The 142,730-nt window shown below is 45.7% G+C and overlaps 4 protein-coding genes, 1 non-coding gene and 2 pseudogenes across 14 annotated transcripts; 5 read left to right on the forward strand and 2 right to left on the reverse strand.

Moving 5' to 3' along the window:
- The window catches only part of LOC122703394, an 11,919-nt pseudogene extending 10,997 nt beyond the window's left edge, over nt 1–922 (reverse strand).
- A 4,371-nt stretch (nt 923–5,293) lies between these two features.
- LPXN (leupaxin) lies at nt 5,294–43,701 on the reverse strand. Of its 6 annotated transcripts, none has more exons than XM_043914077.1 (9): nt 43,584–43,701; nt 37,572–37,729; nt 30,436–30,482; nt 24,432–24,531; nt 20,569–20,736; nt 19,221–19,394; nt 19,041–19,122; nt 7,460–7,608; nt 5,294–6,616 (listed from the first exon to the last, which is right to left on the reverse strand). In XM_043914077.1, the coding sequence occupies exons 1-9, from the start codon at nt 43,594–43,596 to the stop codon at nt 6,347–6,349; spliced, it is 1,161 nt and encodes a 386-aa protein (XP_043770012.1). In that variant the 5' UTR covers nt 43,597–43,701; the 3' UTR covers nt 5,294–6,346. The 6 variants fall into 6 exon arrangements, with proteins under 6 accessions (XP_043770012.1, XP_043770010.1, XP_043770011.1 ...); XM_043914075.1 differs by having other exon boundaries at nt 7,394–7,608; XM_043914076.1 differs by lacking the exon at nt 30,436–30,482.
- Nucleotides 43,702–46,776: 3,075 nt separating this feature from the next.
- ZFP91 (ZFP91 zinc finger protein, atypical E3 ubiquitin ligase) lies at nt 46,777–82,454 on the forward strand. Of its 2 annotated transcripts, none has more exons than XM_043914080.1 (11): nt 46,777–47,237; nt 52,581–52,609; nt 72,219–72,428; nt 72,682–72,718; nt 73,103–73,207; nt 73,736–73,870; nt 74,519–74,569; nt 75,002–75,080; nt 75,971–76,085; nt 78,400–78,499; nt 78,730–82,454. In XM_043914080.1, the coding sequence occupies exons 1-11, from the start codon at nt 46,909–46,911 to the stop codon at nt 79,238–79,240; spliced, it is 1,701 nt and encodes a 566-aa protein (XP_043770015.1). In that variant the 5' UTR covers nt 46,777–46,908; the 3' UTR covers nt 79,241–82,454. The 2 variants fall into 2 exon arrangements, with proteins under 2 accessions (XP_043770015.1, XP_043770016.1); XM_043914081.1 differs by having other exon boundaries at nt 73,106–73,207.
- Nucleotides 82,455–82,823: 369 nt separating this feature from the next.
- CNTF (ciliary neurotrophic factor) lies at nt 82,824–87,327 on the forward strand. Of its 4 annotated transcripts, XM_043914086.1 has the most exons (4): nt 82,824–84,280; nt 85,499–86,688; nt 86,751–86,954; nt 87,007–87,327. In XM_043914086.1, the coding sequence occupies exons 1-2, from the start codon at nt 84,167–84,169 to the stop codon at nt 85,982–85,984; spliced, it is 600 nt and encodes a 199-aa protein (XP_043770021.1). In that variant the 5' UTR covers nt 82,824–84,166; the 3' UTR covers nt 85,985–86,688; nt 86,751–86,954; nt 87,007–87,327. The 4 variants fall into 4 exon arrangements, with proteins under 4 accessions (XP_043770021.1, XP_043770017.1, XP_043770018.1 ...); XM_043914082.1 differs by having other exon boundaries at nt 86,751–87,327; XM_043914083.1 differs by having other exon boundaries at nt 85,499–86,638; nt 86,765–87,327.
- An 18,368-nt stretch (nt 87,328–105,695) lies between these two features.
- TRNAF-GAA lies at nt 105,696–105,768 on the forward strand. The gene has a single exon. It is a non-coding gene; the product is annotated as a tRNA-Phe (tRNA).
- A 6,781-nt stretch (nt 105,769–112,549) lies between these two features.
- Nucleotides 112,550–115,615, forward strand: LOC122703400 (annotated as a pseudogene).
- Nucleotides 115,616–118,097: 2,482 nt separating this feature from the next.
- Nucleotides 118,098–120,359, forward strand: LOC122703409 (macrophage-expressed gene 1 protein-like). The gene has a single exon (XM_043917673.1). The coding sequence runs from the start codon at nt 118,098–118,100 to the stop codon at nt 120,357–120,359; it is 2,262 nt and encodes a 753-aa protein (XP_043773608.1).
- The last annotated feature ends 22,371 nt before the right edge of the window (nt 120,360–142,730 follow it).

A 142,730-nucleotide genomic window follows, 5' to 3' on the forward strand; every position in this document is an offset into this window, starting at 1 on the left:
CACACGTCTGTTCTCTACATCTGTGTCTACATTCCTGCCCTGTAAATAGGCTCATCTGTGTCACTTTTCAGGATTTCAAAGGTATGCATTAACGTACGATATTTGTTTTTCTCTTTCTGAGTTACTTCACTCTGTATGACAGACTCTAGCTAGGTCCATCCACCTCACCATAAATGACTCAGTTGTGTCCGTTTTTATGGCTGAGTAATATCCTACTGCATTGCTGCTGATAAGTCACTTCAGTCGTGTCCGACTCTGTGCGACCCCATAGACGGCAGCCCACCAGGCTCCTCCATCCCTGGGATTTTCCAGGCAAGAGTACTGGAGTGGGTTGCCATTTCCTTCTCCAATGCATGAAAGTGAAAAATGAAAGTGAAGTCGCTCAGTCGTGTCCGACTCTTAGCGACCCCATGAACTGCAGCCTACCAGGCTCCTCCATCCATGGGATTTTCCAGGCAAGAGTCCTGGAGTGGGGTGCCATTGATTCTACTGCATACATGTACCCTATTAAAGTTCTGAAAACAAACGGCTTGCTATACATCCCAACTGGAGGAGGGCATGGCAACCCACTCCAGTATTCTTGCCAGGAAAATCCCACGGATGGAGGAGCCTGGCGGGCTACAGTCCATGGGGTCACAGAGAGTCGGACACGACCGAGCGGCTGAGTAGGAGCACACATTCCAAACGTGATTTGCAGACGTTTCCAATGAATCTCTTCGAACCGGCTTACCGCCTCGTAACTTTCCCCCACCGATGCTCTAAGCTCCGGCGTCTGCTGGTTCTCACTGCCTAGGGCAAGCTGGTGCTTCCTACTGAAAGCGCCTGTCGCTCCGATCAAGGGCTTTCTTTGGTCAGAAGCGTATCCAGCTTGTGAGGAGGGTGGGCCAGAGGCAGCAGGGGTCGGGTGGGGGATGGTTGTCATCGCGTGTGGTCTAATAAACCCCAGAAGTCAAGAGTTTTGAGCTCCGACCTTCCACCCCAGTAAGCAGTTTATTAGTGCATGTTAGTCCCTGTCTCACTTCCCCACTCTCCTACCCGTGCACCCACAACGCTTCTAAATAAACTGTTGCTCACACATCCTAGTCACGGGTCCACTTCCAGGAGAACCCAAACTAGGAGGCGCTCCAGGCTGAGTCTGTGCAAGGGGATGAGCTGAGTGACGGGGCCCACCCCACCACTGTCTCTTTCCCCCACAGACAGCGTGTTGTATGCCATCCTTCTTGCTTCCCCATGTCTCCTGGAAGCACCAGAATTTTCAACTTGTCCAACTCACACATGCACTTATAGAGCCCATAACTCCCTTCCCTTCTTTTTTCCCCATCTATTTCAAAACTTTCAGATTATCTGAGGAAAATCTCTCTCCCCCTAAGCACCCCTTACAGGCACACCTTAAGCACACCTCATTTCTGAGCCTCCAATATCCCTGAACTCGTGTCTGAAGACGGAAGAGCCAGCCAGGGACAGTCATCTTTTCCAAGTGTCATTGGACATAATGGAACCTTCACCCTCAGCCTCCAACACATTAAAGAGTGTCCCTACAAGTTCCTCTCAGAATTACTATAACTATCTTCTTTCTCTTCCTCAACTCTTTTTAACCCAATTTTCTTCAAGTACCAATTTTCAGGATAAAGGTAAATATAATTCTCTTATCATTTTCCAAATTGTCTTTCTTTTTTGTTTGCAAGTAAGACATCAAGTTTTTTAAAACATTTTCTTACTACAACTACACAGTATTACAGTGACATTACAGATTTAGCCATCTTCTCCGGAGGGGCCTAGACAAAGCAGCCTACGTAGCATGAATTTCAGCTCATGTTTCATTGAGTGTAATTGCTTTAGTACGTGGTGCTACTTTCTGTTGTACAATGACACAGTTGTGTGCATACACATATGGCCTCCCTCTGAGACCTCCCTCCCGCCCCCCGAGGCCATCACAGAGCACCGAGCTGACCCCCCGTGCCACAGAGGTTCTCTCTATTTTAGACGTGGTGGTGTGTGTAGGTCAGCCCCAGTCTCCCAGCCCGTCCCTCCCAGCCCTTCGCCCCCCGGTCCACACGTCCATTCTCCATGTCTGCATCTCTATTCCTGCCCTGTAGATACGCTCATCAGTGCCGTTTTTCTAGAGTCCACCTTTATGTGTTAAAAAGCGATATTTGTTTTTCTCCTCTGACTTACCTCGCTCTGTATAGATTTGAGAATAGATGTGAGACACTGCTGCCTTCTGGCTAAGTTGTACATCGTAACAAGCACAGCTCAAGCTCCAGCACTGGTCTGAGGATTCTTCCCTGGTGATCCAGCGTCTCCCAGTAGATTTCCACTTCCCCTTTGACCTCTGGGTTCTCAGCACGCACATGCCGCTCTGATGGAGAGTTTTATCTAAGAACACTAACCTCACAGCATTTTGAGGGCAAGTAGTCACTTTTTCTGTCTCTTATTTTAATGACTGCCACCTCTGTTCTTGTTAAGGACCTGCTGACACCTGACGGGCTTCCCTTGTAGCTCAGAGGGTAAAGAATCTGCCTGCCATGTAGGAGACCCGGGTTCTATCCCTGGGTTGGGAAGATCCAATTGAGAAGGGCATGGCAACCCTCTCCAAGTGTTCTTGCCTGGAGAATCCCAAGGACAGAAGAGTCTGGCAGGCTACAGTCCATGGGGTTGCAAAGAGTCAGACGCAGTGTTAGTCTGAGTGACTAACAGACCCAGTATTCTTGCCTAGAAAGCTCCCTGGACAGAGGAGCCGGTGAGTTACAGTCCACAGGGTCGCAGAGAGTTGGACTCGACTGAGCGACTGAACACACACACACACACCTGTGACGTTTGCTCCTAAACACAGTTGTCACTCTTTCTCACTATTATTTCAGCTGGAAGATCTCCTTTCTCAGATTCTCAAACTGAAGCTGCTTGGGATGTTTCTTAATGCTGTGCCCGCCCCTGCCTCCCACCCGGGCCCCAAGGAAGGTCAGTCTCCGCCGCGTGTTTCCCTCACATCCTCACTCTGGGCTCCCCTCTGCTTTTACGTTCTGTGAAGTTCTTGGGCATGTCCCCTCAGGGCACCGGAAAGATCTGCTTGGTTACCTTCTGTATTACCTTGAAACTCTTTTGCTCTTGAACATATATACTCATACAGAGTCAAGATTCATTGACCTCTTTTGGCCAGTCCCCAGATTTTTTAAGTATCCACATCTCCTGCACAGGGCCCTTGTGTTTTTACAAACTTAGTTCTGACCGTAACCCTGGAAATGATCTAGCTTGGTTTAAGGCGGGCTGCATAGTACAATTCCCCCAGCAAACGTCACTGGTGGGTATGCGGGCTTTCCTGGTGGCTCAGACAATAAAGAATCTGAGAGTAATGTAGGAGACACGGGTTCGATCCCTGGGTTGGAAAGACACCCCCCCAAACCACCCCCAGGCCCCGGAAAAGGGAAAGACTACCCACTCGATTATTCTTGCCTGAGAAATCCCATGGACAGAGGAGCCTGGCGGGCTACAGTCCTTGAGGTTGCAGAGTCAGACACAACTGAGTGATTTTTTTTTTCTTTTTTAATGTGATCTAAGCTAGTGCAGTTACGGTGAATCTCAGGACTTTTGCTTGCAAAGCGCTCTGTCTCCCTCCACTGGTCACAAACAGGGAGCTTATGCCCAGTAGCCATCCTACAAGGTTACATCTAGAACTCTTAGGAAAAATGATTGTTGTCTTTGTCTAAGGAGCACCTTGGAGGACTCTATTCCAAAGGACCATTGGCCAAACTGAGTGATTCCTCCTTGAGAATAGAGTTCTTAATCAATGGCACATTCTTCTATAAAAATATATATCCTCATGGGTAGGAAAAACCCTGTCTTTTGAGAGTAGGTTTTATTTTTTAGAAGCTATAAGGGGACTTCCCTGGCAGTTCAGTGGCTAAGACTCCACGCTTCCACTGTAGGAGGCACAGGTTCAATCCCTGGCCAGAAAACGAAGACTCTGCATGCTACATGCCACGGCTGAAAAATAAAAACAAAATTTTGGAGACTTCCCTGGCAGTCTGGTAGTTAAGACTCTGCACTTTCACTGCAGGAGGCTTGGGCTCAATCCCTGGCTGGGGAACGAAGGTCCTGCAAGCCATGTGGCAAAGCCAAAAAAAAAAAATTTAATTAATAAAATAAAACCTACAAGTTACTCAGAACTGAGTAAACAGGTACACATCAGTGTGAGAGAAGTATTAACTTTTTTAAAAAGGAGAACTTTTAACTTTTGAGTGGTTTCCTTGTTGCTAAAACATTAGTCCAGAAGACAGAATCCCCTTTTGGACAAATATAAAACCACTTTCATTATGAAAATAAAAATTTTCACTTCTTAATTTCACCTTAGTAAACTGCGGTTTTTCTTTGACATGTTTAAATACATAGGTTCTACAGAAATCTCAAAATAGCCAATCCTTAAAAAAAAAAAAAAAAAAGTTACCACCTGAACGTTCTTTCTGGTTAAAACCCCAAGTTGATTTTGTCCAACCCCAAACCAACCATGAACACCACCATATTAACACCTGCAAACACCATACAGAGTCACATGCAGTCAAGAGGATGTCTAGAAACGGAACATGCATTTTGCTTAGGCTGGTGCTCGGCCAGGACGAACGGCCAGCTGGCCGCCTGCCTCATCAGCCCCCTCACAGCTGGGGCGCATGTGGACTTCCTGTTTTGTTCAATGTCACTATCGCCACTTCCTTCTAACCCTCAGATCCCCCTTACCATTCACTCCAGTAAAGAAGGGCAATAGGATAAAGCTGGCAAGAATCATTGCATCCACTTCTGCCCTCCTAGAAGGTCTGTCCCCATATTAATACTCTAAAGACTTCCGTCTGTTTTAAAAATTCAGTCCTATTTTAAAAAAATACTTCCAGGGAAGGGGATTTCCTCAGTGATTTAAAATTTTTTCATAACAAATAATCATACTGTTATTTTTAATAATATCATGGTAAGAGAGATACGTTACAGAGTGTATCAAGATCTCTTTTGAGGAAGCATGACTCCTTTTAAAATTGACTTGAGGAAGAACTTGAGAAAGTCAGACTCTTGAATAGTCTGACAAGCTTTTCTACAAGTTTACTCATAATATTTTTCAGAGAAACAAATAACTAAGTGGAGTTTTTTTTTTTTGGGGGGGGGGGGGGGGGGGGGGGGGGAGGTTGGATTTCCTAATCCAAACTGAAAAATGGTGAAATGAGGTTTAAAGCATCCTTCTTCAGAGATGCCCTAAGAACAGCCATCCTGCTTGTTTTCATGTGACAACTGTGAAGTCGAAGGAAGATGCACATTTCACTTTTTAAAATAGCTTTATTGAGATATAGTTGATATACAAGAAAATTGAACGAATACATACAGCTTTATGAGTTTGGAGATATGCATGCACATGCAAATATGAATTCACAACCGCCCAGTGGAAACTGTTTTCCTCCAAAGGTAAACAAAGCAATAAAAAAATTTAAGAAGCTTTGCCATCTTTTAATCAATCACTTAAGTGCAAAAAAATAAAGTGAAAGCTACAGGCTTAAATTAAAAGTCAATGACTAGGAGTCCCTCCTTTTCATTTCTTCTGATTTAAAGGAAAGGGGCCATTGTATGGAAGTAAACAAGGGGTATGATACAAACTTAATTGCACATTGTGTCTAGTATATAACATGGGAAGCAGAAAATTTATCAAACTAATATGACACTGAGTCATTAAAACCACAGGTTCCTTTATTTATCAGTGATGTCAGGATTCAAAGTTTTCCAGTTAAAATCTACTTTCTCTTGAAAAGGAGAAATACACTGAGGGGAAAGACAAGGAACAAGAGTGACACCGTGATGCCCAACAGCAAGAATAAAGCCCTACAGCTGTGACCACCACAACGGTGTAAAGCAATCATCCTTCTATTAAAAAAAAGCAGGGACAAAGCCCGCAGCAGTGACCGTGGGAAAGTCGGCCACAGGGAAATGGGGGCAGCTCAAAAGACCCAGTTCCTAAGGCCAAGCAGAGAAGATCGATCTGCGGGACCATCAATAGAGGTGAAAGTGGAGAAAGCTGAGGAGGGCAGGAGTGGAACAAATGCGTGCATGTGAAAATACACCCGCACAGGCACTGGACAGCAGGCCCCAGATCAAAATTCAACCGCATTGTTAAAACAAAAAGAAGGCTTGAGATCAAAACTTTAAGCCGGAAGCCTAGTCACGTCACCTCTAGACGCTCCCTTCCTTGTCCATCACCTTGGCTTTCTCTCTAAGCCTACTGAGCAGAAGAAGGTCAGGAACTAGAAATGTACGCTTGCCTCTCTTGGCTTAAATTTCCGCGCAGATCGGAAGAGGGCGCGTGTGGGCTCAGCTGAGATCACACCGGGAAGAGCTTGTTGAAGCAGGGGTGACAGTAGGTCTTGTCGTTCTGCTCCTTGAAGACCCCCTTGGACAGCTGCGTCAGGCAGAAGGCGCACGTGAAGTGCTCGGGGTGGAACCTGTAGCCCATGGCGCTGATGCAGCGGCCCGTGATGGGCTGTCCGCACCCGTGGCAGAGGGTTCCCCGGCGCCGATGGTAGTGCAGCTCACAGAAGGGGCGCCCGTCCAGTTCGAAGAAGGAGCCCGTAGAGAAACCGCTAAAGCAGTCCTGGGAGGTGGGGGGAAGAGAAAGACAAGGGGTGCGGATGTCAAGAAGGAAAGTATCAGCAAGATTTCAGCCTGGAAATCCCTGCCGGTTTCCCACCAGTGGACACTCAGAGGTTAGAATATCGCCCTTCTGCAAGCCAGACGAGCAAATGCCCACATGGATGTGGTGTTTCGTGTTTCTTTTTTCAAAGAAACTTTTGACTTTGTATTGGAGCACAGCCGATGAACAAGATGGTGATGGTGTCAGGTAGACGGCAAAGCAACCCAACCATACATAAACATGTATCCATTTTCTCCCAAACTCCCCTCCCATCCAGGCTGCCACATAACCCTGAGCAGAGTTCCCCGTGAGATACAGTAGGTCCTTGTCGGTTATCCATTTTCAGCATAGCAGGGTGTACATATTCATCCCAGACTCCCTAACTTTCCCTCCTGCTCACCCTCCCCGCCTCCTCGGCAAGCTAAATTCACTCTCTGTGAGTTTGTTTCTGCTTTGTAAATAAATTCATTTCCTCTGCTGTTGTTGTTCAGTTGCTAAGTTGTGTCCGACTCTTTGCGACCCCATGGACGGCAGCCTGTTTCTCTTTAGACTCCGCACAGAAGGATGTCATACTGTACTTCTCCTTCTCTGCCTGACTTCACTCAGTAAGACAATCTCTAGGCCCACCCATGTGGCTGCAAATGGCATTATTTCATTCCTTCTCACGGCCGAGAAACACTTGTATTTCTTTTAAGAAGCCCCTGTCAAACTCTCGCCCTGTGCTGTGAACCCTCTTACCAGCTGCACCCCAGAAAGGAGAGCCCTGCCTCTCCCGAAGCGCAGAAGATAAGGGAGTGTGCCCACCCTGCACACGAAGCACTCTGGATGCCAGACGGTGCCCATGGCCGAAAGGTAGTTTTCCAGCACTGGCCGGTTGCAGCCGCCACACCGGGGTGCGAACATGCCCAGGAAGTCCTTCCGGCAGTACGGCTTCTTGTCCTTCTCGTGAAAGCCTGGAGAGAGGGAAAGCAAGGGTTTGCTCTTGCGGTTTGAGACCTTAAACCAAGTTAGAGACGGAGGAGCGGGCAATGACCTAAACCCTCCCACGTTCAGAATGTGCTAACAGACACCTACGTCAAAGGGCTGTTAGCAGAAACCCACGGCACAGTGCAGCGATTTCTGAACCGGGCCTGGTTCATGTTTGCTGTTTGTTCTGTTGCCAGATGGTGTCCGAGACTTTGCAATTCCATGAGCTGTAGCCCACCAGGCTCCTCTGTCCATGGGATTTTCCAGGCGAGAATACTGGAATGGGCTGCCATTTCCTTCTCCAGGGGATCTTCCTGACCCGGGGATCAAACCCACGTCTCCTCTTTACCACTAAGCCACCAGGGAAGCCTGCCTGATTCGGGCAAGCATTTAATAAGCGTTAAGGTCTATACCTCCTCAACGCCTCTGCACTAAGTATTCCATCGGCCTCTGCATTCCCAGACCTTGATATGGCGAGCCCCGCCTCGTGTTTCAGAAATCAACTCAAAGGTCCTCGAATCAGAGAGAACCTCTGCAGCCTGTATCTATCTCTTCATCTTTTTTTCATCGCCTTTTCTCTCTCACTGGAATGATTGCTCTGAAAGAAACTAGGTATTTTTGGTCTGGTCACTTTATAATCCCCAGTATCTAGAACAGTATCTGGGGGGGAGAAAAGTGCCTAACATTTAAAAAGAAAGCAATATTAAATAATAATTTCCAAATTGATGCAAAATCCAAATGTAATAATTCAAACCATACAAACATGTGAATTAGAAACGGATGGGGGCTTCCTTGGTGGCTCAGTGTAAAGACTGCACCTGCCAAGGCAGGAGACACGGTTAGAGCCCTGGTCTGGGAAGATCCCACGTGTCACGGAGCAAATAAGCCGTACGCCACAGCTGTTGAGCCTGTGCCCCAGAGCCCGGGGCTGCGGCTACTGGAGCCTCAGCGCCCTCGAGCCCGTCTCCCCGACAGGAGAAGCCGCTGCAGGGAGGAGCCCACGCCCCGCGGTTAGGGAGGCGCCCGCCTGCCAAAGCCGGAGAGACGCCCTCACAGTGAGAAGGCCCAGCACAGCCCTAAGGAAACAAAGAATGCGGTTTTTTAATGGATGGGTTCCTCTTTAACTGGGGAATAGAAAACTGTGATAAAATTGGCTCACATTTCAAAAGGAAGCTAACGATTAATAAATTTAGCTACATTAAAAATATATAGGAATGACTTACCAAAAAAGATCATTAGCAAAGACAAAGAGAAACTGAGGAAAATATTTGCTAATCATGTATCAGAAAAATATAACTAAATCAAGGAGTTCCAAACTGGATATATGATTTCAATTATTGTTTTATAAAATGTAAAAAAAAAATAGAAAAATCAATCTCTAAACTTTTAAGCAAGTTTTAGCAAATTAACCATACATCAAATTGATAACACGACTAAAGAAGGCAATAATTCATTCAATGGCTTTAAAACACAGTTTTTTGACTGTATAATTTATTTATACATAGGCTGTATTCTAAAAAGAGCTACAAAAATCTTTTAAACTTTTTCCAATAAGGTTATAAAAGCATTTATTCATGGTAAAACCATTTATTCATAGTAAAACATTTTTTCAGTTTTCCTGTATGAGATGTATTTCAAGCTAACTAAATAGTTAATGATGAAGTGGTACTGTTTATGTAATCCCATCTAATAAACACTGATAGAGTGATGGAAAAGTCACCATTTTACAACTGAGATCACTGGTGATAGGCAATGATCATCAACAGGGAGCTTGAAAACGGAGGGGTGAGCCTGACACTGCTTGCAACCAGTGGTCAATCAGCATCAGTAAAAGGAGGTCAGGCTTCCCTGGCGGCTCAGACGGTAAAGAATCCGCCTGCAATAAAGGAAACCTGGGTTCGATCCCTGGGTCGGGAAGACCCCCTGGAGAAGGGAATAACAACCCACTCCAGTATTCTTGCCTGGAGACTTCCATGGTCAGAGGAGCTTAGCGGGCTACAGTCCATGGGGTCATAAAGAGTCAGACAGGACTGAGCAAGCCACACTTTCATTTTTCAAAAGTAGGTCAACCAGTCATTACATACCTCTAGACATGACTCAACAACAAGTACATAGCAGCCAGTATCTATGACCTATTCTCCCCTAAATACTAAACCTAAACTGAATCAGGTCTCTAGGTCTACATTAACAACTTACAGAAAATACAGGAGAAGGCGGGGTAAGATGAAGATAGAGCAAATAATGTAAACTTCATCATGAGGCAGCAGCCAGTCAAATCAAGAATATGGGACATTTTACAGAACATAGGTGCCAGTTTCTTAATGAATCAATGCTACAAAAAAGTGAGGAAGAGAGGATTGTCACAGAGTTCAAAAATTTTGAGGGATAAAGCAGTCAAAGGCAGTACCTAAAGGATCTTGCTTGAATCCTGATTCAAACAAAGCAACTGAAGAACACCATCTAGAAACTTTAGAAATTGGGATGTGGGTTTTAAATGAAAATAAGGAACTGTTAACTTTGTGAAGTACGAAGGGTGTTTATCAGTTGGAGATGACGTGTGCTGAAGTATTTAATGGTGAGATGATATGATTTTTTAGGATTTGCTTTTAAATTGTTCCCTCAAAAGAAAAGGCTAGGTGGTTTAGTAGTGGTTAGAGGAAATTTCTTTGGCAAAATGTTGGTATTTATTGAAATTTCCATAATAAAAAGCTTAAAAATAGATATATTAAGGTGTAAGTGCTTTCGTTTTAATACTTGAAATGTTCACTGTGAGGTGCAGATTAGAAAACCCCTGGCTCGTAAAGATCCTGTGTCCAGATGATGCGAGATAAGAAACCCACGGTGACCGCTTTTAAAAATCTTTGAAATAAGTCTGCTTCACAAATAGACAACTAGCCCAAGAAGAAATACTTTTAGGGGTACTGTGTTCAACATGATGATTAAGGGTGAAACATAGAAGAAACTATTGAAGTTCCAAGTTTTGCTAATTAGTAGTTTAATTTCTAATTAGCTAAGTAGTAAAAACAGTGTTAAATAAATATATACTCAATGCTACAAAGCATATGGAGATATTCACATATTTTTATATTCCTAGTGACAAAGATAAATGTTACTATTCCGTTATTCTTTTAGAAAGTCATTTGATAATGTGTATCAATACTCTTAAAATATATAAATATCTCAATCCTAGAAATTAATCTACATAAATAATTAAATAGAAGAAAATTCTATGTTTACAGATAGTCATTACAGCTCTACTCAGACAACAGAAGAAATCTAAATATACTGTTACAAATACATTTAGTTGTTTTCAGTATTTGGAACTATCAATAATGCTTTAGTAAACATCTTCAGGCATATAATCTTTTAAAATTTGTCTACATGAAGCCCTGATGGAATAACTGATATTATTAAAATTATTATAAAACTATTAAACAACATGGGAAAATGCTTAAGCGGAAAAAAAGGAATTTCAGGTATACTGTAACTTTTATATATACATAAATATTAATAAATGTAGAAAAATATTGGTAGGACAAATTTTTTGTTGCACTAGGTCAAGAAGTTAATAGATTACAAATAAAATTTTACACAAGGTCTTATTGTCTTCACATTTAAAAAAAAAGAAAAATATAATAAACTGATTTATCCTCAAGCACTTACTCGTGTGATACATTCCCTCTGTTTCAAAAATCATTTCCTAAGACACCCAGATGGTTTGGTTCTTATCTTAACTCAGTGGTCTGCTTAAGGGAACAACAGCTGGACCACTTTATTTCAAGTAGAACCCTATTCCTCTCCCTCACCCCCTCTCCTAAGGCACAGAGAAGTTAGTTATCAGTCAGTTGGCTAGTTTGATTATTATCTGTCTTTCTCACTAGAACATACACACCACGCACGCAGGGACTTTGTCTTCTGTTACTGTCTCCCTAGTTCCTAGAATAGCACCTGATACATTCACAGAAGCTGCTCAAAAAAGACGCATCGAATCAGCAGACCTGTGAACAATACTACAACGACAAGGTTGAGACCATCGGCTTCAGAAAACGGTCGCCCCGCATCAAGATTAACTAGAACATGTATAAACAGGTAAACTTTTCTAGAAGAAACTCTCCTTAGCATTTACAAGGAGATTCCACCTAAAACAAAGAGGACCAGTAGCAATCCCATTTTTGCAGCACCTACTGTTTTACTGGTTCCAACTGAGGGTTCTCCCTGCAGGACTAAATCGAAATTAGATTATTCATAGCAACCCTCCCATTTTACAAGGGAGAAAAGGGAAGCTCAGCGAAATTACAAATAACCAACTAGGCGGTGGAGGAACTGATTCAAATCTAGGCCTAACTTCAGAGTCTAACTTGGATGTCACATCCCGGACCTTAAACGCATTGTCACCTTGATCTCTCCGTGGGAGCTGCAAGTATCAGTTGAGCTCAAATATCATAACCCAATAATTCAGTAAATAGGAGAGCTCTCTAACTGCGCCCCACTCAAACAGCATGGAAGCAAAACACAAGAAACATTATTTCTAGAAACACACTTTGACAGTAGCAACCAGATCCAAAAAAGGCAATAGGAGGAGCCGGGGGCTCAAACCCAAATCGTGCAGTTGCAGTGGCCCATAACCTCGGGTCATCTTGTGAGATGCCTTGCCTTCTTCAACTACGCTTTCTTCTAAAAGCAGACGATTTGATAGATTTCTGAGGCCTCTAGATGTAAGAATGTAAACCAGTAATTTTTTAAGCTGTCCTGTGTCCTTCTTTTCTGCCTCTGAGACAAAGAAGAGCTCAGCTGTTCTCTTTGTCAAAGAACGTCTAGAGTCTGCTCAAGGACAACTGAAAGTGGGCATGCTAAGTCACTTTGGTCTTGCCCGACTCTCTGCGGCCCTTTGGACTGTAGTCCACCAGGCTCCTCTGTCCGTGGGATTTTCCAGGCAAGAATACTGGAGTGGGGTGCCATTTCCTCCTCCAGGAGATCCTCCCGACCCAGGGATCAAACCCACGTTTCCTATGTCACCTGCATTGCAGACCGATTCTTCCCCTGCTGAGCCATCAGAGGAAGCCAAGCAAACCAACACCCACAACCATCTTTCTTGCTTCCGCGGCACACGCCTTTAGCACACATCCATCACCTGGGGACTGGGTCAACACTCTCACTGACTGCGTGGCCCCACCCCACCCACTGCTTCTGATTCAGGAGGTCGGGGCTGGGGCTCGAAACTCTGCATTCTTGACAAGGCCCCAAGCTGATGCTGGTGTCTCATAAAACAAATGGGGTAGAACTGAGCTTGCCTAGAAGTAGGTGTTACTTGAGAAAATTGCGAGACAGGCCGACTGCCCTAGGAAAGACCCTCGTCTAGGCATTTACAGGGTAACTGGTCTCAAGCATGACACAGCGGGGAAGTAACAGCCTCTGTTTCAGCTCAGGTGAGCCCCGGGAGAGGACTCGAAAGCAATCAGCCCAACTTGCTGTGATACCCCTGCAGTGAGTAATCCAACAAATTGAGAAAGTTTCCGCATTTAACTTTCCTGGCGGCTCTCTCCGGGGCCAATTACTCTGGAGGACGGATAAGAAACACTAACAATTTGCAAAAGTACCTTCGAGAGAAGAAGGGTGTTTGTACTCCGGTGAGGCTCGCAGCCCCCCGGGAAATTAGGGGGCACCTGCGTGGCCTGGATAATGAACAATTAAAGAGAAAGACACGGGCACTGGGGACCCGGACCCTGTGGGAGGATGCTAAGGGCTGGTGTACTTAGCAATGTAAGCCTTAGAGAGGAACCCTCTGAACTGAAACAAAGATGCAGATGAATTTAATTTCCCAGGAGGCTCAGCAGTCGCGCAGTCATTACAGAAACTTCATGTGTGACTATGTGACTTGGGGCCAGGCAGGATGCCACCTAATTAATGGACTAACCATATGGCAAGAGGTGCATTTACAGAAAACAACGATGAAAGCAAACATACAACCCAAGCTCCAAGCTCCAAGAGGAGCTTCTGCTTAGCAAAGGGCCTTTTCTATCACTTATCTCAGTAAATACACTTTAAGCGTGGCTTCATATTGATTATATAAAGTCATAAATGACCAAATTAGCCTTGTCTAGTTAGAAGGGGCCCAAGCCATAGACAATATGAACTAGCTACCTTCATGGCACTTCCTGGTTATCCTATGGATAGGGTATTTTTCTTTTGTATCTAACTTATGTCTCTTCTTGAAATATGTATGCATTGTTGTCTGCTCTCAGGCACCTTCCACGTCGTAATTATCCATGGGCAGTATTCGCTTGCTGACTCTTTTACCCAACAAACCCTCAGACTTCTATGGCAACCAGTGCAATATAAATTGACCATGACTTAGATTAAATCTCAATGAAAAATGCTGTTTAACTAAAGTGCAATCTAAAAATGAAAGACCTAATGATTTGTGAAAAGCACTGAACAAGCTTCAGTGAGCAAGCAAATGACTACAAAGCACTTTGCTAGCCGACTTTATCAGTGCTACTCTACCCAGGTCTGTCTTAAAATAAACTGCACCATGTTTGTGCCAAGAAAGTAAAGAGACGCAACAGCAGAAGAGGGATTCAGTCTCCATCAAGGGGCAGTTACAATGGCGCAGAAAAACACATGGAACTTGCAGACATGAGACCTGAGTCTTAATTCCAGTTCTTTGATTTTCTAGCTGCACGACTTAAAAAAGAAAATGACTTTACCTCCCTGATGCTCAGTGCTTCCATCTAATACTTGGTAAAATTATTCTCCCAAAGTTGTGGTGGGGATTATATGAATAATAGTTAGCAATATACATAGGGTTTCGCAGGTGGCACTAGTGGTAAAGAAGCTGCCTGCGAATGCAAGAGGCGTAAGAGATGTGGGTTTGATCCCTGGGTCGGGTTCCATCCCTAGAGGGCAGGGCAACCCACTTCAGTATTCTTGCCTGGAGAATTCCATGAACAGAGGAGCCTGGAAGGCTGGAGTCCATGGCATCATAGAGAGTTGGACCCAACTGAAGCAACTTAGCACACATACATGTTAACCTGCCTGATATTTAAGACCTGACCTCCAGGAGAAGTAGCATAACATGGGGCTTATCTTCATACCCTCTTGAAACATCACTATCACAATAGGTAAAGAATTATTTAAAACAGAAAGATTCATGGGAAACAAGAGAAAAGGGAAGACCATGCCACAGGTGAAATATCAAAATCGTCTAAAATTTAAATTAGCTGTTAGAGTGGCATCTAGCTTGGCAGAAACAAAACAAAATAAACAAACAACAACAGCAAAAACCTGAAACCTAGATAATGAAAGAGGGAGACGCTGGTAAAACTGAAGCCATCCTGGGGCTTCCTGTGGTCCAGTGGGGAGCATTCTGTGCTCCCACTGCAGGGGGGATGGGTCTGATCCTTGGTCAGGGAACGAAGATCCCACATTCCACATGCCGAGTAGCATGGCCAAAAAAACCTTCAACCATCCTGAGCTCCAAAACATCAAAGGGGCTCAAGCTCAGCTTATTTTAAATTCATAAAATAGTCTTTAAGGCTGGAAGCAGGATTGGTTCAAAGTCTGAAGAACTGTCAGAAAATCAGATTCCCCATCCGAAACATAATGCAATGATTATTTCTGTAAATTTCAAGTGAGAGGGTCTCAGTGTTCAAGGATACTGGACATTTATTATGAGAAAAGAAGTCAAGCTTTCTACTAAAAGTATTAGTCACTGAGCCCTGTCCAACTCTTTGCAACTCTACGGACTATAGCCCAACAGGCTTCTCTGTCCATGGATTCTCTTGGCAAGAACATTGGAGTGGGTTGCCGTTCCCTTCTGCAGGGGATCTTCCGGACCCAGGGACCAAACCCGGGTCTCCTCATTGCAGGCGGAGCCACAAGGCAGCTCAGAGACATTACTGTCTGAGCCACCGAGGAAGCCTGATGGAATGGAAGTTCTACGTTTTTTAGTAGAAAATGGGAATCAAATAAAAGTTGGCATACTGAATGGTAAAAAACCCATCCCCTAATCCCTTTAACTAATTTTTGTAAAGCTGACAGATAGTGCAACTCTTTGGTAAAATTTATTCAAGGCAGAAGACCTAAAATATTAATATTCGAGGGTCCTGCAGCACCCTCCCTGAGTACCAGCCCACCAGTCAGCACGTTCTGCCTCACCCACAGAGCTTCCGGTTAGCATTAAAGTGTCTCATTCATTCTTAAATAAAGAATGGGCAAGCAAAGGCCAGCAGCACTTGGCAAAGACCAATGCAACAGGATAGAGGGAATCAAGACGTGATAGATGTCAAAGTTCAAAGTGGGCGGCAAGACGTCCCTCAAAGTAGACAGTTACCTAGCTGCACAAATCTGCACAAAGCTTGGAGTCTTCACTTAACACTGAGGATATAAAACAGGTAAAGGGAAAGGATCTTTTCCCTGATGATGGGAAAGATTGAAGGCAAGAGGAGAAGGGGAGATGGAGGATGAGATGGCTGGAGAGCATCACCAACTCAATGGACATGAGTTTGAGCAAATTCCGGGAGATGGTGAAGGACAGCGAGGCCTGGCGTGCTGCAGTCCATGGGGCCCCAGAGAGTGGACAGGACTGAGCGACTGAACAGCAGCAAAGAGAAAGGGAAGCTGAGACAGGGGTTTCTCAGAAAGCTGTGTTGTGTGTGCCCCACCATCGCCGAGAGGCGTGAGGTGTGGTCCCAGGGAACCTCAAGTCAAGAGAGGGGCTGCAATGGAACCACTCCGAGAGCTGGGTATGGGTGCTTGGCAGGCGTGGGGTACAGTTGGTGCTATCTGACTCATCCCCGGAAAACACCCACAGCCGAGAGTCTGGTTAAAGGGCCTACAGCCGCTGAATGGAGCGAGGCACCTGAAATTAAGTGCAGTCATTCGAGCCAGCTTCCCTGGTGGCTCAGACAGTAAAGCATCTCCCTGCAACGCAGGAGACCTGGGTTCAATCCCTGGGTCGGGAAGATCCCCTGGAGAAGGAGATGGCAACCCACTCCAGTATTCTTGCCTGGAAAATCTCAAGGACAGAGAAGCCTGGTGGGCTACAGCCCATAGGGTCGCAAAAGAGTCGGACACGACTTAAAGACTAAACAACAACAACAAGAAAGTCGGAGTTAAATATATGCCAGGCCCAGAGAGGCCAAAGCAAATGAGACAACTTAGAACTTTTCTGCCCTCCAGGCTAAACCCATCCACCCCTGATTCAACCCTGGAGGGGTCAGCTGTGGAGATTAGCAATGGGTGTGAGAATAAAAGCAGGAAAGGACCAATGACCGGCCATAGCCCGCTTCCCCGGCCTCCTGCAGCTTAAAGGACCCACCAGGGGAGAGGGTAGCTGTCACTTTAAATACGTTGGAGGCTTTAGTTATCACACAGAATGAATTACCTAAGGACTTGGATTTGTGTTCTGTGTCTTAAGTTGATTTTCTATTTAGAGTAGTTCATTAAGAATAATCAAAAAAGACATAAGACTGCCTCAAAATTTTATTTAGAAGAAAACTTGCCCCGTGAATTAATTCTAAAAGGACAGGAAAAGAAAAAGAAGTGTTCTGCTTTCATAAATGAGTCATATTGGTTCAAAACAAACATAAAAAGAAGAAGTCAGGAAAAAAAAAAAATCAAGACAACGCAGAAAACAGAAGGGAGCAAAAAGCTTGCAACAAGGGCGAAACAGGTCACGTAGAAAGTGTCAGGAAGAAGAACAAAATCTGAATAAAAGAAACTTTCAGCCATGGAGGCTGGAAGACAGTGGCGCAATGTCTTCAGAGTGATAAGGGAAGTAACTTCTACCTAGAATTCCACGTCCAGGACACTTCAGGGAGACAAGATATTTTCAGATGCTCAAGGTTTCAAAGCTTTTACCAGGAGCTACTGGAGGCTGTGCTCCACCAAAATAAAAGCAGTAATACATATTCAAAGATGGAGGGAAGGATTTAGTACAGGGGATTCCCGAGATAAAGTATTGTTTCTTAGCAGGCAGGCTGGAGCAGAAGGATGAAAGTCTCCTGGACAGATGTCTCCAAGAAAAAAAAAAAAAAAAAACGAATGGAACTGATATATTACCAGAAGTGGATGACCATTTTGAGAAGGATTATTAGTGATATTATTATCACTATAATTAGTGATTATTATCAGATAAATTAGTGATAATTACAATAAGAATTAAGCGAATGAAAAAGGGATCCAGATGTTAATTTCAGTAAATAACACATGTGTATGAAAAGGACACCAAGGCAATGATCGTCATCTTCATTACCAGTCTTCACGTGCCAGGCACCATTGCAAACACTACATTGATATTGTCTCTTAAAATCCTCATAATGACCCTATACAGTAAACATCATTTTTTCTCACTTAAAAAAAAAAACTTTTTGGTCGTGCCACATGGTATGTGAGAGCTTAGATTCCCAACTGGGATCGAACCCACACCCCCTGCACTGGAAGCATAGAATCTTAACCACTGGACCAGGAGGGAAGTCCTAAAGTAAGCGTTATTACTAGATCCATTTTACTCATGAGGAAAGTGAGCTCCAAAGAAGGTTAAATAACTTAAACATCACATGGCTAATAAATACCACAGCCCAGATTTGAACCAGGCAGACGAACCCCCAAATCCACACTGTACTATATCACAGTTTGTTACCTGACTCAACTGTGAGCAATATTTATGTGACTGCCAACATGTACACATCGAATACTCATCTGACTTATAATTACGACCTAATTATAACTGAGAGAATAGGGGTGGGGAATTATGTCGGGGGTAGGTGGAGGCGTAATAACATTTCTAAATCCTTATCTCTCTTGGTAGAACGTTAACATGTAATGGCTAAAATTGGACAAAAAATCAATATAGCGGAATATACTATTTAAAATATACAAGTAAATAATGTGATGTGCTGCGCTTCGTGGCTCAGTCGTGTCCGACTCTCTGCGACCCCGTGGACTGTAGCCTCGCCGGGCTCCTCTGTCCATGGGATTCTCCAGGCAAGAATACTGGAGTGGGGTGCCATGCCCTCCTCCAGGGGATCTTCCCGATCCAGGGATGGAACCTGCGTCTCCTGCATTGGCAGGCAGGTTCTTTACCACTAGCGCCACCTGGGAAGCCCCACAAGTAAATAATAGAAGCAGCTAGAATATTTAGAGAGGAGAACTGGACTTGGGGGTGGAAAAAGGGAAAGCAAGGGAGTGTTCTTTTTTAATATTGCTCTTGGCATAGTATTTGCATTTTAAACTATGCATTTGTATGACTTTGATTTAAAATTTTCATTTAAGCAAGAGGTATCAATGTCAGATCAGGTAGGAAGGGATGGCGCTTGGCACCGAAACGGGCACCTGGGTGGTCGAGGCAGGAACCAGGACCAGCAGAGAAGATCAGCGAAAAGCCCTCCCGGTCCTCTTGTGACCACCCGGGCCGTACCTTCTTCACCGAACACCTCTCCACAGTGAGCGCAGAAGAAGTGCTCCGGGTGCCAGGTTTGGTTCATGGCCGTCAGCACTTTCTGGAAAAGCAACAGGGAGGGTTTAGGAGGCTGCAGGGCTGTAAACGCGAGCCGGCTCTCACAGAAGCTGCGCGAAGGCGGGGGCGGGGGCCACTCACGTCCAGGATGGGGGCGGCGCAGTAGGCGCAGCGCGGAGAGAAGAGGCGGTGGTAGTCCTCGGCGCAGTAGGCCAGGCCGCTCCGCTCGAAGAAGGGGCTGGAGCCGATCTCCCCCTTGCAGTGGGCGCAGACGAAGTGCTCGGGATGCCAGGCCTGCCCCAGCGCGTGGATCACCTGCAGGGTGAAGCCAACCTGGCGTGGGGGCCCGGCACGCGGGGGCCCGCAGCCTGCGCGACTCTGGGGCGTGCCCTTTCAACAGCATCCATGGAAACGACACCCCCGCAGTTACGCCGCACTGAGGCCGAGACCTCGGGTGCACTCACGCGGCCTGTGGCCCCTGGGTATGTGTGTATGTGTGAGTCGCCCGGTCATGCCCGACTCTTTGTGACCCCATGGACTGCAGCCCAGCAGGCCCCTCTGTCCCTGGGATTCTCCTGGCAAGCGTACTGGAGTGGGCTGCCATTCCCTTCTCCACCTGTGGTCCATACTTAACGGACAATGGCATGGTGTCCGCTGTCCCGACTTAATAAATGCTCATTCCGCTATACTGCCCCAGAAAATCACAGACACGAAACAGAGCATAGTGGTGACGGACGACACGCTTGGCCTGGAAGGGATCCCGGGAACAGGAGAAGGACAATGACAGTTTTTATTCCTCTGATCTGACACCTCATCTCACACCCTGTGGAAAGTCGGGTCTCACTGCCCTTTATAATGCCTTGGATGAAGGATGGTGCCCAAGCAGGATTTGTGGTCATGCTATGATGCTGGGAGTGGCTGAAAGTCATAATCAGTCACTTTGCACTGGGAAGATTTGAACCGAGGGAGCAGAGGGAAAGTTATTCTCCATAAGGCAGTAGAGGAAAACGGTTACCAGCTCAAACTCTCAAGCCAGAATCTCCTGGGTTTGGATCTTACATCGACCTCTTACTAGACCTTGGCCGTGTCAGTCAACGACCCCGGGCCCTCAGTTTCCTCACTTTACAAAGAGCTTGTGACCACTGAAGTGCTGTGTGTCTGCGTGCGTACGCTCAGTCGCTCAGTCGCGTCTGACTCTCTGCGACCCCATGGACTGTAGCCTACCAGGTTCCTCTGTTCATGGGGATTCTCCAGGCAAGAATACTGGAGTGGGTTGCCATGCCCCTCTCCAGGGGATCTTCCCAATGCAGGACTGAAGGGATAATGCAGCCACTAAATAAAAGAAGACTTGTACGGTGCTTAGTCCACGCCTGGAGCACTGTAAAGGATCGGCATTACTAAACTGTCTCAGATTATGAGAAGAAAGAGCAGTCCTTGGAGGATGGAGACCGACACACAGACACGGAATCAATGTCTTGGCCCATCCCACCTTTCCAGCGATCGGTTTCTGGCAGGAGGCACAGTGGCCCTTGAGCACTGTGGCAATTCCCAGGTTCTGCAAGTCCTGCTCCAAGCCCCCCAGCATGGAGTCCAGGGAGGCCTGGTGATCCTGCTTGTCGGATGCGGGTTTCTTGCTGGCATCTGCTTTCACTGTAACCTGTACCAAGAAGAGAACCGTAAAGAGAGTCATCCTCATTGGCATCTTCTGCACTCTGTCTTAGTTTTCTCCTGAACTTCCTCCAAGGCGCTGGAAGAATCTAACATTGCAACACCAAAAAAAAAAAAAAAAAAAGCTTTCATCTCCCTTTCATTCTAAGTTCCTCAGGCTGAATGAAATCTGACTAGTCTTCCTGTTTGCAAATCTCTTCTGGCAGTAGGAAGTTGAACCTCGGAAGCTGATACCTTATCTCTTATGATGACTGCAGGTCGGCAATTCATCTTCTTTTTACTCATTTATGTTGCAATGTTTTTTGGGCAGCTGGTTTGTGCCACTCACTGCTCTAGGCTCATGGTGCAGAGCAATTTTCAAGACTAACCAAGTGCCTGCCCTCATGGAATTTATTTTCTCTGAGTAACAGACAGTAAGCAATTAAAGAAATAATAGACAATATGATGTCAGGTTAGAGATATGAATCATATATTGAGGCAAAAGAGCGTGGGATGGTGAGGAAGAATTGATTCAGATGAGGGCGATCGGAGAAGGCTAAGAAGCTGGTACTTGAGCAGATATTTGAGTGATGTACTGAGACACAGAAATATCGATAATTGTGAGGAAAGCATTCTAGAGGGAAGGACGGCCCAGAGGAGTGAGACAGTCTGACACATAAAAAGTAAAAAGAGGTCAGTAGGGCTGGAATACAGGGAGTGAAGGTGAGTGAGGCAGGAGAAAACAATGGGAAAAGAGGCCATGATCACGCAGAGCCCGCAGGATAAAGCTTCGGTTTTACTATTTAATGAAAATAAATAATTGTTATTATTCAATAAAGCTCTGGTTTTATTCTAAGGGTGATGGAACCATTAGGGCGCTTCAAGCATGAGAAGGAGAGAATCTGATTCACAAGATCCCTGGGGTAGCTGAGTGAGGAATCAGGTGTGGACAAAGCAAGAGTGGAATCAGAGGCGCTCGTTAGGCAGGAGACTTTCAAAACAGCTCGGAGCAGAAATGCCTTGGGTCAGTGATGGTGGAGAAGGAGGTAAGAGGTGGTCAGATAAAACTTGGTGACCGGTTGGATTTATTAAAGAGAAACTCCAGTGCCGCTGTGATAAAACATTCAAAGGGAAAACTTCAAATTACAGAACAGTTGCCCAACTCGTCTCTCTCAACTCCCAGTTTCCAGACTACCGGGACTTCCGGGCCAGAGGGCTGCAGCGCTTCTCCACGGCCTCCGGCACTGAAGTTGCAGCAACAGACGGACACTGCGTCTCCCGTCCACTGCCCTCACTTTACCTTCCCGGTTTCATCTCTGATTACTCAGTAAAAAGCCCCCATTGTTTAAAGCCAGCCAGGCTCCCGGCCGTCTCCCGAAAGTGATCTGTTACCATTTGCCTTCAGGCCTCTGCCTGGGACAACTTCCCACTATCTCACTAATCCAAAATGCTCATTTCCCTTCAAGAAACTTACCATTTGACACATTTCCTTCCTCTCCTATTATATAATGTTAGTTAATGCTCAAGAGATTAGTGTTCTAAAGGCTACATCAAAAAGGCCTGAAAGTAACTCAGTAAAAACAGCAGCAATGTATCTGTGTCTATGTATACAATTAAATCTATTTGCTGGTATATTTCAGAATGTTTCTGAAAGGATTATGTGGGAAACAGAAAATATTGAGTACCTCCAGGGGGCAGAACCGGATGGCTGGGAACGCTTCACTGTACGCTGTTATACTCTGGATTTTTGTATAGTGTAAAGGTATGGCTAATTCAAAAAATAAACATAAATTTTTAAATGTAAATAAACTAAGACACACACTAAATCAATTTAAAAACATCACACAATTAAAACTGCTAATGTAGATTTTTTTTTTTCTAGTATTTTCAGACATGGGCTTCCCTGGTGGCTCAGTGGTAGAGAATCCGCCTGCCGCTGCAGGAGATGCAGGTTCCATTCTGGAGTCGGGAAGATCCCCTGGAGGAGGAAATGGCAACCCACTGCAGTATTCTTGACTGGGAAATCCCAAAGACAAAGGCTCCTGGTGGGCTACAGTCCATGGGGTTGTAAAATAGTTGGCACAATTCAGCAACTAAACAACAATTTTCAGATATACAATGCAATGAGGAATGCACTCAGCTTTTCTGTAAATATTAAAAAGAAAACTTGTTTCTGATATTTATTCATTGTGTCTCTAATAATATGATTATACATAATATATCAGAAACAGCGTTGGAAAGCCAAAGGTGAGCCACAGAGATAAGATTCCTGCCCTTCAATCACACACAGTTTTATGCACGTCCTTGAAATTACTTCATAGTCACTTCACGTGTGCATATCAAACACCCCAACCAATTCAGAATGTTTGGATTCTCTACCTTAAGAATTCTAGCTCAATATTCTGTAATAACCTACATGGGAAAAGATTTGGAAAGGGACACGTGTGCATATATATAGCTGAACCACTTTGCTGTACCCCTGAAGTTATCACACTGTTGATCCACTATGGTGGTGGTGGTGGTTTAGTTGCTCAGTCGTGTCCAACTCTTGCGATCCCGTGGACTGTAGCCCGCCAGGCTCCTCTGTCCATGGGATTCTCCCGGCAAGAATACAGGAGTGGGTTCCCATTTCCTTCTCCAGGGGATCTTCCCGACCCACGGATCAAACCGGGTCTCCCACATTGCAGGTGGGTTCTTTCCCTCTAAGCCACCAGGGAAGCCCAGAGACTAGACCAGGAGGGGTGGATTTTCTCTCAGTAAGAGCTTAAGACTCATCTTTCCTTTCAAAGCCACGCTTGCTCTCCCTTGCTATGCTCCAGCTTGCCGTGGGTCTCCTCCACCTCACTCAGGGAGGTCTCTTTAACAGCCCTTCCACACTTCATCCAGTTTTAGTGGCAAACAGTCTATCTTTTAGTCTAATAAATGTCACCTAGCCTTATGTCTCATTTTATCAAGCACACTCCAAGGCCCTTGAGATCAGCACCTGCATTGCAGAGTCTTTTATGTCCAGATAAGACATCTAAAAAAAAAAACCCAACACAAATGCACTCATATACAAAACAGAAATAGATCCATAGACTAAAAAAAAAAAAAAAGTATGGTTACCAAGGGGGTAAAAGGCCTCCCAGGTGCCGCTGAGGACAAAGAACCACCTGCCAATGCAGGAAATGTAAGAGATGAGCGTTCATCCCTGGGTCGGGAAGATCCCTGGAGGAGGAAATGACGACCACTCCGGTATTCTGGCCTGGAGATTCCCGTGGACAGAGGGGGCTGGCGGGCCACGGTCCATGGGGTCGCAGAGAGTCGGACCCGACGGGAGCGGCTCAGCACACATTGGGGTAAAGGGCGGGAGGGAGAAATCGGGAGTTTGGGATCACCGTGGGCGCATTACTGTATATGAAACAGACCACCAGCAAGGACCCGCTGCCGTGCACCACAGGGAACCATGCTCAGTATCTCGTAATAACCTCTAACAGAAAAAAGTCAGATAGAGACGTAGATGGAGATACAGAACTGAATGGTTCTGCTGAACACCGGAAACAGATACAACACGCTGCAAATCAGCGGTACTTCAGTGGGCTCGTCCACTGAGTTAAACTGAGCCCGGCAGAATCCATAAGGACTTCGGAGGGTTTCTAAGGTGGGAGGGCAGGGCGGAGGTCCACAGAGACGAGCCCTGCGGGCTGGGTCACAGAGTGTGCTCACCTGATGCTGCATTTCACACAGACGGGCCATCAGCTCGTCCAGCTGTGCGGCGGCTGAGGTTTTAGAAGCTGGTTCCGATGCCTTCGGCTCCTGAATCTCACTGTAAGGAGGAAAGAAAAAAAGCATACCAACACATCAAAACTCAAATAAGCGTTAGACCGTGCATAAAATACCAGAAAATGCAGTTTGAAGTATTAACCCTTTGCGTGCATGCTAAGTCGCTTCAGTCATCTCTGACTCTTTGAGACCCCATGGACTGTAGCCCTCCAGGCTCCTCTGGCCTTGGGATTCTCCAGGTGAGAATACTGGAGTGGGTTGCCATGCCTTTCTCCAGGGGGCCTTCCCGACCCAGGGATTGAACCGGCATCTCTTAAGTCTCCTGCATTGGCAGGTGGGTCCTTTTCCCACTGTGCCACCTGGTTAGACCTACTAACCCTTTAGATTTGACTAAAACTAGACCAATTCAGCAATTTTACTTCCGAGACTCTATCTTACAGAAAAACTGGACATATCTATAAAGATATATGCACAAAGACAATCCTTGAAACACAAAAGCGGTATAGTTTTATGAGCAAATTAAATCTAAATGGAGATATACTCAAATAAATGATGGTCCACTCACACTATAAAATGCACTGTGGCTGCTAAAAAAAAAAAGGAAATGTCGACAGATTTATATGAACTAAGGAAAACTTCTAATTTATACTGCTAACTTAAAAAAAAAAGGCCCAGAACAATATGAAAAATATCCTTCCATTTACATCATTTTAGAAACACAGATACATTAAGTATGACGCTGCACGCACAGAGACCTGTAAGAAGACAGACCTGTCGAGCTGGTCATCAGGGGGTGGGGGGAGAGACTCTGCTGGAGGTGGTCTCACATTTTACCCTGGGTATTTCCGATTTGTCTGACTTTTTTTGGTTTGTGTTTGGCTGTGCTGTGAGCCTTGTGGAATCTTAGTTCTCCGACCAGGGATTGAACCTGGGCCCATCAGGGAAAGCACTGAATCCTAACCACTGCACAGCCAGGGAATTCTTTGCTTTGACTTTTTAAAAAGACTATTTTTCAGAGCAGTTGTAGGTTTATATGCAATAGTAAGCAGAAGATACCTCTTTGGCTTTTTACATACATGAGTTTATAAAATAATAGTGTGTATGAAGTTATATTTTCAAAACAAAGGTCAGCTATACTAGGAAAGAGACAATGATAGAAACAGAGGAGACGGCAGGAGGGGCAGGCTGGGCATCAACAGTGCAAGTCTCATGTACATGTGTATCTTAGATGCATGCACACATTCATCAATTATGATTCCATTAAATAACTTTCAGTATACTACATTACTATAGTCATAATGCTGCGATTCCTATTAAAAATTATGTTCAATATAAAATGAGTCAAATGTAGAACATTTTAAAACTGCAGAGGAATACAAAGAAAAAAACTAAAGCACATATTCTCTTCCTTTTGAGAGGCCCTGAATACTCTAGACATGATGGCTTATGTTTTTACACTCTTCTATGATTGTGTTTGATTTTAGGAAATTTGAATAGCACTGGTTTTCTTCATGTTTTAAAGTTAACATTTTTCCATACCCTAATTCACATCCTTATCTATCCTTTGCAACCACAATAGTTAACAGTTATTGAGTGTGTATATAACACTAGGCCCTCTATAAAGGGTTTTACACGGGTTCTCTTTAAATCCTCGTAAAAACAATAAGAGGTAAGTAGTACTACCCCCAGATGAAGAAACTGGGGCCTAGGGACGTTAAAACCTTTGCTCTACCCTATACAAGAGGCAAATGACATAGTTTGGGCCTGCAGGCTGCTAAGCTTGTGTTCTCTGTCACTAAATTATCTTTTAAAATGATGTATAAAGGCTATACAGTTTTCAAATGCACGATGTGCTATAATCTATTAAACCAGTCATTTATTGTTGGACACCTAGACTGTTTCTGATTTTCACTGTTGTAGTCAACACGGCTAAATAAATGCGTGATACCTTCCCTTCCACAGAGTACATTCTGAGAAGTGGAATTACTGGGTTATACAAGTAACGGAATCTGGAGAAGTGTTTGTCATCAAATTAATCAAGAAGCTTAGCTAACAACCCACCAAACTATGTGTGTGTGTATGAGAGAGAGAGAGAGAGAAACACACAGAAAGCCATAAATATATATTCTAAATCATTCACTAAATGTGTTTTCATAAATGACAACAAAGTCTTACTATTTTACTTATTTTATATATTTACCAACTAGGGAGAAAGTAGAAGAAAGATGGATATCTTCCTCTCAACAAAAAAAGGACCGTCTCTTGGATACAACATGTCCTGCTACTGGCTCACGTACATTTGAATATCTAACAACAAGGAAAATGTAGGAGGAAAGTGGATCTTTTCCCCTCTTAAAAGACTTTGTCCTTTAGGTGCAATATGGCTTCCTACCAGACACAAGCTTGGGTTTGGTTTTTTTTTTGGAGACGGGTAGTTAATGGAAGAACAAAAATGGTCAGGTATGCAAGTGACAGATTTAGTCCTTGGAGGTTTCCAACAAAGTGCAAAGGAGCTCTCTCTCACAACTCTTTTCAGTCTTAATCCCTCGGGAATTGCTGCCACAGGCACGTGTCTTAGGAATACAATAGGTGGCAGGACTGAACACCTCTCTCCTGTGTCCCAGCGTAGAACAAATGCAGCTTCTCATGAGGCCCTGTATAATACAAAAACCTGTTCATCTCACAGATGGGCATCCTTGTTCTTATTGAAAGGCCTCTCACTGGTTTGTTGCCCCCCATTTTTTTTTTTTTTTTTTTGGCTGTGCTATGCAGCACGCAGAATCCTAGTCCTCCAACCAGGGGTCAGCCCGCGCCCCCTGCACTGGGCGGGCAAACCCTCAACAGCTGACTGCCAGGGGAGTCCCTCTGACGAGTTGCTCACTAGACGCCTAGTGCAGTGTAGAAAGAGAGATGGCTGTCATAATGCCCTAAGAGTAACTGAGTCAACAGTATCAACTTCTAAATAAGAAATGAGAGACCTCTTGAAGTGTCGATGATGACTTCACTACAGGACATGCTCCTGAAAAGAGAGAAAGCCTCAAATCAGAGCTCCTTTGATTTGTCTCTTGATCTCTTAAAGATGATGTGTGCATGCTAAGTCACTTCAGTCCAGTCTGACTCTCTGTGATCCCATGGACTGTAGCCGCACCGCACCCCGCCCCTCCACCCCACCCCCAGGCTCCTCTATGAGAGTCTCCAGGCACGAATCCTGGAGTGGGTAGCCAGGCCCTTCTCCAGGGGACCTTCCTGACTCAGGGATCAGACCTGTGTCTCTTCGTCTCCTGCACTGGCAGGCGGGTTCGTTACCATGAGCACCACCTGATAAAAGTACTTAGGTATGCCGTCAGTAACAATTCATTATGCAGAGGTCTGAATAATACAAACAGGGGTGTCAGGATGGCCCGGTGGTCTATGGTACCAGATTTGCTGTATAGCAGACGGAGCTCAGCTCGGAGCTCTGTGATGACCGAGAGGGGAGGGCTGGGGTGGGGAAGGGTCAAGAGGGAGGAGACACACGTGTACTGAGAGCTGACTCACGTGGTTGTTCAGCGGAAACTAACACAACTTTGTAAAGCAACTGTCCTCCAGTTAAAAAAAAAATCCTATGATAAACCATTAAAAAATACAAATATAAAAGTTGAGTTCAAGACTGCTCAAGTGAAGGGCTTTATTTTTTCCCCTATTTATTCCTCTGCAATATGTTTATGAAATGTCCCTCCCTATTCTTAACTAAAATTATTTTGGGTCATATGAAAGATACATTTCTCGAAATCATCATATTGTTATATCCACAACTGGTATTGAACATACTTGCAAGGTTGAAAGTAATGTTTGGTTAATTTAAGCAAGTCAAAGGGAACGGTGGAAACAGCATGCAGGAAACTTGCTTCTGTGTCTCATGCTGAATCTGTACATGGAAGCCTTACCGGCTCTGAATTATATCAGCCTCGGGTTTGGATCAGCCCATTACATATTGAGTAGGCCACCTGGATTTCATACTGCTCTCCTACACAGATCGACACGCTGGGTATCGTTCAGTAATGGCATTTGTATCGATTGAGATCTGCTCAGGAAAATACAAAGACTGAGAGAAAGCAGGAGGAATTTCATCCAGCAATTTGATTCCACAGGTGATGGAGAGCTCAGAAGCAAACAGCAAGCGCCGAGGGATCCCAGAGATCAGGCACAGCAAGAAGCCACTAGGTCAAAGGCACCAGACCCCAGGAGCCCAGGTTTCCAGGCGGAGGAGGGAATCAGAGCCATTAAAGGAGATACAAGTGCTGTCAGAGACGCGGCGGAGACAGAGGCCGGGCGAGCACACGCCCTGACATCCTGGCCTTGCAGCCCTCCCCCCAGCATCCCCACCCGCCGGGTCGTCTCCCCACAGCGCCTTCCGTTGTCTGCAGCCGGTGGGACCCGACGGACCTCCGGCCGCTGGAGCCCGTAAAACCCAGCCCGCAGCGGCCAGCTCTCCTGGGACACAGAAGAGGGAGACGGGGTCTGACGGGGTCTGCACGCCAGAGCAAAGGCGCCCGGAAGTTGGCACGCGCTCCATCAGCGGTCCCGAGGCCAGACAGCAAAGTGGTTGCTGGCTGGGCTGGGTTTCAGACTGCGTGTCCCTGTGTTTCCTAGCGTTTCCATTCAAGTCTGGGTTTCCTCAGTATAAACAAGAATTAAAGATTAACTGAGAACCTACAGTGTACCGCGTACTTACTGTTTTGCTGTTGTTGTTTTGCTTTGTTTTTTTTTTTCTTTTTTTCTTTTTACAAAGGAGAGAGATGGGAAGGCCTAAGGGGCACGCCCAGCAGGCAGCTTCTTAGGACTGGAGTAAGCTGGCCCTACGTATTAGTAAGTTGCCCTCACTCTAACCAGAACAGAAAGCCCCTAAGATGGGAAGTCGTGCCAAGGCTTCAAAAGCGAGCACAAGCCCTTCTTGTATTTTGTGTGTGCAATTCTGAAACCAAGTTAAGATGTGGTGCAGTTTCTCTTCACCAAACGTGAAGCTTTAGCATCTACATTTTAAACCCTTTGATTTGCTTCCCAGAATGCTGTCTGATTTTTTTTTTTTTTAATTTCAAGCTATAACTGAAGAGGGAACAGAAACAGTGGCCCTTTAATTTTTTTAGATCGTCAAACTCTCCCTTGGCCAGAAGAGATCATTTAGTAAAGTAGAATCTGCAGCAATATGTAACTTTTATTAAAAGGAAATCCCTCACCGCTAAATAAATGTTGAGTAACCCTGAATGTTCACTGGAAGGATTACTGCTGAAGCTGAAGCTCCAAGACTTTGGCCACCTGATGCGAGGAGCCGGCTCATTGGAAAAGACCCTGATGCTGGGAAAGACTGAAGGCAAAAGGAGAAGGGGGCGACAGAGGGTGAGATGGTTAGATAGCATCGCCGACTCAATGGACATGAATTTGAGCAAACTCCGGGAGACAGTAAAGGACAGAGGAGCCTGGCGTGCTGCCGTCCATGGGGTTGCAGAGTCGGACACGACTTAGTAACTGAACAAAAACAACATGTATTCATCAATCTGCCATGGAGACGCACTGTCTTAGTTCAGCCCTGATCCTAGCTCTGATTTTGTCAGCATCTTGCTGAAGTTTCCTTAGGTGTTTTCCCTTCTGTGAACTGAAGCTCGGTATCTGGAATAGCTGGGCCGAAGCACCTGTGATGACTCAGACTGTTCACATATTTTCAGGAGGTGAAGGAAACAACAGCGCCCGCCAGCCCGGGTGACTAGACCCGTCTGGAAGCCAGGCTCCCTGAGAAACTGCCACACGTCAGCTGGCGGAATTCCACCACTGCTCACAGACCATGCATGAGGGGGAGGGAAATAGGGATGCTAGTAACAAACGCTTGCAAAGCAAATGATGGTCCAGACAGAGGTTGGTAACAATTCTCTAGTAACCCTAATGTTTGAATACTTAATTGAAAAAAAAGTACCTGTAGACATTGGGTTCCTGGATCTTGGTAGTATACACAAGCTGCACCTGAGACACGCAAGTGACAGAGAAGAATAAAGAATGAATTTCTCATTATTTGAATGTTGGATAAACAACAAAGTCCTACTGTAAGGTACAGGGAGCTATATTCAATATCCTGCAATAAACCATAATGGAAAAGAACATGAAAAAGAAATAGATTATATATATATATATATGTACATATGTGTGTATATATATATATATATTCGTGTGTGTATATGATAACTGAATCCCTTTGCTGTACATCAGGGGTTAACACAACATTGTAGATCAACTGTACTTCAATAAAATTTTTGAATACAAAATAAATTTAACAAGAATACTAGTACTTACCCACAGCCAGAGTTAGAAGATGTTTGTCTGGAGCTTCTAAAGGGGCCTGATCACTAGCATACGTCAAATCTTTCACAAGGCAGAGGAGCAGCAGCCATCCCGTAGAGAAAGGCCAAATGCTTAGCACAGTTGCTGGCTTGTGATCAAATACAGGGACCCCCCCCCCCCACCGCCCTCAAAGCACTGACACAGAGATGGCACCATTCTCAGAAAAAAAACACAAAACAACATGAGTCAGGGCGAAGCACCTTGAACTAGACAGGATGGAGTCAGGGAAGGGTATAATGCGGTTCAATTTAACACACCAGAAGAGATAACAAGTGACTGTAAAGGGTGGCTGACCCAGAGTTTATTTCGTGAGCAAATATTTATTGAGTGCCCGTCAGGTGTGAGGGCTAGGGGATGCAGGAGTCAAAAAATGAAACAAAAGAATAGAAATTGTTCCTGAGCCTTACATCACGGTGGTGAGAGACAGATAATAAACAAACTAATATGTAAAAATATCATAAACATTAATGATGGTTAGGAGATAAGAAAGGGGCTTCCCTGGTGGTTCACTGCTAAAGAATCAGCTGCCGATGCAGGACATGCAGGTTTGATCCCTGGGCCAGGAAGATCCCCTGGAGAAGGAAATGGCAACCCACTCCAGTATTCTTGCCTGGAGAATTCCATGGACAGAGGAGCCTGGTGGGGGCTATAGTCCACGGGGTCGCAAAAGAGTCAGACACTCCTTAGAGACTAAACAGCAACCAAGGAGATAAGAGATGGGGGAGGGATGACATTCATCAATATGTTGGTTGAAGAAGGAGCACTTGGGCAAGGACTTAAAGGGAGTGAGGACAGTGTGCAGATATCAAGGGTAATTCGGTCCAGATAGAGAGCTTCTTGGAGCCTCTACGGAACAAACAGAGACCAGCGTGACCTCAGTAGACGGCACCAGTGAGACAAGAACAGAGTCAGGGCCCAAGTCATGCAGGACGGTGACCACATAATTCATTATTCAAAGAGTCAGGGCCCAAGTCATGCATGTACGGTGACCACATCACTCATTATTCAGAATGGGACACCTTTGAGAGTGACATGAGGTGAAAGTCGCTCAGTCGTGTCCGACTCTTTGTGACCCCGTGGACTGTACACCCCATGGAATTCTCCAGGCCAGAATACTGAAGTGGGTAGCCGTTCCCTTCTCCAGGGGATCTTCCCAACCCAGGGATCAAACCCAGGTCTCCCACATTGCAGGCGGATTCTTTACCAGCTGAGCCACAAGGGGAAGCCCTTGGGAGTGAAAGAGAGTACTAAAAATAACTAATATTACATTAATTTTTTAAATGTGTATTTATCGACCAGTATTTTTATTTTATCATATTGGTGGACCTAACAACTAATTCTACTCAAAATAAAAATTTCTAGAACATTTCAAAATGTCATATAGCTATGAACATGAAAGCAAAAAATTTTTTAAACTTTTTATATTGATTACTTGAGCATTTTAAAATGGCAGGACTAAATATTCTTGATATATACGTATATGCATATCTTAATTGGCTACTTAGCCATTGTTGTCTTTAACATGGTGATGCTAAAATTTTTCTGAAAAAGTGCCTTTTTTCAACATGATCTTATCTATTTTTACACTTTTTATTAAATTGCAGTCTTCTGTGAAGCTGTTTTATGGCTAATATACCTGAAATTGTTGACACGGTTTCCCCATAGCCCGTAATAATTTTAACTGAGAAGATGCTCCCTGTCTAGGTGTTGATGGACCTCTGTTTGGAGCAGATTGTGCTGAATGGAAGATACTCTCAATCCTATTTTTTATGTTAAAATGTGTAAATATTTCAGCTCCAATGTTTCACACGTGCGGTATTTCTGCCTCCATTTGGTGCAACTTTCTTTGGTATTTTTACAAGACAAAGCTCTTAAATGACGCCTTCTAACATTTCATCACATGTAGATACTGCAAAATCATAGGCCTTCATAATTTCATCCCATTCTGATGGGAATATAAATTTATTCAAGTAAAATCAGGAGGTCCATCAAAGTCCAGATGTTTCCAAAACATGATTTTCCAGTGAGGTCGTTAGAATATCTGAGTGCTCATTTATTGCTTGGTTCATTTCCTCCCAGGTTTTTGTAAGGAGAAATCTGAGCTACTTCCTTTTTGCAAACTTTGTTGCAAGTAATTGCAACTTGTTAAAAAACTTCAAAAGCTGAATTTTCATGCTACATTCGTTAAATAATCTGATTAAATATTTCCAACTGATTTTGCACATAACCTGGCCTACATTGAGGTTGTTTTACAAAGTGACTTTTCAAAGGCTCAGACATTTCTAAAACCCAGTTGATGGCAGGCACTGAATAGAGAAGATGTATACAGCCATGCTAATATATATTTTTAGATTCAACAACAGCTTCTGTCACAGAAGTTTTTTAGTTGAGCTATATATATATACACACACACACACACACACACATACCCTGATTGTGTGTGTGTACACGCATAAGTCGCTCAGGCATGTCTGACTCTTTGTGACCCCATGGACTGTAGCTCCCTAGGCACTTCTGTCCTTGGGATTTCTAAGGCAAGAATACTGGAGTGGGTTGCCATTTCCTTCTCCGATGATTGTGTGTAAATATATAAAGACTTTGTAAATTTTAACAACCACAGTTTCTATTCTGATTGGTAGAATACCGAAGCTTATTTGGATGCAGTCATGAATTTTGTGCACATCACGACCAGTTCCAACTACCTATCTGCTCCACAGACTTTTAAGTATGGGGAAAAAACACAAAAATATTGATTTTCCCATTAGGCTGTGCTCCATAAAAATTTCTATTAGTATTATCACCTCCCCCAAAACAACATTGGTCTCCATTCTTGAACTTTTCAACTAAATTTACCATGGCATTAGCAATATCAGATGTTTCATTTTAGACAGAAGAATGAATTTCTAGGTACTTTTCTGTGGTCCTTTGAATGAGCTTTAACAATTAAACCAATTTGGAACTAAAGTTTCTAATTGAGGCCTCTAACTGATTTAATCTGACATTATCTGGTGGCTTGCAAAAGGAGTCAATTAATTATCACTAGTTCACTTTAGTTACAAGCCCAAGAAAACTTAGAATTGAAAATGAGCAAAATTAATTGAGGAGAGTCATTTGATCTGTACGGAAGGTGTATATCACAATGGCGTGTAAAGATACTTCCTGCAGCTTCACATACTGAATTGTCATCTGGCACATTCTTCTTAAATGTGCCAGATTCTTCTTAAATTCTTCTCAAAACTACACGTTTCACTGTCACAAGAAAGCTGATGATCGGGACTCCCCTGGTGATCCAGTGGTTAAGGGTCCCTGTCTGCCAAGCAGGGAACACAGGTTCAATCCTTGGTCTGGGAAGACCCCACATGTCTCAGGGCAACTAAACCTGTTCGCCACAAATACTGAGCCAAGTTGCCCCAACTCTTGAAGCCTGCACTCCCTACAGCCCATGTTCCTTGACGAGAGAAATCTCGCCAAAACTAGAGAAAAACCGACACACAGCAATGAAGACCCAGCCCAACCAGTAAATAAATAATAAAGCTTTTTTAAAAAGAAGAGATGATGATGGGTGTGTATTCTGCACAAAGTATTTGTTCAACTTTGTTAATATCTACCATCCAACATGGGGGGGAGTAGAAATATCATTGTCAGTTCGAAAACCAGAAGACACAAATATTAGAAAGAAGCATCAAGATCTACTCCAAAAGTTACTATTAGCATAAACAGATCCCACTTAGGGGGCAGACGCTTAACCACTGGACTACCAGAGGAGTCTGAAACATCACCTTTTGGAGACAGTTAAACGTGTAGTTTTGGTTTCAGTTTGGATTTGAGCCAAATGCTGCTGGAAGTGTTCATTACACAATTTAAAAGCATTATCAAATAATAAAACTAACATCTTTAGTATACAATCAGTGACAACACTGCTTTAACAAGAACATTTCGATCACACTGCAGCCTATGGCAAGAGTGCTCAGCCTCGTTTCTTCAGCAAGATGTGTATGACGTTAAGCCGCAGTTTCCCGTATTTCTCTCTGACCCTGAGGAGACTCTCTGCATTTCACAGGTCATCTCACGACCACAGCAGGGCACCAGTGGTGCTATGACAAGTGGCCAGCAGGGGAAAAAATACCTCATCATTTTTCTTGCCGCCGCTCAAAACCAGAGGAGTCAGCAGCCACTGACTGTGGGGCTTGAGCTCTAGCTACGACAGCCAGCACCCAGAGAAGCACCCTTCAAAGGGTGCTGCCAGTTAGGTTTTGTCTTAACAGCATCAGGAAATGAGAGACTAGTAACTGTCATTAGTCCTCTCTTAGATCCTAGACTTCCTTCGTAGTTCAGTTGGCAAAGAATTCACCTACAATGCAGGAGACCGAGGCTCCATCCCTGGGTGGCAAAGATCCCCTGGAGGAGGCAATGGCAACCCACTCCAGGATTCTTGCCTGGAGAATCCCATGGACAGCGGAGCCTGGCTGGCTACAGTCCAGGGGGTCACAGAGTCGATCATGACTTAGCGACTAAACCACATCTATTAGGTCCAGCTATAATTAAAACTGAACATTCAAAATACAAAGATCATGGCATCCAGTCCCATCATTTCATGGCAAATAGATGGGAAAAAAGTGGAAACAGTGACAGATTTTGTTTTCTTGGGCTCCAAAATCACTGTGTATGGTGACTTCAACCATGAAATTAAGAGACCCTTGCTCCTTGGAAGAAAAGCTATGACAAACCTAAACAGTGTATTAAAAAGCAGAGGCATCATTTTGCTGATAAAGGTCCATATAGTCAAAGTTATGGTTTTTCCCATAGTCATGTACAGATGTGAGAGGTGGACCATAAAGAAGGCTGAGCGCTGAAGAATTGATGCTTTTGAGCTGTGGTGTTGGAGAAGACTCTTGAGAGTCCCTTGGACTGCAAGGAGATCCAACCAGCCCATCCTAAAGGAGATCAGTCCTGGGTGTTCATTGGAGGGACTGATGCTGATGCTAAAGCTCCAATTCTTTGGCCACCTGATTCGAAGAGTGAACTCACTGGCAAAGACCCTTATGCTGGGAAAGATTGAAGGCAGGAGGAGAAGGGGACGACAGAGGACGAGATGGTTGGATGGCATCACCGACTCAATGGACATGAGTTTGAGCAAGCTCCGGGAGATAGTGAAGGACAGGGAAGCCTGGTGTGCAAAGGGTCAGACACAACTGAGCGACTGAACAACAGCAAGAATAAAATAAGAACTCTATTCACTGCACATGTGTTTCATATACTGTCACATGAGACTGTGAGAGAAGCCATAAGAACCAAGTGAAGGTTTATAATCCACGCTGGTTTACTTTAAAGCTGATACTAATTTTAAAAATTTCACACAAAAAATGGAAAATCTGGGGTAAAAGGTAAAGTCAATAATAGGATGTCAAGAAAATAAGCAAAAACCCAGGTTCTTCCAAGTGAACTAAGAAATATGGTCAGCCCATAAATAAGGTCAGTGTAAAGACTGTGGCTTTTTACTACAAATGAGATGAGAATTCATCGTGGGGTTCTGAGTAGAAGAATGAGGTGATCTGATTCAAGTTTTACAGGATTATCCTGACTGCAAGTTGGAGAATAAATTGCAGGGGGTCAGGTTAGGGGATCAGTTAGGAGTCTATGGCTATACCTCAGAGCTGGAACAGAGACAATGGCCCCCTGGTAAGGAGAGAAATGTGTATCCTGAAAACTGTACAAGCGTAGCTGGAAGAAGAACGGTTCAAGAGGAAGCCTTCCCACAGGCTCAGACTTCAAGTCTGTGCTACTGGTGATTTCACATAGCGTACAAGGATGAGTCGGAATACCATAGTTCAGGGACTTCCCTGTGGTACAGTGGTTAAGATTCTGCGCTCCCAAGCGGGACACACAGGTTCGATCCCTGGTCGGGGAACTAAGATCCCACGTGCAGAACAGTGTGGCCAAAAAGAAAACAAAGCATCGTTCAGAAACACCAGATATGAAGAGCATCGTCTTAATTCCTCCTGTACTAACCCATTCTCACCAAGTAAGCTTCTAATTATAAAGTAGATGCATGTAGACTTATCCATAGGAAAGGAATACATATATCAGCAAATGTTATTCGTATCTGTTCTACTTGACAGTTTAAATTCTAACCAGAAGTTGATAAATTGGATTTCGGGAGGGGGAGGTTAATTCCTAATCTTTCCTGAGTGTAGTTTTCTTGTGTTGGTTCCCTAGAGCTTCCACACCTCTGGATATACTAATAATTGAATTTCCTAATATATTCAGCAGAAAAGAAGAGCTGGAAAGTGATGGCCCTAAAAAAAGTCATCCTGAGAAGATTTAGCCAAATTGTCACCTGGCCTTGCCCAGGTGATCTCTGGCCTTATTGAGTGACATTCCAATCAAACTGCAACATGCATGTCTGATACCCAGATGGTGATATCAGAATATCCCAAGTGAATTACAGAATATTCTGCCAGCTCCAGGCCCTCATAAGAAAAAAAAGTTTCCAAAGACTTATTCTTCTATGATGCTTTTCTCAGTGCTCCTCCTCTTTCCAAAAAACAACCACCTTTATCATTTTTTAAAAAAATTTAATTTTTAAGGAGGAATTTTTTTCTCTCTCTTGGATATGTGATTCTCCCTTTGCATAATTTTATTTGAGATACAATTAATTTTCAGAAATGCACTCAAATATGTATACCCAAGGTACTTCAATAAATGAAAAGTTACCGGAAAGGGATTCGTGTCATCAGGAATGGAAGGGACCTTTGAAGTCTCAGCAAGGTTACTCTCCTTTCTGGAATGCTGATCCAAGGCGGGAGAAGCTGCCTTGGAGTAGTCATCACTTTCCTGGAAGGTAGAGTGTTCCAGTTCCTCCAACAAGGCATCTGTATCAGCAGATACAAGGGAGTCATGACACGGACTATGTGCATCCTCTAGAATGATTATCCTCTTGAGTATCCCCATTGCGCTGCATTCATCTCTCTCTTCTCATAGGTTAACAGTTAAGTCTAAATTCAGACATCCTCCCTTACGCCTTATTTGACTTCAAGAATACGGCCTATTTTACCAGGAGATGTTTCATGCCCTCTGTATACTGTGGCCTATTTCTTATTTCCCACAGCTGTGCTCAATCGCATAGTCTCACTCTACAGCTTAACTTTCTATATTGCCCCGTATTCATTTTTATCATTGAGAGTGGATCACCCACGAAGATCTCCAATTAGAGAAATGTAAATGGGGATGTCCCTGGGGGCCCAGTGGCTAGGACTCTGCACTCCCGATGCAGGGGGCCTGGTTTCAACCCCTGGTCAGGGAACTAGATCCCACAGGCCGCACTGAAGATCAAAGATTCCACGGGCCGCAGCTAAGACTTGGGACAGCCAAGGAAATAAGCAAATAAATAATTTAAAAAATAAATGTTAAAATATATTTTAAATTATTTATTTTTAATTGGAGGATAATCGCTTTACAATACTGTGTTGTTTTCTGCCATATAGCAGCATGAATCAGCCATAGGTATAACGTATGTTCCCCCTCTTGAACCTCCTTCTCACCTCCCTCCCCATCCCACCCCGCTGGGTTGTCACAGAGCAGTGGATTTGAGCTCCCTGCGTCATACAGAGAATTTCCACTGGCCATCTGATTTTACGTATGGTAATATATACGTTTCAATGCCACTCAGCTTTTCCCAGCGTCTCCACCCCCCGCTGTGTCCACACGCATGTTCTCTGTGTCTGCGTCTCCTGCTGCCCTGCAAACAGGCTCATCAGTACCGTCTTCCCGTATATGTGTGTTAATATTTGATGTCTATCTTTCTCTTTCTGACTTACTTGGCTCTGTATAATAGACTCTAGGCGTAAATGCTACATATTTTCCTATCAGAAAAATATAAGCAATTATTTTACAGTTTTCCCAAACATACCAACCAGTACAGTAAAACTGATTCTTAATCCTGATATTTTTTTTCCTTATATCCCCAGCACGTAACAAAATTCTCAAAGTATTGCGGGGAGTATGGGGAGAAAAATGGATTGATTGGAAACATACTGCAAAATCGAACAAGATGCTGCAGTCCAAACAGTTGAAATCTGTTTCCCTGTAGTTTTCTTAGGAGAAACCAACGGACTTTCTTGTATGAGTATTTCACTATCAACTTTCTGTTTTCAGGAAATTAATATTAATAATTAATAAAGTTAACAAGGAAATATATTTATTTATATTATTTATATAAATATAAATTAAATATAATATTAATACAATAAATGATATATAATAGTTATATATTTATATATTAGTCATCCTAAGTATAAGTATTGTCCTTATTTTGTAGATTAAGAAAGAGGAAAATATCTTGTTTAAGGTCACACTGCTACTGGGCGCCAGCTGATGTCTCAGAGGGTAAAGAGTCCTCCTGCCAATGCAGGAGATTCAGGATATGTAGCTTCAATCCCTGGATCGGGAAGATCCCCTGGAGTAGGAAATGGCAACCCAGGCCAGTATTCTCGCCTGGAGAATCCCATGGACAGAGGAGCCTGGTGGGCTACAGTCCACACGGTTGCAAAGGGTCAGACACGAAGGAGCGACTAAGCACTCAGTCTACTGAATGCAGAACCTGGCTGATCCTGAACTATCTGATCCCTGACGTCTGCAGGTCAGAAAGGCCAGACCTCTTTCCCATGCAGATTCTCTGGGTCATCTTTGCAGGACACGTGCTTCTCTGAGACTGTTTTCTCATCCACATAATGAAGCAATTCTATCACAAGAGTATTTTTTAAATTGCAGATTCACACCCAGGGGTGAAACTCCTGTGAATTTCTTACCAGAGACTGTAGTGTTTTAAACTTTACAAAACACTGGATTATATTATTCCTAAGGCTCTGCCTAGGTCTGAAGTCTTCAGATGAGGAAAATGAACTTTACAGGTCATTAAAAAATGAATTTAAATTTCTGATGTTGGGGGATGGGTATTTCTTAATGGTGTAAGAAAAGATCTGATCATTTTTTACAAATGAAATCTTCTACAGCTCTTTCTCAAGCATCCATCTCACAAATACATTGAATTGTATGGATCATTTTGGAGATAAAGAAACTGAGCTAAACTCTTCAGGGCTAATGATCCTTCAACAAATAAGCTTTAGTGGAAAAGAAGAGACAGAGGGGGACCAAGAGGTTAAAAAAGATTCAAGAGATTTTTAACTGATTCAGTGGATGAACTTTAAATAAACAAGCAAGAACCACCAAAAAAGAGAATTAGAAATAGTAAACAGTGATTGAAAATTCAATAAGTGGTAAGCACTGTTAATGTAACTCAGGTTTGACAAGGATATTTGATAATATGGTCAGTCAGTCAGTTCAGTTCAGTTGCTCAGTTGTGTCCAACTCTTTGCGACCCCACGAATAGCAGCACGCCAGGCCTCTCTGTCACCAACTCCCGGAGCTTACTCAAACTCATGCCCATCAAGTCCTAGATGCCATCCAGCCATCTCATCCTCTGTCGTCCCCTTCTCCTCCTGCCCCCAATCCCTCCCAGCATTAGGGTCTTTTCCAGTGAGTCAACTCTTTGTCTGAGGTGGCCAAAGTATTGGAGTTTCAGCTTCAACATCAGTCCTTCCAATGAACAGCCAGGACTGATCTCCTTTAGGATGGACTGGTTGGATCTCCTTGCAGTCCAAGGGACTCTCAAGAGTCTTCTCCAACACCATAGATAATATTGTAGCTTCTGTTAGTATTTTAGGTGTGATAATGGTATTTCATGACATTAAGGAATTATGAGTAAGAATTTTATGGATATGATGATATGGTTACTTGTATAATGATATATATATATGTTTATAGATGAAATCTTACAATGCCTGAAATTGCCTTAAAATAATCTAGGAGTAGAAGGAATGGGTGGATGTACCAATGAAATAAGATTGACCAAGAGTTGTTAACTGTTTAAGGTGACTCAGGAGTACATCAGATTTCTTTAAGTATTTTTTTTTCTCTTGTAAATTTTAAAATTCTCTATAATAAAAGGGTAGAAATAGAAAATAAAACTTTTTCTCTCAGACCGAATGCCAAATTTCTGAGTTCCATATCTTTATTCTGTAGCCCTCTATTAAGATACAATTTCTTTCTTTCCTTTTTCCTAAGCTTTGTTCCAAACAGAAGTCATGGTTCCTCTTGGATTCAAAATAAAAAGGCATTTACAATAAAGATGAGGGGAGAGGGAAGACCCTCTACAAGAGAAGCAAACCATACCACTAAAGGTAGAAGGTTAACCTTACAAGCACCAGCTAACCAGAGTTTCTAAAACTCCTTTCTGGGTCATGAGTTAACAGGCCTTTCTCTTCCTGTTTCCTATGCATATACATATCACCAGCACTCTGAGATTATCTTCTCTTTTGGTCAGATTCTGTAATCTGAAGATGACTAATTTCAGAGGATGAGATGATTGGATGACATCACTGACTCAATGGAGATGAGTTTGAGTAAACTCAGGAAGGCCTGGCGTGCTGCAGTCAATGGGGTCACAAAGAGTCGGACACGACTGAGCGACTGAAGTGAGCTGAACTGAACTGAATTTCAGTATGACAAATATGGGATTACTGGTGCGGGGTTTGGGGTATTAGACTGAAAACTCTACCATCCATTTTTATAGCCCTTTGTCTGAGGAAATCAAACAATGTCAACATTCACAGGAAAATAATTAAGGGAGGTCTCTTGAGGGTCTCACTGGATTGTAATGAGTTCATTCAGAGCCACAGTTTGCTCCTGGTTCCCCCTTATGTAGCATCCTCCCATAATGAGGGTTTGGGTGAGACTTCCTGAGTGGACATAAACTACCCACCTTGGAGGCAGTACTGCCAAGAGGAAATACTGGCCCACTGGGCTGACTTGTCCTCCCCACTATTTCCCCACATTGCAGAAGACAGAGCCACCCTAAGTCTTTCAGGTGGATATTGAGCTGACGACTATCTATCGAAGTGACTGAGGTGCAGTTGTTAACAGCCTGATGAGGTTCGGCCACCTGGATAACACACATGAATGGATGTTACCTTCCAGGCCACTCGGTAGTTTCTGTGTTTCTGGACCAAATTTCTCCGCCATTCATCCTGCTGAGGAAATGTAAAACTGTGCCAATCTATTTGTTTTAATCTTTTAATTATCTGGGTTGTCCTATTGGCTGGAACACCAGGGCCAACAGACTTCTAAAAGGAGAACACCTTGTCATTTAATCAGGTTTTGGTTTAGTCATTTAGTCAGGTGTTCCTATGAGGGACGCTGAACAGTTATTTTGTTTTTTTGATTCCTTATTTGAAAAAAAAGAAGTGGATAATACCTATTTCAGAGGGTTGTTTGGAACACTAAAATGATTAACATATAAAAATGTATAGTTTCAGCTTAAGTCACTGAATAAGGATTAGTTCCCTTTCCAATGACTACATGAAAGCTATCTCTCTCTCTCTCTTTAGTTGCTCCATCGTGTCTGACTCTTGCGACCCCATGGACCATAGCCCGCCAGGCTCCTCTGTCCATGGGATTCTCCAGGCAAGAATCCTGGAGTGGGTTCCCATTTTCTTCTCCATGAAAGCCATGATGTATCCCTAAAAAAGCAGAGCTGGATTCAGGTGGAACTCAGCCAAAAACGTGAATCTCGCCAACCCTCACAGAAGGAAAGAATTGGGATTCTACCCCACATTCAAAATATATTATACTCCACATGTTAAAATAGACTTTACTTCCAAAGCAGTTCACATTTGAATATTAAACACCCCTTTCCTCTCCATGAACACCTCTTCCCTTCGGTAACTTGCCTTTCTTCCTTCCTCTCCTCCTCTAGCTCTCAAAACACGTTTTAAAAAAAAGACAATATAGCGAGATTTTTTTTTCGTTGCTGCCACTTGCACTTTTGACATACAACCACCCAAGACACCACGGAATTATACAGCTTGGACACTGGGTAAAGTTTAGTGACTCAGTGTTCATAAGCACGATGGCAACAAAAACTGGCAAAGGATATGGCATGAGGCCCGAGAATGACAAGCCTGACGGCACGCCCAAGGTTTAAAATCAGGGATCTCTCCGAGCAATGCGGCCCACAGCTTCAGCGCTGGTTTCAGTTGCTTTGGAGTGGAAGGAGGTATCATATGTGCAGGCCACGGTCATCTGTTCCTTCAGAGCTGCTCTCAGTAAAAAGCTTAGCAATGAAAGCACTGGAGTGACAGTGCTGTGTCTTCTTGATTTAATGCTCGACGATGGAACAAATAAAACACTCTGGCCTTTCTCCACCCTTTGCGGATGCCTCATTCTCATACTTCTAGTCCATTTCTTCTCCTCGTAACACCCTTTAACCAATCCCCCCTATTTTTTTTCCTCCCCAAATCACATCTCTGAACTTACCAACTCTGACCCCGCTATGATCTCCTCGCAGCCCCCCAAGGAGCAAAAACGCTCCTCACAAAATCACAATTTCAAGCACAATTCAGTTCAAAAGTATTTGTGCAGAGTTTACTCTGTGGTTAGTACCAAATTCTTTGCCTATTGTGCCTCTAAAAACAGCGAACCCATAGTTCCCCAAAATAACATAGTTCCTCATGCTTCACTCTTGGTTGGCCTGAGGTCAGGAAAGCAGTGAAAATAAAATCTTCCAACACTATATTCCATCTGGCTAGAAGTACACCCCACCACACATGGAGATGACAGCCAAGTCTTCAATCCCTTCTGAGTTGCTCCTCCAAGAAGCTCCTCACTCACCCAGTTCTTCCATTGTCTCACACCCAAGATGCCCTGGTACCACACACAGGCTGTAGAGCACTGCGTTGGCATATGCTGGAGAAGAGGACCGCAAAGGAACTGAATGAGCCAGTGTGAAGCAGCCTCTATAACCCTTTTTGGTTCCTGTATTTGCTTAGCACTTCCTCTCTTTTGATGAGTTTTTTTTTTTTTTTTCCTTTAAGTCAGAGTTTTAAAAAATGAGACATAGAAAGATGGGTTGTTGGATTTGAGTTCTGGTTGTGCACTGGCCAAGATAATAAGAAGCAAAATTAATTTTGAAAAATTTGAGAACCTACTATGCACCTGGATTTATCTTGAATTCATGGGAATGGCAGATTTGCATTTGTGTTTTTTCCCCAGAGTGGGTAGGGTAGCCTGCTGTGACTGCGTGAAAGATTCAGATTTTTTTTTTTTTTTCCTGTGAAAGACCATGGAAGCATTATCTCCTTCATAAAATTTCCATCAGAGTTAACTAGCACTCAATTCATTTTGCTGTCTTTATTTACCCAATTATCCAGAAATTACGCTTCCTTGCTTTTCTAAAGAGATCATTAACCCATTGAAGGCAGAACAGGATTCTCTGGACCAGGCTTACAGCTGGATTCTCGGGCCAGGTTTATTTCAGTGGTTTAAAATGCAATCATACAGAGGTGTCATGAAGAATGAAGCTGGAAGATTTGACACCAGGCTCTAACGGCAGATGTTTCCATCATAAACACTTGCTGTCCAGTTAAATGGCCTTCATTTCTCTCAAAAGTGACACTGGGGTCAACTTTCCGTTTTTTGGCTCCTGGGATTTTATTCACCTCGATTAAAATAAAGCAATTTCAAAAGGTCTGCTATAAGGTGGCAGTACATAAAGAACTAAAACTATGGTCCTGTGAAATAGATATTATCCCCATTTTTACCAGTAGTGACATAGAAATTTGCTAAAGTTAACATAATTAGTAGGTAGCTTTGCTACTTACTATAATACATATAATACAAATAATGTCAAAGCCTGTATTCTTTCCTCTACAACCCAGTGTTTTTTAAAGGTTAACTGAAAGGAATCACTCATTCTCCATTCCTTTGTGACTTTTAAACTTTTTTTATTTTTTAATGTAAAGGAGATCCTACCTCTGCATTACTTTTCGCAGCCATTGGATGTCAGCGTTATTCCAAAAGTCTGCTCACAGCAAACACAGCTTTGAAAAACTCCCACCCACACTATGCCAGTTTTTACAACTGAAATGCCTTTAGCCCCAATCAAAGTGCAAAACACTCCACAGAGAAGATGAACATTTGCCCAATTTGAAGTGGTAACTAAGCCAAAACCCTGGAAGGAAAAAGGCTCTTCAGCACTTGGCTTGCAAAATATTGGACTCCATCTGCACTTTAACTAAATGATTCATGTGAAATGTAGAATTAGATTCTGAGAGCTTGTTTCCAGCCACTCACTTTGGAGAATTTAAACCCCGGGTGCTTTCGTTTCCGGGACTGAGAAGCATTCCTGCAGATCGCTCTTTAATTATATAGAGGAAAGGATAAAAAAAGGGGGGGGGGCGGGGCGGGTAAGCAATGCAAAAAGCTCAGAGCCATCACCAAAGGCAACTTGGAGATCAGCAAACGGAAACTCCCGTTTGATGCATTAGAGTCATTTAGCTGCACACGCTGGTGGAAAGAAAAGAAAATTCTGACAAAGCTGCTGTTCCGACCGTGCTTCCTGTGTAGCACCGACATCTTAAAACCGCAGAAGCAGATGGTTTCGGGGTGGGGAGTGGCGGCAGGTGGTGCTGGTGATGGTGGTGGTGTGGAGCCTTCAGTTATCTGGGGAGGTCACAAAGTCACGCTAACCATGCTTCACCACCCTTCCTTCCAACCCAGGGGGCGCGGCCAAGCCTAAGCAGCGGGTGCCAGTCCTCAGCCCTGATATCCAGGGGAAAGAAAGCAATTCCACAAGTCTTTCCACAAAGTTTTATTAAGCATCAGATGAGAGGCAGGGATTGTGCCAGACCCACTAAGAGCCGACGGCACCAAAGTCAACCCCTGACCTCGAGACGCGCATAGAAGACGGGATAATGCAGGAGATGTATGTGAACGCTAGCCGGTCCCTGCGGCGGCGCAGTCTAACCAAAGGTGAGGGCTACTGCGTGGCACCCTGACATGGTTCGCCAACACCAAGCGAAAAGTGACGGGAAACTCTGCCAGGAGACTCCAACCAGCGACTGGCTTGGTAGGCGTACCCGGATGCGGGCGGGCGCCCAGGCCCAACCCGGAAACGCCGCCTCCCGGAAGTGCTAATTCGAACTGACAGGACAGTCGACTACCTCTCCCAGCGCGCAACAGTCAAAGCCTCCCAGCATCCTCTCCGCCTCGGGGTTCCCATCTGTCTTCCGAAGGCTCAGGGGGAAGCGGAACTTCACTTCCCAGGATGCCTCGCGGAGAGCCGACTACGCGCATGCGCCAGAAGGCGGGTCCTCCTTGACCTCACGACCCCACCTCTGTTCCACCGCCGCCATTTTTTCAGAGACTTTCATCCGGCGGCCGACGGGGCTTTTTTTCTTAAAGGAGAAGCGACAGCTCAAAAAAAAAAAAAATTTCCCCCCTTCTTCCCCGCAAGACCTCGCGGCGCTGGGGACAGAAAGGCCACAGACAGGAAAGTGGGGCCGGGGTGGAGGCGGAAGGACGCCGAGGCTCCCTCCGCGGCTTAAGGGAGAAGGATAGAAAGCCCTTGTGGCGTTAGTGGCTCCGTAGGGCGGCAGGTGCGCGCGCAGCCAGCCCAGGGTGCGCGCGAGGCGGGGAAGGAGGTGCGTTTCCTACCCGCCCCCTCGCGAGGCCTGCCCCTCCCACTGCCCCGGGCGCGCGTTGAGCTCGGAGGTGGGGGAAAAAAAAAGGTCACTTTGGGATTGTCGCGAGACGCAGCCGTTTAACGGTGAGAACGGGTGCGCGGGGAAGGAAACCTCGCGCGCTCCCTTGGAGCCGTTTCCTGATTGGTGGAAGGCCGGGGTGGGGGTGGGCGGAAGCCCAGGACGCCGCGACGTGAAAGCCCGCGAGGGGCGGGGCCAAGGAGCCGCTCCTTCCCCCTGATTGGCCCGCTGCGCGCCTGTGGCGGGCGCGCGCGCGCGCCGCCAGCGGTACCGGCCCTTGAGTGGCAGGGGGCGGGGGGGGCGCCCTCGGAGCCGGGCGGAGGGGAGGGGGGAGAGAGGCGCGCAGAGTGAGTGAGCCGGCCGCCCCGGGGGGCGGGGGGAGCAGCGCCGCGGCCGCCGCCGCCGCCGCCGCCCCCGCCGCCGGGACCAGGGGGTGGGGGGGCGGACGCGTCCCGATGCCGGGGGAGACGGAAGAGCCGCGACCCCCGGAGCGGCAGGACCAGGGAGGGGGGCCGGCGGCGGCGGAGCCCCAGCCACAGCCCCCTGAGGCGGCGGCGGCGGCGGCGCCCGCGGGGGCCCCCAGCAGCCGCGTGCTGAGGGGAGGCCGGGACCGGGGCCGCGCCGCCGCGGCCGCCGCCGCCGCCGTGTCCCGCCGGAGGAAGGCCGAGTACCCGCGCCGGCGGAGGAGCAGCCCCAGCGCCAGGCCCGCCGACGCCCCAGGGCAGCCGGCCCAGGCCGCGAAGCCGCCGTCCCCGGCCCAGGGCAAGAGGAGCCCGCGCCTGCTGTGAGTAACGCCGTCTCCGCGGCGGTGGGAGCGACCCCCCTCCGCCCGCGCGCAGCCCTCGCGGCTCCCGTAGCGGCAGCCCCACGTGACGCGCCGCCGCTCTGCCCCCTGCAGGCCGGCTCGGCGCTCCCCCGCCTGCCTGCCTCCTCCCTCCCGCCTCAGCGGCCCCCGCCGCCGGCCTGCCAGCGGCCCCCGCGGGGCGCGCGTCTGCCGCCCGGCCCCGCTGTCCCGGGCTGTCCGCGCGCCCTTCGTCCGCCGGCCCCTTCCCCCGCGCGGCGGTCTCCGCTTTTACGGCGCGTCCCCTTTGGGAAACGGGCGGCGGGGGCTTGGATCTCAGCGCGCAGGATGAGGTCGTTCCCCCACCTTTCCCACCTGATCAACCTCAGTTGTACTAGGATCGTTATGCAGTTTGTTTGGGTTTTTTTTTTCAAACGTACTAAATTTTCACATTACTTTTCACTCGATTTTTGAAAAAGAACTTATTAGTAGGATAAAAACATGGCTTGCCAATTTTAATTAAGTGTAGGTTCTGAAATGCGGTTTTTTTTTTTTTTTTTGACGAGTGTCAAAAACAAGAACTTTATTTCCTATGTATCATGCTTTGTATTAAGTGCTGCACTTAAGTCTCACAAACTCATCTCATTGAGCTTAACATTATCTCCTATAGATAATAAAACTGAGGCACACACAATTGTGTGTTTTGAATATGTTTTAATATAGGGACTTCGTCCTTAAAATTTTGAATAATATGAAAGGAATTCTTTCATCCCCGAGAGGTCATAGAGGAACCAAGATGACCAGGAATCTATATATTTTTTAAGTTGTTCATTAAAATGTTTCTGTGCCTACACGTGTTTGTGAATTGTAGAAATGAAGCGCATTAGCCAAGGAATTCGTTGAAGACTTTTGTGTCTTTTGGACTTTCAAGTGGAAAAAAAAAAAAAAAGTAAAAGCAGGAAAAATTGAAGGTGCGGGGAGAAATCAGTTTTAAATGCCCCCGGCTGCCGCCGCCACCCTACCTCCCCAGTAGAGATCCTGACAATATTTGGCTTACACAGGCCCGGTCAATTTAAAATTTGAAACACACCTATTCCAAAATTAAGAGTGAAGTCTGTGACCTTGGCATACATGTCTTGGAAGACTCTCAGAAAGAAAGAACATTCAAAGGTATATTGTGTTTTAGATGTGCTTTCAAAGTATTGGATGTTATTTGATTAACATGTGTCTCCGCTAGTAAAGTGGAGAAGGAAATGGCAACCCACTCCGGTATTCTTGCCTGGGACATCCCATGGACAGAGGAGCCTGGTGGGCTACAGTCCATGGGGTTGCAAAGAGTCGGACACGACTGAGCGACTTCACTTTTCTTTCAGCTGGTAAAGAATCCGCCCGCAATGCGGGAGACCTGGATTCGATCCCTGGGTTGGGAAGATCCCCTGGAGACGGGAAAGAAGGCTACCCACTCCTGTATTCTGGCCTGGGGGTTTCTCCATGGAGTCGCAAAGAGTCGGACAGTTGAGCGACTTTCACCAATTAACATAATTTAGAGAATTGTGTAAATTAAATTTCTGTGGACAACAAAAATCTGTACTTATAAATGATTGAGCTGCAGTTAGGATTCGATTAATAATTGCTGTAAATGAATTTCATAGACGCAAAAAATTTAAACAGTATTTACTGTCATAAATTTGAAAAGATATGTCATTGGCCTTATTTGGATATAAATTCCTTGGACAAGTTAAACTGCTTGTGCCTCAGTTTTATTATCTATAGAAGATAATGTTAAGCTCAATGAGATGAGTTTGTGAGACTTAAGTGCAGCACTTAATGCAAAGCATGATACGTAGGAAATACTGAAAGTTTTTGTTTGGAGCAGTGATATGCTACCTATTATATACCTCTACTATATATAGTTATGTAGTAGTATACAGTGTAGTAGTATATAGTATATATATAGTATATAGTATACAGTAGTATAGTTGTGTACTGTATACGGTAGAGGTATAACTACTGTGTAGTGGAGTTTTTCATGTAAATTCTGCCAAATTGGATTTTTACTTTTTTCTATATCCATACACAGGAAGGTTAATAACTTAATCTTTTAAAATTTCCTTCCATTTTCATCTACTCATTTGAAAGTTATATATAGCTATATCTCCTTAGCACCTTTCCCTCCCACTGATTGATCAGTTTTACTTAGAGAAAATCTCTTAAGTGTTAGTTTTACCAGCTCTCATGGTTTATTATGTTCCCTAACTTCTGTCAAAAAAGTACTGAGTCTTTATTTCCACAATGTAAATGTTAACAGCAGTTGAACTTGGATAAGGATGGTTTAATTAAATCCCTTCAATTTTTTTCTCCCCAGTATTCCTTGTGGGGAGGAAAGAAAAGTCTTGATTCTTAAAAGTCCCTCTCTCTCACATCCAGTATCATAAAAGGTTATAGTGTTCTTTTAGCCTCAGAACTATTTCTTAACTGTATGTTTTAAATTATGCAGTTTTGATTGGATTGTTTGATAATTTGTCACTTTAATAATTTTTTTGTTACACGTTTTCAATTTACTACATACTCTGGAAATCAAAGAACTCCTAAAGCATTTCAGCTCAGTAAACCTTGATTAAGCAAATAATTGGGTCTGGTAGTGTGCTGAGCCAGGATTTATAAAGAAAAGTGAGACATGGATTTCAGTAAAGGGGGAAGATGCATTGAGTAGTGGAGGTTTGTCACATGTATGCACGGTTTACAGATTTTCAGAGCGATAAATTTTAAAAATTGAGAAACTTTACCCTTTAAGACATTTCAGGTTTTGAAATGTCTGATCATTGAACCCTGGTCAGGTGCCTTGTGACCTTCATTGAGCTCTGTTTCCAAATAACATTTCTCCCAATAAATTCCCAGTAATCAACTGTTTAACCTACTTTTGTTTCTTGATCAAGGAAACAGCAAAGTGACTTGAACAGTAGCTTCAAGTGTCAGTAAATAGACTTGGATTGATAGTAATCTCTTCCTCTTACAAGGCAAAATAGAAAAAAGCATTGCTTTTTACTGCTTACTAAGTGAACTTGGGCAAGTCACTTAACCTCCTTGAATATGCTTCTTCATCTTTAGCTGATAATTTATGATTTGTGGAATGAGCTTTACAGTTAATGGCAATTACTGTTTTTATAAACTTTCCTAATCTTATAACAATTTTTCTGTTTGCATTGACATACTCAGAAATTAATGAAAAGAATAGGAACTCTTTGTGAAGGAGAATAAAAAGAATTTTCCAGGGAATGTGCTCAAGCAAAAGACATTAAGTTAAATCTATAATCATTTTAAATTAAAAGCTTAAAAGCTAATAGTAAGGAAAGATAAACCAAATCTGAAGAAAGGTTATATATTAGTACTAAGAATTAGGCTCTTATTTGCTGTATTTTAGCCAATAAATTCCAGAGTTAAGTTTCTTATGCTTCAAATGCAGATGTTTATACCCTCATCTAACTTAAAAATGTGTAAGTATCTATGTATGGGTATATACAGGTATCTGTGTATACACACACACACTCCAGCTTATTTCTGATTTAGAAGTTAAAACATCCATTCTCTACTAATAGGGTAACACTATAATTGTTAAAATAAGATTACTTTAAATGCAGAAGGCTTATTTTCTTCCTACTGTGTGATACTAAGTTCTTTGATTATCTGATGCATTTCAAAATTTAATACTTACTTTTTTTTTTTTAAAATTTCTCACTTAGCTGTTGAGAAAAGCTCTTCTTTCCTCACCATAAGGAATATAGGAATATAGGCTAAAACAGTATTCTTAGTGGTAAACCTACAGGTTCAGATGGGTTACAAATGAAACAAATACTGCAATTTTCCAGTATGTGGAATTCCATTTGGGGTTTGTTTTCTTGCAGAAAGTAAAATGGTAGTAAGCCTTTGCTTCACACTTTCTTTTTGTAAGGAGAAAGTGATGGTCATGATAGTGAGAATGAAGAGGCAGTAATAGTCCGAAGTGGGAAAAATTCTGGATTCTGTGGCTCTTTGGAGAAGGCTTCAATTGTATAAGCCCGAAATCCTGAGTTTTCCTTTTGCGATGATCTTGGTAAAGAAAACACTGAACCATTCCTATAGGCTTTCAGAAGGTTTATTGCATAGTGTTTCAACATCTAACAATGATTTATGTACTTTTCATTTAGAGCTAGGATGATGAGCAGTATTCTTGTGTTGTTAATTTGGACATTAAAAATATAATAAGTTATAATACCAAGCTTTTAAGAAAATGAATGAGGTGAGAAGATGATATCTAGTCTCTCTAAAGATAACAGAATTTGTATTATGCTGTGGCTTCAGTATCTGTTTGGATATTCTTTGTAACATAAGAGTCTTCGTTTGTATTAGGTTTATTTTCAAAAAAGAAAAAAAAAAGAAACCTTTATACTGCTCAGAGATGCTGTTTGGCATCTTGGGAAAGATCCAAGACAGGTAAACTTTGAATTTGGGTAAGGGCCATAGAGGAGAGTCATTGTACTGTACTCAGCAGTTAACGTTTGATAGAAATTTCCCCGAATTAAAAACATGTGAATGACATTTTTTTAACTGCCAGTTTATTACACATTAGACTCTCTACTCTTCCTATCTAATTTGTAAAGTTCAAGTTACATTTATTTCTAGGTCCAGTCTGCTGCCATTTTAGAAATAGATTTTGACTTTAGTTTAACAAATGAGTAGTTTTAGGATTTTTTTTAGGTTTATTAAATTTTTATTATGAGAATTGTCAAATATATCCAAAGTAGAGATAATAATCCTCAGTATTTACCACCTAGATTTAACAGTTATCAAGATTTTACCATTCTTCCTACCTCTATGCTCCTTCCCTCTGATTCTTTTGGCAGAGGTATTTTAGAGGATATCTCAAATATTTCATTGCACAACTAGTTACTGCATTTGTGTAAAGTGAAGACATTTTTCTTCTATGACCATTTAATACAACAAAATTAGCAATAGTTTCTTTGTATCGATATTTTTTTACAGTTAAAAACAACTATTTTGAATGATATTCTAGCTGTGTGCTGTCAAATATGATAGCTACTTGTGGCTATTTAAGTTATATTAATCAAAACTGAAAATTCTGTCCTCAACTACATAGCTGTTTCAGTCACTCAGGAACCACATGGAGACTACCATGCTGGACAGTACAGATGTAGAATATTTTTTATCATTGCAGAAAGTTCTACTGGACAGTACTGCTCCAGATGTTTTCTGTATCATTCTGGAGATGAACCTGAAAAGGATAAATCTTTGTATTTTAAGAAAATGTGTGAGATTATTCATTTACCATTTGATTCTCTTTTCTTTCAGATGCATAGAAAAAGTACCAACTGAGAAAGGTAAGATGGGTCCTTCTTAGCACTCATAAACCTTACGTGACTACTTTATAATCTGATAGAAGATAGAATGAGCTTCAACCTGATCATTCAAATTGCTCCTGTTTAAAAGTGACTTATTTAGTAATGAATTGTTGGGATAGATAGGTAAGTAGTGGCAGGTCTGGGCAAGTGAAACATTTTAGTGTTATTTAAAAACCTAATAAGGGAAATCAGATTATTTGGTGTCACTTTACTGTCATTTTTAGTTACTTGGTTTCTCAGTAGAGAGGAATGACACACGGCACACAGAGCGCAGTGTAGACAGAAATCTTGGTGCTTGTGGAGAGTCATAAGCGCACTTTGAAGAATGCAGAAGGAAAAGCGTTCTAAGACTGCAGCCTGATGAATAATTAAATGGGCTCATTAGGTCATTTCAAATAGCAAGCCAGATGTATGTGTTAAAAAGTATTCTTATCTGGATTATGAAGGGAAGCTAATGTTCAGTTGTTTTCTTTTTTAAAAGACTGTTCTGGCTTTGCAGATTGGATTATTAAAATTGCTCATACCATGTTGAGTCAGTTGCTCATTTATTAAAATTTTTTTCCTAGTTATTGACTCTGTTCCTTGATACTGCATTCAAATACATCCTTCTTAAAATTAAAACAAAGATACATTTAAGCATATTTCATTTACTTTGTCTAATCTTGGTCCAGTTCTAAAGTATTAATTGGTTAATTTATTATGTATATATGTAATATGAATACATGTTATCCTCAGTGTGGACTTTTCTCTTTTAAAGAATGCTTTGCAATATGCATGTATAGGCCAAGTGTAAAACCTGAATTTATGCCATTTAGAAGAATGATAGTATGGTTAAGAACTGGTAACTTGATTACTCTGTGAGTAATTAGGTATCAGTGACCAGGTTGTTTTTTTTCCTCTGAATTTTAGAATCTGCTAATATTTCATTTCATAGTATACCAGGCAGAAGTATTTCGTACTAGGCAGGTTTTTGTGTAGAAAGCTTTGCATGACTGTTTTGTTTAGAAGTTTTGGGTTTTGTTGCTGTTGATACTTGGAAATTAGAATATGTCTGCCAAGAATGGAAGCTCGTGTGTTCCTTATTTAGAGATCATTTTGGAAATTTTAGGATGTGGGGGGAATGTTGTGACAGGTAACAAGTACCAGAGCAATTTCTATTAAGACAAAAACCACAACCTGCATCTATCAGAGCTAGGATTATCTCCTGTGTCTAAAGACTGTGTCTAAAGAAATTATTTTGGGTTGCCTTGCAGTGAACTCACAGAATGTGGTGGAAATTTAGAACTCTCTTGTAGATGACTTTTTAATTGATCTTTGGTGTTGATTTCTTAAATCAGAAGTTGGCATGTTATGTAAAGTTTTGCATTGAGGAGAGATTAAAACTGCATATGGGTAATTCAGTCTCAGTCAGTACCACTTTAATCCACTAGTTAAATGCCCTGGATTTAGAGTTAGAGCTCAGAGTTTGAATTCAATTTCTGTCTTTTATTGCAAATAAACGCTGCACAACAACTGTTAGAGTTGATGAACAAATTGAGCAAGGTAGTAGGATGCAAGAGTAACATACAGAAACCTGTTATACTAACAGATTTCTTTGTGTTAACATTGAAATATCAGGAAGAGAAAGTTAAAAAAAAAAAAAAAGCCCTCTTAAAATTGCCTCCAAAAGATAACATAAAATACCCAGGAAAAAACCTGACTGAGGAGGTAAAAGACTTAAATCTGGAAAACTGTAAAACATTGATAAAGGAAATTGAAAGTGATTCAAAGAAATAAATACGGAACCACAAAAGATTCAGAATTACCAGACCAATTCTGAGCGAAAAGAACAAAGCTGGAAGCATAGCCCTCCCGTACTTTAGACTATACTACAAAGCTACAGTCAAAACAGTGGTATTGGCGCAAAAACAGACACGAATCAAGAGAACAGAATAGAGAGCCCAGAAGTAAACACATACACCTGTGGTCAGTTAATCTTCCAACAGAGAGGCAGGAATATACAGTGAGGAAAAGACAGTCTCTGCAGCAAGTGGGGTGGGAAAGCTGGATAGCTGCATGTATATCAGTGAAGTTAGAACACTTCCTCACAGCATACTTAAAAATAAGCTCAAATTGGCTTAAAATGTAAATATCAGGTAAGACACCATAAAACTCAGAGAAGGTAGGCAAAAAACATCCTCTTACGTAAATGATAGCAGTGTGGACTGGGAGAAAATATTTGCAAACACTGCAACTGACAAGGGTTTAATTTCCAAAATAATACAAACTGCTCATGCAGCTCAATATCAAAAAACAACACAATCAAAAAATGGGCAGAAGACCTAAACAGACGTTTATCTGAAAAAGACATACAGATGGCTAACGGGCACATGAAAAGATGTTCATCAGTGTTAACTATTTAGGAAATGGAAATAAAACTATAATGAGGTACTGCCTCATACTGGTCAGAATCACCCGTCATCTGAAAGTCTACAATAGTAAGTGCTGGGGAGGGTATGGAGAAAAGGGGGCCCTTCCACACCATTGGTGTGAGAGTGACTTAGTGCAGCCACTGTGGAGGGCAGTATGGATGTTTGTTAAAAAGCTAAAAATACAGCTGTCATGATCCAGCACTCGCTTTCCTGGGTGTATTATCAGAAAAAGATGGAAACGTTAATTCAGAAAGATACACATGCCCCAGTGTCACGCAGCACTGTTTACATTTGCCAAGAGAGGAAAGCAACCCGAGTGTCCTCCACAGTGAGTGGATGCAGAGGGTGTGTGTGTGTGTGTGTGTGTATTTTCCATTGTGTGGGCGCACACACACACACTGAAGTATTACCTCAGCCACAAAAGCATATGAAATAATGACATTTGCAGCAACGTGAATAGATCTAGAATTATCATGTGAAGTAGAGTAAGTCAGACAAATATAAATAACACATAATCGCTTGTATGTGGAATCTGAAGAAAAAGATACAAATGAAACTTAAATTTATGGTTACTAAAAGGGAAAGGAGGGGGGAATAAGGAGTTTGGGATTAACAGATACACACTACTATATATAAAATAGATAACCAACAAAGACCTATTGTATAGCACAGGGAAGTATAGACAGTATCTAGTTATGATGGAAAAGACTCTGAGAACGTGTGGTGGTGGTACGTGTATAAAGTGAGCCCCTTTGCTGTACGCCTGAGACTAATGCACCATTGTAAATCAGCTGTGCGAAAATTTAAAAAAGAAAAACACCTGCATTATGGGCCAGTCAGTCTTGTAAGTCCCACTTTCATCCACTAGTTAAATGCTCTGCATCTGGTGTTAGAGCTCAGGGTTTGAGTTCAAGTTCTGCCTTTTATTGCCTGGTTAGTACTTGGATGGGATAATTTCTGCCTTTTATTGCAAATAATCTAGTAAACTGAATCTACTAAAGACTGAGGAAAAAGTAACTGTTGTTAAGCATATAAAATTTCAAAGAAATCCTCTCTTACTCCCATCTCAGTCTGTAAGTTTAGTTACTATGGTAGTTGTTCAACTCTGAAGTGCATATATAGGTATGTAAGTATATCTTATAGTTCTACAACTGGATCACTGAATATGGAAATAGAGATGATTTTCTAAAGATATCTCTTTGTTTCATTAGTATTAAAAAGATGTTTTCAGGATTATTTTTACTCTTAACGCCAAACAACTTGGAAATTAAGTGCTCTCCTTCAATTAAAGGTGAGAACTCTGGACATGTGTGAATAAATGATACTGCACACCAAAAAGGAACTGGCTATTGTTTTTAAATTATTAAATTGCAAAGTGCCATGGTCATTTTTCAAGCTGAAATAATAGTGAAGAAGCGCATTAGGTCCCTGTGGCTACTGTGTTTATTTAAGCCTGATGGATGTGTATAGAACACAGTAGAAAATTGCTTCGCAAATAGTTCATTCAGCAAGAGATTGTTGAGCATTCACTGTGTGTCCAGCACCATCATAGATACTAGGTTGTGTGGTAAATAAGTGTGGGGATGAAGACATTCTAACCATGTAACACAGTGAAGGTAAAGGAATGATTTGCTTCAGTGTAGTTATTAATAATCCCAGTGTTGCTTTTTCTGCTAATTTTAATTTCACAGACTTTGTTTCTGGGTAGTATGCCATGTAGATACCAAAATACATAGTGGTTGCATGTAAGATAGCCCCTCCTTTTTTTTTCCCTTAATATCTCATGAAATTAGAGCTTAGAGGAAACAGTTTGGAATCCTGGTTGTTTAAAAATTTGATTGTATTAAAGTGTGGGCTTCATCCTTTATTTAATATAATTTTGCTGTTTTTAGTTACTCTTCCTGTTGTAGTGATGTTTAGAAAAGATTGTCTAGACAGAATCACCAAATGAGTTAATCAGATCTAGGGATTTATTTAGATTGTTTTCATCAGAGCATTTCTGTTTTCCTGTGATGGTATCTAAATTCTTAATTTTTACCATTTTAGTTTCTGCACAAAGGATGTACAAAAAAACATTGTCTTCACAATGATACTCTTGTAAAGTTGTCTTAAATACTAGTTTTGTTTTTGTTTTTTAAAAAAGCAAAGGACTTGCTTTCCCTGACTTCTTTAAATATGTTGAGATCAGCTAATATTAATATTTCAAGACGGACTTTACTAATTATTTATGGAAAACAAAGGAGAGCTAATTATAGAAACCCGCAGAGTGGTGTGGTCAGGTTTCTGAGACCCAGGCTCTGACTGTCGTGATGCTTCTGTCTCAGGGCTGACAGCGCACTGGACAGTCACTGTATCTCTCCTGTCTCCCGCCTAGCCCTTTATCTTAAGGCGACAGGAACCTCAGGGTAAGAGAGATCTGCTCAACAGCTTGTTCCTTGTTAGGGATGCCCCATAGCCTTCAGACGGTTTTTCTACTTCAAGTATCCAGACCTCCCACGTGTCTTCCTTTCTGTTCTAGTTTCCTAGACGTACAGACGTACCTCTTTTATGATCAGTGTGGATTGTGACATGGGAGTACAAAGCCTTTATTATCAGTTCCTTTCGATTATGGGATGTTTTTATCAATCAGGTCAATGAGTCTTTCTGTCCCTTACATATGAAGAAGATAGGTTTATAATAATTTGCTTATTATGATTCAACATATCAGAACTATCTTGACACAGTTACAAGTTTATCTTGTTAAATATAATAATTATTTTATATTGAGATCCCTTTTCCTCCAGAACCAGTGAGAGTTGCAAGAGAACACCCTGGAGGCCTAAGGTCCTGAGTGGGCAAACCTACACTCAGCAGATAAGAATAGAAAACCCCTAAGAGATTCTCGTCTCGACATGCAGACATAATGTTATCCTTATGCGGAGATTATGGGTGGGCAAGATCCTCTGACACAGAGAAATTAGCTCTGAGTTAATGACCCCTGATCTTTTAAGTCCCAAGAAGGATCAAGCTCCTCTGAATTAAAACTAACTAGGTTGATCTAACTTAATACACCCAGGCAAATACTCCCTTTAGCTTTAGTACAGTTAATTCCCTACTGAGAATTACTGAGGTTTTGTCTTTTGCTTACATACTTACTTTAATGTGGCTTACTTGTTTGATCCTAGACTCCCAACTTATATCCTACCTTCTTATTGACTGATTCTGTTTGTAACTTTAAATCTTTGAGAATTTCTAAACCCATTTTCTTTACTGTGACTCTCTCTGTAAACTTTTCTGTCAGTTACATGTTGTATAACAAACCGTCCAAGAGCTTAGCGGGTTAAAATGCAATGCTTTGTTATTTCTCAGTTGGCCGTTCTCATCAGTGGTCTCAGTTCAGACATCTTCATGTCATGTGGTCTCAGGACAGTGGTCCAAAAGCTGCAAGGCCTCTTGAAGTCATCCCACAGAATACAGGATGAGCATACAAAATCAGTTGTATTTGTGTAAAAATATTGTTTACAATAGAACCAGAAGTATGAATTACTTAGGGATAAATGTGACAAAAGATGTGATGTATACACTGAAAAGTGCGAAACTCTGCTGAATGAAGTTATTAATAAAAACCTAAGGAAAGAGCAGTGTGCCTTGTTCATGAGTTTGAAGACTCACTGTAAAGATTTTATTTCTCCCCATAGTGATCTATAAGTGCAGTATAATCAAAATCAAAAGCCCAACAGATTTTTTTGTGACCAATTTTGATGTTGAAAACTTCTTGAAAAAGTATTGGGGACCCATAGGAGTTTGCAAACTACACTGTGAAAACCATCAGTTTACACTGAAATCCCAACATGTTTTTAACAGTGGGATTGATTCTCTAAGGAAAGAGGAAGAGATGAGTTACTTCACGGGCTTCCAGCCATGAAGTACTGCACATAGGTGTTCTGTGTTTATTTAACTATTACTTGATTGAAGGACATGTGGTATTTCTCAGGTTCTCCCCCCACCCCCCGGGGCTGGGGTAGATTACAGGTGATTTTCTTTTTTTTCTCTTTTTTTAAGAAATTATTAAGGTACACCATACATACACCACACATACACCGCACATACACCGTACATACACTGCACATAAACCGTACATAAACCACACATACACCGTACATACACCGCACATACACCATACATACACCGCACACACACCATACATACACTGCACATACACCGCACACACCGCACATACACTGTACATATGCCGTACATACACAGAAGTACACTTAACGGAAGTGTGCAGCATCGTGTATACCCACAGGCAAGTCCAGTCATGTGGACATTACCCAGCTCAAGAAACAGAACAGGATCAACCATCCCTAAATGTAACCATTGTTGTTACTCTGCACAGCACAAATTAGTGTTGCCAGTTTTTGAATTTTATGTAAGTGGAGTAATTCGTTATGTACTCTGTGTAGGGCCTCTTGCTCCCCATTATGTGACATTCCTCTGGGTTGCATGTATTACAGAGTGTTTATTTTCATTGCTAGTGTTCTGTTGTGAGAGTATACCACAGTGTATCCATCTTACTGCTAGTGGGCGTTTGGGTAGTTTGAGTTACTGGCCTTTATGACTCAATGCTGCAATGCCTATTTTATTAACGCAGTTTTATTGAGGCACAGTTTACATATTGATAGTTTAAAATACACACATTTTTAAGTGTATAATTCTGTCTGTGTAGATATGTCTCTTCTGACATGTTGTATACAGACTTGTACTTAAAATATGTGAGGTTTTCCGTTTTGAGTCTGGCTTCTTTCACTTAGCACAAAATTTTTTAGGTTACTCCATGTTGTAGCATGTGTAAATATTTTCATTCCTTTGTGTGAAAATACTCCATTTGATCTGAACAGATTGTTCATCACTTGATCTACTTTTTAAATAGCTACTGTGAATAATGATGCTATGAATGTTCGCTGCAGTTTTAGATTAAGAATTCACTTTCTTGAAATAATTCTTCTTGTGGTCTTTTAGGTCAGTATCTTACATAAATGACCCGCTCTTTTGGCACTTGAACCTGAGACTTGGGGGAAACTAACTCTCAAATCTGAATTAAGCTCTTGGACTGGCACTTTCCCATTTCTTTTTTATATGATTAGGTGTGGTATAGTGGAATGAATATAGACTTTGGACTTAGATATACCTGGGTTCCAATCTTAGCCCCACCATTTAATATGTGAGCTTGTGAAAGTCAGTTATTTGTTTTCCTCAACTATTAAAAAAAAATATTATTTGGCAAGATTTTGAGGACTAAGTTTAGAAAAATGGAGAAAATATTAGGCACCTAACAAGTATTTAAAGTTTGTTAGTTTTCCTCCAAAAATTGTAAATATTTAATTAGAGATAAGAAGACTTTCGCTCTAGTTCCAGCCTGTTTGCCAGCCATTCCCTGTTCACCATATCAGTGTTAACTCTGTAATCTTGGATAAGTTGTTTAATTTCTGTCAGCCTGTTAGAAAAGTGAGGAGCCAGTCTGAAGGAGGACCAGATCATATTAGGATAAAACTTAAAACTTCAAGAGTTTTATTCCTGATGAAATGGCTGTCACCTTTTGGATTTGATGTTAGATTGTTTTAAAAGGATTGTCGGCTGCTCTCAGATTGAGAAAATTCACTTTATGTTTCATCTTTTGGTACCTGGAAGAATTGGGAGAAGCATGCCTGCCAGTGCTACCAGTATCTTTCTGTCTCAGTTCGTAGCTTCACCCACTCCTGGTTTGTCCGTTCTTCTCATCCCACCGTGTGGTGTTCACTGCACCGGCAGTGGCTGCCTGGTGTCTGACTGGTGGAACAGAGTTAGCCAGCATGAAACAGAGACCTGAGTGCCGTTCAGGACGTTGGCAGTGTTGTGCTCCCGTCACCTCCATCTGCAGAGGCCCTGTGCCCATTACAGGGGGTCCTTTCCCACCCAGCCTCTAGCAAACGCTGACTCAGTTACTTTTGTAGAGGAGTGTAGTTCGTGTAGTTTAACAGCACTGTGTTTATCTCAGGTATACAGCAAGTGACTGAGTTACACATACACAGGTGTCCTCCTCATTCCCGGTTGGGTTGTTACAGAGCACCGACCAGAGTTCCTGTACTGTGCAGTAGGCCCTTGTTAGCTAGTTATTTTAAATATAACAGTGTGTATCTGTCAATCCCAAAGGTCCTTGACTCCTCCTTAGGAGTAATACTGCATTTTGTTTTTCCATTCGGTGTTTGATAGATGTCTTCGTTGTTTGCACATTTGTGGATTGTCCTGTTGCAGACATCCATGTACAAGTATTTGAATACCTGTTTTCAACTTTGAGGGTATATATGTAGGAGTGGAGTTGACAGGTACTTTGGCTACCTGATGTGAAAACTGACTCGTTAGAAAAGACCCTGGTGCTGGGAAAGACTGTGAGGGCAAGAGGAGAAGGGAGCGACAGAGGATGAGATGGTTGGATGGCATCACTGACTCAATCAGTGATCATGAATTTGAGCAATCTTAGGGAGATAATGAAGGACGGGGAAGCCTGGCGTGCTGCAGTTCTTGGGGGTCGCAAAAAGTTGGACATGACTTAGCGACTGAACAACAACCAATGGTAATTCTATGTTTATTTTTTTTGAGGAACTGTGAAATATTTTCCACAGTGGCTGCGTCATTTTACGTTCCCACCAGCAGTATACAAAGAGTTCCAGTTTCTCCACATTCTGATACTTGTTATTTCCCATTTTAAAAATTCCTATGATTGTAGGCACTGTAGTGTGTGTGAAGTAGTAGTCTCATTGTGGTTTTGATTTACATTTCACTGACTTACAGTGAGCATCTTTTTGTGTCATTTTTGAGCGTTTCTTTTTGGATAAATATCTGTTCGAGCCCTTTGCCCATTTTTTAGTTGGATGGTTTGTCTTTTGTTGAGGTTTTTTATATTCTGGATATTAGACTCCTATAAGATATGTGACTTGCAAATATTTTTTTCCATTCTATGGACTTTCTTCACTTCTAAGAGTTATTTAGTGCTCGCTCTTCACATTTAGGTCTCTGATCCATTTTGAGTTAATCCTTGTGTATGGTATAAGGTAAGGGTCCGGCTTCATTCGCTGTGTGTGTATCCGTTTGTAGAAGAAGCTGTTCTTTCCCCACAAACGGTCTTGGCAACCTTGTCAGAGTATTTGACCATAGGTGTTTGGGCTCTGGGGGCTTGCCCAGTGGTTCGGTGGTAAAGTATCCCCCGAAGTGCGGGAGCCACATCAGATGCAGGTTCCATCCCTGGGCTAGGAAGATCCCCTGGAGGAAATAAAGCATCCCACTCGGGTGTTCTTGCTGGGACAGTCCCGTGGACAGAGGAGCCTCGCGGGCAACGGTCCACGTGGTCACGGTCAGACACGACAGCATGCACACAGAGAGGTTTATGTCTGGACCGTCGGCAGAGCTGGTTGTGTGGGTGTCCCCCCTTTTGCCAGTCCCTCGCTGTAGTACGGATTGATCACTACAGCTTTGTCGTAAGTTTTGAGATTGGACAGAGTACTCCAAATTCACTTTTGAGATTGTTTTGGTTAAACTAGGCTGCTTGCATTTTCATATGAATTTTAGGATCACATTGTCAATTTCTACAAAAAAGAAGCTGAAATTTTTGACAGGGATTCTATTTAATCTGTAGATCTTTGTGGGGAGGATTGTCATTTTAGCAGTATTTAAGTATGTTTTTTCTCTTGATTGAGTTGTAAGTGGAATGGAATCATTTTCTTAATTCTCCTTTTTGGATTGCTCTTTCCTGGTATAATTTAAACAATAAATTTTTGCCTGTTGATCTTGTATTCTGCAACTCTGCTAAATTTTTGTTACCTTTAATAGTTTTTCTTTTTTTTTGCAGATTCTTTAGAAATAAGGTCACTTCATTTGCAGATAGATTGAGCTTTACTGTCTCCTGTTTGTGTGCCTTTTTTCTCTCTTACCTAACTCTGGCTAGAACTTCTAGTACAGTGTTAAATAGAAGAGAAGGAAAAGGGCATCGCTACTTTGTTTCTGATTGTAGGGAAGGAGTTTTTGCCAGTAAGTATCTTAGCTCTGGGGCTTTGATGTCCTTTACCAGGCCAAGGACGTCCTATTGTGTGTTCTTACCTTGAAAGGTTGTTGGTGTTGTCAGATGCTTTTAAACTACGTCAGTTGGGGTTGTTTGGTGTGTGTGAAGCCACCCCCTGGTCCTGGGCTCGCCTGGTCAGAGTTCTCACGTGCTGCACAGTCTGCATGTGCTCCTGGATTTCGTTTGCAGGGACACGGGTCTGTCCTTTTCTTGCGGTATCTTTGTCTAGCTTTGATATCATAGTTATGCTGTCCTTATGGAATGAGTTGGGAAGTTGGGAGGTTCCTTTTAGGCTTTTTTCTTTTTCATTGGGAGGTTTCTGATTACCAACTCAGTGTCTTCACTTGTTATTAAGTGTGTGCAGATTTTTGGAAGTTCGAGCCTCCTTTTCTCCCCTCAGTCTAGCTAGAGGCTTGTCAATTTTATTGATCTTTTCAAAGAACTAACTTGATTTCATCTTTTCTCTGTTGTGCTACTGTTTTCTTATTTATCTCCACTTTTTATTCCTGTTTTGGGTTTGGTTTGCTTCCCCCGCCCCTTGTTTCTTTAAGGTGTAAAGTTCAGTTCAGTTGCTCAGTCGTGTCCAACTCTTTGCGACCCCACGGACTGCAGCATGCCAGGCCTCCCTGTCCATCACCAACTCCCAGAGTTTACCCAAACTCATGTCCATTGTGTCTGTAATGCCATCCACCCATCTCATCCTCTGTCTTCTCCTTCTCCTCCTGCCCTCAATCTTTCCCAGCATCAGGGTCTTTTCACATGAGTCAGCTTTTCTCATCAGGTGGCCAAAGTATTGGAGTTTCAGCTTCAGCATCGGTCCTTCCAGTGAACACCCAGGACTGATCTCCTTCAGGATGGACTGGTTGGATCTTCTTGCAGTCCAAGGGACTCTCAAGGGTCTTCTCCAACACCACAGTTCAAAAGCATCAATTCTTCTGCGCTCAGCTTTCTTTATAGTCCAATTCTTACATCCATACATGACTACTGGAAAAACCATAGCTTTGACTAGACAGACCTTTGTTGGCAAAGTAACATCTTTCCTTTTTAATATGTTGTCTAGGTTGGTCATTACTTTGCTTCCGAGGAGTAAGCATCTTTTCATTTCATGGCTGCAATCACCATCTACAGTGATTTTGGAGCCCAAAAAAATTTAAGTGAGCCACTCTTTCCCCATGTATTTGCCATGAAGTGATGGGACCAGATGCCATGATCTTGGTTTTCTGAATGTTGAGCTTTAAGCCAACTTTTTCATTCTCTTCTTTCACTTTCATCAAGAGGCTCTATAGTAGTTCTTCACTGCCATGACAGTGGTATCATCTGCCTGTCTGAGGTTATTGACATTTCTCCCGGCAGTCTTGATTCCAGCTTGTGCTTTATCCAGCCCAGCATTTCACATGATGTACCCTGCATATAAGTTAAATAAGCAGGGTGACGATATCCAGCCTTGACGTACTCCTTTCCCCATTTGGAACCAGTCTGTTGTTCCATGTCCAGTTCTAACTTGCTTCCTGACCTGGTGTAAAGTTAGGTTATTGATTAGACATATGTTTTTTATTTGTTTGTCTTTTAATTTAGCCATTTATGTCACTCTGACTACTGCTTTTGCTGCAGTCCATGATTTATGATATGTTGTGGAATTTGTTGGGAGGCGGGTGTTGTTTACCTCTATGGGCGGCATGTCAGATCTTAGTTCCCAGACAAGGGTTTGAACCCATGCCTCCGGCAATGGAAGTTTGGGGTTGTAACCACTGACCACCAGGGAATTCACTCAATCTTTTTATATATCTTGAGTGGCCTAATATATGGTCTTTTCTGGATAATCTTCTGTGTGTACTTGAGAAAATTGTATGTTCTATTGTTTTTGTATCTGTTAGTTCCCCCCCCCCCCGCCCCGCTGTTTTCATTATTTTAAATACTGTTGTGCAGGTCCTCTATTTCCTATTTGAATTTCTGAGTAGTCATTTTACCCATTACTGAAAGTAAGATATTGAAGTTTCTTATTTTAGTAATATATGTTTTCCCCTTCAAATCTGTCATTTTTACTTCATGTGTTAGGTATGTGTAGATTTATAATTCTTACATTGTTTTGATTGACTTTTATTAGTATACAGTGTCTAACCTTGTGTTCTTAAAGCAGTTTTTGACTTGAAGTCTATTTTGCTGATACTTGCAGAGCCATTTTCTGTTGATTGGATTGTTTCCTCCCAAAAGATGTTGAGAACCTGTGAATGTAAGATTGTTTGGAAGTAGGATCATAAAGCTTCTTGTTTGCATGAATTTGTGTCTTTTTTTAGACTTGGGGGTGTTTTGTCCTTTATTTCTCCAAGCATTCTTTCTGCTACAGTTACAAAAAACTATCCAAACTCATCATGTGGATCAGTCTAACTCAATGAAACTATGAGCCATGCCATGTAGGGCCACCTAAGACGGACGGGTCATGGTGGAGAGTTCTGACAAAACATGGTCCGCTGGTGAAGGGAATGGCAAATCGCTTCAGCATTCTTACCTTGAGAACCCCATGAACAGTATGAAAAGGGAAAAAAAATATGACACTGAAAAATGGACTGCCCTGGTTGGTAGGTGCCCAATATGTTACTGGAGAAGACTAGAGAAATAACTCCAGAAAGAATGAAGAGATGGAGCCAAAGGGAAAACAATGCCTAGTTGTAGATTTGACTGGTGATGGAAGTCAAGTCTGATGCTGTAAAGAATGGTTTTGCATAGGAACCTGGAATGTGAGGTCCATGAATCAAGGTAAATTGGAAGTGGTCAACAGGAGATGGCAAGAGTGAGCATCGACATTTCAGGAATCAGTGCACTTAAATGGACTGAAACGGGCGAATTTAACTTAGATGACCATTATATCTACTACTGTGGGCAAGAATACCTTTGAAGAACTAGAGTAGCCATCATAGACAACGAAAGAGTCTGAAATGCAGTATTTGGTTGCAGTCTCAAAAACAACAATGATCTCTGTTCGTTTCCATGGCAAACCATTCAGTGTCACAGTAATCCAAGTCTATGGTCTGACCAGTAATGCAGAAGAAGCTGAGGTTGAATGGGTCTGTGATGACCTACAAGACCTTCTAGAACGAACACCCAAAAAGATGTCCTTTTCGTTATAGGGGACTGGAATGCAAAAGTAGGAAGTCAAGAGATCCTGGAGTAACAGGCAAGTTTGGCAATGGACTATAAAATGAAGCAGGGCAAAGACTGAAAGTTTTGCCAAGAAAATGCCCTGGTCATAGCAAGCACCCTCTTGCAACAACACAAGAGAAGACTCTACACATGGACATCGCCAGATGGTCAACACTGAAATCAGATTGATTATATTCTTTGCAGCTAAAGATGGAGAAGCTCTATACAGTCAGCAAAAACAAGAGCGGGAGCTGACTGTGGCTCAGATCTTGAACTCCTTGTTGCCAAATTCAGACTTAAAGAAAGTAGGGAAAACCACTAGACCATTCAGGTATGACCTAAATCAAATCCTTTACAGTTAAACAGTGGAAGTGAGAAATAAGATTCAAGGGATTAGATCTGATAGACAGAGTGCCTAAAGAACTGTGGATGGAGGTTTGTGAAATTACAAGAGGTGGTGATCAAGACCATCCCCAAGAAAAAGAAATCCAAAAAAGGCTGTCTGAGGAGACCTTACAAATAGCTGAGGAAAAAAAGAGAAACAAAAGGCAAAGGAGAAAAGGAAAGATATACCCATCTGAATGCAGAGTTCCAAAGAATACCAAGGAGAGATAAGAAAGCCTTCCTAAGTGACCAATGCAAAGAATAGAGGGAAACAATAGAATGGGAAACACTAGAGATCTCTTCAATAAAATTGGAGTTACCAAGGGAACATTTCATGCAAAGCTGGGCTCAATAAAGTACAAAAATGGTATGGACCTAAAGAAGCAGAAGATATTAAGAAGAGGTGGCAAGAATACACAGAAAAATGGTACAAAAAAGATCTTAATGACCCAGACAACCATGATGGTGTGATTACTCACCTAGAGCCAGGCATCCTAGAATGCAAAATCAAGCAGGCATCACTGTGAACAAAGCTAGTGGAGGTGATGGTATTCCAGCTGAGTTATTTAAAATCCTAGAAGATGACGCTGTTAAAGTGTTGCACTCAATATGCCAGCAAAGTTGGAAAACTCACCAGTGGCCACAGGACGGGAAGAGGTCAGTTTCCTTTCCAGTGCAATGCCAAAGAATGTTCAAACTACTGCACAATTGCACTCATCTCACACATAAGCAAAGTAATGCTCAAAATTCTCCGAGCGAGGCTTCAGCAGTATGTGAACCGAGAACTTCCAGATGCTCAAGCTGGATTTAGAAAAGGCAGAGGAAACAGATCAGATTGCATACGTTGGATCATAGAAAAAGCAAGAGACTTCCAGAAAAACATCTGTTTTATTGACTAGGCCAAAGCCTCTGACTGTGTGGGCCACAACAAACTGTGGAAAATTCTTTTTTTTTTAGTTCTACCACTTTATTGCTACCAACCCATCTTCCTCCACCCTCGTGCACACATGCCCAGTCATGTAACCCCATGGACGGCAGCCTGCCAGGCTCCTCTGTCCATGGACTTTTCCAGGCAAGAATACTGGAGTGGGTTGCCATTTCCTTCTCCAAACTGTGGAAAGAGATGGGAATACCAGACCACCTGACCTACTTCCTGAGAAATCTGTATGCAGGTCAAGAAACAACAGTTAGAACTGGACATGGAACAATGGACTGGTTCCAAATAGAGAAAGGAGTACTTCAGGGCTGTATATTGTCACCCTGCTTATTTAACTTCTCTGCAGAGTACATCATGAGAAACGCTGGGCTGGATGAAGCACAAGCTGGAGTCAAGATTGTAGGAAATCAAGATCATCAGGAAATATCAGTAAACTCAGATATGCAGATGACCCTGCGCTTAAGGCAGAAAGGGAAGAGGAACTGAAGAGTCTCTTGGTGAAAGTGAAAGGAGAGTGAAAAGGCTGGCTTAAAACTTAAGTGTTTAAAAATCTAAGACCATGGCATCTAGTCCCAGCAGTTCATGGTTAATAGATGGGGAAGCAATGGAAACAGTGTCAGACTTTATTTTTTGGGGCTCCAAAATCACTGCAGATGGTGAATGCAGCCGTGAGATTAAAAGACACTTGCTCCTTGGAAGAAAATCTGTGACAAACCTAGACAGCATATTAAAAAGCAGAAACATTACTTTGTCAGCAAAGGTTCATTTAGTCAAAGCTATGGTTTTTCCAGTAAAAGCTATGGTTTTTCCAGTAGGCATGTAGGATGTGATCGTTGGACCATAAAGAAAGCTGAGTGCTGAAGAATTGATGCTTTGGAACTGTGATGTTGGAGAAGACTCTTGAGAGCCCCTTGGACTGCAAGGAGATCAAACCAGTCAATCCTGGGAAATCAGTGCTGAATATTCATTGGAAGGACTGATGTTGGAGCTGAAGCTGCAGTACTTTGGCCACCTGATGCGAAGAACTAACTCATCGGAAAAGACCCTGATGCTGGGAAAGATTGAAGGCAGGAGGAGAAGAGGACGACAGAGGATGAGACGGTTGGATGGCATCACTGATTCCATGGATGTGTTTGAGTAAACTCCGGTGATGGACAGGGAGGCCTGGCGTGCTGTGGTCCATTGGGTCACAAGTAGTAGGACATGACGAGCGACTGAACTGAACAGGCTCTTTCCGCTCTAGTCTGTGCTCTCCTTTGGGCCTTTGCATGGTGATGTGTTTTATGGTCCCCACTGAGCTCTTAGTCTCTGTTGCTTTTTCTTCATCTCTTTGTTCATCACAGTGAATGCTCACAGTTGACCTATCTGAGTTTGCTGATATGTCTCCTTTCTCAAGCCTGCTGTTGAATGAAATCTTCTAATGAACTTTTCATTTCAGATATTACACTTTTTTAGCTCCAGAATTTGATTCCTTTTATATAATTGCTATCTTTTTTTGAGATTTCCTTTAGCTGTTTGAGCATATTTTGAAAAATCATGTTCTTTGTCCTATGTGGTCTGTCTTAAAGCTGTTTCCTTAAGCCTGTGCTCAGCTCATGGTCTGACAGAGATTTCCTCACATGGCTTGTGTGACTTGTTTCTTACTTGGGGCTTTGCTTGGCTGCTGTAGACCTGTGACTGTATCACAGAGTTCTTACAGAGCTGATTCTGGCAGGTGGTGTGTCTGCATTCCTGATGGGGACACTTTTGCTATTGTCACTCTCTGACCATGTTTTTTTAAAAAAACTATATAGAGTTTTAGGTGATGTGTGGGTTACTCAATAAAACAGGCTGCTGTGCTTTATTTGTAAGGATAAGCAGTTCTCATCAAATTGCCAGCGTTTGTCCCGTGGATAATATCACCGATATGAGAAGATGTGGGCACATTCTTTAACCATGAAGTAGAGAAGAGCTTTATTGAGTATAGGAGGTTATGGAATAGGTTTCAAGTCCACATTAGTGTAGCTAGGTTGAATAAAAGAAATAATTTTCCCTTTATTATTTAATGTTGCAGTACTTTATAAAGGGTGTTGAGTTTCTCCCTTTGAAGAAGTTTTCTTAAAAGCAATGGTCACCTAGATGTAAAAGTCCTTGATTACTAGCCCAAGACAGGATTTTTAATTTGAGATCTACTTAGATAATTTTGTGATCTTGAACAAGTTGAAGTTCCCACTGCTATTCATCTCTGCGTTTCAAATGAATTTTATTTCATTACTTTGATGTGGTCTCATTAAAACTTTCAAACCAGTGTAGTTAAAACCAGAACAACTCCCAGTCATCACCTTGTTCTGCAGTAAAGGAAGCTAATTTCTCCTATCTTTTTAAATAAACACTTTCCCCTAAATATGGAAAGTTACGTCGTTTCCATTTTTAAAGTATTTTAAACATGGGCCATAGTGAACCTCTGTGTGCCAGTTTCTTTCAGAGGGTAGATACTTTGAAGTGGGGCCAGTATTTATGTTTCTTATAATCTGTACAGAAGTGTTGTGATATATATAGATTGATATGTAGATAGGTAGACTTACACTATGTGTATACACACATATATAACATTTTATGGATGTGAGTTTTATAAGTGTGATCTTAGTTTTGTAGGATAAATTCCTAGTAGCTGAATTTAATGTGAAAAAGACTATGCCAAAGCCTTTGACCGTGTGGATCATAATAAACTGGAAAATTCTGAAAGAGATGGGAATACCAGACCACCTGACCTGCCTCTTGAGAAACCTGTATACAGGTCAGGAAGCAATGGTTAGAACTGGACATGGAACAACAGATTGGTTCCAAATAGGAAAAGGAGTATGTCAAGGCTGTATATTGTCACCCTGCTTATTTAACTTATATGCAGAGTACATCATGAGAAACGCTGGGCTGGAGGAAGCACAAGCTGGAATCAAGATTGCCGGGAGAAATATCAGTAACCTCAGATATGGAGATGACACCACCCTTATGGCAGAAAGTGAAGAAGAACTAAAGAGCCTCTTGATCAAAGTGAAAGAAGAGAGTGAAAAAGTTGGCTTAAAGCTCAACATTCAGAAAACTAAGATAATGGCATCCAGTCCCATTACTTCATGGCAAATAGATGGGGAAACAGTGGCTGACTTTTTCTGGGCTCCAAAATCACTGTAGATGGTGATTGCAGCCATGAAATGAAAAGACTCCTTAGAAGCAAAGTAATGACCAACTTAGCATATTAAAAAGCAGAGAGATTACTTTGTCAACAAAGGTCCGTCTAGTCAAGGCTGTGGTTTATCCAGTAGTCATGTATGGATGTGAGAGTTGGACTATAAAGAAAGTTGAGCGGCAAAGAACTGATGCTTTTGAACCGTGGCGTTGGAGAAGACTCTTGAGAGTCCCGTGGACTGCAAGGAGATCCAACCAGTCCATCCTAAAGATTAGTGCTGCGTGTTCATTGAAGGGACTGATGTTGAAGCTGAAACTCCAATACTTTGGCCACCTGATGTGAAGAGCTGACTCATGTGAAAAGACCCTGATGCTGGGAAAGATTGAGGGCAGGAGGAGAAGGGGACAACAGAGGATGAGATGGTTGGATGACATCACCTACACAATGGACATGGATTTGGCTGGACTCCGGCAGTTGGTGATGGACAGGGAGGCCTGGCATGCTGCAGTCCATGGGGTTGCAAAGAGTCAGAGACAACTGAGCGACTGAACTGAATATGTACTTAAAATTTTGATAGATATTGCCAAATTGTCCATTATAGAAAGGTTTTACTGATGCACACACTGTTAATCTCTGTCCAGAGTTCCTGTTTTCCCACAACCTTGCCAGTACAGTGTGTTGGCAAACATTTGGATTGTTGCCACTATTCTAAGGGAACACTACTATGGCACTGTCGATTTCATTGGAGTCTCTCTTGTTATGAGTGGATTGAGCTTTGTTATTGTTTTTGTTTGTTCACACATTATGTTCACACGTTTGAAAACCGTTTTTATTGAGTTGCTGTCTTTCTGTTAGGCTGTTAGACTTTGTTTATAGAGGAATCTGGCATGCCAAAAACTTTTTTGGTTTATACAGTTGGATGTATTAGTTTTAAGACCTGAAATCCTGTGCTGTTCTTAGAAAGGACTTTTCCAGTCTGAGATTATTGAAAGGATCTTCCATGGTCAAATAGACTCACTTTTAATATACTAAGTAAAATTGAGTAGATGTGTTTTAGTCCCAGAGCAGTGGACTTGCTCTCACTCGCAGCCTTGCCCAGTTGTTAAATTGTCCAGAGCGTATGTTTCTTTCTGGCTCATGCCTCTGTAGGAATGGTCATCTTTTGGGGACCACTCTCTTCTGTCTTAGATCTAACAGAGAATAAAAGGTTAGATCTTAGGTATATTTCTCTTAGCATTTCATTTTTTAGTATATATGTAAACTATAAATATAAAATTGCTGCTTTCCAACCTTCAAAGCTGTTTCTTTAGACTTATTACAGTAAGGATAAGTTTTTATCAGATTTTCCCCTCATCTTGCTTCTATTATATCAGTAAAATTCTGTCCCCGGGTGGTAGGGGTGGATATTATCTGGAGAGATACACAGAGATGATTATTGGTCAACTGTAAACTCTAAAAGAATGGTTTGTGTTTTCCTCTAGATCCCAAGGAAGAGAAAGAGGAGGAAGAGTCTGCCCTCGCTCAGGAAGCTCCTGCCGCAGCAGCTCGGCCGAGTCGGGGCTGGCGCGGCAGCAGCCGCACGTCCGTCTCTCGGCATCGCGAAGCAGAGAACACCCGCAGCTCTCGGTCCAAGACTGGTTCACTGCAGCTCATCTGCAAGTCAGAGCCAAATACAGACCAGCTCGATTATGGTACAGTGCCAGTAGAGTCTGATCATTTAACCACCAGTTGCCTATTGATTTTTGTGTAATGTTGAACATTTACCAGAACAGCCTGACTTTTAGGGTCACATGTGGTGTTACAGGAAGGATCCTTTTTGATAGTTTATGGAGAATTCTCCATTTGTGTAATGACCCTAAACTGTATTTTGGTTTGAGTCTCTTGGCTGCAGAGAGAAAATATCTATACCTTCATACCAAAAGTTCTGTTTCATACCTTTTCTAGATGCTACAGAAGAGCATCAGTCTCCAGGTGGCATTAGGTAAGAAACCTTGCAATATTTCATAGTTTAAACCCTTGGGGATGTAAAGGGGATGAAGACCAGTCAGTCAGATCACATGACTCAGAGGTTTTCTACTTGAAATACTTGAGTCAGTTGTTTTTTAACTCTTAGTGTCACTGAGCCATCTTTGCCTTGCCTTTATTTAATGAAATTAGAGCATGGCTAGGATTTTTGTGTTTTTAGTTCCAGTTGTTATTCTTTGGGGGAAAGCAGCTAGGTTGCAGTCCAGTTAGATTATTAGAGAATGAAGATCCTAGATAATGCTGTGAACCTTTGGCTGCGTCTAGGTAAATTGCTGAATAAAATCAGTCAGATATGATTTATAACAGCTGGGATTTCTAATCTCTGTTGGCTTCTTTCCAGCAGTGATGAGGAAGAGGAGGAGGAAGAAGAGATGTTGATCAGTGAAGAAGAAATACCGTTCAAAGATGATCCAAGAGATGAGACCTACAAACCCCACTTAGAAAGGCATGTCTCGGGTTTGTTGGTGAAAACTAAGTTAGGAAAACATTTTGGCATGCTTTTATTTCACCTTGTTGCCAAACTAATGGATATGGACTTAATTTTTAAAGGAGTAATTTTGCACTTGTTTTACAAACCTAGCATTATCCTATTGCTCCCTGCTACAGCACGCTCTTCTATTTATAGAACTTTGTGTTGCTCATAATCCAAATTATTATGACATCTGCCTGTTTTAAGATGTCATGAGTTGCCTGAATACTTAGAATTTTTTTACTTTTGTTTTTCTTTACATCTATAGTGAGATTTGATTCTAAGGCTTTGTTAGCTTGGGGCTGGGGTTCATCTCATTGGCTTTTAATATGTGTATGGTTACTGTCCATAAGACGAATAGTGGCTGGAAACGACATTTCATATACTGAGGAGCATAATTTTATAATAAATCAGTGATAATTCCAGGCTTTACCCTTCTGTCACAGGTGTTCTTGAAAAGGTCCTTTGCTGGATACCAATGTTGAAATGTGTTTGTATTTTCAGGGAAACCCCAAAGCCACGGAGAAAATCAGGGAAGGTGAAAGAAGAGAAAGAGAAGAAAGAAATAAAAGTGGAAGTCGAGGTGGAGGTGAAAGAAGAAGAGAATGAAATTAGGGACGACGAGGAGCCTCCTAGGAAGTGAGTAGGCAGTTACTACCGGAAATGGAAGCTTAACAGATTTTCAAGTCACTAGTGGAGAAAAGGGTAGGAGTGTGAGGAGAGATGTTGACAGGTATATATTGTTGTCTCCAGCAGCTGACAGTTTGATTGGAAAGACTTCTCTCAAAAGCTTGAAAAGTTTCATTCACAGCAGTCCTTAAAGATGTTCCATTGAGTATGGTAGGACAGTGGCTGTAGGGACACAGAGAGGAGAGTAAAGATAGCAAAAAAAATATGGCAAATAAGGCACATGATGTAATGACTTTGATCAGGTAAAAGCTCATGCCTAGCAGTTAGTTCCTGTTGCGGAGAGAGCTTTTTTTAAGTGTGTAGGCTTTTGTCTCTGTTACAAGGAGAATGTATCCTTTATAGTCTTAGGGCTTTTAGATAATAGACTAATTTCTTCTACTTTTTCAGTTAACTTGTGGTGCGGTCTTATTTATAAGTAAAGTTGCTTCAGAGTGAAATCTGTGGTTTTGCTGGATTTGTCTTTGGCTTTATGTATTCTGGGTTACCCGTCGTTTCTGCCACCAGCTTTTTGGTCTTGAGTGTACGTCCTCAGTTAATCTTTACCGTATAAGCTTCAGTCTGGACTGTGTGGACAGTAACTTTGTTCTTTAATTACAGGAGAGGAAGAAGGCGAAAAGATGACAAAAGCCCACGATTACCCAAAAGGAGGTGAGTAATTTATAGCCCTGCAGGGTTGTGCTTGCTTTCTGGTGGTGGGCCCTTCACTTATACCTTAAGCCCTTATGATTATCCTGCGGGAATGACGAGTTAAGAGTTTCACAAGAGGAGCTCCATTGGTGTCCTTGATGCAGAGCTACTATGTTTTAATTTCCATTGCAGGATCTTAAAATTTCTAAAAAATTTAACACTTCTTTGCCTTTGGGGGATTACTGGTTTATTTTGTGCTCTTTTAAAAAAACTAAACATTTGGCAGTTTCTGGTTATTTCTAACAAATTCTGTGCAAGCCATAAACTAGTAAAAAAGATTTTAATTCTTCATACTATAGAATAGCTCTTCCCTGTGGTGCAGTTGGAGTTAAAGGCCAGTGTGCATACTGCCTCCCTGCTGTTGCTGACTTTTCTCTTCCGTGTTGTTACTAGGAAGAAGCCCCCCATCCAGTACGTCCGCTGTGAGATGGAAGGCTGCGGGACCGTCCTTGCTCACCCACGCTACCTGCAGGTTGGTGGGGCTGTTCTGGAGGAGGCGGGCTCGCGGGCGCGTCCCGTCACTAGTTCTCGTGCTCACTGAAACTTTCTAGTTTGTGACCTGGTGTAGGATCCATTGTTACATATGTAATGTCAACGACAGTCATTTATTAAACATCAAATTACTTCAGTTGGGCTCTTGTTGTTTTAAGTGATTAAGAACCTGAACGTAAATGTTTCCTTGGAATCTTGGGATATTCCAGTGTTTCTCATGGTGTGAATGCATCTGATATAATAGATGATTGTGTGATAACACACCAAGTCACAGTTTAAAAGGTTTTGTTTTTAGCGATTATTAAATAATAAGGTTAACAACTAAAACCTATGATTTCTTGATTACTATTTTGAATAAATTTTTAGTCTGAGGTTTTTAAGTGAGTAGATTTTTTTTTTTTTTAAATGAGAAAGGATACAGCTTGTTTTTAGGTCTGGCAGAAGACATGAAATATTAATTACTAAAGCTTAAGAAGTGTTTGATCTTTAACAGCAAGTATAACATGCGACTCAGGCCTTCCGCCCTGATTCTGGTTCTGTTATAATAATGATGGCTATGATTCTTTGGTCATGTACCATTTGCTTCACTAAGCACTGCATAATACACGATCTCTATCCCCACAACAGTCTGACACAGTTAGCGTCATCTCCGTGTTACAGGTGAGAACTGAAGCTCGCAGTGTTGAAGTGTGTCTCCCAGGATCACACTGCTCGCGAGCGACAGGGCCAGGAGGTTAAGCAGTTATGACGGTGCTCCCTGTTGACATACAGGGGGTTTGGTTTCCTTCAGTACTTTGACTTTGCAGAGGAATGAGCTTAGCTTTCTGGAAGCCGTCATTTTTATGTCTTCACTTTGTTTTATTGCTTTAGCACCACATTAAATACCAGCATTTGCTGAAGAAGAAATATGTCTGTCCCCATCCGTCCTGTGGACGACTCTTCAGGCTCCAGAAGCAACTTCTTCGACATGCCAAACATCATACAGGTACTTTCTTAAAATGTTTATCAAGTAGCTAAATGCACTGTTAAGTGTAATTTGGTAACTATTCTTTTCTAAACTATCCATCCATTATACCAAGTTTGTTTATAGTACTCTTTGTTTTATAGCCAAGAAACCAGAGGCTGAGCAACATTAGGTAACTTGGCAGTGGTTATTCAGCTAGTTTTCAGCATAAAACAATAATAATTTTGGGGGTGATTTCTAATTCTGCTTGAATTAGATGGATACTTGTAGTAACTACCTGGACGAGATGAGGAGTGTGTAGAGGAAGCCTTGATGGTAAGGAGGCTTGCTCACAGTTTATATTGCCTGCTAAAAGTCTCCCGAGACTTCCGCTGCTGTTGGAGTCACAGAGGCGAGCTGGCGAGCCCGCATGTAACCTGTGGGGCTTCCCAGGTGGCTCAGCACGGGAGGCGCAGGAGGCACGGGCTCAATATCTGGGTCAGGGGGATCCGCTGGAGCAGGCACTGGCAGCCCATTGCAGTGTTCTTGCTTGGAAAATCTCACAGACAGAGGATCCTGGCAGACTACAGCCTGTGGGGTCATGAGGAGACTGGGCACGCACATGACCTCTACCGTAGGAGCTGTTGACTGGAAAAGAGAGATTGAATGCCTTTGTGGTACCTGTTATCAAGTGAGTTCAGACAGCGTTCATTTTCAGCCGCTGGACAGTTTGGTGCAGCTCATGGGGACGGATTGGGCTGGGCAGGGTCAGTGAGGACACCAGTGACGCTGCACCGTTACCCGGCGGAACGCCGTGATGGTCACGTGCCGAGTCCTGCTCAGAGCCGGGCACCTCGCAGCCTCAGCCCTGGGCTTCAGCCTGAGCTCTGCTCACTCCAAGGCTGCAGGCTGCATTCCGCTGGGTCTCTTCAGTGAGCGTGCCGTTTGCACTGTTTCTCTACAGGAGCTGCCATTTCTCTGCTGCTTCTCCCTATTACACTGCCTCATTCTCTAGAATATAGTTTCTGACAACCAGTTTAGACTACTTCAGGTAGATTTTATAAGCCAACTATGACAAACAGTGCTTTAGAAATTAAGTCCATTCCAAATACTTGTATTTAGTTAATAGAATTTTATGATGTCAGTGTTAGAGAGTTTTACTTTTCCAAATAAGTGTGAATTGACGTCCTTTGAAAATATAATTTCCGTAAGTATGTGAAACGCTCCACATGTGTCCGTCATGCTCCCATGGAGCTGGGAATGTGGCCCAGACCTGAGAGATGGTAAGCCTTCTCCCTGGGTTAGGAGTGTGCCTTTCAGACCGTACTGTTCATGAGGAATGCAGACGGACAGGCCTGGCGTCGTGAGCTCCCCGCTAGAGGTGGCGCGTCTCAGGCCCCGCCTAGACCTGCGTTTGCCTCCGAGTCTCCTAGGGCCCCTAGCTGCTGCCGTGCATTCAGGTGGGAGAGACATGGCTCTTCTCCCACACTTGCTTTTAGAACTGTTTGGGATGGAGGGTAGGATTACATGGATGTTGTTTGCCTCTTGTGTTTTCACTGTGTTTCTAGTCATTTTAAGTGAAAGGCATACGAAGAGTGTAGTGGCCATTTGTTCAACAAGTATACATTGAGCATCTGTTGGTCCAGTTGGTGAAGAAGAAAATAAGTCCAGGGCTCCTTTGCCCTGTAGGGCTTTTTGAGAGAAGTTTAAATTGTTTATCTTGGGTAACTTTTTTTTTTGAAACCTGAAACAAGATGTGAGTACCACTTTGTATATGGATCAGTTTTCTTTAGGTGACGTCACATTCTTGTTTTAATGTTGTTGGTTGAATGCCAGCTTCTTTGTATGTAACCGTTCAGCTTTCACAATCTGAGAAAAAGCTGTTTTAACAATAAAAGCTATGAGAAATATAATTGTTTACTTGCTAAGCAATTTATCCTGCATCTGACTTACTGGTAAAACTGAGATTAGGATTCCAGTTCTCATATTTCTCTCTAGCTGTGTTTTTTATTTTTTTTAATGTAAACAGGTTCTTACGTTAATGACTAGACTGAAAAACAAAAGATTAAAATGACACTTTGCTTTTCTGGGTGTGCTCTGCAGTCTGTGCGGGATTTTAGTTGCTCCACCAGGAACTGCTCTTGGCCAAGAAACTGTGGAGTCCTAAACCACTGGACTGCCGGGGAATTCCCTTGTGCTGTTTATTTTTAAGTTTCGGTTATCCAGAGTGCTTATATTCTACATTGCTTTTACTCTAAATTCACCTGCCTGATTATCTGCTTGCTTTTTGTAAGCTAGGAAAAAATACTTAAGAGGGATCTAAATGGAACACCAACTAATCACATGTTTTTCTTAGATCAAAGAGATTATATCTGTGAATATTGTGCTCGAGCCTTCAAGAGTTCCCACAACCTGGCAGTGCATCGGATGATTCACACCGGCGAGAAGCCGCTCCAGTGAGTGCTCGTTCCTGGGGCACCCAGGAGAGGCGGGCCCAGTGCCTCTCTTGGGGCTCCAGCCCGCGGCGCGTGGCTTTTCCGCAGCGTGAGGGCGGGCGTGACTGGCGGGGCTAGCGCCCAGGGACCTGATTTGATGACTGAGTTGTCTGTAATGCGACCCTGACCCTGGGTGAGAGGGCGCTTCCTCTCTGTCTTTGATCAGCTGTTTCCTTTCTCCCTCTCCTTAGATGCGAGATCTGTGGATTCACTTGTCGGCAAAAGGCGTCCCTTAACTGGCACATGAAGAAACACGACGCAGACTCCTTCTACCAGTTTTCCTGCAACATCTGCGGCAAGAAGTTTGAGAAGAAGGACAGCGTGGTGGCGCACAAGGCCAAGAGCCACCCCGAGGTGCTGATCGCCGAGGCCCTGGCCGCCAACGCTGGCGCGCTCATCACCAGCACAGACATGCTGGGCGCCGGCCCCGAGGCCCTGGGCCCGCCCGCCGCCGGCCAGGGCCTGCCGCTGCTGCCCGGGCCCCTGGGCGCCCCCGCCCCCGGGGACTGCCTGCTGCTGGAAGCCGAGGGCGTGTCCAAGGCCTTCTGCGGCGGGCCCGAGCGGGTGAGCCTGGTGGCCGACGGCAAGCTCTTCGTGGGCGGCGGGGGCGGCGCGGGCGCGGACGGGCTGGTCATGAACTCGGACATCCTCGGTGCTACCGCAGAGGTCCTGATCGAGGACTCGGACTCTGCGGGGCCGTAGCCAGGGGCGGACCGGGCGCTGGGACGGCTCAGACTTTGTATTTAAAAGACAAAAAGGACAAAAAAAATTTAAAGCATTTAAAAATCTAGTGAAATAACTGAAGGGCCTGCTCTTTCCATTGGGTCACAGCACACACACACCCACACACACACACATCCCCTCTTCTCCCTCTGTCGTCCCCTTTATAAAATTGACGTTGCCTTTCCCAGAAAGCTCGACAAAGAAGCCGCTGCAGCAGCTCTTAAAGGAAGGGTTCTTTTTAAACTCATTTTCAACCAAGCAGACTTCCTGCTCATCAGCAGACCCCCTGCCCCTTTCACCCTGTTACTTCGATGTGCTCTGGATCAGCTTTTAACTCTTAATAATACACTGATATCCTCTCAACCCCTTCTGCTTTCCCGCTGCCCCGTGGTTCTGGCTTCTACCCTTGCAGCACATGTATCTTCCAAGGATCACATACTTCTCATCTCCGGAGGCTGGCAGCTTGACTTGGCACTTTAGGGCCCCTGAGCAGCGTGAGCTGTTAAAACAGCACACATCTCTCACCCGCTCTCCCTCCACTCCCTCCGGGTGAAGGAAGGCAGGCAGGCTGCGTGGGGACCACCTCCCTCCTCTTGACCTGCTCCGCCTTCCTCGCCCGCCCCCAGCTCCTCCGTAAGGTTTTCAGTGGTGCTCACTCGTTTGCAAGCAGGCTCCCGGCCAGGAGGGGCCGCCAGCCGCGTGGCCTCTGACCGTAGACAGGGCTCTATCGGTGAGAAGCCCCAGACTGGTGACAGAATTTGCACTTTGAACATGTGTGTTTTTGTGTTGTGGAACCTGAGATTCCTTATTTATTAACGGAAAGTCGGATTTTTTTTTTTTTTTTTTGTCTTTGTTGCTATATTTTGTGGGGCTGGGCAAGATTACATTATTCTGACGTGGGGTCCTTTGCATAAGAGGTACTTGTAGAAGGCAAGATAGAGGGTTGAAGAAGCACAGCCAGCCCCTGAAATCATAGCGTTCCAGTGGCCTTTCCAAAAAGCTGGTCCTCAGCACTAACAGAATCACTACAGTGCTTTTCTGGAAGCCTCTTCAGGGAAGGACGGTGGGGGTGTGGTAACTAGCACTGTTTGAGCTTGCAGAGCATCGAGGTTCAGGAATTTTGAGGGGGTGAAGGAGGTTATTCAGGGTCTGAACTACAGATGCAAGGTTTTCTCTTGAGAATTCTTCATTTGCTTTTTTGTCCCCGTCATTTCTCTGTACGTACCCTCTGTAGCCCAGCTCTGGCCCCTCTGTGTTTGCTTTGTTTCATCATGGGTTCGTCCCAGCTCCCAGCTGGTGAAGGGCACTGCCATCAGAGAAGGAATCGTCTGAGTCAGACGGTTTTAAGTCAAAGGAAATCGTTCTGTTCTGCTTCCCTTGTAATAACACTTCAGAAGAAGACAGTCTTCAGCACAGTTAATAACCTGTACAGTGCTTTGGCTTTCACCTGAAATTCCAGGAATTACCATTGCCCTTGAGGTAGGGATTTTCATGGGCTGGATTGCTTACTGCTGTCCATGGGAGAGTGACAGTTTTGTTCAACTTCATAACTTTCAGAAGACTAAAAACCTACTTTGGCTCATTTTTAGAGAACCGGAAGGGCAGTTTCTATCTTACATACCTCAGAAACTGGAATTAAAGGCTTGCCCTGTTCATTGTTAGAGATGTGTAACAGCTGTTAGAAAGAATGGAGCTTTGCTGAGAACAGAATAAGGAACAGCTTGTTTTTCACAAACACTAAAACTACAAAGTTTATCAGTTTTTCTCTCTCATTCCCCACCCCCCCAAAAAAGAAGGGTAACAAAATGTCATCTCTGAAAGAGGCTGGCTGTCCACCCACTGGTGTGAGTGTTGGAATGCCGGGGGGCAGTCTGCAGTGAGAGTCTTAGGTTTGTGTTCCCTGTGGAGGCTTAGCCGTCGCCTGCAGGGCGGGGCAGAGAGAGGAGTGAGGATGGGAGGAATACGGGATGTGCTTTCCTGGCCACACTGAGGACTTGGAGTTGACGTTGGTGTGTTGAGTAGATGTGGGACTACTATAAGATTAATCGGATGGGCCTACAACGAAGTTCTTTTCCCGTATAAGTCCGTTGGTTCACTAGCAGGCGTCCATACCCGACACTTCTTGTCAGTGTCACGTTTATTTGCAGCAGTTAGCCATCGAATGTTTTAGCCACCTACACAAAAGCAAGCTGCATTTTTAAAAGAAAACTTGAAGACAGAGGGAAAATATTTTCTTCCCTTTATCACACTCCTCCCCACCAAAAGCAACTCATCAGTCCTCATGATTTCAAGCTCCCCTTTTCACTCTTCATAGCTACCATTTGCCTGTAATTTGCTTCAATAAATTATTGTAGCAGATTCCGGTGAATTTTCAGGTATTTTTCATGGATTTAGTTTTTTTTTCCCCCCCTTTTGAGAAAGGAATGCCAGCAAAGGAAGGAGGTGTTTTAAGTAAACTGTCACCAGTTTCTCTTCCCTTTAACTTTCTGCTCCTCAGATATCTATATCACTGTCCTTCTAAGGAATTCAGTCTTAACATTCTCCATTTCCTACTCTTAATCAAGTTCTGCTACATTTTAATACCTTCTTCCCACAGCACGTTCTCCATCTTGGGCGGTTCTGGATTCTGAAAACAGGCGATGTTTCTCCAAGGCGTGCTTTCCCCTTGCCTGTGGTTGCCCGGGGTTATTTTGCATAATTGAGACTTAATATGTTTCAGAGAATTTAGATAAACACTGGCCAGGATGACTGGGAGTGAAAAATAGATACATTAAAGTATGGAAAAGCACCCACATAGAGCACTTGAACCTCCTTAGAACCTGTTTGGAGAAAAAATACAGAGTGTACTAAACCTCACTAAGGTTATTATGGTCAGGCTGTTTGAAGCACCATCTTTCCCTCCTGCCTTTTTCCCACCTTCCAATGTACTCAAGAAAATTGAAAAATTGTAATGAATCAATTTAAAATATTTTATTTCCTAAAAGCCTTTTTTGCCTGTTGTAATATGCAGGACCCTTCTCCTTTGATGGGAGAGAGACAGGTAGTTACCTGAATCTAGGTCGAAAAGGTTATGTAAAAAGAAATTATAATAAAAGGGATACTCTGCTTTTCAAATCCTTGTTTTCTCTTAATCTAGCTAAGGCATATCCAAAATAAAATGTAAAGAAGAAAAATAAAAATTGTCTTCATGGAAGCAACTGGTCTTCCTTGGTTGTACTGAGTTATAGTTACGCTGGGGTGAAATGATGGATGCTGCTTGGTCAGAAAACCAGGTGCCCTCAGAGCAGCTTTATGTGGCAGAAACTGGTGTTTGCACTTGCTGAGAATCAGGCAGTTAACTTTTGACTGTTTAGTTCTTGATTTCTAACACTGAGATGCCATTCTGATCATTTGGCAGGGTTGGAAATCCTTTCCATGTCTCGACGATCTGGAAAGGGTGGGCATCTTAATGTGGTAACGGAAGCTATGGGGTTAATTTCACTCTGATAATGACAAAACCCTGATAGCATTTAATATCGGTGCTTCTTCACAAAACTCAATGTCCATGAAAGTAGAGAGTTAAAGAAAAGATAGACTCCTGCTGCCTTCCTTAAAGGCCTGCTGTGTCAGCCACCCCCGCCCATTTCTTCACCCCTACGTCCCTCGATCATTGTGGGAATTTTCCCCTGAGAAGGCATGGGTTTTAGTTCACAGGTGGTGTCTGTGATAAAATAGTGAGAGCTGCTTGATTCATTTGGGGATGAAACATGCGACTCTTAACCCAGTTGGCATCACCCTCGAACCTACAGTTAACACGCGCTTGAACGACGCTGTAGGCACTTTGAAATGCTGCCGTTGCTTTGCAGTCCAGCTCACTCTCTTACTTTGTGAAGAAGCAGTGTGGTTGGTATCACTGGGATAAGGAAGGAGAAGAAAAGCCTGCTGTCACTTGAGTGAGGCTGCCTCAAATGTCAGCAAGTCAGGGTTGGGCGTTTCCTCCGCTTTGGAAGAGAACAGGCCTAAACAGTCCCTGCCTCGTCCTGGAAGCTACAAGGGAGGCACCATGATTGCGATGATAGAGATGCCCCCTTAGCTGACTTGTAATCAAGTGCAAATTCAGTTTCAAACACAGCAAAAGGATGGGAGTGGGGGAAAGTGCTGTATTTTTTACAGGATCTATCTCATGTAAACTTTGTGTCTTGAACAGAATATGAACCCCACCCAAAGAATGAAATTGGAAAGTCACTGGGAGAAACAGCTGTAGAATCAAAGACCTATATTTAAATTTTGAACCTAGTTACTGGGTTTTGTGCACATTAAGTAACTTCTTTAAGCCTGCATTTCATATACAAATTGAAGAAAACTATTTATCTTGTAGAATTATTCTAAAGATCAAATAAAGGCCTTGAAGCAGTTAACAGTGTCTGGCCCAGGGTAGATGCTTAACGAATGGCAGCCGTATCAGGAATAATAACAGTATTATTGTGTACCAGGCCAGAGACGAGAGAGAAGGGCCCGGGGAGCACAGGGCAGGTGGTAGCAAGAGGAACCGATGGTACGTGTGTGTGAGATAGGTTGCGTTAGGCAGGGGCGTCCTGAGAGGGAGTGTGACAGCGACCTTGTTGCTAAGTGCAAAAGCAAAACAATGGCGTGCAAACAAGTACCCAAGGCACAGAGGAGGAGAGGGATGGAGGCAGACGCTGCAGGACAAAAAGCTGATTGAAAAGGGGCCTTTGATTCCACAGGCGCAAAAATCCACAGCCAGGAATTCGCCGCCACCTCTGAGTCAGGCTGGGGGTGGGGGTGCACAGTCCCGTTAGGAGAGAGATGCCCAGTGCGTTTGGCCTGAGAGGCACATTTCTGACTGGGACCAGTGTAGACAGACCCAGCTCCCCCGCTTGCTGGGCCCGGCCGCTGAGTTAGGGGATGGCTTCTGCGGAGCATTCACTGCTCCCCCCTCGCCGCCGGGACCTGTGTAGCCGCTCCATCTGGCTAGCACGGAAGATCCGTTCAGACCTGACTGCTCTGGTGGACTCTTACGTAAGTTGCCGACCTTGCTGGTGTCTATTTTCACTTCTCTTCTGACCCCACCCTTCACCGTCATATTTCTGCCCTCTTACCGGTTCAAAAGCCCTAATTGTGCAGTCATTTTATACACTGGGCACCTGTCGTTTGACATGGCCCTTTCCCTAAAGAAAAGTCCTAAGACCTTTTTTTCTATACGCTATTTAGGAAACATGTTCTTTAAATAAGGAAGCCGTACTTGGGGTTCTAGGTAGAATTGTCTGTATGTTTTGGAGGCTGTTCCTAGTTTGAATATCTGTCTCAATTCTGGCAGAGTAGATGAACCATGAGCCCTCCCAAGTTTGGTTCTTCATATATATATGTTGTTCTGACCTTTTTAACTACATAAACAAAAGTCTGAGTGAGGTGTATAGAACTGGGTGAAGAGCAGCATAAACCAACCAGTTTTTCCTATTATAGTATTAGGACCCTATACAGTCAGAACTGTTTGTGTGTCTAAATAGAAAGGTCACTTATAAAAAAAAAAAGTCTCCTGGAAGAATCCCTGGGGAACTGGGCAAGTGTCCGATTCTTAAGGAGCTAACCATGGAGTTAGGTATGTTTCTGTAGGAGGATTCCTGTCATTCCCCTGCTGTGGGAACACTGCAGGCTCCCGTGGAAAGTTCTGAATTTAGGTTCTTGGAGGGCTGGTTTATCTTCCTAAAGCCCCAGCGTTCAGAAATCAGACTTTCAAATACAAATTAAATATATATATATATAGCTATTGACTTCTAATAAGTCCTCGCCAGTGAGAGTGGGCAGTGGAGAGGGCCGTTAGAACAATTCCGTCAAGGCTGTGTTGTAGAGCTGCTTAGGGATGGCCAGTGTCTTTAGGTATATTTAAAATACTTAAACTCCAGTATGACTGTAAAATTCTAGGTGCCAGCAGAGAGTGTCAGGTGGGCAGGAAAAACTTCTGGACCAGGCAGTGGCTTTCAGCCTTTGGAACCTAGCAAAAGCTGCAGATTCTCGCAAGAAAAGTGAACAGATAGTCCAAGCGGTGTGTATAAATTCCGGGAGAATAGGGTCTTCCTAACGCCAGCCACGGATCCCAGAGGAAGAAGTCCTCTTTTAGAATATTTTCTTTACAGTCTGGACCCTTGGCCAGGGAAGTGAGTAGACTGCGCTTAGAGGTGAAGTGGGGACGGTGGCGTGACTGCGGAAGCGGTGACGTTTCTCTGTATCCTCGGCCAGATGAAGCACCAGGGGCTGAGCGGGAACGTGAACCTGGACGCCCTGGAAGGTGTGCCGACGGCCAGCTCCAGCAGATGGAGCGAGCTGACCGAGGCGGAGCGGCTGCAGGAGAACCTCCAGGCCTACCGCGCCTTCCACGGGATGTTGGCCCGGCTGCTGGAAGACCAGCGGGCGCACTTCACCCCAGCGGAAGACGACTTCCACCAGGCCATACACACCGTCCTCCTCCAGGTGGCGGCCTTCGCGTACCAGCTGGAAGAGCTGATGGCGCTGCTGGAGCACCGGGTGCCCCCCAGCGAGGCCGGCGGGCCGCCCCCTCTCGCCGGGGAGGCCGGGCTCTTTGAGAAGAAGCTGTGGGGCCTGAAGGTGCTGCGAGAGCTCTCTCAGTGGACGGTGAGGTCCGTGCATGACCTGCGGGCCATCTCTCGACAAAGTGGGGTCCCCGCACTCGGGGGCCATTCTGCCGCCAGGGGCAGGAGGACGTAGCGTACGCTCCCGCTCCCTCCCGCTCGCTTTCTCTCCTGACGGAAAGACTGTTGTTCTCCGAGGCCTCGGTTCCCCAGGAAAATGTAGTGGTTACGCTCCCGCTCCCTCTCCCTCGCTTTCTCTCCTGACGGAATAGACTCTGTTCTCCGAGGCCTCGGTTCCCCAGTCTTGGTTTTGAAAACCTCTAAAACCACAGGCATTTTCACAGGGTTGGAGATACGGACAGATGGGCATACAGCTTTATTCTGGGGTGCATGCGTGTGAGTGTGTGCGCATGCCATAAGGGAATGATGGGCATACAGATTTATTGTGGGGTGTGTGCGTGTGTGTGCGCGTACCATAAAGGAATGATGGACATACAGGTTTATTCTGGGGTGTGTGTGCACGCACGTGTGTGTGCCCGCAAGCGTGCCATAAAGGAATGATGGACATACAGGTTTATTCTGGGGTGCGTGCGTGTGTGTGCGCGTGTGCACGCGTGCCATAAAGGAATGATGGACATACAGGTTTATTCTGGGGTGAGTGCATGTGAGTGTGTGCACATGCCATAAGGGAATGATGGGCATACAGGTTTATTGTGGGGTGCGTGCGTGTGTGTGCGCGTACCATAAAGGAATGATGGACATACAGGTTTATTCTGGGAGGTGTGTGTGTGTGTGTGTGTGTGCACGCATGTGTGCCATAAAGGAATGATGGACATACAGGTTTATTCAGGGGGACGTGTGTGTGCGCGCGCGCGTACCATAAAGGAATGATGGACATACAGGTTTATTCTGGGAGGCGTGTGTGTGTGTGTGTGTGCACGCATGTGTGCCATAAAGGAATGATGGACATACAGGTTTATTCAGGGGGGCGTGTGTGTGCGCGCGCGCGTGCCATAAAGGAATGATGGACATACAGGTTTATTCTGGGGGGCGTGTGTGTGTGTGTGTGCACGCATGTGTGCCATAAAGGAATGATGGACATACAGGTTTATTCTGGGGGGCGTGGGTGTGTGCCATAAAGGAATGATGGACATACAGGTTTATTCTGGGTGTGTGTGTGCATGTGCCATAAAGGAATGATGGAAATACAGGTTTATTCGGGGGGGGGGGGGTGTGTGCACGCACGTGTGTGCGCGCGCGCGCAATAAAGGAACGCGGGCAGGAGCAAGGCCCCCCAGTGCAGTGCTCTCATCTCTCCTACCCACTCAACAGCCTCTGCAGGCGTGTCACAGCCTCACAGATAAATAGACTTTTTAACACCAGTCGTGGATGACTCTTCTGAGAAGACTGAAATAGTGAGTTAAAAATCATGGACTCTCGCCAGTTCAAACTCTCAGATAATAAAGATCGTGATTAACATGTGTTGAGTATCTACTGTATTGAAGCGCCCTGCCAGGGGTTTATGGGAATCATGATTTCCCACATGCTGCTGAGGGAAGCGGTGGTATTTCCATTTGGCAGATGAGAAGACAGGCTCGCAGAAATGGGTACAACTTGTTCAGGGTTACCCGCCTAGCAGATGGCACCCTGAATTTGGACCCAGGCGTTTCGCATCTTAAAGCCTGTGTGCCCTGCACTTTAGACGCCTGGTTACGGGCCTCTGTCACGGCTCCTCTTTGCCCCCGAGGGTTGGGAAGTGCGTCCGGGTACTCTATCCCCGGGGCTGAGAAAAGAGCCCCCAACTGTGTCCTGAGGGCGTGGAGGCGGCCCTAGCACTTGCTGCCGGAACTTGGAAGGAAGCGAGCCGTGGAGAGCCTCGGCGCGGCCCGCCCGCTTCTGGAAGCTGGCGCTGTGCGGGCATGCGCTGCGCCTTCAGGTGCCCGCTGATGCCCTGGAGTGCGGGCCTGGGCACAGCGCCCACCAGGTTGCCTCAGCCCGCTGCACTCCGCACCGCAGTGAGCGACAGGCCCGCAGCCCAGACCTCCCTGAGCGGCGCGTAGGGCGCTGCTCGGGTGAAAAAGTCCAAATCCTGCACCAGCCGCCCTCTGGCCTCAGTCACGCGGAGGGCGTGAGGCCCGCTCCGTTCCCCGTGGGCATGCAGAGCTTCTGAAGCCACGCAGCGCGGCCTTCCTACGTCTCAGTAAAGGGCACGGCTCTGCGCCTAATGTTCTTGGGAGGAACTCTGAAAGGCACCAACTAAAGGCGGGCGTTACAGGGAAAGGTCACTCAGGCCGGCTTATGAGCTAGCGGGGCAGGGGCATCAGAAGTTCCCGGGGCGTCATTCGCTTCACGGTGCCAATGGATGCGCGCGCAGGGTTGGGGGCTCAGATCACTTCGGTTTGCTCACTTGAGCCTTCTTTTCTTCCTAAAGGACCCCGAGTCAGCCAGGCCCGGCTGCCTGATGGGTCTGCGTCCCGCGCCCCGCGACCTCAGGGTGCACAGCGCTCGGACCAGGCTCCGTCAGACCGGGACTGGACTGCAGTCTGAGCTGCGTGTAAGGGGCACGCGGCTGAAGGCAGGCAGGGGCGGGCAGAAAGGCTTCCCGAGGAGGCAGGGGTCCAGCGTGTCTCAGGGGCGGGATGAGGAACAGAAAAACCTTGAGAAGAACCAGGGACGAGTGGCCTTACTCGAAGAAAATGAGGCGACAACACACAGTTGGGTCCGGTCACCACTGGAAGTTTATTGCTGTGTTTGTAACGTTGGTCATGGCATGTATCACTTTGCAGTGAATGCATAGAGGAGTATTTCATTCAAGCTTTTCCTTGTTTAAATGGTTTCTTCTGCTTAAGAGCAGTACTTTGATAAAATACTTGCTTATGAATATGAAGTGCTTAGACTTATCTGTACAGTATATTAGGCTCTTTTGGTTTAATGAAGAATGATCTGACTGACATTTCTTTGTGAGAAGTACTGATTACACCTTTAAGGCCCCCAATCATTACAATTTTTTTAGAAAAGATTTTGTGTGTGTGTGTGGGTGGGGGGGTGGGGTGGCATTTTTAAAACCTTAATAGAATTTGTTACAATATTGCTTCTGTTTTAAGTTTCGGTTAGTTTGGCCAGGAGGCATGCGGGCTCTTACTTAGCTCCCCAGCCAGGGACGGAACCCTTGCTCCCCGCATCGGAAGGCAGAGTTCTAACCACTGGACTCAGAGGGACGTCGCTGTGCAATTTTTAGTGTATTTATTTTTCTGGATTCTTTGGGTCTTCTGCGGTGCCCAGGATCTCTGGTCTTCGTGGTGGCATGCAGGATCTTTAGGTGGGGCCTACGGAATCTCGTTCCCTGACCAGGGATCGAACCTGGGCCCCCTGCATCGGGAGCGAGGAGTCTTAGCCAGCGGACCCCCAGGGACGTACGTCCCTGCTGTGTGTTCATATTGAGCGGCCGTGGCAGGGCAGACGTGTAGGAGTTTCAGACGCCAGTGGAACATGGCTTCAGCTCTGCTGAGTCACACCTGAAGGAATTTTTATCTACCAGACGCACATTTGAAGTGGCAGCGGGTCCAGGAAAAGTGTAAGTACTAACTACTGGATGAGAGGAGGTAGAAAGATCAGGTCACAAAAGTTGCGTGTCTTCTGAGGGCATTCCGCGGCAGCATGCTAGGAGCTGTGTGCCGCTTTCTACTGCAGGAAACTTGCAATATGCCTCAAGAGAAATGTGGACAGACTTCTTAGAAAAGGATAAAGGGGAAACGAGCACTTGTGCATAATAACAAAGACATAAACGTGTGGATCTGAATGCATAGACATTGCATCATGCTTATCTGAAATAGATGAAACAGACTAAGTAAGGGACTGACAGTATTCCATACATTTATATGCTGCTGCCGCTGCTAAGTCGCTTCAGTCGTGTCCGACTCTGTGTGACCCCATAGACGGCAGCCCACCAGGCTCCCCCGTCCCTGGGATTCTCCAGGCAAGAACACTGGAGTGGGTTGCCATTTCCTTCTCCAGTGCATGAAAGTGAAAAGTGAAAGTGAAGTCGCTCAGTCCTGTCTGACTCTTCGAGACCCCATGGACTGCAGCCCACCAGGCTCCTCCGTCCATGGGATTTTCCAGGCAAGAGTACTGGGGTGGGGTGCCCGTGCCTTCTCCAATACATGTATATAATGCTACATATAGTAAGGTCTCTTTTAAATTTACTTTTAATTGGAGGGTAATTGCTCTGCAGCGTTGAGTTGGCTCTGCCATACGTCAGCATGAGTCAGCCACAGGCATGCGGACGTCCCCTCCCTCCTGAACACCCCCCCCCAGCCCACCCCTCTAGGTTCTCACAGAACACCAGGCTTAATAAGGTCTGAAAAGGTACAAATGTAGTTCCCAGCCCCGAACTCCTATTTTGTAAAGAGAACTGGGACTCCCTTGATGGTCCAGTGGTAAAGAATCTACCTTCCAACGCAGGGGACATGGGTTCGATCCCTGGTCAGGGAATTAGGATCCCACGTGCTGCCTGACACCCAAGCCTGCGTTCCACAGCCAGAGAAGCCTTCGCCCCGCAGTGAGGACCCAGCGCAGCAGAAATAAACAAACACCACCGTGGAGCAGTCCTCTCTGTGAGGACAGATTCCTGAACCTGTCCAGGAACTGCATGGATGAGAGTTGGAAAATTCTTCATGCATTGATTTCCGAAGGTGATTTGGAAGAAGACTCGAAAATGAGCACAAACTGAAAGTCCACGCCTGGAAGAAAATTGACGTTAAGACAGTCAGGTTTGAAGGAAGTGAGAGTTTTAATACAAATGGAAAGTGTGAGGTCACAGCCCTGGACTCACAGTTGTTTCAGGCGGCTGTGGATTCAAGCCCGATGGATGACTCATCATTGTGACCGCTGGTCAAAGAGGGACAGGACCGGTAAACAGCTGAACAGTCGTTTAGAAGAATTTCTGTCTGTGAACCCTCAGCTCTTGACGTCGCTGGACGCCTTCTCTTTCTTTTGGGTAAAATAGAAGTGCAGGAAGCAGGGGGATGAGAAAGGGATTGGTGGAGAGAAAAAGGGGGGAAAAGAAAGACGTGGATGTCACTCCAACTGATGAATCTGTGTGTGTCTGCGTGAGTGTTCCGGCCAGGGCATTGAAAAAAGGATGCTTTGGCCTCCTGCCTCTCATCCTGCCTCAGCTTCAAGCCTCAGACCCAAGAATCAGCCGTCCAAATGGCAGTACATTTAAAAGGTGAAAATGAGGGACTTCCCTGGTGGTCCAGTGGCTGAGTCCAAGCTCCAAGCTCAGGGGGCCTGGCTTTGACCCCCGGTCCTAGAATTAGATCCCACATGCTGCAACTAAAGCATCTGTGTGCCACAGTGAAGGCCAAAGATCCCGTGTGCCACACCTAACACCTGGCACGCCAAATAAATATTTTTTAAAAATGAAAATGATAAAAAAAAAGTCATCATTTCATTAGAAGCTTCTATAGAATTCTAAGGTCTACAGATAAAAACGATAAAAATATAATTTGATATTTTGATGAAATACATGTGGGGTGTGAGATATGAAAATCCACACGCATGCGGTTCTTAAAATATCCTATTTTGATCAGTCTATTTTGGCAGATGGATGCAAAAATGAAAGAATAAGGGTTTGGCTAACAAAAAAGATTTTGCCTCAGCAAGACCACGAGTTGCTGCTTTTATTTCTGTATCTGGATGAGCAAGGGGAATTTCAAGTGATTTCAACACGGGATGAAACGTAATCCCTCCAGCCAGGGCCAGGCTCACTCGAGCGTGCTGGGTAAAGCTCTTTGATGCCAGGCCCCGGGGCACAGCCGGCCAGGCAGCCTCAAAAAGGTAGATTTCCCCTACGTTTACCAGCTTGCCTGCAGCTGAGGGAGATTTCCTTTTATCCAGTTTTACATGCAACAGAAGAAACCTTAGGCAGAAACTAAGTTGAGGAAAATACACAATGGAAACTATTAAAACACGCCCAGGAGAGTCTGCATTTTTATCCACATGTTCAAAGTCATATGAAAGGGAATGCTGCATTGACTTACCGTTAGACATCTCTACGCTATTTTATGTCATTGACTCTTTTGAAGCCCCTGATGCTGGGAAAGACCGAAGGCAAAAGGAGAAGGGGGTGGCAGAGGATGAGATGGTTCAGTGGCATCACTGACTCAATGGACATGAATTTGAGAAAACTCCGGGAGATAGTGGTGGACAGAGGAGCCTGGCGTGCTGCAGTCTGTGGGGTCACAAAGAGTCTAACAGGACTTAGTGACTGAACAACAACTCCCCTGAAATACTTTCACTAACAGGGCAAACAACGAGTGTTAACTTGTCCGAGTTCCCTCCTCTGGTATACGAGAGGTTTGGAGAGCTCTGGCTCCAAAGCTCACCCCTCTACCCCTGGCTGCCGTTGGACCCCTAGGAATCCAGATCACTCTAGTCTGAGATATCCATGCTCCATCCCTGTGATTCACTCCCCATGCACGCTGCCAGTGACAGACTTTTTTTTTTTTTTTTCCAGTGACAGACTTCATACGATCTCTCTAACAAATTGTACTAAGTTTCCAAACTCGGGAGCAAGTCAGTTTCTTCTGAGCTGAAATGGCAATAACAACTCACTTCACAGGATTTTATACAGCACAGACACATTTGAGTATCTGAGAGTATTTGTCAGTGACATGTGAACATCGAGTATACTTAACGCCTCCAACAGCTGGGACTAATGTCAGACTTCTTACTGAGGACAGAGCTCTGCAAGCATCTCAGGGATAAGTCCCGGGGGCTTCCTGGGGTCATCCGGCCAGAGCCTAGACTTCAGCCGGCTTGTTGCACCGTGGGCCTTTGGCCACTAGAGGCCGACGTGGCTTCACGCAGAGCCTCCAGGAAATCAGGCCCCGCCCATGCCCCCGCCCCCGGCCCCGGAGAGCTGAGACCAGGCTGTCCACTGCATCCAAAAGACAGTTTCCACAAGCATCAGACTCGTTCCGGAGACGCGTGGTAGAGAGCCAAGGAAACATGCAAACCAAGGCACCCTCCGGGAGCAGCGTTAGCCGCTCAGTCGTGTCTGACTCTGCGACCCAACGGACTGTAGCCCGCCAGGCTCCTCTGGTGATGGGATTCTCCGGGCAAGAACACTGGAGTGGGTTTTGCCACCACTCCTCCAGAGGATCTTCCTGGCCCAGGGATCAAACCTGGGTCTCCTGCATTGCAGCCAGATTCTTTACCATCTGAGCTGCAGGAAAGATCCAAGACACCCCCCAGGATGCATTAAAGCATGCGTTTAGACCTGGAGTCATCCTGCCGTGTACCAGCATCCTTGTCCTCACACAGAAGGGAGCTCAAACGTCATTTAGTTTAATCATATCATTAAACACCTTGCAGGAGGACTTCCCCGGTGGTCCAGGGGTTAAGAATATCTTTGCCTTGCGATGCCTGGGACACGGGTTCGATCCCTGGTCCAGAGAGATCCCACATGCCGCAGATCAAGTGAGTGTATGCACCACACCTAGTGAAGGCCTGGCGCCCTAGAGCCGGTGCTCCAGGAGCAGAGAAGCCGCCCACCGCAGTGAGAAGCCCGCACACCACAATGAAGAGTAGCTCCTGCTTGCCGGCAACTAGAGAGAGACCTTCACGCAGCCTTGAGGACACAGGGCAGCCAAAACTAGGTGAATAAAGAGCAAACCAAAGACGCACTGCACAAGGAAGCCAGAGGTGCGCCCCGCGGCCCCAGCTGCACACTGGAACTGGCTTGGTCCCGGGCATTCCGCACTGGGCTCCCAGCTTCTCCATCAGACCGGCCTCGTCTTAGGGGGCCTCTGGGCGGTCCCTCTGCACGCGTTCACTCTTTCACACCCAGAGTGGCAGGCATCTCCCAAGAACCCTGTGAGGCAGGTACTGAGGTTCCGATGTTACAGCTGGAGAAACAGAGGCATGAAGGATTGAGGGTACCCTGCCCCAGAAACACGCATGTTCCCCTGAGAAAAGACAGCAGAAAACAGGGTGCAGAGTCAGTCATTCCAGAGTCTAACCACGGAGATGCCCCGAGGAAGGAAGGATGGAGAGCCTCTTAAAAGAGGCTCTTTGGGAGCCAGGCTTTGAAAAATGATGAGGATTTTGCCCTCAGGAAAAAATATAAGGGGGGGTAAGGGATGGGCAAGAACGTCTCAGATAGAAGCAGCAGCCTTTGTCAAGGTCTGGCCGCCAGAAGGCCTGTGGCATGTTCCAGAATGTTCTTCATGCCTGCAGCTTGGGGTTCTCCAAGAGCCCCAGTGGGAGGTTCGGCAAGAGGAGCAAGCGGATGACGTCTTGAAGAAGGACTCTAAGGAAGGTTTGTGCAGAGGGGTAGCTCTGGTATCTGCCCTTTGCTTTAGAAAACAGACTCAGACAGCAATCAGAGGTGGGAGCTGCCGGAGACAGAGACTCGTTGAAAAGGTGCTCCTCTGCTCCGGGTAAGGTATGCTGCGGCTCTTTGTGGAAATGTTAGAGACACCAGGCTGTGAACACAGCCCCTGAGCCCTTAGACCCGGCGCTCGGGTGGGGCGAGGCGGGCAGCGTGCAGTGATACGACCGAGGGGCTTGCCTGGTGCGCCCAGCGGTTACGCGTCTGCCCGCCAGTGCAGGGGACACGGTTCCCTGCCTGGTCTGGGAAGACCCCACGGGCCCAGGGTCAGTAAGCCCCGGGGCACAACTCCTGAGCCTGCCTCTGAGCCTGCGGTCTGCGGCGGAGAAGCGGGCACAGCGAGAAGCCCGCACGGCCCGCAGAGCGAGCCCCTGTGACCAACGCCCAGCACCGCCAAAGGCAGACATGATGCGTTAAAACACGGCCTCTAAAGAGTGATAATCATATGACCGAGTGAGTGAGAGAATGCATATAGAAGCTTGAAAATGCGATGCAGGATTACTGAGAGGGAAGCCATCAAGGCCTTTCCCAACCGGTTACGTCCCCCGAGACCTGAATGCTGACCGGGGACAGCCGCCAGGAGACCTGCGGGGAAGGCACCACGTCAAAGGGAGAATTATCCGCGGATCCCAGGCAGGAGGGAGCTTCCTGTCCTCAAGATGCTGCTGGAGAGAGCCTGGTGTCGCATTCAGGCTGTGGCTGGGTGATTCCGCGAAGGGCGGAAGGAATCAGGTTTGCTCTGGTCTGGATGCTCTGGGAAGGTAGGGGCGAGCTGGGGCTGCCAGCTCCCAGTGCGGGAGGCCTGGGCTCCGCGTCTGGTCAGGGGGCCAGCTCCCACCTACCGCAAGGAAGAGTCCGCACTCCACAGCGAAGACGGACGATCTCACATGCCACCAGATAAAAAGATAAATGTTTAGCTTCTGGGGGAAAAATATGTCCGCAAAGCCACGCTTCAAGAGAGTTTTAAGGAAAAAAGTCTGTCTATGTGAGCAAGAAGGTGCAGCCAAATAAATGAATAAATACTGTTTAGAAGGAAAGAAAGTGAGGCAAGTCCATGCCTGGTTATTTTGTCGGTGGCACCGTGACCCTACTTTGGTGTGTGGTTAGAAACATCCACGCAGTGACCTCTTCTGCAGCGCGTATCACGGGCTCAGGATAACTCTGCCTGAGGTTTCAATTCTGTGAAGTTGTTGAAACGTTTGGGGTCACTGGCCCTGAGCCTCAGGCCGGCCTGCAGGATCATCACGGTCCAGGGGGTCAGTTTCCATTCTGGACATCCCTGGACACCAGGGCTGCTTTCTTCCTCCCTCCCTAACAACAAGGCTCTCTGAGGACAGGGAGCCGAGCTTTCTTTGCACTGCTGACCACAGACAACGGGCTGACAGCCAGCTCTGACAGACGTCAGTGTGTGATGGGCACTTCCACATAGGTAACCAAGGGTGGCTCCTTGCAGACAAAGATGACCAAGACATCAGTAACAGAGCCGGCCCTGCTTTCTGACAGAAGCCAACTCCAGAACAAACCACGCCTCAGTGAATCCTTCCCCAAACTAACCAACCCAAGGCTGAGTCCTATGGCTGCAAACCCCTCCTAACATATCCATTTTGAGGTGCCTGTTGCAACAAGCCAATAAACCCGGCTTTGGTGACTCCAGGTGGTGTTCTGGTGGTCTTTGGCTAAAGGATAGCAACCCTGCAAAGAGGAAGCATTGGAAAATTTTTCAGCTGAAGAGTGACATGTCAGGGTCTACATTTTTCAAGTGAGCAATCAAGCCCCTATGCACAGATGGGTCTATGGGGGCAAGACCAGAAACAAACAAAAAAATCTAGATGATGGAACACCTGAATTAAAAGTGGCATGGGCATGGAGCACAGAGAACACCTCTGAAGACCAGGACAGAGGGCTTGGGGTGGGGAGATGGTGGTAAGGCTGGTGAGCCCCGGAAAGAGGGAGAGACCACAAAGCAGCCCTCCCAGCCAGGAGGAGAGTGAACACGCAGGAGACACGGAACATCCGTGCCTGCAGACACTGGGCGTAACATGAAGGGAAAGTCGTTCCGTCGTGTCTGACTGTTTGCGACCCCATGAACTATATAGCCCATGGAATTCTCCAGGCCAGAATAATGGAGTGGGTTCCCTTCTCCAGGGGATCTTCCAGACCCAGGAATCGAACCCAGGTCTCCTGCGTTGCAGGTGGATTCTTTGCTGGCTGAGCTACCAGGTAACATAGGAGATGGCAAGTGTGTTTTTTAAATGAGTTGAGTGTGGAGCACAGAAGCAGGGTGCAAGGGGTGGGGGAGAAAGAAGCTGAAAGGGAAAGTTGGGGCTCAACCACCAGGGTCTCGGTTTAGATCAGTGACCCTCTTCAAAGTCAACAGAAAAGAGACCTGGACAAGAAGGAAGGAAAGGAAAAATAAACCCCCCAGGGGTCGGGAGAGTTCCTCTGCCTCAGTCCTAAGGGCACCTAAAAGGGTCCCCTTGTCCACGTCCAGGTGCAGACCCCTCTGATTCTGCTGGTCAGGACTGCTGGAGGAGACTGAGGCTGCATCAGAAAATCACCCCGCTCTGCATTTCCCGTCTTGGACAAATGCGCATTGTGCAAGAAGGGTTTCAGTGTATTCATTTTATTCTGCCTGTACCCGCACCTCCCTTTCCACATGACTGCCTCCTGATCCCGCCTGAAGACCCAGGTCACAGGCCACTTTCTCTGTGAAAGCCCCTCTGTCTGTGCCCCGCGTCCCGGCCGTCTCCTGCCCGCCGCCGCTCTCAGCTGGCACATCGCCGGCTATCACCGCGGCGTCTGTTACTGATTGCCGTGAGGACCGCTGCTGAGAACAGCGGCGCGCTCTGACACTGAACTGGGTGCTCTGCGCGAAGCAACTCATTTCATCCCCACAAAACCCACCGCACTGGAGGCCATGGTCGTTTCCACTTTACAGAGGAGAGAACTGAAGCTCAGAAGGGATAAGTGACTCGCCCAATGTTGCAGAACTGGGAGTTGGCTGAGCTGGGATTCAAACTGAATTATTTGAATATAAAAGCCATCAGTTCAGTTCAGTTCAGTTCAGTCGCTCAGTCGTGTCTGACTCTTTGCGACCCCATGGACTGCAGCACGCCAGGCCTCCCTGTCCATCACCAACTCCCGGAGTTCACTCAAACTCATGTCCATTGAGTCGGTGATGCCATCCAACCATCTCATCCTCTGTCATCCCCTTCTCCTCCTGCCTTCAATAAAAGCCATACTTTTTAATTAAATTTTCAAAAATTGTATATGGGGATATAGCTGATTAACAATGTTGTGATCATTTTAGGTGAACAGTGAAGGGACTCAGCCACAGGTGTACATACATCTGCTCTCCCCCAGCTCCCCTCCCATCCAGGCTGACGCATCACGCTGAGCAGAGTCCCCTGTCGGTTATCCATTTAAATCCAGCGCCGAGCACAGGCGATCACAAGCTCATTCTCTCCCTCTGAGGCTCCAGCCATCCTCTGTCTCCGTAACTATGACATCACTCAGCACCCAGCACAGCGGTTATTTATGTCCGTGTCTCTATTCTGCTGGAAGCTGGGCTCCCTGAAGGCCCGGGCTGCGTCTTCCCTGCGGTAATGTAGGTGCTCACCCCAGGTCACCAGGACGAGAGGAGGGAGGCAGCTAGAGACAGAGACGGAGGGAAGGGCAGGCGGTGTGCAGCAGGGTGGTCACTGTTCACATCGATGCTTCCCTGACTTTTTCACGGAAATGACACCGGTTGTCTGACACACAGGCTAACTCAGAGGGGGTCTGGATTCTCGGAGAGAGGCACTCCGGGCTGGAGGGACGCGGACGACCATGATGAGGATTGTGTGTTTGGCCGCCTCTGTCCTCAGTCACTCTACTGCTGAAGGGGTCAACAGCTCTTGGTGTCGGTTGGACATTCTGTGCTTTATATGAAGGGTTAACAAACTATTTCCTGAAGACTAGACATTAAGTGTTTTAGACTTCTGCGTTTCAAGGTCTCTGTTGCAACTGTTCAACTCTGCCATTGCAGAGTGGGCTTTGGCTAAAGGGAGTCAATACTGCAGAGAGAAAGCGCTGGGAATTTTAAGCTGTGAGGTGGTGACGTGCTAGGGTCTACAGTTTTATAAAATCGACAGCTATAGGGGACACACACACAAATAAGTGTGGCCACGTTCCAATGAAGTTTTATTGACAAAAAACAGGTCCCAGACTGTGGGCCATGTCTGCTGACCCCAGATTTATGTGAATTTTATGTTTCAGAGCTTTGGGTCCATCTCCTCTCAGCCCAGCTTTTAAACTTTGATGAAGTTGTAGAGAAGGCAAAACTTCATTTCTGCCCACCTTATATTCTCAGCTGAAGCTCTTTTTTTTTTTTTAAAGTACTTTATTATAGCACGCACTGCACTTTACTCAGGAGAAAACCGAACCAAAAGTAACTCAACGTGGTGGCTTAAAATTCCAATTTATGTAGCGTCTGCAGCAAGAATAATACACATGTGGAAAAATGACCAGATGAACAAAAACTCAGGCTTCCGAGGTGGGCAAACTTTGGGAAGGTAAAGATATATGGGCTGAGAGGAAAACCAATGGAGTAAAGTTTACCTGCAGATTCCTCTGGTCCCGTCTCTGGGCTGCTAAGAGTCTGGCTTAGAAAAGGTAGAATTTAAATCCTGCCTTTAGGCAGAAAAGCAGGAGCTTCTGTGTTTGCTGCTTCTTAATGACCTTTAGCTCAAAATAATTTTCTGGTTTCCTTCAATGTTCAACTTATTAATTTGTACTTTTATGAATGGTGCTTTTGCCACCATATCTAAAAACCTTTGCCTAACTCAAGCCACAATGATTGCTTTCCTATATTTTCTTCTGTGTTTTTCATCTTCCCCACTTCGTAAAGGGTCCTCCTTCTTAGGAGCCCCTTAAGGATGAGTGTGTGTGTCCGTGCTAAGTCATTGCAGTCGTGTCTGACTCTTTGTGACCCCATGGACTGTAGCCCGCCAGGCTCCTCTGTCCATGGGATTCTCTAGGCAAGAAGACTGGAGACCTTTTAGGCCTAGAGATAGAACCCACGTCTCTTACGTCTCCTTCATTGGCCGGTGAGTCTTCACCACCAGAGCCACCTGCGAAGCCCAAAGAATGAATACATGAATGATTGAAATGAAAGAATGGAAAACCCTCCTTTCTTTCACATCTTATTTCCAACCCTCTCTACTCAGGACTCTCCGGACCATGAAGCTCAGCAGAAATTCCTCCAACTCCAGTCTGAGTTTTGAACCCCCAACTTTGCTGATTTGTCTGCTTATCACTTAGTGATTGCCAGCCTTTCAATGCTGCAACATTCTTTTTACAAGAAACACACAGTCCCTTTTTATTTGCACCTCAAACTTGTTTTAAAAACAACATCATAATTTTTAAATTAAATTTAAAATTAATTTTCATTGTAAAATTCTCAGGAACTCCATGAGTGAACTAGCGACTATCTGGTTGATAGCAGTCTGTCCTCTGTAAAGTACAGGATGGTTTAGACCAAGCCTAAAGCTACAGGGAGCGAGACTGTGGCTGAGATGGGAGTGCGCGTGTAAGCTGGGGCTCAGAATTTACCAGGTTCACCCTTGAGAATTTCCCTCCACAACTGCTCAGTTCTGTTATCCATTTCTTTATTTTAAAAACAATAATGTGGTATTTTATGTAAATGCATATCTCATAAAATTGTGAAAAAGTGAATTAATCAAGGGGGAATATAAGTGTTGAAAAGTTGGAACTAAGATTGAGTTTAGCAGCAAGAATGTTGTAGAAGGAGCCAAATTTAGCTCTGAGCTCTCTGGAAGTCAAAATAATGACAAAGACCTCTTTGTTCTACACGACTCACAGTGTCCATGAGATCACAGTGACCCAGTGTACAAGAGACATGACTCACGGTGTACATGAGAAGCCAGTCTCAGGAGGAGGCACCGTGTGATGTCCAAGAGCACCTTTCAGGCAGCACATTGTCCATCAGTCCCTGTTCTGTCGTCGGCTCTGATGAAGATTCAGCAGCCCCTCCACCTTGTTTCTGAGGATTCTGAAAGGAACTTGGAGACTCAGGGGTTTCCCCATGTTGCCACCTCCCCTTTTCCCATCCTTTTTATCTTTATTTTTTGTCTGCTTGCCTCCAATATTTGGAAGCAATGAAAATGAGTTGTATTGATCATTGCATTTCTTCAAGCACATATAGTAGGTAAAATGAAGTTTAGAATTGTTTCATACCTGAAATAATAATACATTTATGAATCTCAGAAGGGCAGGTGACCTAAAATGTATTTGACAGCTGAGTCACATACCCAAGGCCTCCCAAGAGCTCTTCTGGTTTTCTCCAATCAGCAAGCTTACAGAGCATCTGCCGGATTTCTGCCTGAATCTGAGCTCTGGAAATGATTCTGATGAGCACAGCAGCTTCCCCCCTGCCATTCAAAGAGTTCCTGAGCAGGTTGGAAGAAGAACTCATGCAAAGGGGCAGGCTCACAGTTACATGTTGCTAAAGAAGTTAGCAGAGGAACCAGAGATCAAATAGCCAACATTGGCTGCATCATAGAGAAACCAAGTGAATTCCAAAAAGCATCTAATTATTCTTCATTGACTACGCTATCCGTGGGAACTGTGGGAAATTTTTAAAGAGATGGGAATACCAGACCACCTCACCTGCCTCCTGAGAAATCTGCATGCAGGTCAAGAAGCAACAGTTAGAACCGGACATAGAATGGACTGTTTCCAGGTTGGGAAAGGAGTATGTCAAGGCTGTATATTGTGACCCTGATAATTTAACTCATATGCAGAGTACATCATGCAAAATGCTGGGCTGGATGAAACACAAGCTGGAATCAAGATTGCCGGGAGAAACATCAACAACCTCAGATATGCAGATTATACCACCCTTATGGCAGAAAACGAAGAGGAACTAAAGAGCCTCTTGATGAAGGTGAAAGAGGAGAGTGAAAAAGCTGGCTTAAAACTCAACATTCAGAAAACTAAGATCATGGCATCTTGTCCCATCACTTCATGGCAAATAGATGGGAAACAATGGAAACAGTGAGAGACTTTATTTCCCTGGGTTCCAAAATCATGGTGGATGGTGACCGCAGCCATGAAATTAAAAGACCCTTGCTCCTTGGGAGAAAATCTATGACAAACCTAGACAGTGTATTAAAAAGCAGAGACATCACTTTGCCAACAGTAATGTACGGATGTGAGGGTTGGGCCATAATGAAGGCAGAGTGACGAAGAACTGATGCTTCTGAGCTGTGGTGTTGGAGAAGACTCTTGAGAGTCCCTTGGACTTCAAAGAGGTCAAATCAGTCAATTCTAAAGGAGATCAGTCCTGAATATTCATTGGAAGGACTGATGCAGAAGCTGAAGTGCGAATACTTTGGCCATCTGATATGAAGAGCCAACTCATTGGAAAAGACTCTAATGCTGGAAAGATTGAGGGCAGGAGGAGAAGGGGGCGACAGAGGATGAGATGGTTGGATGGCATTGAGTCAGTGGACATGAGTTTGAGCAAATTCTTGGAGATAGTGGAGGACAGGGGAGCCTGGCGTGCTGCAGCCCATGGAGTTGCAAAGAGTTGGACACGACTGAGCGACTGAACAACAACGAAACATCACTGTGAATCTTCCTTCAGTGCAGGCAGAAGCGCGGGTTCAATTCCTGGGTTGGGAAGATCCCCTGGAGAAGGAAATGGCAACCCACTCCTGTTGTTGCCTGGAGAATCTCATGGACAGAGGAGCCTGGTGGGCTACGGCCCATGCTTGGACACAACTGGGCTCTAGCACTAAGAAACACAAAACAAAAAAAAATTTTAATTTCACCGTGGCTCCAGGTATGAGATTGAGATGTGAAATCATCAAGGAGACCAATTTCTATTAAGCAAAAAGCAAGTCTAATGGTCAGAGCAGACCAGGGACAGACTGGGCTGCCTCTGAAGGTCATGATCTCCCTGTTCTCAAGCTGCTCAAGCAGACCCCACTCGGTGAACAGGCTGCACACAGACCCCAACCCCAGCAGCCCTCAACATCTAGGAATTTATTTCCAGGTTTGTCCACAGACATGGGATGCTCTGTGACCCTCTCCCCACATCTTGAGTCTCCCCAGTCTTTGGGCTTCTCCAGGTTTGTGATACCCTTCTCCACAGAAACAGGAGGAGCCCATTCAAGCTTCAGCTGCTGGCGGACAGGTGGACTAATGTTAACACAGGCATCATCCGTCCACCCAAACAGGGAGGAGTGTGTGTTCTTTTGTGGAAACCCCACTTCATTGCCCTGTGATATTTACACCAGGGCTGAAATGAACAAGCTCTCTGTCTGCACGGATTCCCCAGTGTTCCGGAGGCCCTTCTTTTTCTTTCTTTTCCTAACCATCCAGGAAATGACGGATAACCTTAATCATGACACGAACACTTACCAAGTCTGTTCGAAAGATCCAGGGCCTTGATAAGAGGTCCCTGTCTGGCCAGGGGTTTTCAGCTGGAAGTAGCATTTACAGATTCAAGGGGAAAGCATCTTTGGGGCCATCTGTGGAAAAAAAGATGGGTTCTTTGGAAGAAAAGCCCTTGGTAACCAAGGTAATAGGGTAAAACTTTATTATTTTCTGTCTTACGAATAACCCATCTGATAGAACACTCTTCTATCCACTCTTTGCCTGAGTAGGTTGTGTTCATCCTTGATGTTTTAGCTTAAAGTCTACTTTCCCTTTCCTTGTATACTTACTGATTTATTTGGCAGGGCTGAGTCCTAGCTGTAGCATGCGGGATCTTCGACCTTCATGGTGGCACGTGCATCTTGAGTTTCAGCAGTGAACACTTACTTGAAGCATGGGGCATCTAGTTCCCTGGCCAGGGATCAAACCCATGGCCCCCGCACTGGGAGCTCAGAGTCTTAGCCACTGGAGCAGCAGGGAAGTCCCTTAAAGCCCACTTTCTAAGAGAGGCCCTTCTTATTCCCAAGCAGAGTACAGAATTGGGGCAAATGGCACAGCAGATCCTGAAGGGCCAGCAGCTGGGGGCAGTCAGCCCCCTGCCGCCCGCAGAGCGGGCTCTCACGGGAGAGTCTTACCTCCATGCACCGCTCCAAGTTTGTTGCATATGAATACTGTTTTCCTCCTTGAGTCATTTCTTTGAAATAAATTCCCAGACACAGAGACATTGAATTAAAGAAGGAACAATGGCCCAGTTCCGATACGCGGACCCAGATGCCCTGCTGAGGGATGGCCCAGTGACTGCATCAGTTTTCCCTCCATAGAACCCCAGGTACGCAGCCCATGTACGTAAAGAAGTATATGTGGCCGGCCCAGGAAGGAACTGAAGGGAGACATTGGCACACTCCACTTACAAATAGATGCACGCTAGCTCACTTTAGTCACGTCTGACTCTGCGATCACATGGGCTGCCGCCCGCGAGGCTCCTCCGTCCGTGGGATTCTGCAGGCAAGAATGCTGGAGTGGGCTGCCTGACATACCGTGAAGTGTCGAATCAAGAAAGAGAAGACAGGACTTACCTGGTGGCACGGTGGATGAGGACCTGTCTCCCAGTCCAGGGGAAAATGGTTCTATCCCTGGTCCAGGAAGATTCCACATGCCTGGAAGCAACTAAGCCCAAGCACCAAACGACTGAGCCCGAGCACCTAGGACCCAAGCTCTGCAACAAGAGACGCACCACGGTGAGAAGAGGGGCATCACACAGCATCGTCCCCGCTTGCTGCAGCTAGAGAGAGCCTGTGTGCAGCAACGGAGGACCAGCACAGCCAAAAATAAATAAGTAGATAAGTAAAATTACGAAAATGCCCTATAACCCTTAGATTAAACAAAAAAGGAAAGCGAGAGGAGGCATGTGCAAAAATAACTGTTGCAAAAAGGAAGGAGATTCTGATGCACTGTTGCTGTTGGTCAGTCACTCAGTCCGACTCTTTGTGACCCCACGGACTGCAGCACGCCAGGCCTCCCGGTCCATCACCAGCTCCTGGAGCTTACTCAAACGCATGTTCATTGAGTCGGTGATGCCATCCAGCCATCTCATCCTCTGTCGTCCCCTTCTCCTCCTGCCCTGAATCTTTCCCAGCATCAGGGTCTTTTCCAATGAGTCAGCTCTTTGCATCAGGGGGCCAAAGTATCGGAGTTTCTGCTTCAGCATCAGTCCTTCCGATGAATAGTCAGGGTTGATTTTCTTTCAGATGGGCTGATACATGTTACAACACAGATGAAACTTGAAGACATTAAGCTAACTGAAATACATTAAGCTGCTTGAAACAAGCCAGTCACAAAAAGGAAAATGATGTGTGGTTCCACTTACCTTGGCTATCTAGTATAACCAAATTCCCAGAGACAGAAAGTAGAGAGCTGTCCCAGGGACTGAGGGGGTGCAGAGTGGGGACCGGGAGGTGTTACATGAGTGTGGAGCTTCAGTTTTGCAAGAAGAAAAAGTTCTGGACATTGGTTCCACAACACTGAATATACTTAACACTGAACAATACGATTAGAAAAGGGTAAGATGGTAAATCTTATGCTGTGTGCTTTTCACCGTAATTGAGGGAAACGGAAAATGACTTTCTGGCTCACAAAACAGTCTGCCAAGTGATGTAGCTTGCTGTCCGCACTGCCTTCTGCTGGGTATTCCCCATTTTCAGAATAAAATACCACCAGGGGGAGCCGTTTCATACTGTTCATGTAAACTCAACATTCAGAAAACCAAGATCACGGTATTTGGTCCCATCACTTCATGGCAAATAGATGGGGAAACAGTGTAAACAGTCACAGACTATTTTGGCGGGGGGGGGGGGGGGGGGAGCTCCAAAATCACTGCAGATGGTGACTGCAGCCATGAAATTAAAAGACGCTTGCTCCTAGGGAGGAAAAGTTATGACCAACGTAGACAACCTATTAGAAAGCAGAGACATTACTTTGTCAGGAAAGGTCCATCTAGTCAAGGCTATGGTTTTTCCAGTGGTCATGTATGGATGTTAGAGTTGGACTATAAAGAAAGCTGAGCGCTGAAGAATTGATGCTTTTGAACTGTGGTGTTGGAGAAGACTCTTGAGAGGCCCTTGGACTGCAAGGAGATCCAACCAGTCCATCCTAAAGAAAATGAATCTTGAATAGTCTTTGGAAGGACTGATGCTGAAGCTGAAACTCCAACACTTTGGCCACCTGATGAGAAGAACTGACTCATTTGAAAAGACCCTAATGCTGGGAAAGATTGGAGGCAGGAGAAGGGGATGACAGAGGATGAGATGGTTGGATGGCATCACCAACTCGATGGACATGGATTTGGCTGAACTCCGGCAGTTGGTGATGGACAGGGAGTCCTGGCATGCTGCGGTCCATGGAGTTGGAAAGAGTTGGACACGACTGAGTGACTGAACTGAACTGAATTGAGGGGGAGCCATTTATCTTGTTGTCAGGGCTTTTAAATACAGGCAGAGAAGGAGAAAAAAAAGCTGAAATAGCTCAGTTGGGAGAGCGTTAGACTGAAGATCTAAAGGTCCCTGGTTCAATCCCAGGTTTCAGCAATGGTTTTGGGCTTCTCTTGGGGCTCAACTGGTAAAGAATCCGCCTGCAATGTGGAAGACCTGGGTTCAATCCCTAGGTAAGGAACATCCCCTGGAGAAGGGAATGGCAGCCCACTCCAGTATTTTGCCTGGAGAGGAGCATGACGTGCTACAGTCCATAGGGTTGCAGAGTCCATCAATGTTTATAATGGGAAATAATCTAAAAAGTATATACATATATATGTATCTCTCTTCTCTCTCTTTAGTCGCTAAGTTGTGTCCAACTTGTGAACTCATGGACTGTAGCCCACCAAGCTCTTCTGTCCATGAGATTCTCCAGGCAAGAATACTGGGAGTGGGTTGCCATTTCCCTCTCCAGGGGATCTTCCCAACCCAGGGATTGAACCCAGGTCTCCTGCATTGCAGGCAGATTCTTTACTGACTGAGCTATGAGGGAAGGCCTGCTGTCTCCTCTACAAAGTGGTATAGCTTTAACAAATGTTATATATGTGTGTGTGTATACATATGTGTGTGTGTGTATATTTATATATATAAATCTGAATCACTTTGCTGTACAACTGTAACTAACACATTATAAATCAAATATATTTCAATACAAAGAGATTTTAATAATAAAAATTTTAAAATATATTTTTTAAAGCTCTCAGGGTAGGACTTCCCTGTCAGTCCAACGGTTGACTCCACAATTCTGACTTCTGGTGTCTCACAGGGTAAAGAGTCTACCTGCAATGCAGGAGACCCCAAGTTCGATCCCTGGGTCGGGAAAATCTCCTGGAGGAGGAAATGGCAACCCACTCCAGTACTCTTGCCTGAAGAATCCCATGGACGGAGGAGCCTGGCGGGCTACAGTCCACGGAGTCACAAAGAGTCAGACACGGCTGAAGCACTTGGCACGTACACACACGTGTATTCTTAAATATTCTTGCAGACATATTAATCACAGGAAAATCAAACAGTTGAAAGTAATAAAAGAAAAGTGATTTAATTTCTGTAAGGCAAGACACGATCTCCTGGCAGTAGTGTATATCATAAATCTTTCTGATCCTTGGCAGAGTCTTTCCTAAACTGCTGTCTCACCTAAAAAGGCCCACTGGCCATAAAACAGGTTGAATTTATGGAAGGTGCTTCAGGAAGAGGCCAGAAAAAGATGGAAATTTCCATTCTGGAAGCTGCATGTCTTCTTTCCCACACCAGCAGGGAACTAGGCGATTTCTCCTTCCCACTGTGGCCACGGGAAGGCAGTTGAGTGAGATAATGCAAAAAAACTTCACCAAGGAGTGGCTCTCAAGGTAAGTCTAAAAAATGCATATTTTATGGTCTACTGCTGTGTAACAAACGACCCCCAAAACTGCTGGCTTAAAATAGCAATTCTGTATGACTAACTATTTTGGGTTGAGCTAAATGCTTTAAAAAAAATTAAGCAAGTAATCTGGTTGTACCAGGTCTTAGTTGAGGCATGCGAGATCTTGTTCCCTGACCCAGCATCCAACCCCGGCCCCTGAGTCTTAGCCACTGGGCCCCCAGGGAAGCCCCTGGACACTCTTTCTATCCATGGCACGCTGGCTGGGAGCTCACCTACGTAGTCTCCACAGAGATGACGCAAAGGCTGAGCGAAGCCGGGATGCTGGCAAAGCAACCCTGCAGCTGTCCAGATGCCTTCCTGGTCTGGCGCACTCTGCGTGGCCTCTAGCCGGATGTCTCAGCACTCTCAGGATAACACGCTTCCTTGTTTCTAGGCCTTACATTTAGGCCCAGTGATGACCCAGCTGAATGCTTACCACAATGGATTAGTTATAGCAAGTCACAGTGCCAGTCTGGATTCACTGTGGGTTAGGACCTCACAGTGTGCGTGAATCCTGGGAGGGATGGTTAATTAAGGACCATCGGAGACTGGTTCCAAGAACAGGTGTGGAAAAGATGCTAAGATATAGAAGGATGAGCAGAGAGAAGAGCATGGAGAAAAACAGAGTATCTAAAGACACAAAAGAGTGAGGGACGGTGTATGGCTTCTTAAAAAGAGTCAGTGGGCAAAGGGCTTGAGCAATAACTGAGGCAGCAGCCAAACCCCAGGGGACCCTGTGCCTCAGGCCCAGCAGTTGGGACGTGATTTTGTGCAGTAGTTCTCTGACCAAACTGTGCCCTGGAATCTCTTGGAGCCCAGGGAATGCCAGCTCCCCAAATATCATCAAAACAAGCCCCTGATGAGACAAGGAGAACTCCATCTCCACAGAGATTTGGCAGACTCTCAGAGAAGGAAGGGCAAGGTTAGAATTGATTGAGAATGGGAAGTTTGGTTTAAGGCATGTCCTTCAATGGGGAAGTAGGGAAGGTCCTTTTAAAAAATGTATTCATTTATCTACTCCTGGCCTTAGGTGACCTAGCCAGCTAGTTGCAGCATGCCAACTCTTAGCTGTGGCATGGGGGGTCTAGTTCCCTGACCAGGCGTGGAACCTGGGGTCCCTGCATTGAGAGCACAGAGTCTTAGCCACTGGGGTGCTAGGGAAGTCCTGGGATGGAGGAGGGGGTGGTCTTGATTCAGACTGAGCAGAGATCACAACGCAACAGTCTAAGGCTGGCAGCAGAAGCAAGGAACGGCAAAGAAATGGCATAATCTTAGGATGCAAACTGGTGATGCTGTCCTCGAGGAGCTGAGGAATATTTTGGAAAATTTCAGTGATGAATAACTAGGCCACTTGCCTAGAGAAGAACCTCCTGGAACAGTAAAGTTATGCTAATGAGAGGATGGAGTGGTGGGTTATGATGAAGAGCAAGCTCTGTGAAGCATAGGTAGTAAGGGTCTCAGAACATGGTCAATTTACAGATTCTCAGAACTCATTGTCAAAAGCTCCTGTTCGGTGGAACCCAAAAATCTATTTTTCACAGGCTTGGAATCAAGGCTATAAGCTGGTGGGTAGCAGGGCAGGTCCCCACAAACAGGGGGCTTTGGCATTTTGCTTATTTTGAGCTAAAGGCATTTGAAAAATAGCAAATGCTGGAAGGGACTCCTTTTTAGCTTCCCTTATCTTCCTGAAGACAGATAATCCCAAAGGAACTTTATCATCATAAACTCCCTCCCAAAGAGTTCATCATCCAGGGAAGATGGACTCAACACAGGTTAACACCGGACAGACCCAGATGAACTTTATCACAATCACATCTCCCACCTGACTCCTAAGGGCCCGTTCACCTTTTCTAAAAATCACTTGCTGTTCCTGAAGACAGCCGTCCCCAAACCGTTTGGCACCAGGGACTGCTGTTGTGGAAGGCAATTTTTCCATGGTCCAGGGAGCACGGGGGGATAGTTTTGCAATGATTCAGGCATGTGACATTTGTGTGCATTTTATTTCTATTATTATTGCAGCAGCTCCGCCTCAGATCATCAGGTATTAGATCCTGGAGGTTGCAGACCCTTGCCCTAAGGAGTCTCCATGTGGCACTCGTCTTTTCCTATTAAGAGGATATTTAAGCCTAAATTCTAAAGCCAGCCTCTTTAAGCTATTCATTTCCCCCTACCTCTCTCTCACACATACATGAAATAGACATGTTTTAAATGTGTCTTTCTCTTGTCGACCCATCTTTTATTACAGAGGGTCACAGTCAAGCTCTGAAAGGTGGAGGGAAATTATTTTTCCTCTTCTACCAAGCTACAAACCACTCTGTGTGCATGCTCAGTCATGTCAACTCTTGGCGACCCCATGGACTGTAGTCCACCAAGCTCCTCTGTCCATGAGATTTTCCCAGCAAGAACACTGCAGAGGGTTGCCATTTCCTCCTCTGGGAGATCTTCCTGACCCAAGACTTGAACCTGAGTATCCTGCATCTCTTACACTGGCAGGTGGACTCTTTACCACTGAGCCGCTTTGGAATCCTATGAACCAATGTAGGTTGAGATATAATGATTCTGGGTAGGGTTGGTCCCAGTGGTGGAGACTCTGAGCTTCCACTGCAGGGGACCACAGTTTCATCCCTGGTTGGGGAAGTTCTACCAGCTACGAGGTTCGGCCCAAACAAACAAATTAAAAAATATATAATGATGGTATAAGTACAGGTTAAACCAGGGATGTGGTCAGGGTTTTCCTAGATTTTATGTCCCCTGCCAGTTTCCTCATATCTTTGATGATTCTAGGTCTTCTCCAAGCTACCAGTGACCACTGAAGTTGCTCAGTCATGTCCGACTCTTTGCTTACCCCATGGACTGTAGCCTACCAGGCTCCTCCATCCATGGGATTTTCCAGGCAAGAGTACTGGAGTGGGTTGCCATTTTCTTCTCCAGGGGATTTTTCTGATCCAGGGATCGAACCCGGGTTTCCCACATTGTAGGCAGATGCTTTACTGTCTGAGCTTTCCAAGCTAAGCCGCAGAGAATACATATATCCATTGCCAGGTGAGGCAAACCCAGGAAGAACCCTTGGTGAAAAGTATCACGGGAAAGGCAGGGAGCATTCAGGAGGCAGTGATTCCCAGGTGCCTGGGGATGGAGGGGAGGAGGGAGAGCTGGTCTTCGATCCTGCAAGTCCCTTGGTCAGGTGCCTCTTAGGTATGGATGGCAGGGTGGGGGTGGGGTGCTCCCAGAGGAGACAGGAGTCACTTAGATAACTGAGAACCCCCATCAACTCAAATCCAGGATGTCGAAATCCCGAAGTCTGGGCTGCCCCTGATACCGGGGCTTCTCAGGTGACTGAGTGATAAAGAATCCACCTGCTAATGCAGGGTTCTATCCCTGGGTCAGGAAGCTACCCTGGAGGAGGAAATGGCAATCCATTCCAGTCTTCTTGCCTGGAAAATTCCATGGACAGAGGAACCTGGTGGGCTACAAGCCACAGGGTTGCAAAAAGTCAGCTACAGCTGAGCAAATGAGCATGCCCACCCTTGGTACTGATCTATAAAGAGACCAAACTAAAAGTCCCCAGACCCTTTGACTTATCTGACCCTTAGTTGGTATAATATTGCTTAAATCATTGTGTTCCTCTTCTCCCCCTCACATTCACAGAGGTTTCAGAAAAGAAGTTCAAGGAGATGAAGTCACTTGTCCAAGATCACAGAGCCACTAAATGCCATGAAAGTGAAAGTGTGAAAGTGTTAGTTGTTCAGTCGTGTCTGACTCTTTGCCATTCCAGGGACTGTAGCCCGCCAGGCTCCTCTGTCCATAGATTTCTCCAGGCCAGATTAGTGGAGTGGGTTGCCATTCCCTTCTCCACAAGATCTTCCCAACCCAGGGATCAAACCCAGATCTCCTGCATTGTGGGAAGATTCTTTACCATCTGAGCCATAGAGAAGCCCTAGAAATATGGTGTGATTAGCTTTTATGGGCTGGGCAATTTCACAGGCTAATGAGTGGGAACTGTTAGTCACTTAGTCATGCCCAACTCTTTTCAACCCCCTGGACTGTGGCCCACCAGGCTCCTCTGTCCATAGAATTCTCCAGGCAAGAATACTGGAGTGGACTGTCATTTCCTTCTCCAGGGGGTCTTCCCCACCCAGGGATTGAACTCTGGTCTCCTGCATCACAGGCAGACTCTTTCCATCTGAGCCACTGGGGACTAAGCTCCATGCTCTGCCCCAAACCCTGCTCTGCTGAACCTCAACTCCCCTGACGACTTCTTTGTCTCTACTGCCTCCTTCTCTTTGACAAGCAGCATGATAGTGTTCAAGCAGCATGATTACTTGATGTTTGTCCTTATTTAAAAAATATATACATATGTAATGCTGCAGTTAATAATACTGTGGTTCTATTGAAAGGAATTTATTCCTTAGTGGTACCATTGAAGATCACTTTGCATTCATCCTCATCCTTTCTATTCCATTCTCAACTAAGCATCTAGAGACACATAGGGAGTGAAATGAGACTGAAATTAAACAGGACCCTGAAGAGGTCTCTTGGGTACAGAACTTCCTACCTGTCCCCAGTCTCTTATTTAAAAAGGTAAGAAAGAAAGGACTTTCTTAGTGGTCCAGTGGTCAGGGATCCACCTGCCACTCCAGGTGACACAGGCTTGATCCCTGGTCCAGGAAGATCCCACGTGCCGTGAGGCGACGGAGCCTGTGTGCTGCTGCCCCCGAAACCCACGCGCCCTAGCATTCGAGCTCTGCAATGAGGAGGCACCGCAGTGAGAAGTCCAGGCACTGAAACTACAGCAGCCCCTGCTCCCCACAACTAGAAGCCTGCAGGCAGCAGTGAAGACCCAGCACAGCCAAAAAGAAAATAAATAATTTCAAATTTTAGAAAGATTTTTTAAAATTAAAAAAAAAAAAAAGATTTTAGTCTTCTAGGCCTTCCCCAAGTTCCAAAGAGCAGGCTCAAGCAGTTATTAGGAGAGAATCACAGGACTCTGAGCGCCTCCTGAAGGGCTGTAGATAACAGTCTGATACTAATCTCTCAGTTACTCTCCTCCTCCCCCAACTCTGCCCTGCTGGAGGATGATGACCACTTGCGGACCACAAGGTTACAGGCACATAGATCCAGGCTGGTTGGAACTAGAAGGTGGAGATTCCTGAGATTCCTGTTACCCCACCACCAATCCATCAGAAGAAACTCATGGACTCAGGTCCTCACCCCAAATTTAGCCTTTCAAACTCTACCCCAGAAAACTCTGGGGGAGTGAGGGTCTTTTCAGCCTGAATTGCCCATTCTCCTGGCCTGGCAACCTGTAATAACCCTTCCTGAGCTCCAAACTCGGGACTTCTGTGCTGGCTCAGTGGGTAAGCATCCTCCTGCCAATATAGGGGACACAGGCTTGAGCCCTGATCCAATGATCCCACAAGCTTCAGAGTAACTAAGCCCATGTGCCACACTACGGAGCCTGGACTAGAGCCTGAGAGTCACAGCCACCGAGCCTGTGTGCAGCGGCCACTGAAGCCCGAGAACCTCCAGCCTGTGGTTCCCAACAAGAGAAGCCAGGCCACTGCAACAAAGAGCCGCACCGGCTCACTGCAGCCAGAGAAAGTCCGCACCAGCAACAAAGACTCAGGGTAGCCGGAAAGAAATACTCAACAAATAAAAATAAAAACCTCTGGTTCTTAGGGTCACAGCATCGCGCACCGGAACTTGGATTTGACCAGAAGACCTTCCAGGCAGGGATCAATATTCAGCCAGTAACCTCAGGAGGCCTGCTGCAGGCCGTGAGCTCTCGAGTCTTCCCCGGCCCCGTGCAGGGTGTTAGGGATCCGGGCTGCTTCTCCCGCCCGTGTGCCAGGGGACTCGCTTGTGAGTCCTCCCCAGGCTCTAAGCTGGAATCCCCACGGCCCACTGCTGTGAAGCAGGGCGGTGAGTGGATTCAGCCCGCGAGTCAGGACTTGGGGGCTTAGATGGGTTCCCTGCCAAGTCTACCTCTGTGTGACCCCGTTTTCCCTGAGAACCCCCTTCTCCGCAGTAAAATCAACATATGGCCCAGCACCAGACATGCAAAGATGTCTCTGTGCCTGGGTGCACATGGCCGAAAGGATATACACCTGTGATCACAGTGTCTGTTTGTGGAAGGTAAAACTGGGTGAAGGAGGCTTTTTCATTTATCTAATCTCTTGACTCTTTTCATTTTCCGTAAGAATCATTTGTTGTGATTTTTAAAGTGAATGGGCTTTCCCTGATAGCTCAATTGGTAAAGAATCTGCCTTCAATGCAGGAGACCCGGGTTAGATTCCTGGGTCGGGAAGATCCGCTGGAGAAGGGATAGGTCACACACCCCAGTATTCAGGCCTGGGGGATTCCATGGACTGTATAGTCCATGGGGTTGCAAAGAGTCAGACACGACTGAGTGACTTCCACTTTCACTTAGAATGAATAGCTAGAAAAGTCCTGTTCGTTCCTGCTTTACAGGAAGTCACACTTTCTGTCCACGGTCCCGAAGGGCAGTGGCATCTGGCTCAAGACCGTCCTGCCTGTGTCTTCCTTATGCTGCCGTGGGAATTTGGGGGACAGGAGTGCTGGGCACCTGTTGACCCTTTTAACCCCTGAGTCTCACCAATGCTGCCCAGGCTGGTAAGGAAACACCCTCACAGATTTCCTTGCCTTCCTCCTGCTGGCATCTGATCCCCACTGGCAAAGGCTACCACTCCACTGAAGCAGGTCTATCTTTTCTCGGATCCACTGCTATCAAATGTAAGAGTTATCACTAAACATGGTAAATACCCAGCTTCTTTTGAATTTATGACACGAGGTGCTTGTTCCTAGGTCACAAGTCCAGACTGTGGGAAAACAGTGTGAGGACTTGTCCTTGTCACAGGAAGATGCACTCAGAGCTGGGGGGAGAGCTTTACTCTGAGAACAGTCTTCTCCCTGGCGAATCATCCCTCCCAAATTATCTTATAATAAACCGGGGACACTTCTGGATCAAAGAAATGCAAACATAAGCACGCAAAGAGATGGGAGGGAACCCCAGAGGGGCACTAGGTTTAGATTCACACCAACTCGGCGAAAACGCAGAACTTGAGCCAGCCCCTGAGCCCATTCCACTGAGTGAACACCCTATTTTGTGCCAGGAAACGTGCTGGGCATATTTCATCAGTGGCTGGAACCTGAACAGCTTTGTATCACTTTCATCGTGCAGCAGACGAGGGAAGTGGACTCAGAGAAGAAAACCATGCTAGTGGGAGCATCCAAATGATGAAATGACAGAGTCTGGGCACCAACTCGTGAAGGCGAGGCCGGTATCCACCCCTCAGGGAAGGGAGAGTCTTGCATCTCCACACAAGGTAGGGTGAATAAACCTCTGCTCCCAACACACCACTGCCAACAGGTGTAACTGGAGGGACATCACTGCTCAGGTAGTTCCCTATGCCCTCTCCAAGAGCCTTCTTAGGACCAAAAGTCCTCGGAGAGACAAAAACCAAGAAGACCCCGAGAGGCTACTACAGCACCGAGCGGGAGCTGGCTGGGGCCCACGGCCGGGATCAGCACCATCGAGGCGGTGAAGCAGGAGGTCCAGGTTCCACGGCAGCAGGCTGGTGATGCAGGCAAGAGCGCTGAGCGCCTCCAGCGGGAGATGCAGGGAGAGAGGTGGGCCCGGGGCAGGGCAGGCTGAGGTGGCCTCCTTGAGCCTAGGATCCAGCTGGCTGAAGGGGAGCTGGACTGAGCTCAAGAGCGCCTGGCCTCTGCCCTGCAAGAGCTGGAGGAAGCCGAGAGAGCTGCTGATGAGCCCGAGAGAGGCATGAAGGTGTGAAAACCGAGCCTTAAAAGACGAAGAAAGAAATGGAACTCCGGGAAATCCAACTCAAAGATGCTAAGCACACTGCACAAGAGGCAGACCGCAAGTAGGAAGAGGCTGCTTGTAAGCTGGGGATGCGAAGAACTGACTCCTTGGAAAAGACCCTGATGCTGGGAGAGATTGAAGGCGGGAGGAGAAGGGGACGACAGAGGATGAGATGGTTGGATGGCGTCACCGATGTGATGGACGTGAGTTTGAGTAAACTCCGGGTGTTGGTGATGGACAGGGAGGCCTGGCGTGCTGCAGTCCATGGGGTCACAAAGAGTTGGACACGACTGAGTGACTGAACTGAACTGAAGCTAGGGATTATGGGGGGACCTGGCAGCACAGAGGAGCGAGCCGAGCTGGCAGAGTGCCACTGCTGAGAGATGGATGAGCGCATCTGACTGATGGAGCAGAACCTGAAGTGTCTGAGTGCTGCTGAAGAGAAGTACCCTCGAAAAGGAGACAAATACGAGGAAGAGATAAAGATTCCTACCTATAAACTCAAGGAGGCAAAGACCGGGGTTGAGTTTGCTGAGAGATCAGTAGCCGGGCTGGAAAAGACAATGGACGATTTGGAAGAGAAAGTGAAATGTACCCAAGAAGAGCATCTCTGTAAGCAAAGGATCCTGGAGCAGACGCTGCTCGACCTGAATGAGATGTAGAGTGCCTGGTCGCCCCCTGCCGCTGCTCCTCCACCGACCCCGACTCCGCTGAGAACAGCCTGTCTGAAGCTCACCTGCAGACTGAGGACTGATCTTCATTTAACTGGAAGCCCGCTTCTCTCCTTCTGCCACCTCTCCCACCCCCACCTCCGTGTCCCTTTTGCCAAATTGTCTCTGCCTTTCCCCAGATACCCCAGCTGGGCTAGAGGTGGAACACCTTTGGGGATAAAGTTTAAGGGAATGTGAGCACAGTTCAAAGTGTCTTTAAAAGCCTGCTGTGATGTACACATTTTGTAATTACCTTTTTCTGTGGATGTAAGAACAATTTGTAAAAACGTTCCAGACAATTCCATGGTTCTGAAGCAACAATCTAACCCTTCTCTCACTTTTGGAAGGTAACGTTTCGGCTTAATGCATATCGCCTTCTCCAGCAGTTCAGTTCATTCCCTCAGTCGTGTCCGACTCTTTGCGACCCCATGGACTGCAGCACCCCAGGCCTCCCTGTCCATCACCAGCTCCCGGAGTTTAGCCAAACTCATGTCCATTGAGTCGGTGATACCATCCAACCATCTCATCCTCTGTCGTTCCCTTCTCCTCCTGCCTTCAATCTTTCCCAGCATCAGGGTCTTTTCAAAGACCTTCTCCATAGGGGAGGGGAAAAGGTATGGGCCTGCCTTACTGAGAGCCTTTCAGCCCAGAGAAAGACTCTATTTGGGGAAACCTCATTGCTCTGGAAAAAGTACATGCCAAACCACAAAGATGATTGCAGGAGGAGTTAGCCAAAAAAAAAAAAAAAGTGCTGTTCCAGTTTTCAACTTTACCGTATCTTTGAAACCTTTTTCCTCTCTTTTTTCATCAGAAGTGACCCAAGAAATTTAAGATGGTGAAACCTCTGAAACCAAATCTTTGTCCCAGCTCTACCCTGTTCTCAACCTGAACTCATAGAGTGGATCATGTGCCTTATGTTGAGGTGAACACATTTGCTCTCCTGCCTCCTTGAAAGACAGGAAAGAAAAGTATGTTTTGCACTGATTTAACCATAGGAAACTCATCTCATCACCCTTTTCTGGGTCTGAAGCTGCTGTCTCTAAAAGTGCCACCTCATTGTGGTTTGTATCGGTTACTGCTGGACAAAGCTTGAAGAGCTTATGTACAAACCTGTTTTTAAATTTTGTATTATTTTGGAACTTTGTTTCTTTGGGGTCGGGGCACACCGGTGACCCCCGTGGCTGTGAGAGCTCTCTACAGCCTGTGGGCTGGCAGCGTGCTGATCTTTTAAAGTTTCTTTCCCTACCCAATCCCCCCTTTCGGATGAGATTTCAGTGAGGTCTGCTAGGTGAGTATGCTGCAGCTTAATTTCCTTAAAGTGTTCTTTCGTTTGGTGTGGTCTCTTTGGGGATCCACCGGGAGAAAAAAACAATGGTGTAGCTGTTCTGATACTGAAAATTGATAAACATTTTTTTTAAATAAAGAACAAGTCCCTCCCTGATGGCTCAGATGGGAAAGAACCTGCCTGCAATGAGGGAGACATGGGTTCGATCCCTGGGTTGGAAAGATTCCCCTGGAGAAGGGGATGGCAACCCACTCCAGTATTCTTGCCTGGGAAATCCCATGGACAGAGGAGCCTGGTGGGCTACAGTCCACGGGGTTCGCAAAGAGTCAGACACGACTGAACGACTCAGCACATAAATTTCCCCTCCAAAAAAGAAGAAGAAGATCCTGACATTGCATAGAAAGAAGAAGCCCTAAACCAAGATCAGTGGATGGAAACTGTGCTTTGGCAGCAGATGAGCCTGGATTCAAATGCTGGCTCCAATGTGAACCTGCGGTTTGGGGTACTTTACGTGACTTCTCTGGGGCCTATTTTCTAACGTGTAAAAAGAGACTACCATGTGTGTTAGTCGGACTGTAGCCCGCCAGGCTTCTCTGTCCATGGAATTCTCCAGCAAGAATACTGGAGTGGATTGCCATTCCCATCTCCAGAGTAACTTCCCAACTCAGGCATCGAACCCTGGTCTCCTGCATTGCAGGCAGATTCTTTACCGTTTGAGGTACAGAGAGGTCAGAAAGAAAAAAGAGAGAGAGACTGGTGAGAGTTTAAAATGGGATTATAAAGCCCTAGCGTAGGGTATTTAGAGCAGCTGACGATCTCAGGGAGGGGGCCCTAGAGAGCTCCTCGCAAATACAAGGGAGGAGAAAAGTTCTTGGGCCCTGGATAGTCGGTGGGTCTTCAGGTCATTCTCCGGTCTACTCTACCCCGCACTGACCTCAAGCCTGGAATCAGCTTCATGCACCTCGGTGCTTGTGATAAGAAACCGCCTGGCTCCTCTGTTGGGAGGACTTCCAGAAAGGCGCCTGGGCGGGGCCGCCTGCTTGGGGAGGGGCCTGAGTAGGGCTGAGTCCCTCCGGGCTTTGAGGCTGAGCCTATTTCAGCTCCAGGCCGGGGACAGCCCCCCTCAGCGATCTCGGAGTCCTGGAGGAGATGAGGGGCGGCAGGCTGTCCCGGGTAAGCTCACCCCCGGCCCTGGGCCTGGGCCTGGCGCCCCTGCTGGTCTTGCTCTGGGCCGGGCCAGGCGGCAGGGCGGACGGGGGGCTTTGGGGCTTCCAAGGCTGCAAGCAGCAGCTGAATGTGTCGGTGCTGGGGGCGCTGCCCGGGGTAGGCTGGGACAACCTGCGCAACATGGAGCTGGGGCTGGTGCTCGGGCGCGCCTACTCGCAGTGTCTGACCACCGAGGACGGCGAGTACCTCATCCCCGACGGCATGCTGGCGGTGCCGCGGCGCGAGAGCGTGGTGCAGACCCGCGCCGACCTGATGGACAGCTGGGTCAACTACACTGACGCCTGGGCGGCCTCGGTCAACGCGGACTTCTCCTTCCTCTCCATGCTCAACGGCAAGTTCTCCGTGGACTGCCAGAACGTCCGGAGGTACAGCCTGCAGTACCAGACGGTCACCACCCGCGTGCAGCGGCGGCACAGCATGTATTCTGTGAGGGTCCAGGGGACCCCCGACTTCCACCCCGACTTCCGGCAGCGCCTGCTGACCCTCAGCGACCACCTGGAGAGCAACCAGACCCGCGAGGCGGAGTACCTGGCGGAGATGCTCGTGCTTGCATACGGCACGCACGTCCTCACCGAGGTGGAGGTGGGGGCCACCCTGGTCCAGGAGGACCAGGTGAGGCGGCAGCTGGTGGGCCACGAGGAGGAGGAGAGGCTCAACATCACCTTCGCCGCCTCCGCCTTGTTCGACCGGAAGGTCGGGGTGAGCGATGCGGTGTCCTGGGACAAGCAGAGCCAGCTGGTGCAGGCATACCAGCGGGGCACGGTGGCCTCCAAGATACACAGCCGCGGGGGCCCGCCCTTCTACGAGGGCCTCACCCTGCAGAAGTGGCAGGAGGGCGTCGCCAACCGGCTGGTGGCCATCGGCCGCTCCGGCTTGCCGCTGCCCGCGCTGCTGCAGCCCGAGGCGCTGCCCGAGCTCCCAGCGCCCGCCGTGCGCCGCGTGGAGGCGGCCGTGAGCGGCGCCATCGGCCGCTACTACGCCGTCAACATGCACCCCGGGTGCGTGAAGCGCGGGGCCCCCAACTTCGACCCGCAGGCCAACGTGGACGACGGCTCCTGCACCGACGTCCAGCACGCCAACTTCAGCTTCGGGGGCGTCTTCCAGGAGTGCGAGGCCATCACGGGCCCCGAGGGGGGCCGCCTGTGCGCGCCCTTCACCGTCCCGAACCCGCTCACCGGTCGGACCTCCTGCCCGGCCAACTACACGGCCAGCCTGCTGAGCAGCGAGGTCAAGGTGTGGCGTGAGAGCAGCCACGCGTGCTGGCTGCGGTGCCCCACCTGCTTCCTGTTCTTCACTTGCTGCCGGAAGCTGTGCGGCCTCGTGGAGGTCCAGCGCGTGGTGCGCGTCAGCGCGTCCTGGTGCGCGCCCTCGGGAGCCGCCCAGCCGGCCGCGGCAGGCCTCCTCTTCGGAGGCCTCTACAGCCCGGGCCGCCCCAACGCGCGCACCGGGGCCCAGGCCTGCCCCTCGGCCTTCTCCCCGCTGACCCTCCTGGGTGACCTCAAGGTGTGCGTCAGCAGTGACTGGGAGCTGGGCGCGGCCCACGCGGTCCCCTTCGGGGGTTTCTTCAGCTGCCAGACGGGCAACCCCTTGGCGGCCCGGACGAGGGGCCAGGGCCCCGAGCTCCTGAAGGAAATCTTCAACCTGAACGTGGCCACGGATAGCCCCATGACCTGCCCCGCGGGCTACAGCCAACACCCGGCTTACCTCAGCAGCGGCTGCCAGATCCTCTACTGCGTCCGGGCCGGGTTCCTCTTGGACCCGCAGCAGCTCATGGTCCGGCTGCCGCCCTTTGCTGCCCGCCCCGGCCTGCTGGGCAACAGCAGCGGCCGCAGGGCCTCGGTCCTGGTGGACGCCAGCGGTCAGCAGGCTTGGGTGAAGCTGCAGGGCTCCGGCCGCTGGCGGCAGGCCGATATCCACGACCCAGCCCTGGCAGCCCTGCTCCTGGGTCAGGGGGGTTCCCGGCCCAGTGCTGGGGCCATCGCGGGCGCCTGCCTGGGGGCCGTCGTGGGCGTGGTGGCTCTAGCTCTGGCGGTAAACTGGGGCTTCAGGCGCTACCAGAAGCGGGGTTACAGGAGACTGCCGGAGGGCATCCTGGCAGAGGAGCAGACAGTCTATGGGACCGCAGAAACCACTGCGAGCCCAGGTCGGTCTGACTGCTCAGAGAATGCCAACAATTCTGTCTAGACTTGGACCAAACGGCAGCATCCTTCGCCCCTGGTCAGAGATTTCTTCCAGTCTGTTTCTTCCACTGCCTGGGTGACCACAGGTGAGATACCTGCTCGTAGAATGGGCCCCGCTTTCTCAAGGTTCAGGGACTAAATTGTACTTTCTCAAGTTGGGCCCCAAATCACCGAATTCAAGCTCGATTCCTGGAACAATCTCTTTCCCTGAAGCCCTCTTGTTGCGAGCACCTCCGCCCGCATTCTTCTTGCCATATTCTTAGGTTGGGCACTTTCTTTGTTGCAAAGAGCCAATAAACCCAACTTTGTTCAAATACAGGTGTGTTCCTGGTGTTCTTTGGTGGGGGATGGGACGGGGTAGGAGGGGAAGCAACAGAGAAGGTAGGATCAGTATTGACCCCAGGACATATGATGTAGCTTTGTGTTAGAAATTTTTTTTGTTGTTATAAAATTCATTTTGTCCATTGGTTTTCCCAGAATCATTGCCTTAAATCCCCAAAGTTCCCTCTTAGACTCGTTTTAAGTTAGAGGGTCTGTTATTTCTGTTTTCCAAATAGGGCCTGACCTACTTGTGGATGATAGAATGAATTAGGTTGTGTTTTTAATCATTTTTTTAAAGCAAATTTTTTAAAGACAGAAAACAGTATAATGCATGAAACAGCTATAACGATTATTTTGTAAAATAAGTTAATCACATAAAATTGCCCAAAACCAACCATTTTAACTCACCCTAAAATGGCAGGTATATACACACACACATATATATGGGATCACAATGTAAAATGTGATGCAAACTATGATCACACTCAAAAGACTTGAAAGCCATGGGAAAACTCTTCCATTTCATCCTCTATTCTGTGAAACTCAGCTTTGGAAAACTCAGAGTCCTCACCCACGGTGGAAGAGGTCTCCTTTTGCAGATTCTATTTTTCTCCGGTACACCAGAGTAAATGTCATTCTTTAATCCAATACAAGTCTTTTGGGGCCAGTGTTCCATTTGTAATGTTCTTGCAACAAAAGCCTCATCACGATTTAAGCCCAGAGTGTGGGTCTGTGGTTGTCACAAGGGCAAACTCAGAGTGTGGTCATTACCATTTATAGAGGCTTTCTTTACGTGAAAGTTACTTTTATGATAGCCTCTCACTCTGTCTTCACAAACCTTAAGTAGGTAAGTAGTTCTTATGCTCTGAGTGAGGAAATTGAGGCTCAGACATTGACCTTCCCAAAGTTACATGACTCAAATATTAAGAATAATAATTGTGGGACACCCTTGGCTGCCCAGTAGTTAAGACTCCATGCTACCAATGCAGGAGGCATGGGTTTGATCCCCTGTTGGGAAACTAAGGCCCCACATACATCATGGCATGGTCTGAAAATTAAAGAAAAGAAGAAGAAAAATGGCTCATGCCTTGTGAGTATTTAGAATTTGCCCTTTGGAAAGATTATTTCATTTAATTATTTGCTGAGGACCACAATACACCTACGGGCTTGGTCTGGGGCAGATGTGGGCCTCTGGAAATTCCCTGTGCCTCAGTTTGGTCTTCTGTTAAATGTAGATAGCATGTTAAGTTCTCAGGTTACCTGAGAAGATTAAATTAGCTAATGGATGCAAAGTCCCTTGAAATAGTTTGCTGTTGTTCAGTCGCTCAGTTGTGTCCGACTCTTTGAGACCCTGTGGACTGCAGCACGCCAGGCCTCCCTGTCCATCACCATCTCCCAGAGCTTACTCAAACTCATGTCCATCGAGTCGGTGATGCCATCCAGCCATCTCATTCTCTGTCGTCCCCTTCTCCTCCCTTCAGTCTTTCCCAGCATCAGGGTCTTTTCCAGTGAGTCGGTTCTTCACATCAGGTGGCCAAAATGAAAAAGCCTGGCCTTTCTCAATCTGGAATTGATGACACCAGCATTATGGAGTCTGACTTGCCACTGCTTTCAGAGCGGCATTCCAGAATCAAATCAGACGAACTGGGTTTGAGTCCCAGCACAGCTGCCTCCTAGCTCTGTGACTATGAGAAAATGGTCTCACCTCCCTGAGAACTAATCTCAGCTGGTAAATGGGGGTAATCGTGGACTGATGTCATACGTTGTTACAAGGATTTAATGAGAAGTGCGTGGAAGTCCCCTGGCATGTGGCCCTCGTCTGGCAGCTCCCAGTGAGCTGTCTCATCACGAGGCCTCAGGACACAAAGGTGTATGTTTGGGGCCCAGTTGAGTGGGTAAGGCACCTACAAAACACAGCTCACCCGTAGTAAGAATGTCATAGAGCTTCAAATGAAACATTATGGGAAAGCGAATTAGGGTCACACACTCTAGCTGGGGGGGCACTCACAGGATTTCTGGCATGGGACTGGACTCGGGTCAGCTCAGCATATTTTCAGATTAGTTCAGTTCTACAGGCCTGGGAGGGTCCTTGCATCAAAAACTGAATGCCCATTTCTGATGGTCTCGATGCATTTCCTGGAGCAGTCCTCCAGGCTTCAACAGCTGAGCTCTCCGAGTGATGAGAGCAGGGCGGGGATCGGGGCCTAATAAAAGGATTTGGTGTGGAATAAGAGGAAGCGGGGCAAGATGGACCGCCCTTTAAGGAGACTGACTATGTGACTGGTCATCCAAATTCGGACCCTTGTGGAGACCAAAGAGAAGCACTATAAACAATTACATGAAAGTGAAATTTCCCGCTCAGTCGTGTCCGGCTCTTTGCCACCCCGTGGACTGTAGCCCGTCAGCCTCCTCTGTCCATGGAGTTGTCCAGGCCAGAATACTGGAGTGCGTGGCCGTTGCCTTCTCCAGGGAATCTTCCTGATCCAGGGATCGAACCTGGGTCTCCCGCACTGCAGGCAGATTCTTTACCATCTGAGCCACCAGGGAAGCCCAAATAATAACTACCTAGGGCCTGTTAATTGAAAGATGCGTCACTCTACTTTTTTTTAAATTATTTGTTTGTTTTGGTTTTGGCTGCACTGGTCTTCCTGCTTCGCTCGGGCTTTCCCTGGTTACGGTGAGCCATGGGGCCACCCTGGCCGCGGTGAGGGCGCCTCTCGCTGAAATGACGTCCGTGGAGCGGGGCTCCAGGCCCTCGGGCTTCAGTCGTGGTGCACAGGCCCGGCTGCCCCACGGCCTGTGGCATCATCCTGCACCAGGGAGCGAACCTGTGTCCCTGTGCGGGCAGGGGGATGCCCAACGCCTGGGCCGGCTGGGAAGTCCCCGCTCTCCTTTTGGAGGTGACTGTGTCAGCGGGCACAGGGCGACCCTGTCACCCTGAGCCTCTCCCCGTGTCTCACACTCACTCTGCTGCACACGCTGACCTCCACGTCCAGTGACGGCTGAGGAAACCCTGCTCATCAATCCAGACTGGGTTCAGGGCCCAAGAGCCCAGGTTTTGCAACAAGAGCAGCCTCCACGATGGGAAGCCCGTGTGCTGCAGCTAGTCAGGAACCCCACCCCCGCCGGCTCACAGCAGCTCGGGAACGCCCCTGGGTGGCAATGGAGATCTGGCACAGCCAAAAGCGCATAAAGGAAGAAAAGAAGGACTAGGGCCAAAGGTCACCTCCCCGAGGATGCAGGAGAATCCATTTCTGGCTGCCCTCTCTCCCCCACCCCACATCACCATCTCTTCAGGTCGTCGCTCAGTCGTGTCCGCATCTTTGCCACCCCACGGTCCTCCAGGCTCCGCTGTCCTTGGGATTCTCCAGGCCAGAACACTGCAGTGGGTTGCCAGTTCCTTCTCCAGGGGATCTTCCTGACCCAGGGATCGAGCCCGGGTCTACCACATTGCAGGGAGATTCCTTACCATCTGAGCCACCAGGAAAGCCACACATTCCTTCCATCTCCCAGGAAGAATCTGTCTCTTACTCCTCCTAACCTCTTTAAGCATGTAATTGTGAGCTGTCCCTTGGCATGAGCTCTTCATCCAGCCTGATCAGGAGCTCCCTGGATGGGGGAAGGGAAGGCGCTGTGCTCACTGGACTCATTTCCAGAGCTCACTGTCTGACAGAACACGCAGGAGTTGCTCTACAAGTTTGCTGGATGAAAGAAAACCAGAAGAGATCTCGGGAGGCCCCAGGTGATAAGACTGGGCGTAAAATCCTTTTAGGTTCCTTGCCCTTCTGGGATACTTACATGTATTATGTCATGAATGAATGCGTTTTAAGCATCATTTTGCCTAGTATAAGTGCTTGAATAAATACAATGATCAATGTAACTCAGTTTTCACTGACTCAAGATATTCAAGGCAGATAGACAAAAAATAAAAAACATGGGAAAAGGGGAGGTGCTGGCCTGGGGGAACCCCTGAGTCTCCAGGTTCCTTTCAGAGCTCTGAGGAGCAGGGTGGAGGGGCTGCTGAAACTCCATCCCAGCCAAGGACAGAACGGGGACCGATGGACCAAGAGCTGCCTGGGAGATGCTCTTGGACATCACATAGCACCTCCTCCTGAAACTGGCTTCTCTGGGACACTGCGTGGTTTCGATCTCGTGGTAAGTCCCACAGAACAAAGAGGTCTCTCTCCTTATTTTGGCCTTCAGAGAGCTTCGAGCCAAATTTGGTCCTGTCTACAGCATTCTTGTTACTAAACTCCATTTTCGTTCTAATTTTTCTGCACTTCTGTTTCCTCTTAACTCATTTTTTTCCAAAATTTATTATTTATTTTTATTTACATAAAAAACCATATGTTATTTTTAAAATATAAAGAAATGGATAACAACTGGGTCCAAGGGTGAACCTGGTCAATTCTGAGCCCCAGTTTCCACGCCCAGTCTTTATCTCAGCCACAATCTCACCACCTAGAGCTTTAGGCTTGGTCTGACTCATCTTGTACTGACTGACTTGTACTATACTGACTCCATAGAGATGGACTGTTGTAAATCAGATAGCCTCTGGTTATCTCAAGGAGTTCCTGAAAATTTGACGATGAAGACTAATTTTAAATTTAATTGTAAAGCTATGATGTTGTTTTTAAAGCTTAGAGGAGCAAAAAAGAAGGATGTGTGTTTGTTGTAAAAAGAATGTCGCGGCATTGAACGTCTGAGAATCATTAAACTCAGTCATTCAGTTCAGTCCCTCAGTCATGTCTGACTCTTTTGTGACGCCATGAACCGCAGCACTCCAGGCCTCCCTGTCCATCACCATCTCCCAGAGTTTACTCAAACTCATGTCCTTTGAGACAGTGATGCCATCCAACCATCTCATCCTCTGTCGTCCCCTTCTCCTCCCGCCTTCAATCTTGCCCAGCATCAGGGTCTTTTCCAATGAGTCAGTTTTTCGCATCAGGTGGCTAAAGTATTGGCGCTTCAGCATCAGCATCAGTCCTTCCAATGAATATTCAGGACTGATCTCCTTTAGGATGGACTGGTTGGATCTCCTTGCAGTCCAAGGGACTCTCAAGAGTCTTCTCCAACACCACAGTTCAAAAGCATCAATTCTTCAGCACTCAGCTTTCTTCACAGTCCAACTCTCACACCCGTACATGACTACTGGAAAAACCAGAGCCTTGACTAGATGGACCTTTGTTGGCAAACTAATGTCTCTGCTTTTTAATATGCTGTCTAGGTTGGTCATAGCTTTTCTTCCAAGCAGCAAGCATCTTTTCATTTCATGGCTGCAGTCACCATCTGCAGTAATTTTGGAGCCCAGAAAAATAAAGTCTCTCACTATTTACACTGCTTCCCCATCTATTTGCCATGAGGTGATGGGACCGGATGACATGATCTTAGTTTTCTTAATGTTGAGTTTAAGCCAGCTTTTTTAGTTTCCTCTTCCACTTTCATCAAGAGGCTCTTTAGTTCCTCTTTGCTTTCTGCCATAAGGGTGATGCCATCTGCATACCTGAGGTTATAGGCAATCATTAAGTTATAAGCAAACAAATCAGCAAAATGTTGATCAAAAATCAGACTGGACTTTGAGGAATCTTTGCTGAGCTCCATGGTTTGGAGAGTCCAGAGTAGGGAAGGGAGTATGTGTGTGTGTTAGTCACACAGCTGTTTTCAACTCTTTGTGACCCCGTGGACATCCCCATGGGTGTCTTCAGGTAAGAATACTGGGGTGGGTTGCCATGACCTTCTCCTGGGAATCTTCCTGACCCAGGGATCAAACCTGGGTCTCCTGAATTCCAGGCAGCTTGTTTACTATGTGAGGCACTAGGGTAGGGAGAGTAGCAAGTAAGGAAGATGTGGAAGAGTTTAAATCATTGCTGTATTCATTCTTAAGGTGCTTCTAAGATGGATGACACTTTACCAAGTGAGGAAGATGAAAACCACTGAAGAAAATATAGCAAAGAAATCATTGCTACTTGAGTAGGGAAAAGATTTTTCCATGGGATACCAAAAGCACCATTCGTAAAAGAACAAATTAATAAGTTGACTTGGAAGGAAACCAGAATGTTATCCCAAATATGCCCTTTGACATAATTATTTTGAATTAAATTCAATTATTGACTCATTTGAAAAGACCATGATGTTGGGGAAGATTGAAGGCAGGAGGGGGAGGGGAAGACAGAGGATGAGATGGCTGGATGGCATCACCTACTCGATGGACATGGGTTTGAGTGAACTCCTGGAGTTGGTGATGGACAGGGAGGCCTGGCGTGCTGCAGTCCATGGGGTTGCAAAGAGTCGGACATGACCGAGGGACTGGACTGACTGAACTGAAGAAGCAGCAAACAGAAATTGTGTGTGTTAGTCACTCAGTCTTGTCCAGCTCTTTGTGGCCCCACGGACAGTAGCCCGCCAGGCTCCTCTGTCCATGGGATTCTCCAGGCAAGAATACTGGAGTGGGTTGCCATTTCTTTCTCCAAAGGATCTTTCTGACCCACGGACCGAACCCAGATCTCCTGTACTCAGGCAGTTTCTTTACCATTTGAGCTATAGGGAAGTCCCAGCAAACAGAAAAGCTCCTCTTTTCCTGCCTAAAGGCAGGATCTAAACCCTACTTTTCTTATCAGCCTGGAGGAATTTGCAAACAAACTTTGCCCCATAATTTTCCTCTCATATATTTAACTTCTCATACTTTGCCTTCCTTGGAAGCCTAACTTTTCCTTCACCCTGTCATTTCTCTACAAATTTGTTATTTTTGCTGAAGACACTACGTAAGTTGGAATTCCAGGCCACCATGTTGAGTTACTTTTCGTTTAGGTTTCTCCTGAAAAATGTGCACTTCATGTTTTAACAAGCTGTATGTTTTTCTCCTTTTGGGTTAACATTCTGGTTTCCTCCCAAGTCAACTTATTAATTTGTTCTTTTATGAATGGTACTTTTGGTATCCCATGGAAAAATCTTTTCCCTACTCAAGTAGCAATGGTTTCTTTCCTACATTTTCTTTGGTGGTTTTCATCTTCCTCACTTGGTAAAGTGTTATTCATCTTAGAAGCACCTTAAGAATGAATATAGCAATGATTTAAAATACTAAACATCTGATTCTCGAGAAATAGCTTGTTAGCACTTCATATACAGCACAGACTGTCCAATGGTTGCCAAGAGGTCCTGGTCCCTTCAACACTACAGTGACTAATGGGGGACTGAGTTTGCCAGACATCCGATGCTCGTCATGGTCCAGAAGTGGTTCAGATTATGTATCTTGTCACCACCCTACCGTAGTCTCTGTGTCCTACCCCACTCCAGGGAAACTCAGTCCTTTTTTTTTTTTCCTTTGAACTTCAGGTTTTATTTATTTAAATTGGAGGATAATTGCTTTATAATCATGGATGGGTTTCTGCAGTACGGCAGCGCGAATCAGCTGTATGCACACGTATCCCTCCTCCCGAGCCTCCCTCCACGCCTGCGGTCCTCCCCTCTGACCACAGCTCAGCGCTGAGCTCCCTGCGCTAGATGGCGGCCTCCGGCCAGCTGCCCGATTTGCACAGGCCGTGTGTATGTGTCAGCGCTCCTCTCTCAGCTTGCCCCACCACCCCCTTCCTCCCCGCGTCCACACGTCTGCTCTCTGGGTCTGTGTCTCTATTCTTGCCCTGCAGACAGGCTCATCAGCACCCTTTTGCTGGTTTCATGTATACGCCTTAATACACTGTATTTATGCTTCTCTTCCTGACTTCACTTCCTACAGCACAGCCCCTTTCCTTTATTCTGTAACATTAAAAGTTAAGAATCACACGAGAACTCTCGGTCTGTAGCAGGCTTTCTGGTATGTGAGGTTGCAGAGCAAATATCAAGTGGGCGACCAAGGGCTATCTCTTAGGTAAGTCCCCCACCTGCAAACCAGTGCGTCTTACTCCCGGCTCCCGTTCCCCACACGTCTCTGTTCCACACTCGCTCTGCTGCTTCTGCGAGTAGAACTCCAAGGCCTTCTCCCTCCGCTCTGCCAGGGAAGCTGGCCCTCGTGTGTCACTAACTCAAGTCAAGTCCCATCACTTTGCCGCTTCAGCACCGCCAGGATCCCCAGCTTAAAAAAAAGGAAAGAAAAGGATTTGCAGAGACACTGCAGTTTCCCCTATACATTTCTTACTCTTCAAACAGTGATTGCAGTTTAAGGGGGGCAGTTTTTCCATCTGTTAAACATTTTTTTATGCTTGCATTTATTTCAAGTGAAAAAATATTTTATTGCAGCATAGTTGATTTACAATACTTATATTAGTTTCAACTGTACCATATAGTGATCCAAAATTTTTATAGATTGTACTCCATTTAAAGTTGTTACAAAAGAATGGCCACATTCCCTTTGCTGTACAATATACCCCTGTGGCTTCTTTATTTTGCACATTATGGTTTGAGCTCCTAATTCCCTACACCATCCTTCCCCCTTTCCTCGTTCCCCTCGTAACCACTACTTTGTTCTCTATATCTGTGATCTGTTTCTGTTTCTTTATATCTGCTCCTGTTGTTTAGTTTTTTAGGTTCCACATATAAGTGATAACATACAGCATTTGTCTGTCTCTGTCTGACTTATTTCACTAAGCACAACACCCTCCAATTCCTTTATTTTATTTTTTAAGTCTTTTTTCTTTTTTGGATGTGGACCATTTTTAAAGGGTTTTTATTAATTTCTTACACTATTGCTCCTGTTTTATGTTTGGTTTTTTTGGCCCAGAGGCATGTGACATCTTAGCTCCCTAACCAGGGCTCCAACCCGCACTCCCAGCATTGGAAGAAGAGATTCCAACCACTGAGCAAGGTGCCTCCACCCATGTAATTAGCAAGACCCCTCTGTTTGTGGCTGAATATTATTCCACTTCTGTTGCACTCTTATTAAAGCTGTTGCCCTTATCCTATTGTACTATTACACCATGAGCTCCTTGAGGTCACTGAGCTGCCCTGTTCTTCTGGGTCGTCCTTCACTTCCTGTGGAGCCAAACCACCAGCAACTAACATGCCAAGCAGAAATATGCAAAGAGAAGGTGCTTAGCAACAAAGGAGCAGGTGGCAGAGAGGAAGGAAGCCCATCCTCCAAAGCTCTCGAGTCTGTGGAATGAGGTGTGGGTAGTGTTTCAGGAAACAGTTGGCTCTGATGCTAACATTTTTTTAAATAGGTCATTCTGATGCAGAATTACATGCACAGTTCTCTTGAAATCTCAGATCTGGCCAAGCAGACCTTCTGCCCACAAGGCAATAATCAGCCGGAGCTCAGTAAGCTGCTGTCCCTCAGGCGGGTCATGTGTTGTCCTGAATGCCATGGAGCGGAGGTGAGCCTACCGCACTCACATCACTGCTTATTAATTCATCCCCTGTCCGCCACCAGGAGGAGTGTGAGCTTCCTCCACTCGTGGTGGAGGAAAGTCTGACGTGAGTCCAGGGAAGCTTTCTAAATTTACCTTTTTAAAAAAATGTTCTGCCTCTGTCAGTTTTCCTCCATTTTTGAAACGTGTCCTGCATTGAAAAGTGAAAGTCGCTCAGTCGTGTCCGACTGTTTGTGATGCCATGGACTATACAGTCCATGGACTAAGCAAAGACAAACCAAAAGAGTTGAAGTAACTCTTAAGAACAGAAAACACACACATACACTAACTTCAATAGAACAAAAAATACATATAAATAACCCACAACATGAACTGATTAAAGGAGGTAACATGATCATACTTAATAAACGAAGGAAAGGCCTTTGATGAAACTGAAAGCTTATTTAGGGCTTCCCTGATAGCTCAGTTGGTAAAGAATTCGCCTGCAATGCAAGAGACCCCGGTTTGATTCCTGGGTTGGGAAGATCCGCTGGAGAAGCGATAGGCGACCCCCTCCAGTATTCTTGGGCTTCCCCGTGGCTCAGCGCTGCTATGCAATTTGCTCACTTTGTTGTTGTTGTCTAATCACTCATGTCCGATGCTTTGCCCACCAGGCTCCTTTGTCCATGGGATTTCCCAGGCAAGAATATGGGAGTGGGGAGCCATTTCCTTTTCCAGGGGAACTTTCCAACCCAGGGATCGAACCTGCAGCTCCTGCATTGGCAGGCAAGCTCCTAACCACTGAGCTACCTCACTAGACAAGGTCGTTTTGTCCTTTCACTTGGTTTCCTTCTGGGAATATCCTGCTTAAACAGAGCGAAGGGCGATTTTATATAAGCCCCGCCTTACCCCCCCCCCCCCCCAAAATACCCCAGTTTATTTAGGAATAGCAGAGGAATTACATTTCAAGACAAGCAAACTGTGGTTAACAAATAGGCAAGTCCAGAGAGAAAGGAGAGCATTCTTTTATAGAAGAAAGGAGGGAGTTGGGAGGGGTTGCCCTGAGCAGAAATTCACTGGAGAAAAGGAGAGTTGGAAGCGGTGGAGGCCCTAACTGGCTGCAGACCAGAGCAGCCTGCTGTTGCTGGGTGAGAGAGGAAATCTTCCTCCTCCCTGCTGATCCACGCAAGCTGCAGGACGAGCACGGGCCTGGACGCCCTCCGTTCACGGCCTCCAACTCCAGCTTTGAGTAAGCGTTCTTTAATTCATCATCACACTCATGACGTGTCAGGGGGCCTATGCGACCGCATAATGCCTGCATTTCCTACCTGGAGCAGTTAGCCCAGCTCAGACCTACTGAGTTTGTGGTTCCATGGTCAATGCAGTTTTCCAAGGGAACGGGTGGCAAACTCAGGTCTGGCAGGAAGGTAGTTTTTATTTATTCTGAATCAGGGTCACACGAGGCCCAGCTCACCAGATTCTGCAGATTCAACATGCACCAACGAAATGCCTTTCATTCGGAAAATACCTACAAAGGCTGGAAAGCTGGACGCACATGCCTCACGAAGTTTGGGCCAAGTTTGGCCCAAAACACACTTGGTCAAAAGAACGGGAGCCTTCATGTGCGGTGACCTGAGATTCTCAGGAGAAGCGGAGCGAGGGAGGCGTGCACAGAATCTCCGCAGAGGCCGTGATGCTGTGAATCGTTGCACAGGCCAGACTGGTGGTGCTGCAGTCAGATGAGAACTGCGGGCAGTTTATCCTTAGTCCCTCATCTCTCTCCTCATCTCTTCAGGCTGCTCTCAAGGATCTCAGGGTCTTTAATGCCGCCCATTCTGCTAAGTGTGTGCAAAGTTACAAGTTCCTCCTGGAACCCTCACATTCCCTCAGAATAGCTTGTCTGGGGATAATGAAAGGAATATGGTAAGAAGAAGATGCTATCCTCTCAGATGCACGAGTGTGGCCGTCCCTGGTGGTCCTGTACCTAAGACTATGTGCTCCCAATTCAGGGGCCTGGGCTCATCCCCAGTCAGAAAACGACATCCCCCTGCCACAACTGAAAGATCCCGCAGGCTGCAACTAAAGACCCTGCACGCTGCAATGAAGAACTGCACAACCGAATGAATGGCTGACTGACTGAATGAAGGAATAAAACAGATGCATGAGTCGTGAGTGAAAATGAGGGCAGTGAAATGACCAGCGGAGGTGGAAAATGTCAAGAAGAAAATGCTCCCACTCGCCAGTGGAATCCCCTTTATAGATCTGGAGCCCCACTTAACGGTCCCAGAGAAGGAAATGGTGTTGCTGGGGGCCTGGACCATTACACAGGGTGATTCTGAGTCTCCCTTCTCCTAGCTCTTCTCATTTCCCTAAGGTTTCTTGACCCTTTATCTAGAATAAAGATTCAGTCAAAAGGCTTGCCTTATATGGTATCCAGATGCTGAGGACATTGGAGAAATCCCAGAAGGGAAAAAATGTCAAAGACAATATCTATCACATGTTATCTCCTACACACAGAATTTATATGAGAATTTGTATAAGAGACGTCTCAACTTTCATCCCTGGATGTCACTGGTGCTGCCTTGCTGAGTGAATTTTGGCATTTTGGTGAGGATGGGAGGAGCCTGAGATTCAAGATGTGCGCCATCCAGACCTTCCCCAGCTGCCGTCTGCTGGAACCTGATGGGAATCCTGAGACCTGGACCCCGAGGGACCAGCCTGAGAGCTGTGAATGCCTGGGTACCCAGGACCTCAGCCTGTGTCTTCTCCTCTCCTGTCCCTTCTACTGTATCAGATCCAGGCTCTGAATAAGCTGAGCTTTCCCATGTATTCCCACGTGGACCAGGATACCTACTTACACAGAACGTCTGCCAAAGCCTGCAGTAGATGGATGTGCTCTGCGGATGGCACCTGAAGAATTGTGTGCCCTCGGAAATTTCTCCAGGGAAAGCAGGGATATCAGATAAGGACCTGAGGGTTGGGGGGCAGTTCCCTGGAGGCCCAGGGGTTACGATTTGCTGTTTTCACTGCTGCGGCCTGGGTTCATTCCCTGCTTGGGGAACTAAGATTCTGCAAGAGGCATGTTGTAACCGAAACAAAAGCAGCAGCAACACAGACCTGGGACTGCCGTGTGGTTAATGGACGTGGTGGTCCATGAGCTTCTCCAGGGGCTCACTGATTCAGAGTCTGCCTGCCAACACAGGAGATGCGGGTTCGATGCCTGGGTCAGGAAGATCCCTTGGGGAAGGACATGGCAACCCACTCCAGGATTCTTGCCTGGGAAGTCCCTTGGATAGAGGAGCCTGGCAGGCTACAGTCTATGGGTCACAGAGAGCTGGACACGACTTGGTGACTACGCAGCAACATGTAAGTGAGTTTGGAAGAAACTAAACCTCTTGCTTACGTGTGTTTCTAGAGTTCCCAGCAGAGTGTTTTTCATATAGCTGATGTTCAATAAATCTTCTCAATTAAATGAAAAGCATTTAATTAAAAGAAATATTTGTTTAGTGTAATTTAAGAACCCTCTAATCACTGTGGGTACATATAACAAACAGCATAAGCGGAGGACATTGACTTCCTTGAACAAATAACATCTGGGGAACAAGATGGTCTGTGAATTGTACTTAAGCCAAGATGAGATTAGAAACATCCCTGCAGGTGGAACCTGGACCCTGGAGCCTCTGGGCCAGATAGATGGCTGTGTATCCCCAGGATGCTTCAAGTGTGATCAGTAAGTATTGGTTGGAAGGAACTTTCATTTATCTCTTCTGGGAAGAAGAGGGTATATTCTATGAGTCAGAAGAAAAATAAAATGGTTTGGTAACCAAAAAAATGATAGGTTATGACAGAGACAATGATCTATGTGCATATGATTTTCTCTCTTTTAATTGTGGCAAAAATCATTTTTTCTTTTTTTTTTTATTTTTTACTAAAAGAATGGGGAGATATTACATTTCCCAGTAACTCACATAGTTAAAGAGCCTGTGATTAATTACTTGCCAAGAGGGGACTTCCCTGGGGGTCCATTGGCTAAAACTCCACCCTCCTAATGAAGAAGTCCTGGGCTCAATCCTTGGTCTGGGGAACTGAACCCCACATGTGGCAAGTAAGAGCTCTCACGCTGCAATGAAGATCCGGTGTGGGCCAATAAACAAACATGGAAAAAAAAAAACAAAACAGAGGAAGAGAGAAGAGTTAGAGAGAGACTGTGGGCAAAACATAGTTCAGTTCAGTTCAGTCGCTCAGTCGTGTCCAGCTCTTTGCGACCCCATGAATCGCAGCATGCCAGGCCTCCCTGTCCATCACCAACTCCCGGAGTTTACCCAAACTCTTGTCCATCGAGTCGGTGATGCCATTCAGCCATCTCATCCTCTGTCACCCCCTACTCCTCCTGCCCCCAATCCCTCCCAGCATCAGAGTCTTTTCCAGTGAGTCAGCTCTTCGCATGAGGTGGCCAAAGTATTGGAGTTTCAGCTTCAACATCAGTCCTTCCAATGAACACCCAGGACTGATGTCTTTTAGGATGGAGTGGTTGGATCTCCTTGAAGTCTAAGGGACTCTCAAGAGACTTCTCCAACACCACAGCTCAAAAGCATCAATTCTTCGGCGCTCAGCTTTCTTCACAGTCCAACTCTCACATCCATACATGACCACTGGAAAAACCATAGCCTTGACTAGACGGACCTTTGTTGGCAAAGTAATGTCTCTACTTTTTAATATGCTGTCTACGTTGGTCATAACTTTTCTTCCAAGGAGTAAGTGTCTTTTGATTTCATGGCTGCAGTCACCATCTGCAGTGATTTTGGAGCCCAAGAAAATAAAGTCTGACACTGTTTCCACTGTTTTCCCATCTACTTGCCATGAAGCGATGGGCCCAGATGCCATGATCTAGACATAAATCCTTACCTAATCTTCGGAGGGACTTCCTTTCGCTCTAGCTGTGTTCTGTTCCTAAGGAATGAACAAATGTTCACTGTATGAAATGAACACATGAACAAATTCCCACAGTGAAAAGCAAGCTATAAGATAAATAAATAAACTTTTGTTTTTGTAAGTACTTGCCAATGGGAACAATAGCACAAGTGACGAGTCACTTCGGGTGCCAAGCAGTTCAGAGTGGATGTGAGGTTTTCCACACTCTGTCTCCACTCACATGGCTGAAATAAAAAAACTTTGCAGGAGGTGAAGCCGAGCACTGTGGCTTCTGCTCCAAGTTGGAAAATGAGAGTCTCGGGCTCACCAGCCTGCCAAGTGGTGTCGCTTGCTGTCTGCACTGCCCTCTGCTGGTCAGTGGTGTCCATGTCAGGGAGGATCATTCTGGCCTTTCAGAATGGAATCAATTGGGCCATTTATTTCATTGTCACTGACTTTTAAACACGGGGATGGCGTGGGGAGGGAAGGTGGGGAAGGAGAGGGTGGGATATTTACCATGTTGGGTGATAGCTCAGGATTCCCATCAGATCCCAACAGATAGAAGCTGGGAAGGTCTGGATCCTGTCCATCATAAATCTCAGGCTCCTCTCAGTTCAGTTCAGTTCAGTCGCTCAGTCGTGTCTGACTCTTTGCGACCCCAAGGACTGCAGCACGCCAGGCCTCCCTGTCCATCACCAACTCCAGGAGCTTACTCAAACTCATCTCCATTGAGTCAGTGATGCCATCCAACCATCTCATCCTCTGTCGTCCCCTTCTCCTCCTGCCTTCAATCTTTCCCAGCATCAGGGTCTTTTCAAATGAGTCAGCTCTTTGCATCAGGTGGACAAAGTATTGGAGTTTCAACTTTAGCATTAGTCCTTCCAACAAATATTCAGGACTGATCTCCTTTAGGATGGACTGGTTGGATCTCCTTGCAGTCCAAGGGACTCTCAAGAGTCTTCTCCAACACCACAGTTCAAAAGCATCAATTCTTCAGTGCTCAACTTTCTCTCCTTCCCACCAAAATGCCAAAATTCACTCACCAAGGCAGCACAGGGACATCAGGGGTGAAAGTTTAGACACACCTCATATAAATTCAACATGTAAGAGCTGACACAGGATATTTGTCTGTCTCTGTCTGACTTACTTCATTTAGCGTAATAATCTCTAGGTCTATCCGTGTTGCTGCAAATGACATTGTCTCATACTTTGTTTATGGCTGATAAATATTCCAAACTTTTCATGGCTGAGAAATACTTCATCTCCTTTAGCCACTTATTTGTTGTTGGACACTTAGGTTGGAGAAGCAAGATGTTTTATTTGGCATTGGGGCAGTTTTCAAAGGCCATTCCTGGCGATCCCTACCAAAACTCTTGAGCTCTGAGCAGGAAAAGAATTATATCATTACCATATTTGAGCTGAAGAAGCTAGATGATGAAGATGAAGAGTGATTTGGCCTAAAGTCCATAATTAATAAGTGGCAGAATCAGTCCTTAAAAGACAGAATTATTGAATGCTAGTCCTGGAAAAAGCTTGCAAATCATCTGACCCACACATTTCATAATATACAGAAACAGATACCTGGATAAAGGAAGTAACTTTTTGTGGTCTCAGATCTAGTTTTAGAATTTTTTTTCATGGCAATTTATGTAAAATAAAATGCTACCTCCTCAGCGCCTGGCACCGAGTCTGGCTATTAGCAGGCATTGGATGAGGAGCAACTGACCACCAATGATTCTAAAGTCTCCTCCCATGACGCCCTTAGTCCAAAGAATATTGATCATAGCTGATGTCCATACAGACGTTGTTTGGAAAATGCTGGTATACGATTTGTCACATTATTTAGATAAATGCCGTGTCAGTATGTCTGTGTGCTAAGTTGCTCAGTCGTGTCTGACTCTTTGCGATCGTATGGACTGTAGCCCGCCAGGCTCCTCTGTCCGTGGGATTCTCCAGGCAAGAACACTGGAGTGGGTTGCCATGCCCTCCTCCAGAGGATCTTCCCGACCAGGGATCAAACCAGATTCTCTTACGTCTCCTTCATTGGCAGGTGGGTTCTTTACCACTAGCGCTTGCCTGGGAAGCCCTACCCTATCAGTATATCTTCCCTAATATCTGAGACAATAACCAAAGCTAATGTTGGGCATAAGTTTGCACACTGGTTTGACTTGAGAACCTGTAAAAATCACCGCTAACTTGAAATCTCATCTGAAACAGAGGGGAATGTTTCAGAGTCAGATAAATGGGAATCAGGCAAGCCTCAGCTCTACTATTTGCCAGTCTTTGCTCATCCTTTCTAGGCCTCTGCTCCTCTGTTCATAACCATTGAATATTGGTTTCTCGTTCCAGAGATATTACGGGGGTAAGGTGAATGGACGTGACTCGGGGGTGCTGGCCCCCGTGGACTGTATTAGAGGTTGAGTTTCATACTTCCCCACAGAAGCTCCCATCTTCACCTTCATGAACTCAGGATTTTTTTTTTTTTTTTGGTTTTCACTCATGGATTTCTCCCGTGTCCTCAGCATCTGGATACCATCTAAAGCAAGCATTCTGGCTGAAGCTTTATAAAGGACCAAGAAACGTTAGGGAAATGAGAAAAGCTGGGAGAAGGGAGGCTCAGAATCACCCTGTGTAATGATCCAGGCCTTCAGCAACACCATTCCTTCTCTGGGAGCATTAAGTGGGGCTCCAGATCTCTAAAGGGGATTCCACTGGCGACTGACAGCTTTTTCTTCTTGACGTTTTGCACTTCAGTTGGTCATTTCACCGCCTTTATTTCCACTCATGACTCCTCCATTTGTTTTACTGATTCATCTGGTCCTGCTGCTCTTCGTTGCAGCCTGCAGGGTCTTTAGCTGCAGCATGTGGAATCTATGAATTGTGTCATGTGGGGTCTCGTTCTTGAGCCAGGGACTGAACCTGAGCCCCCTGCTTTGGGATCCTGCAGTCTTAGGCACTGGACCACTAGGAAAGTCAAGACTCATGAATTGGAAAGGATAGAATTTTATTTATTTATCTTTTATCGTCTTTCCTTTCATTATCCCCAGACAAGCTATTCTGAGGGAATGTGAGGGTTCCAGGAGGAACTTGTAACTTTGCACACACTTAGCAGAATGGGCAGCATAAAGACCCTGAGATCCTTGAGAGCAGCCTGAAGAGATGAGGAGAGAGATGAGGGACTAAGGATAAACTGCCCGCAGTTCTCATCTGACTGCAGCACCACCAGTCTGGCCTGTGCAACGATTCACAGCATCACGGCCTCTGCGGAGATTCTGTGCACGCCTCCCTCGCTCCGCTTCTCCTGAGAATCTCAGGTCACCACACATGAAGGCTCCAAGCGTGATTTGGGTGAACTGCGTGAGGCATGTGCATCCAGCTTTCCAGCCTTTGTAGATATTTTCCGAATGAAAGGCATTTCGTTGGTGCACGTTGAGTCTGCAGAATCTGGTGAGCTGGGCCTTGCCTGACCCTGATTCAGAGCAAATAGAAAACGTTTTCCTATAAGACCTGCTTTAGCAATCTGTTCTCTTGGAAAACTGCCCACTGACCACTGAACCACAAACCCAGTAGGTCTCTCTTCATTGCGTGCACACTTAGTCGTGTCTGACGCTTTGTGACTCATGGACTGTATGTAGCTCGCCAGGCTCTTCTGTCCATGGAATTCTCCAGGCAAGACTACAGGAGGGGGTAGCCATTCTCTTCTCTAGGGGATCTTCCCCACCCAGGGATGGAACCCGGGTCTCTCACATTGCAGACAGATTCTTTACTGTCTGAGGCACCAGGGAAGTCCTCAGTAGGTCAGAGCTGGGCTAACTGCTCCAGGTAGGAAATGCAGGCATTATGCGGTCGCATAGGCCCCCTGACACGTCATGAGTGTGACGATGAATTAAAGAACGCTTACTCAAAGCTGGAGTTGGAGGCCGTGAAGGGAGGGCGTCCAGGCCCGTGCTCGTCACTGCAGCTTGCGTGGATCAGCAGGGAGGAGGAGGATTTCCTCTCTCACCCAGCAACAGCAGGCTGCTCTGGTCTGCAGCCAGTTAGGGCCTCCACCGCTTCCAACTCTCCTTTTCTCCAGTGAATTTCTGCTCAGGGCAACCCCTCCCAACTCCCTCCTTTCTTCTATGAAAGGATGGTCTCCTTTTACCCTCTGAGTTGTCTCTGTTTAAACCAGTTTGCTTCTCCTGCAATTCCTCGATATATGCGCAATCAGTCGCTCAATCACTGCGACCCCATGGACTGTAGCCTGCCAGTCTCCTCTGTCCATGGGATTCCCCAGGGGAGAATACTGCAGTGGGTTGCCATTTCTTTCTCCAGGGAATCTTCCTGACCCAGGGATCAAACACACGTCTCTCTCATTTCCTGCATTGGCAGGAGGATTCTTTATCACTGAGCCACTTGGGAGGCCTCAGTTCCTCTGCTATTCTGGAATAAACTCTCTTGCTCTCTCTCTCTTTTTTTTAAACATAAACTTGCCCTTTGCTATGTTTAAGGTTGATATTTCAAGAAGAAGAGCAAGTGAAAGGGCAAATTGACCTTGTCTAGAGAGCAAATAGTCAAACAGGAATGCATAATATACTGCAAAAATATCTTTACCAGGAGAAAATTTGACAGGGACAGAAAATTTAAAAAGGTGGAGGGAGGCAAGTAAATTTAGAAAGCTTCCCTGGACTCACGTCAGACTTTCCCTCAGGGTGTGAGTGGAGGAAGCTCACACTCCTCCTGGTGGTGAATTAATAAACAGTGATGTGAGTGCGGTAGGCTCACCTCCGCTCCATGGCATTCAGGACAACACATGACCCGCCTGAGGGACAGCAGCTTACTGAGCTCCGGCTGATTATTGCCTTGTGGGCAGAAGGTCTGCTTGGCCAGATCTGAGATTTCAAGAGAACTGTGCATGTAATTCTGCATCAGAATGACCTATTTAAAAAAATGTTAGCATCAGAGCCAACTGTTTCCTGAAACACTACCCGCACCTCATTCCACAGACTCGAGAGCTTTGGAGGATGGGCTTCCTTCCTCTCTGCCACCAGCTCCTTTGTTGCTAAGCGCCTTCTCTTTGCATATTTCTGCTTGGCGTGTTAGTTGCTGGTGGTTTGGCTCCGCAGGAAGTGAAGGACGACCCAGAAGAACAGGGCAGCTCGGTGACCTCAAGGAGCTCATGGTGTAATAGTACAATAGGATAAGGGCAACAGCTTTAATAAGAGTGCAACAGAAGTGGAATAATATTCAGCCACAAACAGGGATCTTGCTAATCACATGGATGGAGGGACTTCCATGATGGTTCAATGTCTGGGATTTCTCCTTCCAATGCAGGGGCTGCAGGTTAGATCCCTGGTTGTGGAGCTAGGATACCATGCGTTTCTGGGCCAAAAAACCAAAATATAAAGCAGAGGTAATATTGTAACAAATTCAACAAAGCTTTTAAAAATGGTTCACGTAGTAAAAAAAAAAATCTTTAAAAAAGGCAGATGGAATTGGAGGGTTTCATGCTTAGTGAAATAAGTCAGACAGAGAAAGAAATACTGTATGTTGTCACTTATGTGTTGTTGTTCCGTTGCTCAGTTGTGTCCTAATCTTTGCAACCCTGTGAATTGCAGCACAGTAGGTTTCCCTGTCCTTCACAATCTCTTGGAGTTTGCTCAAACTCATGTCCATTGAGTCAGTGATGCCATCCAACCATCTCATCCTCTGTCGTCCTCTTCTCCTCCTGCCCCCAATCCCTCCCAGCATCAGGGTCTTTTCCAATGAGTTGGCTCTTTGCATCAGGTGACCAAAGTACTGGAGCTTCAGCTCCAGCATCAGTCATTCCAATGAATATTCATGACTGATTTCCTTTAGGATGGACTGGTTGGATCTCCTTGCAGTCCAAGGGACTCTCAAGAGTCTTCTCCAACACCACAGTTCAAAAGCATCAGTTCTTCAGCGCTCAGCTTTCTTTATGACTCAGAGAGGAAGAGAGTAAGTAAATTGTCCAAACCCCACAGCTTGTCCAAACCCCAAAGCCCCATGAGTCTCAGGTGAAGCAGTCTGGCTATAGAGGCTATGCACTTGCCCACCACACTTGACTCTGCAGGGCCACAAATATTTGGTTCACAAGTACCAAAAATCAGGTAGATTCAAACACATTTTCTCACAGTTCTGGAGTCTAACAGGCCAAAATCAAGGTGTGGGCTAACCTCTGAGCCTTTAGGGGAGGACCTTCTTTGCCTCTTCCAAGCACTGGTTGCTACCCACCCTCAGTGTTCCTTGGCTGGTTGATGCCTCGTTCCAGCCTCTGCCTGCATCCTTCCACGGAGTTCTCTCTGTTCTCCCTGTGTGTCCCTGTCCCCACGTGGCCACCTCCCCTCTGTATCTCTCTCCCCTTTTATGAAGACGCTAATCAGTTCAATCCAATGTCATTCCAGCCTAACCAACTCACCACCAAGACTCTGAAGGTGTACCTTGTTTAATGCCCCGTGTTTTCTCATTTTATTCCATCCCTTTCCCGTGTGTCCATATGTACAGGAGTTATGTAATATCATCGAGTTGTGTCATTGTTGACATTTCCTTCCCTATTGCTGGGCCCTGGAATTCTGTTCAGTCCTTGCTTATGTTTGTGCAGCTTTATCAAAATCTGCTGAGAGCTCTTTTCATTTTTGAATTGTTTTCTGTGGATGAATTTCCTCTTCTGGGAATAATTAGGTCAAAGACTCTGAATTTCACCCTGAAGGCATTGCCTGCTGCTCTCTCCTGCCAGCTGGCAGTGAGTGTGTCCAATGTCCTGAGGGATCTGAGTCTCAGTGGTTTTCAACCTACCTTTTTTTTTATCAGGCACAATGCTTGGCTGTTGGTTTGAGTGGGCATCCCTGGAGGGTGCTTCCGAACCCTATACTTTTCAGGAAAGTCATTACTATCACACCCCACAGATTTATTTTGAAGTTTATTGGAGTACAGTTGATTAACAGTGTTGTGTTCATTTCTGCTCTACAACAAAATGACTGATATATGCATACATATATATATATATATATATATATATATATATGCCTTTTACTATTCTTTTCTGTTATGGTTTATCACATGGTTTTATAGCATGCTGACTATCTTTCCCTGTGCTGTACGGTAAGATCTTGTTTATTCATTCTATATAAAAGTTTGCCTCTGCTAATCCCTAACTCCCAGTCCATCCCTCTTCTCTGCCTCCTAGCAAACAAAAGTCTGTTCTCGATGTCTGAGTCTGTCTGTTTCATAGATGCGTTCATTCGTATTGTGTTTTGGGTTCCACGGGTAAGTGATATCATCCTGTATTTGTCTTTCTCTTCCTGCCTTACTCTGCTTTGTGTGATAGTTTCTAGGTCCATTCATGTTGCTGCAAATATCACTATTTCATTCTTTTTTGTGACTGAGTAATATTCCATTATGTATATGTTTCCCACATCATTTTTATGCGTTCATCGCTTGGTGGGCATTTAGGTTGCCCATGTCTTAACTATGTAAACAGTGCTGCTATGAACATAGGAGTGCATGTACCTTTCTGAATTATAATTTTGTTTGGGTATATGCCCAGGAGTGAGATTGTTGGATCAAATGGCAACTCTGTTTTTAGTTTTATGAGGAACCTCCGTGCTGTTTTCCAGAGCAACTTCACCAATTACATTTACCTTCCCACCAACAGTGCAGGAGGGTTCCCTTTTCTCCACGCCCTCTCCAGCATTTATTACTTGTAGGCTTTTTAATGATGGGTATTGTGACCTCCGAGATTTGACTTGCATCTCTGCATCTTATATTCATGTAACTTTCTTGGGAGTTACCCTGAGATAAAATATAAGATCGGCCTTCATGGATGCTATACTTTTTACAGTCTTAAGATCCTCAGAAACAAGGCA

The sequence above is a fragment of the Cervus elaphus genome, chromosome 1 (genome assembly GCF_910594005.1).
Source record: "Cervus elaphus chromosome 1, mCerEla1.1, whole genome shotgun sequence".
Taxonomy (NCBI): Eukaryota; Metazoa; Chordata; class Mammalia; order Artiodactyla; family Cervidae; genus Cervus; species Cervus elaphus.

Coding starts and splice junctions, on each gene's coding strand:
- LPXN (XM_043914074.1), bottom strand. CDS start 43,655: ATGCCAACGCAGTGCTCTACAGCCTGTGTGTGGTACCAGGGCATCTTG. Junction 20,737..24,431: donor TGTGTGAAATGCAGCATCAG/GTGAGCACACTC, acceptor TTCTTGGTACAG/GTTACAGTGAAAGCAGATGC. Junction 7,609..19,040: donor AGAGGTGTTCGGTGAAGAAG/GTACGGCCCGGG, acceptor CCCTCTCTCCAG/GCTTTCACGAGAAGGACAAG.
- ZFP91 (XM_043914080.1), top strand. CDS start 46,909: ATGCCGGGGGAGACGGAAGAGCCGCGACCCCCGGAGCGGCAGGACCAG. Junction 74,570..75,001: donor CCACGATTACCCAAAAGGAG/GTGAGTAATTTA, acceptor TGTTGTTACTAG/GAAGAAGCCCCCCATCCAGT. Junction 78,500..78,729: donor ACCGGCGAGAAGCCGCTCCA/GTGAGTGCTCGT, acceptor CCCTCTCCTTAG/ATGCGAGATCTGTGGATTCA.
- CNTF (XM_043914082.1), top strand. CDS start 84,167: ATGGCTTCTGCGGAGCATTCACTGCTCCCCCCTCGCCGCCGGGACCTG. Junction 84,281..85,498: donor CTGCTCTGGTGGACTCTTAC/GTAAGTTGCCGA, acceptor ATCCTCGGCCAG/ATGAAGCACCAGGGGCTGAG.
- LOC122703409 (XM_043917673.1), top strand. CDS start 118,098: ATGAGGGGCGGCAGGCTGTCCCGGGTAAGCTCACCCCCGGCCCTGGGC.